General features: G+C 47.7%; 1 protein-coding gene across 1 annotated transcript; it reads right to left on the minus strand.

Moving 5' to 3' along the window:
- Nucleotides 1–62771: 62771 nt before the first annotated feature.
- On the minus strand, nucleotides 62772–121438 carry psmf1 (proteasome inhibitor subunit 1). Its single transcript, XM_086005869.1, has 7 exons — nucleotides 121266–121438; nucleotides 113492–113644; nucleotides 111590–111672; nucleotides 106928–107125; nucleotides 80755–80808; nucleotides 66009–66167; nucleotides 62772–63274 (listed from the first exon to the last, which is right to left on the minus strand). Exons 1-7 carry the CDS (start codon nucleotides 121392–121394, stop codon nucleotides 63223–63225), a joined length of 828 nt encoding a protein of 275 aa, XP_085861995.1. The 5' UTR covers nucleotides 121395–121438; the 3' UTR covers nucleotides 62772–63222.
- Nucleotides 121439–127723: the final 6285 nt, after the last annotated feature.

The following is a 127723-nucleotide window of genomic DNA, read 5'->3' on the forward strand; positions in this document are numbered from 1 at the left end:
ATTGGCAACACCCAGCCCGTGGAGAGTTCTAAAGATGAACCCATGGTCCACCCACTGATGACCACAGACTCCAATGGTTCAAGCGAACATTAAAGAGCCAAGGCGGTTTTTGAAGGTGAGCCGGGAGTTCTTCAGGTGTCCTGGCCAACATTCTTCCCTCACCCACCACCATCAAAACAGACTAGTTGGTCATTCATTTCATTGCTGTTTGTAGGATCTTGCTGTGGGCAAAATGGCTGCCATGTTTCCCGACATAACAACTGTAATGTATATACCTTTAAGGGGGGGAACTACTTTTTACAGCTCATGTATACTGTAGTACCGGCAGTGGCCACACCTGTATATAGTACTGAGTAGTAATCTGTACAGTCAGTTCAACTGTGAGCCACGTTGAGTAAACACCTATTGTACCGTTTCTGCTGCAGTCTGTATCTTATTATACCCAGACACAACAACAACAGTGACCACACTTCAAAAGCAATTGCTTGAATGTGAAGGGCTTTGGGATATTTCTGAGATGTGAAAAAGTGCTACGTAAATGCAAGTTAGCTCTTCTTACCTTCATTCCTGCCATTTACATACTTCAACTCAACAAACAGAAAATGCTTCTTGTCTAAAATCTTTTAAAAAACAGAGAGTGCTCACATCGGAATCTGAGGACTTCAGATCCAGGTGTGTAGCTAACTGGTTCATACATGCAATCACTGGACATGTCAGACCTCCCTTCTCTATTTACAGCATGAAGCTTCCTGTCTCAAGCTGTGTACGTCATATCTGAGGCAAGTATTTCCTTTGATGTGATAATTGAATTCCATGTAGGTAAAGACCATTAAATATTTATTTTGTACAGCACAATGTTCTATTGAACAGCTTTGCATCAAAAGTGTTTGAAACTGATTGCTGCTCTGGGGCTCTGTGGCTATCAGTGGGTGTATCATGGGTTCATCTACAAGATGCATTGCAGCAACTCGCCAAGGCTTCTTTGCCAGCACCTCCCAAACCTGCCATTTCTACCACCGAGAAGAAAAGGGCAGCAGACGCATGGGAACACCACCACCTCCAAATTCCCCTCCAAGTCACACACCATGCTGAGTTGGAAATATATCGCCGATCCTTCATCGTCGCTGGATCAAAATCCTGGTACTCCGTCCCTAACGGCACTGTTGGAGCACTTTCACCACACGGACGGCAGCGGTTCAAGAGAGCGGCTCATCACCACCTTCTCAAGGGCAATTAAGGATGGGCAATAAATGCTGGCAATAAATCCCGTGAATGATCATGGCTGATCTGTATCTTAACTCCATTTACCCGCTTTGGTTCCGTAACCCTTAATACCCTTACCGAAAAAAAATCTATCAATCTCAGTTTTGAAATTTTTTATTGACCCGCAGCCTCAACAGCTTTTCTGGGGAAGAGAGTTCCAGATTTTCACTACCCTTTGTGTGAAGGTTCATTGGGTCTGTCATCCTCGATCATTTTCACATGGCTGGGAGTGGGAAGAACATTGCCATGTGGAGACCTATGAATGGGAGAGGGTAAAATCTCTTAAAAATGGGAAGGGAAGTGAGAAGGCGTGGTCTAGTATTGAGCAGGTGAGTATGAAGAGCAAGTACTGTCTGAGCAGTTTTTAGAGCTTTTCATTTTGTGTATCACTCAACTGATTGAGAGCGTTTACTGAACAAAAGCACACTGGGCCGGAATTTGCGGTGGGTAATAACGGTGAACTAACAGCATTCGCCATTATTACACCTTTGAAACTGACCATAACTTCAGAATGTAGTGCATGCGCATCTAAACGGGGAAATCCTGAAGTTGCGGTCAGTCGTTCACTGCTCTGACACTGGCTGCACTGTGGCCCTTCCACCACCACCCTTCCCCCACATAGCTGGCAATCAGTGTAATTAATGAATTCAGTGAAACTGATGAAAACTTGGGCTTTTCCGTGGTAATAACGCTGTTAAATATCCCATTAAAAGTTAAGCCTTGTTGGATTAGGTGTAACTGGGGTTTTAACAGCGTATTGACTGCTAAACAACCGTTCGGGGCCTGAAAAACTAATTTTAATTTTGTGGAGCGTCACATTTCTCCATGATGATAAAAATTACAATTTTTAAGAAACTTTAAAAAAATATATATTTTAAAAAAGTTTATCCAGGATATTTCAGATTCTACCTTATCCCCATGTGAGAGCCCCAATCTTTTTTTTGCTCTGTAAATTTTTTTTAGAAGTCTGAATAAAAGCAGCTTCTCATTTCCTGGTTCCCTGTCTGTGAGAATTCTGCATTGCGATTGGTTGCTTAGACAGCTTGTTGACATCACAGCAGATCGCGCTAGGGGATTCCCACTACAGAGAGCTGCACTCACTTGAACGTCGAAAACGGCAAACTCCTCGCCATGGAGATGGCGAGATCTGTGTGGGCAGCTTTCTTCGGGGCCAGCGGCCAACGTCTTTACTTTGCCGCTGACCGCAAATTCCGGGTCGCCGATCCCGGTCATTCAGGCACCGCTCGATCAGCTAAACCGAGATCGTGCGACAACTGAACAGCAGCTTGTCTGGAACAACAGTGCAAGCTTAGTTGGTTTATACTTGGCAAGATTTCATCAACCCTCAACTCATTCAAAGTGTGTGTGTGTGTGTGTGTGCATGAGGCAAGAGAGGGAACTTGTAGTGCATAGAAACATAGAAGATAGGAGCAGGAGTAGGCCATTCGGCCCCTCGAGCCTGCTCCGCCATTCAATGAGATCATGGCTGATCATTCAAATTCAGTACCCTGTCCCTGCCTTCTCCCCATATCCCTTGATCCCTTTAGCCTTAAGAAATATATCCAACTCCTTCTTGAATATATTTAATGAATTGGCCTCTACTGCCTTCTTTGGCAGAGAATTCCACAGGTTCACCACTCTCTGGGTGAAGAAATTCCTCCTCATCTCTGTCCTAAATGGCTTACCCCTTATCCTTAGACTGTGACCCCTGGTTCTGGACTCCCCCACCATCAGGAACATCCTTCCTGCATCTAGTCTGTCTAGTCCTGTTAGAATTTTATAAGTTTCAATGAGATCCCCTCTCATTCTTCTAAACTCCAGCGAGTACAAGCCCAATTGACCCAATCTCTCCTCATATGTCATTCCTGCCATCCCAGGTATCAGCCTGGTGAATCTTCGCTGCACTCCTTCCATGGCAAGAACATCCTTCCTCAGAACACATAGTGTAGAACACATGAATGGTCTAAGGAACCTTTTGAGACATCAGTTGCTCCAATTTGCAAAGTGTTGAGGTGCCCAAGAACAGCACCAACTGTGTTTCTGAGATGCCTTTGAAATGCCAGCAAAGCATTTGGAATAAAAACAGAAAATGCTGGAAACACTCAGCAGGCCAGGCAGCATCTGTGGAGAGAGAAACAGAGTTAACGTTTCAGGTCGATGACCCTTCATCAGAAAGCGTTTGAAATGAGATCCTTGTGTTTCTGCTGTGTTCCTGTTCCCTGCTGGAGCTGGCACCAGGAGTAGATGGGGCTCTGGACCGTAAGTTTTGGTCGCCTTACCTGAGGAAGGACGTTCTTGCCATGGAAGGAGTGCAGCGAAGATTCACCAGGCTGATACCTGGGATGGCAGGAATGACGTATGAGGAGAGATTGTGTCGATTGGGCTTATACTCACTGGAGTTTAGAAGATTGAGAGGGGATCTCATCGAAACCTATAAAATTCTAACAGGCCTGGACAGACTAGATGCAGGAAGGATGTTCCCGATGGTGGGGGAGTCCAGAACCAGGGGTCACAGTCTAAGGATAAGGGGTAAGCCATTTAGGACTGAGATGAGGAGGAATTTCTTCACCCAGAGAGTGGTGAACCTGTGAATTCTCTGCCACAGAGGGCGGTAGAGGCCAATTCATTAAATATATTCAAGAAGGAGTTGGATATATTTCTTAAGGCTAAAGGGATCAAGGGATATGGGGAGAATGCAGGGACAGGGTACTGAATTTGGATGATCAGCCATGATCTCATTGAATGGCGGAGCAGGCTCGAGGGGCCGAATGGCCTACTCCTGCTCCTATCTTCTACGGTTGCTTTGAACCCTCTCCATCTCAAAATGTATTTTTCTTCATTATGAGAAAACCAAATCTCACCTCTGGATTCGATATTGTGCTTTACTTTGGAGAGAGAAGGGATTGAGGGATATAGAATCGTAGAATGATACCGCACAGGAGGCCATTCGGCCCATCGTTCCTGTGCCGGCTCTTTGAAAGAGCTCTCCAATTAGTCCCACTCCCCTGCACTTTTTCCCCATAGCCCTGAAAATGTTTTCCCCTTCAAGTATTTATCCAATTCTCTTTTGAAAATTACTATTGAATCTGCTTCCACCGCCCTTTCAGGCAACGCATTCCAGATCACAACTCGCTGTGTCAAAAATATTTGCCTCATCTCTCCCTCTGGTTCTTTTGCCAATGACCTTAAATCTGTGTCCTCTGGTTCCTGACCCTCCTGCCACGGGAAACAGTTATAGATATACGTTATAGTGATCTATGAAAAGGGGGGTGGGCTTGTTGGGCCTAATGGCTTTTCCTGTTCCTAAAATTTCTACTGTTCCTATGTAATAATATCGCATGGGAGGGGCGAATCCCCACATCCTATCCATCACCAAGACTGCTTACTTCCAGCTCCACAACATTGGCTGGAATTTTGCCGACGCTCAGAGCGCGGGTTTGGAGGCGGGTCCGCTGTCAAAATCACAAAGATTGACAGCGGATCAGTATCGCGCTGTAAACCCGCCTCCTTGTCAGTTTCCCAAGTGTCGGTCCTTGGACCCCAGCTATTCACAATATATATTAATGATCTAGAGGAGGGAACTAGATGTAATATCTCCAAATTTGCAGATGACACAAAGCTGGGTGGGCGTGTGTGCTGTGAGGAGGATGCCGAGAAACTACAGGATGATTTGGACAGGTTGGGTGATTGGGCAGAAGCATGGCAGATGCAATATAACGTGGATAAATGTGAGGTTATCCACTTTGGTGTCAAAAACAGGAAGGCAGATTATTATCTGAATGGCAATAGATTGGGAGAAGGGGAAGTGCAACGAGACCTGGGTGTCCTTGTGCACCAGTCGTTGAAGGTAAGCATGCAGGTGCAGCAGGCGGTTAAGAAGGCAAATGGTATGTTGGCCTTCATAGGGAGAGGGTTTGAGTACAGGAACAAGGATGTCTTGCTGCAGTTGTACAGGGCCTTGGTGAGACCACATCTTGAGTATTGTGTGCAGTTTTGGTCGCCTTATCTGAGGAAGGATATTCTTGCCATGGAAGGAGTTCAGCGAAGATTCACCAGACTGATACCTGGGATGGCAGGAATGATGTAGGAGGAGAGATTGGGTCGATTGGGCTTATACTCACTGGAGTTTAGAAGAATGAGAGGGGATCTCATTGAAACTGATAAAATTCTGGCAGGACTGGACAGACTAGATGCAGGAAGGATGTTCCCGATGGCGGGGAGTCCAGAACCAGGGGTCACAGTCTAAGGATAAGGGGTAAGCCATTTAGGACAGAAATGAGGAGTAATTTTTTCACCCAGAGATGGTGAACCTGTGGAATTCTCTACCACAGAAGGCAGTAGAGGCCAATTCATTAAATATATTTAAGAAGGAGTTGGATATATTTCTTAAGGCTAAAGGGATCAAGGGATATGGGGAGAAGGCAGGGACCGGGTACTGAAATTGAATGATCAGCCATGATTGCATTGAATGGTGGAGCAGGCTCGAGGGGCCGAATGGCCTACTCCTGCTCCTATCTTCTATGTTTCTATGTCGGGTCTGTCATCCCTTTAGATAGTTAAAAGCTTGTTAAAAGGTAGTTGAGCACCATTTTCCCATGTACTTAGTGACATGAATCTTGTCATTCATGTGGAAATGACTTATGAAATGATACTGGGCGGCCTGCTGGTGGCGCTGTCCAGGGAGAGTATAAAAACTCGGGCATGGGCCCAGCTTGTTCAGGACATTCTTTAACAGGAACTAGTGAAGGACACAACTAGATCTCCATGTTGAAAAACAGTTGATTAAAGCCTTGTTTAATACTCAGACCAAGTGCCTAGTAGTTTTCTTACATCACTTTCCATTTTACCAGGCTTTTAACGAGGTTCCTGGGGAGCGGCTATCACGTCAGGTAAGTATGTCGTGTTCTCAATGACTCTCCATTGCTGTGAATAGGTGACAGCTGCAAAAGTGGTATAAAAGCTACCATTTCACAGCTGTACATTTCCCAATCTTAGAAGTTGCAGCATTAATGATTTGGAACCCACTTTTGAGCTTTATGCAGTTTGGAAGTGTTTGCAGTAATCTCTCTATCCACTGTCACCTCCTTGGAACAACCTATCTCAACATTGACAGATTACGTCTGTCATCTCAACCTCATCTGCCATCTATTCCATCAGCATCGGTGCCCTTGAAAACAATCTCACCTTGGTCCTCAGAATCCAAACACGATCAGCCCCAACACCAGCATCACCGGGCACACCTCAGCACCAGGCACACCAGCAGCACCAACATCCACACCAACCTTCTCCGCAATCAACTGATGCTGCACTGGACACAGGACCTCGTCACCCGTGTGCATTGCTGCCCGGGACGGCCTCACCATGGCCAGATTTGCTTCACTTGACGCTGCACACCCTGGCTGCCACATGATGCACCAGGTTGGCACCAACCCACATCAACACCATAAAACATCCCTACAATGCCCAAACCATTCCTTTCACACTCATCACCATTGCGGGGGGTACCATTATGTCTCAGCATTCACTGCAATTCACTAACACACTTTCAAAGGTGCACACAAATCTGTCCAAGAACACAAAGTGTTGAAAATAAAGATTTCAATGTTTGGCAACACATCAACTGAAACTTCACATGAACATTGGATAAAACACCCAAGTGCCTACCCTTGTTAGTTGGTATGATTGGACTAGGATGAGGGTGAGTGTGAGGGGTGGCTAGTGAGATGGGGATGTGATGATGTAGATAGAGAGGGATGGGTGGAGGTGCAAGGTAAGTTGGTGTGAGTAAGGATGTGCAGGAGTAGGGTAGGGAAGGCAGAGTGATGGGGATGTGATGAGTGGCACAGCAGGATGAGGTTGAGTGTGGCTTTGCAGTAACATTTTGTGATCTACTGAGATCATTGAAAGGTTTGCGCCACTGCAGCCTGGTCCGCCTGACGACATCCCTGCTTGTGTCCTCCTCTGCAAAGGTTGCGTTGGTGTCCTGGGGAGGTTTCTTCCGCCCATTAGAAGGGAAGAGAACCTCCCTGCGTGCTGTGGCTCCCTCCAAGCATATGGAGGGAGTCATGGGAGAACCTGGGTGCAGCCCTGCACCTCTATGCAGTGCTTGTCAGTGTTTGCGGCATCTCAATGCTGTAGGACACTGACAGCACAACTGTCAAAATCAATGTGGACATGGCCCCTTTAAGGAAACCGGCTGATGACGTGTCATCAAATGACATCATCAGACCCGCTTCCTTTTAATTGGCCGGGAAACTCGCAGAGCAGGATTAACAAGGCCAATCAACGGAAAATTCTCCACAGAGCGGGATGGAGCCGGGAGCGGGGTCGCAACCCGTCACCCACCTCAGCCGCACTGAGCCCACCTCGGTCGGCGAAATCGCGACCATTGACCTCGCAGCTGTAACCCTTGTCCAATCTTTTGTCACATCGACACTCGATTTTCTCCATCCGCTATAAACTATCAACTCGTCCAAAACTCAGCTGCCTCATTTTGTCCTTCACCAAGACCTGTTTGCCCATTGGCTCCCAGTCCCGGAATGCATTAAATACAAACTTCTTGTCCTCAAATTCCTCCCTAACCTCACCCTGCTCTATCTCTGAAACCTCCTGCAGCATTGCTCACCCTCCCATACCCTCCAGCCTCTGGCTCTGGCCTAGTGCCGATCCAGCCCGCCCTTTGTCCCAGCATTGGTAGCAGGGCCTGCAGTTACTCTGCTTTCTGGAACTCCTTCCTTCAACCCGTCTGTCTCTGCCACCTTTAAAGTCCTTCTTTTTTGGGGGAGCCTGTGGTCACCTCTCCTAACTCTCTCACCATAGCTCAGAATTCGTTCCTGTATTCATTTCTTCCCCCACCCCCGAAATTACCGTGGGGCATTTTTTTTTTACCTTTAAAGACGCTATTTCCTTTTCTGATTACACCTCCCGCGAAGTGCCTTGGGACCTTTCTTACGTTAAAGGTGCTACATAAAGGCAAGTTGGTGTTGTATTACATAGAATTACATAGACTGTACAGCACAGAAACAGGCCATTTGGCCCAACTGGTCCATGCCGGTGTTTATGCTCCACACGAGCCTCCTCCCACCCCTCTTCATCTCGCCCCATCAACATATCCTTCTATTCCTTTCTCCCTCATGTGTTTATCTAGTGTCATGAATCTTATCACTCATGAAGAAATGACTCATGAAATAACACTGGGCGACCAGCTGGTGGTGCCGTCCAAGGAGTATAAATACTCGGGCGTGGGCCCAGCTTGCCCAGGACGTTTTTGTAACCAGGAACTAGTGATGTAACTAGAATCTCATGGTTGTGAAACAGTTGATTAAAGCCTTGTTTTATACTCAACCAAGGGCTTAGTGAGTTTTCTTATGTCATCTAGCTTCCCCTTAAATGCCTCTATACTATTCATCTCAATTATGCCTTGTGGTAGCGAGTTCCACATTCTCATCACTCTCTGGGTAAAGAAGTTTCTCCTGAATTCCCTATTGGATTTATTAGTGACTATCTTATATTTATAAACCCTAGTTTTGGACTTCCCCACAAGTGAAAACATCTTCTCTACCCTATCGAACCCTTTCATCATTTTACTGACCACTATCAGGTCACCCCTCAGCCTTCTCTATTCTAGATAAAAAAGGCCCCAGCCTATTCAGTCCTTCCCGATCGTTATAACCTCTGAATTCTGGTATTATCATTTTTTTTGTTTTTTTTTTATTTGTTTTTATGGGATGTGGGCGTCACTGGCAAGGCCAGCATTTATTGCCCATCCCTAGTTGCCCTTGAGAAGGTGGTGGTGAGCCGCCTTCTTGAACCGTTGCAGCCCGTGTGGTGAAGGTGCTCCCACAGTGCTGTTAGGGAGGGAGTTCCAGGATTCTGACCCAGCGATGATGAAGGATCGGCCAATATACTTCTAAGTTAGGATGATGTGTGACTTGGAGGGGAACTTGTAGGTGATGGTGTTCCCATGCGTCTACTGCCCTTGTCCTTCTAAGTGGAAGAGGTCGCAGGTTTGGAAGGTGCTGCCGAAGAAGCCTTGGCGAGTTGCTGCAGTGCATCTTGTAGATGGTCCACACTGCAGCCACGGTACGCCGGTGGTGGAGGGAGTGAATGTTTAAGGTGGTGGATGGGGTGCCAATCAAGCGGGCTGCTTTGTCCTGGATGGTGTCGAGTTTCTTGAGTGTTGGAGCTGCACTCATCCAGGCAAGTGGAGAATATTCCATCACACTCCTTACTTGTGCCTTGTTGCAAATCCTTCTCCAGTGTCTCGATATCCTTAAGAATGCAGTGTTGCTGTGTGCAGTTGAGAAATATTCCCTTACCTCCTAGCAGGCAACACATCAATTAGCAACTAGTTGGAGGAGTCTGCTGCCATCTACACTCTGAACTGGACTGAACATGAAGCTAGCAGAGGCTGAATCGCAGGTCACTGACACATTGGCTTAAACCTTAATAAACTCCTTGCTTCTCATTCGAAATGAAACAAGGTCAGAATACGAGCTTCATTCACCTTCCTCCAGATTGGGAAATAGACTTGTGTGTCACAATATTTACCTAATTACCGAGCAAATGGAACAGCCTCTTACACTTTATATAATGAGACAGCAGGCTGTTGGAGGAAGAGTGATTTATTCCTGGGCTGCTGAGGTAGGACTGTGATAAATCTCTTCAGTTCCTTCTCCCAATCAGATAGGCAGTGCCAAACTGCAGGAAAATCGAATTGTAACTAGGGGAAGCGGTTAGAAATAATTTGACAGCCAAGCTTTGCAGCTTGACAGTCTGTGCTCCCGGTGGAGCAGTGTCATCAGAGCGAAGTCAGGCTGAAGGTAATTAGATGAAGGAGAGGAGCTGGGTAATCACTCACTAATTGTACATGCAGCAGGAGCTACAGGACTCGGAGCCGAGGTACTCCTTGGGGATTATACCATTCACAGCCACTACAGCAGCTTGCTATTTTCAGGAAACAATATTGTTTAGAGAGGAGAAGCACAGATCTTTAAACACACGCACAGTGCAGCTTTATAATTGGTCTGCAACAAGAAAAGAAATGGATGAAAGTATGTAAGAATGAAAGAACTTTGCATTTCTCCAGCGCCTTTCACCACCTCAGGACGTCCCAAAACGCTTTACAGCCAATGAAGTACTTTTGAAGTGTGGTCTCTGTTGTAAATGTAGGATCAACAACTTGTATTTACATAGAAACATAGAAGATAGGAGCAGGAGTAGGCCATTCGGCCCCTCGAGCCTGCTCCGCCATTTAATGAGATCATGGCTGATCATCCAAATTCAGTACCCTGTCCCTGCCTTCTCCCCATATCCCTTGACCCCTTTAGCCTTAAGAAATATATCCAACTCCTTCTTGAATATATTTAATGAATTGGCCTCAACTGCCTTCTGTGGTAGAGAATTCCACAGGTTCACCACTCTCTGGGTGAAGAAATTCCTCCTCATCTCTGTCCTAAATGGCTTACCCCTTATCCTTAGACTGTGACCCCTGGTTCTGGACTCCCCGGCCATCGGGAACATCCTTCCTGCATCTAGTCTGTCTAGCCCTGTTAGAATTTTATAAGTTTCAATGAGATCCCCTCTCATTCTTCTAAACTCCAGCGCGTATAAGCCTAATCGACCCAATCTCTCCTCATACGTCATTCCTGCCATCCCAGGTATCAGTCTGGTGAATCTACAGGCGAATTTACATAGCGCCTTTAATGTGGTCCCAAGGGCAATCAGACAAAAATTGACACGGAACCAGAGGAGATATTGGGTCGGATATTCCGACCCCCATGGGTGGGCATGAGCTGTGTACGTGCCAGTAGGGGCCTCGCAAGTGCCGGTTTCAGGCGTGCGAAGCGTATGCGCTAAAACCCGGCACTTCCGATTTGTCAAGAATTCTCTTGACAGATCCTCCGCCTGCCCTGGAGAAGGGCCTCTGCGGGGGGAGAGTTCCGCTTTCTGCACAACCTCCGCCCGCTGAAAACCCTTAGAAATCTTACACCTGGTAAAATAAGGCCTGCTTTTACCAGAATAAGAGTTTAAAAAAGTAAAAAAATATTTTTTTTCCCACTCATTTATAATTTAAAAATACTTTAAAAAAAAAGTAAGTTTATTTTTAGCCCCGTAATTAAATTTTTGTTTAAAATATTTAATTTAATGTAATTTTAAGTAATTTTAAATACATGATTTAAAAATTTTTTTTTTAATGTTTAACTGTTTTTTAAGTGATCCCCATTCATACTTTAGACAGATCTATGCAGAGAGACCTGTCAAAAGTATGAAGGGGGATTCCCTTCTTTGATTGGTTCCCCATGGCCCACGTGACCTCAGGGTCGCTTGCGAACTGCCTGCGCCCCTGGGATACCGGGGCCTCTGCACTTTTCGTAGGGCAGAGGCCCAGGATCACAAGTCTCGGGACCTATGGAGCCAGCAGGTAAGTGCGTCCATCCGCAGGAAGCCTCCAATCAGAATATTCAGCCCAATAAGAAGAGTGATCAAAAGCTTGGTCAAAGAGGTAGGTTTTAAGGAGCATCTTAAAAGAGGAGAGGAAGGTGGAAAATAACCCAGACTCAGGATAGTACTTCAATCTGTAGCTATAGAGTGATGCGATGCTGGCTAGCATTTATGTTTCACTCCCAGTGCAGTGCTGAGGGAGTGCTGCACTGTCTGAGGTGCCGTCTTTCAGATGAGACATTAAACCGAGGCCCCATCTGCCCTCTTGGGTGGACGTAAAAGATTCCATGGCACTATTTCGAAGAAGAGCAGGGGTGCTGTTATTAGAGAAGTGAAATTTGACTCGTGGCCGGTGATTGTGTGTGTGAACCAGTTACCTACACACCTGGATCTGAAGTCCTCGGCTTCTGGAGTCCAAATCCTGGAGTGGGGTGGGGGGCTTGGTTTAATGTCTCACTCGAAAGACAACACCTCACACAGTGCAGCACTCCCTCAGTACTGTACTGGAGTGAAACATAAATTCTGGCCAGTGTCGCAACACTCTATAGCATGTCACGACAGATTGAAATGCTATCCTGAGCCTGAGATATTTTTCCACCTCCCTTCTCCTTTAAGACGCTGCTTAAAATCTACCTCTTTGACCAACTGCATTTTCTCAATTTTAAAAATTCTCATCCTTGTTTTCGAATCCCTCCATGGCCTCGCCCCTCCCTATCTCTGTAACCTCCTCCAGTCCTACAACCCCCCGAGATCTCTGCGCTCCTCTAATTCTGGCCTCTTGCGCATCCCCAATTTTAATCGCTCCACCATCGGCGGCCGTGCCTTCAGCTGCCTGGGTCCTAAGCTCTGGAATTCCCTCCCTAAACCTCTCCGCCTCTCTCGCCTCCTTTTAAGACATTCCTTAAAACTTACCTCTTTGACCCAGCTTTTGGTCACCTGTCCTAATATCTCATTATGTGACTCGTGTCAAATTTTGTTTGGTAACGCTTCTGTGAAGTGCCTTGGGATGTTTTACTATGTTAAAGGCACTATATAAATGAAAATAGTTGTTGTCGTTGCATTTAGTCAGCCACCTTGACCCCAGCCGCTTTCAGAAGTAAGTGGCTATCTTTACTGAATATGGACACTTTCAATTGCTGCACATTGTTCATGAGGACTTCAAGACCATCATTACTTAATGCTGTTCACTTCCCCACTGTAGACATATTCTAGACAATATCCTACTCAGCCATCTAATGCCCTCCTCAACTCCCCTTTATTAGACGAGCAGCAGCCCTTTAACAGCTGCTAGCCGGTCCAATTTTCTGATTGAAAGGCAACTTGCTTCCGGGCCATTCGAATTAAAGTGAGGGGCCTCAATCGAACGCTTGAGCCAGGCCAGCCCTCCACGTGGCCTGAATGGGGTTACTGGTGCCTCCTTAACACAAGATAGTTACTAATAAATCCAATCATAAGAACATAAGAAATAGGAGCAGGAGTCGCCCACGCGGACCCTCGAGCCTGCTCCGCCATTCAATAAGATCATGGCTGATCTTTGACCTCAACTCCACTTTTCTGCACTATCCCCGTATCCCTTGATTCCCTTAATATTCAAAAATCTATCGATCTCAGCCTGGAATATACTCAACGACTGAGCCTCCACAGCCCTCTGGGGTAGAGAATTCCAAAGATTCACCACCCTCTTCATCTCAGTCCTAAATGGTCGACCCCTTATTCTGAGACTGTGACCCCTGGTTCTAGACACCCCAGCCAGGGAAAACATCCTCGCTGCATCTACCCTGTCAAGCCCTGTAAGAATCGCAAAATAAGGAGGAATTTCTTTACTCAGAGAGTGGTTAGAATGTGGAACTCGCTACCACAGGGAGTGGTTGAGGCAAATAGCTTAGCTGCTTTCAAAAAGGAAACTAGACGAGTACATGAGAGAAAAGGGAATAGAAAGACATGCTGAAAGGTTGAGATGAGGCAGGTGGAATGGGAGGAGACTGGTGTGGCGTTTAAACACCAGCACAGGCTGGTTGGGACAAATGGCCTGCTTGTGTGCTGTACATTCCAAGTGATGCTACGTAATTAAAAATTAAATCAGGCAAACTTCCAAATTCAGGCAGGTAATATTTTCTGAGCTGTGAAAGCCCAGAGTGAATTAGTTAAAGTCCATCTTAACTCCTCATTAGAGTGGCATTTCCAGAATTGAAATGCTTGCATTGATTATCAATCTTACAAATATCTCTTTCCACAGATAGACTTCTAATCAATAAGAGTCTATTTGGTTGAGATGAGTTTTTACTGGCTGTAACACATGAGATTACAACATCATCACATAACGAATGATTAAATCTGATTCACTTGATCTGTCAGATTAACGGCTATTTCTATCCACACCAGTGTGAGCCAGTCCTACTTAGCAAAGTAAAGTAAACACAGCCCCTCGCTGTACCCCCCCACACACACAGCCCCTCGCTGTACCTCCCCACACACACAGCCCCTCACCGTACCCCCCCCACACACAGCCCCTCACCGTACCCCCCCCCCACACACACAGCCCCTCGCTGTACCCCCCCACACACACAGCCCCTCACCGTACCCCCCCCACACACACAGCCCCTCACTGTACCCCCCCACACACACAGCCCCTCACCATACCCCCCCACACACACAGCCCCTCGCTGTACCCCCCCACACACACAGCCCCTCACCGTACCCCCCCCCACACACACAGCCCCTCGCTGTACCCACCCCACACACACAGCCCCTCACCGTACCCCCCCACACACACAGCCCCTCACCGTACCCCCCCCACACACAGCCCCTCGCTGTACCCCCCCACACACACAGCCCCTCACCGTACCTCCCCACACACACAGCCCCTCACCGTACCTCCCCACACACACAGCCCCTCGCTGTACCCACCCCACACACACAGCCCCTCACTGTACCCCCCCCACACACACAGCCCCTCACCGTACCCCCCCCACACACACAGCCCCTCACTGTACCCCCCCCACACACACAGCCCCTCACCGTACCCCCCCACACACACAGCCCCTCACTGTACCCCCCCCACACACACAGCCCCTCACTGTACCCCCCCCACACACACAGCCCCTCACTGTACCCCCCCCACACACACAGCCCCTCACTGTACCCCCCCCACACACACAGCCCCTCACTGTACCCCCCCACACACACAGCCCCTCACTGTACCCCCCCCCCCCACACACACTGGCTTTTCAGAAATGTTCAAAAATGTTTACTACTAAAACACAATTTTAAAGAGCTCCTGATTCTCCACCCAGCTCCCATGCAATGACCTAAACCTTTATTAATATCGTACAGGATACACATTGGAGATCTGCACAACTATAGAAGGATTTAGAATCATAGAATCTTACAGTACAGAAGGAGGCCATTCGGCCCATCGTGCCTGTGCCAGCTCTTTGAAAGAGCTCTCCAATTAGTCCCACTCCTCCTGCTCTTTCCCCAGAGCCCTGCAAATTTTCTCGCTTTCAAGTATTTCTCCAATTCCCTTTTCAAAGCTACTATTCAATCTGGTTCCACTATCATTTCAGGCAGCGCATTCCGGATCACAACAACTCGCTGCGTAAAAAAAATTCTCCTCATCTCACCACTGCCTTTTTTGCCAATTACCTTAAATCTTTGTCTTCTGGTTACCGACCCTCCTGCCACTGGAAACAGTTTCTCCTTAATTACTCTTATCAAAACTCTCCATAATTTTGAACACCTCTATCAAATCTCCCCTTAACCTTCTCTGCTCTAAGAAGAACAACCCCAGCCTCTCCAGATAACTGAAGTCCCTCATCCCTGGAGCCATTCTGGTAAATCTCCTCTGCACCCTCTCCAAGGTCTTCCTAAAGTGCGGTGCCCAGAACTGGACACAGTGGGCCAGAAATTAGGATCGGGGGCTTGCCGCACGTGCAAGCCCCCGATGTGCACTCACCCCTGCGCGCTGACATCTGAAGCCCGGGCCTGCGTGCATTTCCTGTCACAGGCCCGGTTCAGATGTCGGCGCGATGTGCTTACCTGATCCAGCGGCGTAGTTAGTGCGATGTGCCGGCTGGGATCAGGTGAGCACTGTGCAGCCAATCAGGGGAGGGGAAACTCATTCATGAGTTTGATAGTAAAGACTGTCAAACTCATGAAAAGTACGGGCGCCCAAAAGACTAGTTTAACTTTAATTAAAATTTAAAAAAACATCCCAATAATTAAATAAACTATAAATAACTTTAAAAAACTATTTAAAACAATTAATAAAATTTTTGAATTTTTTTTTTTTAATGAATTCAGGTCTAAAAATAAACTTACCTTACTGTAAAGTCCTTAAAAACAATGAAGCTGTGGAAAAAATGTAATAATTTTAAATAATAGACCACTTACCTTGAAGAATCCAGTCCTTTTTTCATTTCCAAAAAGTTCAGGCCCTTGCACACGCGCAAACCTGTCTAAACGAAGGAAGTTCAACGCGTGCGCGCAGAGTGCTGCGCGCACGCGTTGGACCTCTTAACCCCTTAGTTCGATGGAGAGGAAATGCCGGTTTCCCGCGCATGCACTGTGCATGCTGGAATCCGGCACTTCCAACGGGCCCACGCGCGAGTACACCGTCCGAACTCACGCGTTGGGACCGGAATTACTGCACCAATACTCCAGCTGGGGCCTAACCAGTGATTTATAAAGGTTTGACATAAGAATTTGTGACTGACAAGAGTGCAGAGTCAATCAGGACAACTTTCTTCCTGATTGGAATACCCTATACCCTGGTTGTTGTAGCTCTCCAGCGTATATTCCTTTTGTGTGAGGTGAGTGCGAGTTATTCAGTATAACTCTCAGAGCATGACTGACAAATGATCTCATTAGGGCACAATCGTGCTGCTTGAGCCTCTCTGGTAGATTCAGTCGAAGGTCAAGGATGTGACTTTGCCGATCCATACACTTCTGGGCCACAACTGCTTTAAAAAAAAAAGGCAGCATCTCGATTGCGTTATTAAGAGGACAATTTTTTTTAAAATGGGTCCCAACTCCAAAGTGGATGCAGAAGTCTAGAGAAAATAATACAGGTAGTTGTCTGCAGCCATTGTTTTAAGAAGGAAAAGTATGGGAATTGGAGTATGACGCTGAGATTGAATATGGCAATTAGTTCGACTATTGAGCTAGAATATGATAATTAGCTAGAATAGATATTAGCCGTGAGATAAAAAGATAAAAATAGTGACTGGGGGAAGGCAAACAGATATAAAAGGGGAAAAATGTGGTACCTTAGTGCTTCCTGTTAGTGCCATCTGCTGGCACTAATGGGGCGTTAGCGCATTATCACCGGGCCAAGGTGAATCCAACGCAACCGCCAAACCCCGTCTCCACCCCCCCCCCGCAGCGCCACCACTAACAGTTATCGCCAGGAGCCTCAATGCCAGGTGGATCGTGACATTAGTGAGTGTGGAATGCTCATTGGCCACCCGATCTGCAAAATTGATTGTCGCCACCTACCTTAGCGCCTGGAGTAAACAGCGACAGGGAGAGCTGACGTGAAGCAGCAGGAAGCTGGCTCCAGGGATGTTATTTAAAGGGATCATCAGTAATGAGTCGCGGCTGTAGGTTAATGGAGTTTCAGTGGTTTCTTGTCTGTTTCAAGTAGTGCAACAGTCTCATTCCGTGATTTCAAGGTTATTTAGTATCAGGAGTGTTGTGGCAACTAAAAAATAGCTACATTTACTCTTTAAAAAAATCAAACAGCCACACTTGGTTACATTAATGGGGGCTGTACTGGCAGTCGACCTCGCCCTCCAGGAACTATGGCAGAGGGAGCAGAGGCAGCGAGAACGACTGGACCATGTACACAGAGAGAGGAGGAGGGCCATCAGGGCTCTCAACAGGAGGCCTTACCCTCCCAGGGTATTCCGAGAGCACTTCTCCTACCTCCAATTAAGCAAGGAGCAGTGTATTAGAAGGCTCCACTTCACCAAGGAGGTGGTCACCGAACTCTGCCACCTCCTGTAACCAGACCTCGAGCCTCAGATCAGGTCGACCACGGCCCTCTCAGTGGCAGTCAAGGTCACCGTCGTCCTCAATTTCTTCGCCAGTGGATTCTTCCAGTCTGCAACAGGAGACATAGCTAACATCTTGCAGTTCACCTGCATCCGGGAGGTCACAGAGGCTCTCTACAGTAGGAGAAGGGACTACATTTCCTTCCCCATCACCAGAGTGAAGCAGGATGAACGTGCATGTGACTTTGCCAGGATAGCGGGATTCCCCATGGTGCAGGGCGCCATTGACTGCACCCACGTGGCTTTGCAGACACCGTATAACAATCCTGAGATCTTCCGTAACTGCAAAGGCTACCACTCACTTAATGTCCAGTTGGTGTGCGACCACAGATAGCGAATCCTCAATGTCAATGCCCGCTATCCTGGCAGCAGCCTTCATCCTGTGCCAGACCGGTGTGCCAGCACTCGTCAAGCCACCACGTCAAGCTCGCGGTTGGCTGGTCGGAGACAAGGGTTATCCGCTCTCCACCTGGCTCATGACTCCCCTCCACAACCCCAACACTCCTGCCCAGCACTCATATAATGAGAGCCATGCCGCCACCAGGAACAACATCAAGAAGACCATCGAGGTGCTCAAGCAATGGTTCCACTTCCTTGACTGCTCGGGAGGAGCCCTCCAGTACTCGACTGAACGGGTGTTCCATTTCGTGGTGGTCTGCTGCATGCTCCACAACTTGGCCATCATGAGGGCCCAGCCCTTGCCACCAGGGATAGCGGGACCACCCAGGAGGAGGAAGAGGGAGAGGAGGAGGAGGAGGACGATGAGGAGGAACAGGAGCGAGAGAGGAGGCAGCCACTCAATCGACCTTCTGGAAGGGCAGTCCGTGATCGCCTCATCAGACTGTGGTTCGAATGAATTAAACCCCAGATCCCCGTTGCTCACGACATCCCCATCATTCCATCCCTGTCGCAGGCCATATCACAGAGCAAAGCTGAAATGAGACACACACAAAAGAATCCAAACTGAATTAATAAATTTATCAAAAATCAGTGAACACATATTTACACAAAAATACTATTCACCCTTGTGCAATCCCTTAGTGCCCCTCATTACTGTGCCTTTGCCTACTCTAGTGTTCCTACGAAGTGTTGGCCCAGTGGCTGCAGCAGGGCTGGTGGAAGGCTGCTGAGTGTCTGTGCGGGAGACTTCAGATGGCCTTGCAGGACGCCCTTGACCAGCTCTGGGCCTGGAAGGCCCGGCTGTAGACTGCACCACTTTAGCAAGGGCGGCAGCAGTCTGGGCTGGCTGGATGACAGGCAGCGACAAGGGCAATGGCAGAGTGCCAGTGGTGGGAGCAGGAATGCTGTCATCCTGAGAGCGGACAGCAGGTTGCTGCTCCACTGACCCACTGCCACTCCCCTGGGGCAACACCTCAGCATCCCTAGCAATCTGTTGGAGCACAGATTGCTGGCCTGCTGCGACAATGTGAAAGCTCCGGTGGACTGTGGTAGACCCAGCGATGATGGCAGCAGTCAGATCTTGCGTGGCATCAAGCTGAGACTGCATAAGAGCAGTCTGAGACTCGATGGCACCAAGCATAGACTGCATTACAGCGCTAAGACATTGCGTCGCTTCCGCCTGTGCTGCAATGGAAGCTGCCAGATCGCCCATCACACGTGGCATCAGGTCTGGGTCGCCACGGTCTCTCTGGGAGTCTACCATCCTTTGCAGACTGGAAATGATGGGCTCCATGGTGTGCGCAGAGCCTTGTGTAATGTTGGAGACGGACTCCTCTACACTCCTTACCATTGCCAAGAGGCTTTCGGGGATCCTTGCCAGTGCACCTATCATCGCCGTGTGCATGCCCATCACCCGTCTTCTAAATGCTTTCCCATCGAGGTCCTCATCTGAGTCCTGTGTAGCAGAACTCGCGCACGAACTCACTCTCCGGTGAGCTGATGCCCGAGCTACTCTTTCCCCCGGCCTTGCTGCAGCCCGCTCGTCCCCGGTGCGTCATCCTGTGCAGATCCCACTACTATACTAGCCTCTAAAGAACGCGTAGTGCCAGTATCTGAGCTGGTGCCTGCGGGTGAGACATGCAGTGACACAGTGTGTTCTTCCTCCCCCTCTTCTTCCACCTTGCTCTCTACAGTGCCCTCAGGGACAGGCTGTTCAGGTGCTTGCTCATTATCTGAAAGCATAAAGGCACAAGAGTCGGGTTAAGGTGAGGGGAGGGGGACAGGAAGGGAGAAAGGCAGCATACAGCATGATTAGCTGGAAAGTGGGAAAGGCTTGTGGGGTGAGGGGGAAGTAGGATGTGAGAAGAAGGAGTAGGAATGAACATATTGTTTTGTCCCCAAGGGGGTCAACATCGCCTGTGGGCATGGCGCCCACCACCTAGCGCCCAATAATGTGCAGCGCTCGAGTCTCCAGCTCAGACAGTGGTTGGGTGTCAGCTTGTCCCCCGCCTGTGCGCTCCTGCTCCCTCCTGTTGTGAGCCATCTTGGCCTGCAAGAGAAAGGAAAGTGTGTGAGTGAGTGTGGAGCAATACTGGCCTTGCCAGCGATGCCCACATCCCATAAAACGAATAAGATAAAAAATGTGTTTGGGTGGTATGCCTGTCATAGTTGAATAGCTGTCATTGTGTGCAAGGTGTGAGAGGTGGGTGTGAGTGCTGGTAGGTAGAGATTGTTGGTGGGTGAGTGCTGGGTGTGTGGTGCTTTGGGCAGTGTGTGCAGACTGTGGTTCAGATGTTGGTATGTAGCATTTGTTGAAGCATTCACTCACCCTGACCACCCAAGTGAGGTTGTTAAATTTCTTCCTGCACTGTGTGTGGGTCCTGGGGACCACAGTGCTGCCTGAGACGTGCAGCGCTACCTCCCTCCACATGGTGTGGAAGACTTGCGGTGAGGGCATCCTGCCACTTGCCGGGCAGAGCACCGTCCTCCGTCTCTCAACAGTGAACGTCAATACCTCCAATGTTTGATCTCTGAATTAGCAGGCTCTCTCCCTGGGGCATGGATCTGCCATGAGCACCCCTGCTCCCTGCTCCCTGCTCCCTGCTCCCGTTTGCTGAGGCAACTGCACAGCCAGCAATGCTGAGAATGAGGTTCTGCAGCATCAATGAACCTCCCCTTTAAGAACTGGAAAAAGCCTGTGGCAATCATGACTTGTGATTAGACTGCACCTGATATTGGTCCACCCTTTTAGTGGAACGCCAATGAGCTTGGGCTTAAAGACTTGAATTAGCGTTCCAATCATTTCTTTAAGCAGTGAGCATGAATTTTGCATGCAGTCTAAAGCATTAGTGCCTGGCGCTAATTCTCCAACCTTTCTAATTTTACTGCCCATTCCTGGGCTATAATGAATTTCTAGCCGAAAGTGTTTGTAATTTTTGTTTTTAATCAACCTTGTATTTAAGTGTTTGTTTTTGTATTGTATGATAATGTATAATTCTGGGAATCTGAACAATTTTATTAATGTTGTATTAAAGCTGGTTTCAATGTTATTGAATGTGTGCTAAAAAATATTTAAAAGTGGAGATTGCAACTCTCCCGAGTCTCTGGCAATCGAAAGAGTAAAATAAAATCAGCATTTTAAGTATTGGGTGTGGAAGATATAGGAGCAGGAGGAGGCCATTCAGCCCCTCGAGCCTGTTCCACCATTCAATTAGTGTCAGCAGTGGCTCAGTGGGTAGCACTCTCCCCTCTGAGTCAGAAGGCTGTGGGTTCAAATCCCACTCCAGAGACTTGAGCACAAAAATCTAGGCTGACACTCCCAGTGTGGGACTGTCGGAGGTGCCGTCTTTCAGATGAGACGTGAAATCGAGACCCCATCTGCCCTCTTGGGTGGACATAAAAGATCCCATGGCACTATCTCAAAGAAGAGCAAAGGTGTTTTCCCCGGTGTCGTGAGCTTCCCCCCAGACAGACTGAAGGGAAGCGAGATACCTGGCAGACAGTGAAGGGAAGTGAGATACAGTGACACCCCCCTCCCCAGACAGTGACCCCCTCCCCAGACAGTGACCCACTCCCCCAGACAGTGAAGGGAAGCGAGATACAGTGACAACCCCCCCTCCCCAGACAGTGACCCCCTCCCCCAGACAGTGAAGGGAAGCGAGGTACAGTGGCACCCCCCCTCCCCCAGACAGTGAAGGGAAGCGAGATACAGTGACACCCCACCCCTCCCCAGACAGTGACCCCCTCCCCCAGACAGTGAAGGGAAGCGAGATACAGTGACACCCCACCCCTCCCCAGACAGTGACCCCCTCCCCCAGACAGTGAAGGGAAGCGAGATACAGTGACACCCCACCCCTCCCCAGACAGTGACCCCCTCCCCCAGACAGTGACCCCCTCCCCCAGACAGTGAAGGGAAGCGAGATACAGTGACACCCCACCCCTCCCCAGACAGTGACCCCCTCCCCCAGACAGTGAAGGGAAGCGAGATACAGTGACACCCCCCCCTCCCCGGACAGTGACCCCCTCCCCCAGACAGTGAAGGGAAGCGAGATACCTGTCCCCCTGGCAGACAGTGAAGGGAAGCGAGATACCCGCCCCCCCGGCAGACAGTGAAGGGAAGCGAGATACCCGCCCCCCCCTGGCAGACAGTGAAGGGAAGCGAGATACCCGTCCCCTGGCAGACAGTGAAGGGAAGCGAGATACCCGCCCCCCCTGGCAGACAGTGAAGGGAAGTGAGATACCCGCCCCCCCTGGCAGACAGTGAAGGGAAGCGAGATACCCGCCCCCCCTGGCAGACAGTGAAGGGAAGCGAGATACCCACCCCTCCCCCAGACAGTGAAGGGAAGCGAGATACCTGCCCCCCTGGCAGACAGTGAAGGGAAGTGAGATACCCACCCCCTGCCAGACAGTGAAGGGAAGCGAGATACCCACCCCCTGGCAGACAGTGAAGGGAAGCGAGATACCCGCCCCCTGGCAGACAGTGAAGGGAAGTGAGATACCCACCCCCTGCCAGACAGTGAAGGGAAGTGAGATACCTGCCCCCCTGCCAGACAGTGAAGGGGGTCCGAGGACAGTGATCCAGACAAAGTGCCTGCTTGGGTTGTATACTGTGGGGCTAATGGATCTCACCGGCCATTCTGTCCATTAGCTGGTTTCTAGTCTTTAGTTGCAGGGAGTGACAGTGACAGAAGAAGCAGGAATAAGGTTTCTATTGGGCTGTTGGTGTGGGACTGGAGTCACTTATAGGCCAGACTGGGTAAAGACGGCAGGTTTCCTTCCCTAAAGAACCTTATTGAACCAGATGGGTGTTTATGATAATCTGACAGCTTCTTAAGAGAGATTGGGTCGATTGGGCTTATACTCGCTGGAGTTTAGAAGAATGAGAGGGGATCTCATTGAAACTTATAAAATTCTAACAGAACTAGACAGACTAGATGCAGGAAGGATGTTCCCGATGGTCGGGGAGTCCAGAACCAGGGGTCACAGTCTAAGGATAAGGGGTGAGCCATTTAGGACTGAGATGAGGAGGAATTTCTTCACCCAGAGAGTGGTGAACCTGTAGAATTCTCTGCCACAGAAGGCAGTAGAGGCCAATTCATTAAATATATTCAAGAAGGAGTTAGATATATTTCTTAAGGCTAAAGGGATCAAGGGATATGGGGAGAAAGCAGGGACAGGGTACTGAATTTGGATGATCAGCCATGATCTCATTGAATGGCGGAACAGGCTCGAGGGGCCGAATGGCCTACTCCTGCTCCTATCTTCTATGTTTCTATGTTTCATGGTCACTTTTACTGGTACCAGCTGTTTTAAAATTGAATTTAAATTCTTCACCCTGTCAAAATCCTTCATAATTTTGCAAGCTTCTATTAAATGTCCTCTTAGCCTTCTCTGCACTAACTCAAACAGTCTTAGTATCTCAAATCTCTCCTGACCCTTGGTATCATCACACGGGATGCTCCCTATGGCTTCAATGTCCTTTCTATACTGGGTTGGCCAAAACTGCCCACAGTACTCTAACTGTGGCCTAACATTGTCCTGTACAGATTAATCACTACCCCTTTGCTCTAGGCCACTGTTAATAAAACCCAAAATGCTGATGGACTTTTTCTTACAGCTTTACCTACCCGCACCCGCACTTACAGGGAATTTTTAAAATATGTTAGTATGTGTTTAAATGTGTCAGTATGTGTTTAAATGTGTCAGTATGTGTTTAAATGTGTCAGTATGTGTTTAAACGTGTTAATATGTGTTTTAGATGTGTTAGTATATGTTTTAAACCTGTCAGTATGTGTTTAAACATGTCCGTATGTGTTTTAAACGTGTTAGTATGTGTTTTGAATGTGTTAGTATGTTTTAAACATATTAGTATGAGTTTTCATTTGACACATCATCTTAAACACAGAAGTACACAATGTGATTAAGCCAAGTGAGTGTAAATAGTCTATTTAATTATATTTGTGAAATATTATTAGATGACGGGAGAACATCAAGCTATTTGCAATGATGAGGAAGGTCACAGCCCATATTGTCCGTATTTAATGTCTTTTGGAAGCTGGCAATGGAATAAATGTGATGACACGTCCTGTCCTGGAAAAGAGGCAATTTTTAGAAAATGCAAAAACTCATTATCTCTCTCAAGTCAAGGGATTAAATCAATTTATCACCTCTCCTTCGGGGTATTAAGTGATGACACACAGCACAGCCTGCTATTGGACTGTACCCATCAATTTCACACAATCGCTGTCTGTACCTACTGGTGACCTTGACTGTAGAAAACACTCCATTAACAAATCAAATAATGATCCTTTTTTGTTAAAACACCCGCTTTGCTACATGTCTACATGTTGAAGGGGCCTCCAATTCCTTCTGTCATTGCTTTCCTTCACAAGCATTACCGACATGACAACACAATTGATCTTTGATGCCAGCCCCACATCGAGTCTGTGCTTGCATCGCGAGGTAATGGGGTCAAGGCTGCTATTCTGCTGCCTTAGTGACAATAGTGACTCTAATACAAGCAAAAGCAAGTTAACTGCTCGATCATCTCACTGCTGTTTATGGGATGTTGCTGCTGCATAATGGCTGTCGTATCTGCCTTCAAAGGAACAGTCCATTTTTAGGACACTCCCAGATCTCTGTGCTCCTCCAATTCTTGAGCATCCCCGGTTTTGATCGCTCCACCATTGGCGGCTATGCCTTCAGCTGCCTGGGCCCCAAGCTCTGGAATTCCCTCCCTAAACCTCTCCGCCTCTCTTTCCTCCTTTAAGACACTCCTTAAAACCGACCTCTTCGACCAAGCTTTGGGTCACCTGCATAAGAACATAAGAAATAGGAGCAGGAGTCAGCCATACGGCCTCTTGAGCCTGCTCTGCCATTCAATAAGATCATGGCTGATCTTCGACCTCCACAGAAGGCAGTAGAGGCCAATTCATTAAATATATTCAAGAAGGAGTTAGATATATTTCTTAAGGCTAAAGGGATCAAGGGATATGGGGAGAAAGCAGGGACAGGGTACTGAATTTGGATGATCAGCCATGATCGCATTGAATGGCGGAGCAGGCTCGAGGGGCCGAATGGCCTACTCCTGCTCCTATCTTCTATGTTTCTATGTAACTCCACTTTCCCGCCCAATCCCCAGATCCCTTGATTCCCTTGGGCTAGAATTTCCCAGGGCCGTGGAGGCGGGTTTGGAGGCGGGAGTGGGGGTTAAAATCGTGAAATCGGGGGGCACGAACCCTTCCCGCCCCCAACCCGCCTCCATGCCCGTTTCCCAGGAGGCGGGTACCCGACCTGTGCTGGGAGCCGCCTCCCCGAGGCGGGAAGGGGATTAGTGCCAATTAACTGCCTGTTAACAGGTAGTTAACAGGCAGTTTTTAGCCTAATCCCTATTTTTAGCCCTGAAGTGTGGGCTGCCCGACGGCTCCAAACCACGCCAAGTTAGTAAGGCGGACCGTCGGGCTGAAGGACTTGGAGGGTTCGAGATGTGTTCAGGTGAGTGATGGGTGCATGAGTGCAGAGGTAAGTGTGTTTGGTGTGTGTAAAGTGTTTAAATAAGTTTTACTTACCTTTATTTACTAATGCAGGCTTCCTTTCTTCAGGTCTCGGGAGTCCCTCAGCTCACCGGCACAGAAAGCAGAATGGCCGCGAGCTGTCAAAAGCTGCAGCCTCTGCTTTCTGTTCTGAAGAGATCTCTAAATCAGCCTGAGAGGAAGGAATTAACTTAGAGTACAGACTGTCAGTGTTTGACAGTTTCAAAGAGCTGTCAAACGCTGATATTTCATCTGTCAAAAGCTCTTGACAGATGAAATGTCAATCTGTGACGTCACCTGTTGCCGGGTGGCCCTTAATTGGCCTGCTGAGCGGGCTTAACAAGGTCAATCAAGGGAAAATCAAGTGGGTTGGCCGCAACTCGATGGAGGCGGGACTACAACCCCAAAAGTGGGAGTCCCGCCTCCTACTCGCCTCCATTGATAAAATCCAGCCCCTTATGTCCAAAGAATTCTCTTAGTGATCAAAAAAAGCACCTGCCCTAATATGTCCTTATGTGGCTCGGTGTATTACTATGTTAAAGGCGCTATATTCCCACCCCAGCAGACTGGGATAAACAGCAGATCTGCCTTCCTGACAGTGGTCCCATCAGTGCAGGGAAACTGCGATGCTGCTCGCGTATTGCTGCCCAGCGCCTGGGCTTGATCTGGGGCAGGTCAGGTTTGATCCAGTTCTGTATTCAATTGGAATGATCCTAAATTGAATTTGCGGCGGTCCTGTCTTGGGGTGGGAATGTTCAGACTCTGTGCAAGCTTTTTACAAAGTGCATCCAACAAAAACATTGGGTGTGTCCAAGTAAAGATGTGTTTCATTGTGTTTAAATTCTCAAAAGTAACCGAAACAAACTGTTGACTTGTGGAGAAGTCTTCTTGGTGTGAAGATTAGTCATTCTTGCTTTAATCGGCTGGCACATGTACATCGTGCCAACTCCTTGTTTGATCGGTGGGGGGGTGGGTTGCTGGTGAGTGTCAGGATCGCCACTTGTGTAATGGTCAGTACCTTGAAGTAGGTGGAAAGTGCTTTGGAAACTCTATTCAGTACCGATAACCAGCTAATTTTGTCTCTTTTTCTCTAGAATGGGGAAGGTGAGGGGTGACCTTCAAGATTATGAAGGGGTTCGATAGGGTAGACGTAGAGAAGATGTTTCCACTTGTGGGGGAGACCAGAACTAGGGGCCATACATATAAGAGAGTCACTAATAAACCCAATAGGGAATTCAAGAGAAACTTTTTTACCCAGAGAGTGGTTAGAAGGTGGAACTTGCTTAAAAGAAAAAAAAGACTTGCATTTCTATAGCGCCTTTCACGACCTCAGGACGTCCCAAAGCGCCTTACAGCCAATGAAGTACTTTTGAAGTGGAGTCACTGTTGTAATGTAGGAAACACAGCAGCCAATTTACGTACAGCAAGCTCCCACAAACAGCAATGTGATAATGACCAGAGAATCTGTTTTAGTGATGTTGGTTGAGGGATAAATATTGGCCCCAGAACACCGGGGAGAACTCCCCTGCTCTTCTTTGAAATAGTGCCATGGGATCTTTTACATCCACCTGAGAGAGCAGACGGGGCCTCGGTTAAACGTCCCATCCGAAAGACGGCACCTCCGACAGTGCAGCACTCCCTCAGCACTGCACTGGGAGTGTCAGCCTAGATTATGTGCTCAAGTCTCTGGAGTGGGACTTGACCCCACGACCTTCTGACTCAGGCAAGAGTGCTGCCCACTGAGCCACAGCTGACACAGAGAGTGGTTGAGGCGAACAGCATAGATGCATTTAAGGGGAAGCTGGATAAACACATGAGGGAGAAAGGAATAGAGGGATATGTTGATGGGGTGAGATGAAGAGGGGTGGGAGGAGGCTCGTGAGGAGCATAAACACCGGCACGGACCAGTTGGGCCAAATGGCCTGTTTCTGGGCTGTGAATTCAATGCAATCTATATAAATGCAAGGTGTTGTTGCTGTCGAGCCATGTTACAGAGGACACTTTGTCATCTGCAAACATTCCTGAGATATTCCCCTCGGCATTTTATCGCTCCCTCTACTTTGATTGAAAATGATTTGAATTTTTGTCACGTATTCTCAGATAAATCTGCTGAAAGTGTCAATAGCAAATCTCGGAACAAGCCCACGATATGTAGGAAATGTAGAATTAGACAGACAGTTACTGGGTAGAGAAAAGTGAATTCACATTCCAGGCCTACAATCTGTATCAGTTGAGGGATTTAAGGCATTATACCTTTCACCAATATCTATATCAGAAAATTTGATTTATTTCTAGGGTTTCATGTACAGTCCCTAAAGTAGCTCACCAGACCATTCTACATAACCTCGTCTGAAAAATCTTTTATTTTTATTAAGCCAGGTTTTTCAACAGTAGGGAACAGTCAGACTTAACTGTGACTTACCAGAGTTGTAGCAAAGGCTCAGCTGCACACAGAGTCGCATCATGAACACTATTTTGTTTAAGTTTTTAAAAAATGAATTCAGGGGGTGTGGGTGTCGCTGGCAAGGCCGGCATTTATTGCCCATCCCTAATCGCCCTTGAGAAGGTGGTGGTGAGCCACCGCCTTGAACCGCTGCAGTCCGTGTGGTGAAGGTACTCCCACAGCGCTGTTAGAGACAGAGTTCCAGGATTCTGACCCAGCGAGTTTTATATTACAGTTAGTATTACCAGAAGGCTGAGTATCGACTAGTCCGGTAAAAGTAACTGCTACTTAATATAAATCAAGGGCCTGAATCATCAGAAAAGAAAGAACATACATTTATATTGCGTCTTTGATGTCCTTGAGACATTCCAAGCTGCTTCACAGTCAATGAGTTACGTTGGAAGCGCAGTCACTGTTGCTCTCTGAGCCATACCAGCAGCCCGAATACGCTCAGCAAGATCCCACAAACAGCAAATGAGGGGCAAGACCAGTTGGTGTGTTTTTGGTTGTGCTGGTTGAGGGATGAATATTATTGACCAGGACACCGGGGAGAACACCCCTTGCTTTTGTTGCAAGTATCGAAATATCTCATTCCCAATCGGCCAAAAGTTCCCTCTAGGCTTTGATCTTGAGTTCTGCCCATCATCTGATAGGCGAGGCCCGGAGATCATTTCACTGTCATTCTTGAAAAATAAAAGTAATAAGATGTTAACATTGGAATGATTTCCCATTCCCAGACAGTTGGTTGCACACCGTTCGATTAAATATGAACTTATGAGATTTCAAATGAGGGACACACACTCACTCACACACAGACACACACTCACACACAGACACACACACAGACACACACTCACACACACACAGACACACACTCACACACAGACACACACTCACACACAGACACACTCACACACAGACACACACAGACACACACACTCACTCACACACAGACACACAGATACACACACACTCATTCACACACACACACACACACACACACACACACAGATACACACACACTCATTCACACACACACACACACACAGATACACTCACACACACACACAGATACACACACACACTCACTCACACACACACACTCACTCACACACACACACACGCTCACATACAGTAGGTTTCCTTCACTAATGCCCTTCAGGGAAGGAAATCTGCCGTCCTTACCCGGTCTGGCCTATATGTGACTCCAGACCCACAGCAATGTGGTTGACTCTGAAATGGCCGAGCGAGACACTCAGTTGTACCAAACCGCTACCAAAAAGTCAGCACTGTGGGGACTGCACACGGACTGCAGCCATCCAAGAAGGCGGCTCCCCACCACCTTCTCAAGGGCAATTAGGGATGGGCAATAAATGCTGGCCTTGCCAGCGACGCCCACATCCTGCGAACGAATAAAAAAAAAAGGCACACGGCATCCGCGGAGAGGATTGCAGCTGAAGAGGTTTTTATCCGAGCCCCACGGTTGGATTCCTCAATGGCCCCACCAAACACGCTAATCTTGAACTTGTTTGCAAAAGGCGACGAACAGCTTTCAAAAACGAGCTGAGACCACATCAAAACCAAACGCCTCCAAACAGCTGTGAAGATTAGAGAAATGTCCAAAGTTATTGCTGCAATGACTGAAAATCCCATTTTTATCATGTAGGATTCCAGGACTTGTCCCAGTGTTCATAGAATGATACGGCACAGAAGGCGGTCATTCGGCCCATCGTGCCTGTGCCGGCTCTTTGAAAGAGCTCTCCAATTAGTCCCACTCCCCCCTGCTCTTTCCCCGTAGCCCTGTTAGTTTATGCTCCACACGAGCCTCCTGTCACCCTTCTTCATCTAACCCCACTAAGATAACCCTCTATTCCTTTCTCTCTCATGCGTTTGTCTAGCATCCCCTTGAATGCATCTATACTATTCACCTATACACCGCCTTCAGTGTGCCAGTGCAGCCTTCGGTCGCCTGAGGAAGAGAGTGTTTGAAGACCAGGACCTCAAACCCGGCACTAAGCTCATGGTCTACAGAGCAGCAGTGATACCCGCCCTGCTGTATGCCTCAGAGACATGGACCATGTACAGCAGGCACCTCAAAGCACTGGAGAGGTACCACCAACGCTGCCTCCGCAAGATCCTGCAAATCCATTGGCAGGATAGGCGCACCAACGTCAGTGTTCTTGCTCAGGCCAACATCCCCAGCATCGAAGCTTTGACCACGCTCGATCAGCTCCGATGGCCGGGTCACATTGTCCGCATGCCCGATACGAGACTCCCAAAACAAGCGCTCTACTCGGAGCTCCGGCACGGCAAGAGAGCCCCAGGTGGGCAGAGGAAACACTTCAAGGACACCCTCAAAGCCTCCTCGAAAAATTGCAACATCCCCATCGACACCTGGGAATCCCTGGCCCAAGACTGCACAAAGTGGAGGAGAAGCATCCGGGAAGGCGCCGAACACCTCGAGTCTCTTCGCCGGGAGCAAGCGGAAGCCAAGCGCAAACAGCAGAAGGAGCGCACGTCAACCCAAGCACCCCACCCACCCGCCCCTTCAACCACCGTCTGCCCCACCTGTGACAGAGACTGTAGGTCCCGCATTGGACTCATCAGTCACCTGAGAACTCATATTTAATGTGGAAGCAAGTCATCCTTGGCTCCGAGGGACTGCCTAAGAAGAGAGGGAGAAGACTATTCACTTCAACCACTCCCTGTGGTAGCGAGTTCCACATTCTCACCACTCTCTGGGTAAAGAAGTTTCTCCTGAATTTCCTATTGGATTTATTAGTGACTATCTTATATTTATGGCCCTCAGTTCTGGTCTCCCCCACAAATGGAAACATCTTCTCTACCAATTCATAATTTTAAAGACCTCTATCAGGTCACCCCTCAGTCTTCTCTTTTTCTTGAGAAAAGCGCCCCGGCCTGTTCAATCTGTTCTGATAGGTATAACCTCCCAGTTCTGGTATCAGTCCAGTAAATCTTTTTTGCAAATAAGTTACTGATGTATTTCTGTAGCCAGTCCTCTCATTTGCCGCATTTTGGGGCTGAACAGTGCTACCCATATTTGGCTGGAAGACAAAAAGCTTTGAGCTTCTACACAAGGCACAAGGTCAAAAGCCTTGCCAAAAAAAAAAAATCAATGAAAGGAGTGTAAGTGGGTTTCCCATGGGCATTACATCAGAAATCTCAAATAAAACCACCTGCCCAACTCATTCCCCGTGAGCTTGGCTCCTTTCCTGAATGCTACGTGGGACGCTACTAAGCTAGGACCCACCTCTGGTGACTGGAGACCACAAGTGTAGTCGGGAATACCAAGGGTACAGGTGTGCCTTAAACAGATTCTCGTTCTCCAGCTTAGGAAGTGGCAGCTCAAAGACCATTGCTGTTCTTGCGCAGAGCAGGGATGGCTGATTAATAATTAATCTGTTCTGACTCAGTCTCAATTGTTATTGAGCCTGAGGCATATTTCTGTCCATGAAGATCTCATTTTTTTTTGTGTAGTGTGACCACAGCTTGGGTTCAGCAAATACCTGTAAGGGGGACTTGTCACCAAACCTGATTTTGAATTTGAACTTGGAATTGTTTGTAAAACAGAAGGTAGTTTGTTCTGTATTTAGTGAATATTGGGGCAACAACTGAATGGGGATTGGGCATCTCCTTGAAGGAACTCATCGCAAAGTTTCTGTCACTGCGTTTAGAAGCTGGAAACATTAGGATATATTTTTACTATTTACAGCCTGGATGCTAGATAATGTCAACCATGACGAGCTATTTCACCTTGTCCAGAACAGTGGACCCAGAGGGCACAGCCTGCGCTCGAAGCGGGGTAAATTCAGAACTAATCTGTGGAAACAGTATTTCAGTGAGCGAGTGGTTAATCTATGGAACAGGCTCCCCCGGGAGATGGTGGAAGCAGTTAGTATTGATTCATTCAAATGCAAATTAGAGAGATTTCTTTCAAAAAATAACATCCAGTCTATGAGTAATTTGAGACGTGACGTGTGGGGAGTGTAGTGAGCTCGGGAGGAACAGGTGACTGTGGACCTCTGGTTCCCAAAGCTCTCCACCACTGGGGGTTTTCCTCGCCTCGTGTCTGGGTCTGTTGTAGACGCATTGATCGAGATTGATACATAGATACATAGAAGATAGGAGCAGGAGTAGGCCATTCGGCCCTTCGAGCCTGCTCCGCCATTCAATGAGATCATGGCTGATCATCCAAATTCAGTACCCGGTCCCTGCCTTCTCCCCATATCCCTTGATCCCTTTAGCCTTAAGAAATATATCCAACTCTTTCTTGAATATACTTAATGAACTGGCCTCCACCGCCCTCTGTGGCAGAGAATTCCACAGGTTCACCACTCTCTGGGTGAAGAAATTCCTCCTCATTTCAGTCCTAAATGGCTTACCCCTTATCCTTAGACTATGACCCCTGGTTCTGGACTCCCCGGCCATCAGAAACATCCTTCCTGCATCTGGTCTGTCCAGGCCTGACAGAATTTTATAGGTTTCGATGAGATCCCCTCTCAATCTTCTAAACTCCAGTGAGTATAAGCCCAATCGACACAATCTCTCCTCATACGTCATTCCTGCCATCCCAGGTATCAGCCTGGTGAATCTTCGCTGCACTCCTTCCATGGCAAGATCGTCCTTCCTCAGGTAAGGCGACCAAAACTGCACACAATACTCAAGGTGTGGTCTCACCAAGGCCCTGTACAACTGCAACAAGACATCCTTGTTCTTGTACTCGAACCCTCTTGCTACGAAGGCCAACATACCATTTGCCTTCTTAACCGCCTGCTGCACCTGCATGCTTACCTTCAGCGACTGGTGTACAAGAACACCCAGGTCTCTTTGCACTTCCCCTTCTTCCAATCTATTACCATTCAAATAATAATCTGCCTTCCTATTTTTGCCACCAAAGTGGATAACCTCACATTTATCCACATTATAGTGCATTTGCCATGTTTCTGCCCAATCACCCAACCTGTCCAAATCGTGCTGGAGTTTCACGACATCCTCCTCACAGCATACCCTCCCCCTCTCGCTGTGATTAGTCAACAATCCCATTATTGCTGGATTGTGCGACTCCCAGGATGATAGAAGATGAACTAGATGGACCTGGGTCTTTTATCATCCAGCGATTCCTACGCTCCGATGTTCCGAAGCCTGTCAGTTGTATGTTGATCGATGAGCGTATAGCCGGTTGACATGGGGTTACTTACTGGCTGTGAACATGGGCCTCTGCGGGAGACATGTGATCACGTGGCTGCAGAAGTTGTTTCTGATGTTGCCTCAGAGGAGGGGCCCAGCAGTGCGAGAGCTTTAAACGCCGCACTGATTCCACTTAGCATGAAATGTTAATGAGCAGTATGATTGAACCATTTACATTATATACCAGGCAGCTTTTATAAAGCTACCACGGGAGTCGGAGCTGCCTGACATTGGGTTGAATCAGCAAGACAAGGCATATTGACCAACCTTCTGATGTACTTAGTTCTTGTGACAGGACATGCTGAAATGACCAGCTCCTACTCCGTGAAAGGAGCGAGCCCTAGGTTCAGGATTAGCTTTCCCGTCTGAGTCAGAAGGTGAAGGGATCAAGCCACGTTCCAGACTGTCCCAGCGAGTGAAGACCAGAGTCTGGTCTCTAAATTGGGAGAAGGGGAAGTGCAACGAGACCTGGGTGTCCTTGTGCACCAGTCTCTGAAGGTAAGCATGCAGGTGCAGCAGGCAGTTAAGAAGGCAAATGGTATGTTGGCCTTCGTAGCGAGAGGGTTCGAGTACAGGAGCAAGGATGTCTTGCTGCAGTTGTACAGGGCCTTGGTGAGGCCACACCTTGAGTATTGTGTGCAGTTTTGGTCGCCTTATCTGAGGAAGGATGTTCTTGCCATGGAGGGAGTGCAGCGAAGATTCACCAGACTGATACCTGGGATGGCAGGAATGACGTATGAAGAGAGATTGGGTCAATTGGGCTTATACTCGCTGGAGTTTAGAAGAAAGAGAGGGGATCTCATTGAAACTTATAAAATTCTAACAGGACTAGACAGACTAGATGCAGGAAGGATGTTCCCGATGGCCGGGGAGTCCAGAACCAGGGGTCACAGGCTAAGGATAAGGGGTAAGCCATTTAGGACAGTGATGAGGAGGAATTTCTTCACCCAGAGAGTGGTGAACCTGTGGAATTCTCTACCACAGAAGGCAGTGGAGGCCAATTTATTAAATATATTCAAGAAGGAGTTAGATATATTTCTTAAGGCTAAAGGGATCAAAGGATCTGGGGAGAAAGCAGGGACAGGGTACTGAATTTGGATGATCAGCCATGATCTCATTGAATGGCGGAGCAGGCTCGAGGGGCTGAATGGCCTACTCCTGCTCCTATCTTCCATGTTTCTATGTAAATACTGGGCTGACATTTAGCGGGGGACTCGCTGCTCAGACAGTGACCACTGACTCAGGGGTAGTGTTCCCATCTCTGGGTCAGAAGGGTTGTGTTTGGGCCCCACTCCACACGGCCCCAGGTGAGCGGAGACCAGAGGATCAGCTCTGAATACTGGATTGATGTCCAGCGGGGGGGCCTGGTGACCGATGGGGTGGGGTGGGTCTCTTCAGCCTTGGTTACAGCCCATCTAGGAGAAGGTACACTGAAGATGAAAACCGTGAAAGCACCTCCGTTACTCTTCGCTAGTAAGTGGCTCAAGAATCTCATGTGTGAGTCTTGAACATAGGGCCAGGAGGAGGCCATTCAGCCCCTCGAGCCTGTTCCACCATTCAATTAGATCACGGCTGATCTGTATCTTAACTCCATCCACCCGCCTTGATTCCGTATCTCTTAATACCCTTACCCAACAAAAATCTATCAACCTTGATGGGCCTTCAATAACCAGAAAACTAGAAGTTATAGACTTAAACAAGTTGGCTTTTAATCACTAAGATCAGAGCTAACATCTCAACACGCCGACTGGTTCACAGGAATGAGTCATACAGATCCTGGGATCTTTACATAAGAGAAGTCAGGGGCGGAGCCAAGAGCCAAGACCTGGAACCGCCCAGGTTAGTCGGGAAAGAGGAAGTGAAACTATACACAGTGGGGGAGGGTAATATACATGAGTGCAAAACGAATACAGGATCAAGACAAACAGATTTCATTACATTCACCCCTTCTATAGATTTAGTCCATCGGTGTGATGTTTCTTAAAAGTTGGTATAAGTGAGTCTGTCAGGAGGTTTTGCAGCTCTCAGTGATCGGCGCAAAGCCGGTTGGGGTGCCTCTAGGGGAGTGGATTCTGGTTCCTCTGCTGTCCGGGCCTCCGCAGTGTCTTCCAGGTTATCTGCAGTGTCCTCCAGGTTAAAGTTGGGTATTGATACCTCTGGGCGTCCTGTCTCTTTGTAGTGTAGGTCTTCATCGGGTAGTCTCCCATCGTTCTCTCCGCTCCCCGAGGGTGCGAGGTCTTTTATGGAAACAGTGTCCTCTCACCCGTCAGAGTATTCGATATAGGCGTACTGAGGGTTTGCATGGAGGAGCTGTACCTTTTCCACAAGGGGGTCCGTTTTATGGCCTCTCACGTGCTTCCGCAATAGTACTGTCCCCGGAGACGTCAGCCACGCGGGTAGAGATATGCCCGAGGTGGATTTCCGGGGGAAAACGAACATCTTTTCGTGAGGGGTAGCGTTAGTGGCTGTACATAACAGAGACCTTATGGAGTGGAGCACGTCTGGGAGGACTTCCTGCCAGCGGGAGGTCGGAAGGCCTTTTGACTTTAAGGCTAACGTGACAGCCTTCCAAACAGTAGCATTCTCCCTTTCCACTTGCCCATTACCCCGGGGTTTGTAGCTAGTGGTTCTGCTAGTGGCTATCCCCTTCGAGAGCAAGAACTGGCGCAGCTCGTCACTCATGAATGACGTCCCCCTATCACTGTGTATGTAGTTCGGCATGCCAAACATGCAGAATAGATTACAGAGACACTTGATGACCGTGGCACTGGTCATGTCTGGGCAGGGAATGGCGAAGGGGAAGTGGGAATATTCATCAATGATATTGAGGAAGTATACGTTACGGTCGGCAGAGGGGAGGGGTCCCTTGAAGTCCAGACTTAGGCGCTCGAATGGCCGTGTGGCTTTGATAAGGTGTGCACGGTCAGGCCTGTAGAAACGAGGCTTGCATTCCGCAAAGATGCGGCAGGCTCTGGTCATTGCCCTGGCCTCCTCGATGGAGTGGGGCAGATTGCGGGACTTTATAAAATGATATAGTCGGGTGACCCCTGGGTGACAAAGGTCGTTGTGGAGACCCTGTAATTTGTCTGTATGAATGCTGGCACACATTCCCCGCGATAGGGCGTCTGGGGGTTCATTAAGGGCTCCCGGCCTGTACATGATATCATAGTCGAACGTGGATAGTTCGATCCTCCACCTGAGTATTTTGTCATTCTTGATTTTCCCCCTTTGTTTGTTATTAAACATGAAAGCCACCGACCGCTGGTCGGTGAGCAGGGTGAAACGTTTGCCGGCTAGGTAGTGTCTCCAGTGCCGCACTGCCTCCACTATAGCCTGTGCCTCCTTCTCAACAGAAGAGTGCCTGATTTCAGGTCCCTGAAGGGTTCGGGAGAAGAAGGCCACAGGTCTCCCAGCCTGATTGAGGGTCGCAGCTAAGGCAAAGTCTGACGCATCGCTTTCGACTTGAAAGGGAATGCATTCGTCCACTGCACACACTGCAGCCCTTTCAATGTCCTGTTTAATACTGGTGAAAGCCTCCCGAGCTTCAGCTGATAGTGGGAAGGACGTCGATTTAATGAGGGGTCGGGCCTTATCAGAGTAATTGGGCACCCATTGGGCATAATACGAAAAAAATCCCAGGCACCTTTTTAAAGCTTTGGGATTGTGTTCCTTTAGGGGGCATAATCGGTCAGGGTCCGGTCCAATTACCCCATCTTCCACCACACAGCCGAGGATACAGAGACGGGTTGTGTTGAAGACACATTTGTCTTCGTTGTAGGTTAGATTCAGCTTTAGGGCAGTTTTTAAAAATCTCGCAAGATTTAGATCGTGGTCTTGCTGGTTGTGCCCGCAGATAGTGACATTGTCCAGATAGGGGTAGGTAGCTTGTAGTTTATTCTCGTCAACCATGCGGTCCATCTCACTTTGGAAGACCGAGACCCCATTTGTTACCCCGAAGGGCACTCTGAGAAAATGGTAGAGGCGCCCGTTCGCCTCGAAGACGGTGTATGGGCGGTCCTCCGTTCTAATGGGGAGCTGGTGATACGCGGATTTGAGGTCGATAGTCGAGAAGACTCGGTATTGCGCAATCTGGTTGACCATTTCTGATATGCGGGGTAAAGGGTAGGCGTCCAGCTGGGTATAAATATTAACAGTCTGGCTGTAGTCAATTACCATCCGTTTCGTTTCGCTATTTTTAACTATGACTACTTGGGCACGCCACGGGCTGGTACTGCATTCAATAATGCCTTCCCGCAGGAGTCTGTCCACTTCCGCCTTGATAAAGTGTCTGTCTTCCAGACTGTACCGTCTACTTTTGGTCGCTATGGGCCTACAGTTCGGAGTGAGATTAGCGAATAAAGAGGGTGGGCTGATTTTTAAGGTTGATAGGCCACAGACTGTGAGTGGCGGCTGGGACCCGCCATATGCTAGCGTGACACTTTCGTGGTGGCACTGGAAGGCCAGGCCCAAGATTACATTAACACAGAGTTCTGGCATCACGAGGAGTTTAAAATCCTTGTAGTCCGTGCCTTTTACAGTCAGTGTCACCACACAGTAGCCCAAAATGTCCGAAGTGTGGGGCTTAGCAGCCATAGCAATTTTGCTCCGTGTAGGGGTTACCGTTAATGAGTGCCGCCGTACCAGGCTAGGGTGGATAAAACTCTCGGTACTCCCACAGTCAATTAAACATTTCGTTAAATTCCCGTTTACCTGTATGTCCATCATGGATTTTGTCAACGGGTGTGGCCTGGATTGATCCACCGTGATCGAAGCCACTGTTGGGCCCTGGGCGGCCGTTGAGTCGGGAAAAGATGGCAGATCCCAAGATGGCGGCCCGCACGACACGCACGAGGCGGTGACGGAGTTGGAAATCGGATTCCCCCTGCAGACTTTGCTAAAATGCTTTTTCTTACATTTGAAGCATGTAGCATCCTTCGCTGGGCATCGTTGTCTGGGGTGCTTGGCCTGGCCGCAGAAGTAGCATTTCGGGCCTCGAGACATTGCCGCTGTAGTAGGACTCCTGGGTGAACTTCTGTGTGGGGACTCTGGCGGCGTAGAGCTGGTCTGAGACCTGGATGGGGAAGATGGCTGATTCCAAGATGGCGGCCCCCTCGGCGCGCACGAGGCGGTGAGGGCCGCATGGCCGGAAGAATTAAGAGTCAGAGTTTTTCTGGGCCACATCCAGCAATCGCGCAGTGGCCACTGCCTTTTTTAAGTCCAGGACCTCCTTCTCCAGCAGTCTCTGCCGGATATAATTCGATTTGAGGCCTGTGATGAAGGAATCGCAGACCAATTCGTCAGAGTACGCGTTGGCCGTCATGGCCTTGCAGTTACAGTCCTGGACCAGGTCCTTTAGGCCCTGTAAGAAATCGTCCATTGATTCCTCTGGTCGCTGCCTGCGTGTAGCCAGCAGATGTCTGGCGTACACTTCGTTTACCGGCCTCTGGTATTGGGCCTTCAGGATAGTGATGGCCTCCGTATAAGAGGTGGCGTCCCGGATGAACGAATAAATCCGATGACTTACGCGAGTAGTCAGTAGACTCAGTTTATCTACCTCGCTAGCGGATGAGGCCCCCGCGAAGAGTTCGAAGCATTTGAGCCAGTGTCCAAATTGATTTGATGCTTCAGCAGAATGTGGATCCAAGACCAGACGCTCTGGTTTTAGGAGTCGATCCATCCTAGTATTCTTTAGTGATTAAAATTGATGGGCCTTCAATAGCCACAAAACTAGAAGTTATAGACTTAAACAAGTTGGCTTTTAATCACTAAGATCAGAGCTAACATCTCAACACGCCGACTGGTTCACAGGAATGAGTCATACAGATCCTGGGATCTTTATGTAAGAGAAGTCAGGGGCAGAGCCAAGACCTGGAACCTCCCAGGTTAGTCGGGAAAGAGGAAGTGAAACTATACACAGTGGGGGAGGGTAATATACATGAGTGCAAAATGAATACAGGATCAAGACAAACAGATTTCATTACAAACCTCAGTTCTGAAATTTCCAATTGGCTCCCAGCCTCAACAGCTTTTTGGGGGAGGGAGTTGCAGATTTCCGCTACCCTTTGAGTTAGGGCCTGCCCTGGGGAATGAGCACAACAAGTGGAGTCCATGAAAGTTCAGCACCTGACTCACATTTATAAAGGGATCAGTGGCAGGGGTTGGACTCGGTGCAAAAAAACAAACTATTGGGATGAAATTTGCAGCCAAACTAAAGTTAATATAAGGCCATAATCATAGAAAATAGGAGCAGGAGTAGGCCATTCGAGCCTGCTCCGCCATTCAATGAGATCATGGCTGATCATCCAAACTCAGTACCCTGTCCCGGCCTTCTCCCCTTATCCCTTTAGCCTTAAGAAATATATCTAACTTCTTTTTGAATGGCCCAGAAATTCGGCTCTCCCCAGGTGAGTACGCACGGGGTACTCACCCGTAAGCCAAATGGAATTGCCGGTTTCCTGCATGCACTGCGCATGCGCAGGAAACCGGCACTTCCGATCCTCTGAACGAAGAGGTTCAGAGGTCGAACGCGCGCGCAGGGGAGGCTGCACGTGTGCTTTGAAATTAGGTTTTTTTTTAAATACAGGTTTTCACGTGAGGTTAAGCCTGCAGGATTTACACATTTAAAAAGCAGGCGTAAGGCCTGCTTTTTGCAAGGTAAGTGGTCAATTAATTAAAATTAAAACATTTTTGCCACAGGTTTATTATTTTTAAATACTTTAAAGCAAGGTAAGTTTATTTTTAGCCCCGTTATAATATAAAATTATTTTTTTCAAAAATTTAAATTATTGTTTAAAATAGTTATTTAATGTAATTTATAGTTTATTTAAAAAGTGTGATTTAAAAAAAAATTATTTGAAGGTTTACTGCTATTTTGGGCCCATAGTATTTATAAGTTTTGACAGGTCTTCCTGTCAATCTTATGAATGGGCTTTTCCCTCCTCCGATTGGCTGTCCATGGCTCACGTGATCCCAGGGGACGCATCGCACTAACTACGCCCCTGGGACACACAAGCACAGCATGCCGGCAGCTGGGCCAGGCCCCGGAGCGGAATTCCACGGGGCCCTACAGCTCAACTGCCGGCGTGCAAGGTAAGTGCAGGTCGGGGGCTTGCACCCGCGGGAAGTCCCCGACCCGAATTTCTGGGCCATTAATATATTTAATGAATTGGCCTCAACTGCCTTCTGTGGTAGCGAATTCCACAGGTTCACCACTCTCTGGGTGAAGAAATTCATCCTCATCTCTGTCCTAAATGGCTTACCCCTTATCCTTAGACTGTGACCCCTGGTTCTGGACTCCCCCACCATCGGGAACATCCTTCCTGCATCAGCTGGCAAGAGCCCTGAATCGCTAAATTAAATGTGTCTCAACTAGTTTTACACACAAGCCATTTGCAAGAGCAATCGGGAAAAAGGCCATCAATTGTTTTGTCTGCCCCAGATTAATGAATTCCCGCTACAGCCCCACGCATCTTCAACACTCGTGTCAGTTCTGCATAAGGGCAAATAGACTCGTACATATAGATCCTCTCAGGCTACGAGTTCATAAAATTCAATCATCGATAATGCCGTGAAATAACGTGTCACCATTTTAATTGAGCATTCCATTAACTTTTACTCTGAGAATCCCACTGATTTGGAAGCAAGATCTTTCCCTCCCTTCCTCTGTACAATATAATCAGGCTGAGGCACCTTTCATTGTCTTCCACTGCACTCTAGGGTCAAGTCAGACACATCACGGGTCCACTTTCTCTCGCTGAGATCACAGCCCTCCTCCAAATTCTGGCCTCTTGCACATCGCTGATTTCCTTCTTTCCACCATTGGCGGTTGTGCCTTCGGCTGCCTGGGCCCGAAGCTCTGGAATTCCCTCCCTAAACCTCTACGACTCTCTACCTCTCTCAAGACGCTCCTTAAAACCTACCTCAATAGATTGGGAGAAGGGGAAGTGCAACGAGACCTGGGTGCCCTTGTGCACCAGTCGCTGAAGGTAAGCATGCAGGTGCAGCAGGCGGTTAAGAAGGCAAATGGTATGTTGGCCTTCGTAGCGAGGGTTTGAGTACAGGAACAAGGATGTCTTGCTGCAGTTGTACAGGGCCTTGGTGAGACCACATCTTGAGTATTGTGTGCAGTTTTGGTCACCTTATCTGAGGAAGGATGTTCTTGCCATGGAAGGAGTTCAGCAAAGATTCACCAGGTTGATACCTGGGATGGCAGGAATGACGTACGAGGAGAGATTGGATCGATTGGGCTTGTACTTGCTGGAGTTTAGAAGAATGAGAGGGGATCTCATCGAAACTTATAACATTCTGACAGGACTAGACAGATTAGATGCTGGAAGGATGTTCCCGATGGTTGGGGAGTCTAGAACCAGGGGTCACAGTCCAAGGATAAGGGGTAGGCCATCTAGGACAGAAATGAGGAGACATTTCTTCACCCAGAGAGTGGTGAACCTGTGGAATTCTCTACCACAGAAGGCAGTAGAGGCCAATTCATTTAATATATTCAAGAAGGAGTTGGATATATTTCTCAAGGCTAAAGGGATCAAGGGGTATGGGGAGAAGGCAGGGACAGGGTACTGAATTTGGATGATCAGCCATGATCGCATTGAATGGCGGAGCAGGCTTGAGGGGCCGAATGGCCTACTCCTGCTCCTATCTTCTATGTTTTTATGTTACCTCATTGACTAATTTTTTGGTCACCTCTCTCAATATCTTTTGTGGCTTGTGTCAGATTTTGTTTGATAACGTTCCTGTGAAACACCTTAAGAACATAAAAATTAGCAGGAGTTGGCCATTCGGCCCCTCGAGACTGTTCCGCCATTCAATTAGATCGCGGGTGATCTGCACCTCAGCTCCATTCACCCGTCTTTGCTCCGTATCCCTCGATACCGTTACTCTACAGAAATCTATCGATCTCAGTCTTGAAAGCTCCAATTGACCCTCAGCACCCACAGCCTTTTCGGGGGAGAGAATTCCAGATTACACTACGCTTTGTGTTAAAAAAAAAAATGCTTCCCAATTTCACTCCTAAATGGCCTGGCTCTAATTTTAAGCTCGAGTCCCCTTGGTCTTGATTCGCCCACCAGAGGGAAGAGTTTCTCCGTATCGGCCCTATTGAAGCCTTTTAACATTTTAAACAGCTGGATCACCGGATCACCCCACAATCTTCTGTGCTCCAAGGGAATACAAGCCAAGTTTATGCAACCTGTCCTCGTAATTTAACCCTTTAAGCCCCGGGATCACTGCCGCACAAGGGTACTTAAGTCAAGTCCTGACCAGCCGATCTCAACTCGCTCAACAGAGGATGTGGAGCTGCCCTGTTGCGTGTGGTGCAGTAAGGTACTCAGTAGCTAAGTTACTAAGAGATCCACGAGGGAACCCGCAAGGGGAACATTCAACGTAATGTATGTCAACATGAAGCTTTCTCAGTGCCTGTACTTAATGCTCTGTAGTGCAAAATGAACACCGTATAGAATTATAGAATGTTACAGCACTGAAGGAGGCCATTTGGCCCATCAAACCTGCACCGGCTCTTTGAAAGAGCTCTCCAATTAGTCCCACTCCCCCGCTCTTTCCCCAGAGCCCTGCAAATGTTTCCCCTTTCAAGTATTTATCCAATTCCCTTTTGAAAGTTACTATTGAAACTGCTTCCACCGCCCTTTCAGGCAGCGCATTACAGATCACAACAACTCGCTGCGTAAAAATAATTCTCCTCATCTCCCCTCTGGTTCTTTTGCCAATTACCTTAAATCTGTGTCCTCGGGTTACCGACCCTCCTGCCACTGGAAAGTTTCTCCTTATTTACCCTATCAAAGCCCCTCAGAATTTTGAACACCTCTATTAAATCACCCCTTAACCTTCTCTGCTCTAAGGGGGGGGGGAAAAGAAATCCAAATTCCTTTCATGTTAACAGGATAGAACTTCCATTTATCACAACTCTCGGCATGTCTCAAAACACTTCACAGCGAATTATTTTGTAGCGTAGTCAAGGATTGTGTAGACGAATGCAGGAGCCATATTGCATACAGCAAACACTGCCGCCCGTATCGCAACTCGCACCCATCACCCATGTGCTCGCTGACCTACATTGGCTGTCGGGGGAATATTTTAATGCCTTCAGTCCAAAATACATCGTCCAAAAGACAGCACCCCAAGATGGCGCAGCTGTCCCTCGGCAGTGCATTGATGCATCGGTTAGCCTAGATTATTTGCTCAAGTCCTTTAGTAGGACTTGAACCCACAACCTTTGTGACTAAGAGGCCAGATTGCGAGCAACTGAGCCATTCTGCCCAAGTAAGCAACTTACATTCCAAGTGCACTCGTCAGATAGCGAGAAGTGTCAGAGAGCTTCACAAGCTGGAAGAAAGAGGTGGATGACATCCAGGAGGCGATGGGAAACAGAGATTAGGATGGGGAACAACAGCATTGGGTAGGGTAGTGGTTACGTTACTGGACTAACACTGCAGCAAACATAAGTTCAAATCCCAGCAGTTTGAAAATTAGAATTCAGTTAAAAAAAAACAATTGAAATAAAAAGCTGGTATCAGTAAAAGTGACCATGGTGGCCATTAAAACCCAACGGGTTCGCTAATGCCCTTTAGGGAAGGAAACCTGCCATCCTCACTCGGTCTGGGCCTATAGGTGACTCCAGTCCTGCACCAATGTGGTTGACCCTCGACTGCCCTCTGATGTGGCCGAGCAAACTACTCGGTTTTATCAAACCTGGGCAACGAGGGATGGGCAATAAATGCCCGCCTTGCCTATGAACAAAAAGAGAATGGTTTCGAAGAGGCCGTTGAAGGCAGCAGGATTTAAGGAGGGAAGGGCAGCGCAGTTTCACCAGAATGATACCAGGGCTAAAAGGGTTAAATTACGAGGACAGGTTGCACAGACTGGGCTTGTATTCCCTCAGATACAGAAGATTAATGGGTGATCTGATCGAGGTGTTTAAGATGATAAAAGGATTTGATAGGGTAGAGAGAAACTATTTCCTCTGGTGGGGGGGAGTCCAGAACAAGAGGGCGTAACCTTAAAATTAGAGCCAGGCCGTTCAGGGGTGATGTCAGGAAGCACTTCTTCACACAAAGGATGGTGGAAATCTGGAACTCACTCCCCCAAAAAGCGGTTGAGGCTGGGGGGGGCAATTGAAAATTTCAAAACTGAGATTGATAGATTTTTGTTGGGCAAGGGTATTAAGGGTTACAGAACCAAGGCAGGTAGATGGAGTTAAGATACAGATCAGCAATGATCTAATTGAATGGTGGAACAGGCCTGAATGGGCTCCTCCTGTTCCTATATGAGTTCCAGAGAGCGAGAATCAGTGCTGTCAGGCCTGGATCTAGGTTACAGAAGTGAAAACTGTGGTGTATGTAACCTGTTCCACCTTAAGAGAACTACCTTAAGAGATGCACTACTTTCTCTTGGCTGCTGTATACTGTAATACCGGTGGTGACCACACCGGTATATAAGTGTTGTGTAAGGATTTGCTGGGCAGTTCAGCCCTGACCTCCGAATAGTAAAGACCTGTTAAAAGTTATTCTTGTTGTCTGTGTCCAGTGATTGATCCTAACATTAACTGGGACATACAGACTCAACAGTGGCGACGAGTCCGATCTTACCCTGCGGCAATTTTACATCCAAGGCAGCTTCGTCCTCAAAACGGGCGTCGAGAAGAGGCATCCGCCCTCATCATCCTGCTGAGCACCATCGCACGGGAGGCATCGAGAACCCGGGTTAAAAAGAAAAAGAATCCTGACCACGAAGCCCTCCATCAGCGACAGGCAGTGATCATCCCTTCTACCACGGTGGTGGGTAAGCCGATCAGCGACACGAGCAGAAAGTCAGCCGCGTTGACTGTGGAGTAGGGGAGGGAAAACGGAGGAATAAGGGCGGAGAGCTCGACCACGGCCGGTAGAAAGGGCCGGGCTGCAATCGAGGCCGAGAGGCGCAGCGACTGGGGCAGCTTAAGGCTCGAGAGCCGCGGAGAACTCAAACGCAGCCGGTATACAGGATCGGGCTGCAAGCGGGGCTGTGAGGCAAAGCAGCGTCGGGGAGTTGAGAAGCTTAAGGCACGAGAGCCGCGGAGAATTCAAATGCAGCCGGTGTAAAGGACCGGCCTGCAAGCGGGGCTGCGAGGCAAAGCAGCGTCGGGGAGTGAGAACCGCTGGGGAGGCGAGAACGGCAGCAGCAAGGCAATCGCCATTGCAGCCAGTGGGGGAAGAAGGCAAACGCGGGAATCCGCCATTGTAGTCGGCGGGGGAAGAAGACGAGCGCGGGAAAGACCGCCAAGCGCGGGAAGCCGCCATTTTAGTAGGCGGGGGAAGAAGACAAGTGCGGGAAGCCGCCATTTTGAGAAAAAGAAATTTTTTTAAAAAAATTGCAAGGATGCCTAAACATGGGAGCATTAATACCTTTGATAGCGATATCGAAGATTGGACCACGTATGTAGAACGCATGGAAGTGTATTGTAAAGCAAATAAGGTACCAAATGATGAGAAAGCACTAACCTTATTAAGCTCAATGGGTGCGAAAACATACGGGCTATTGAAGCACCTTTTATCACCAAATAAACCGGCGGATCAGACTTTCACGAATATTGTTACTGTCCTGAAAGATCATTTAAACCCCACGCCGCTGATGATAGCGGAACGATTTAAATTTTACAGAAGAACGCAGTTGAAAGACGAAAGCAACGCTGAATTTTTAATTGAACTGCGTAAGCTAGCAAAGTACTGTCAGTTTGGAACAGGACTAGCAGATGCGCTGAGAGATAAATTTGTGTGTGGATTGTTAAAAGAAGGAACACAAAAGCGTCTGCTTGAGGAGAATGAGCTTACGCTTGATAAAGCTGTCACTATTGCAGCATCGCAAGAAGCCGCAGCGAGAGGCACTGCGGATATGCAGCTACGGTCACCGGAACTCTGCACCAATCAAATGGTCTCGAGTACAATAAAATGTTATCGTTGTGGAAAGACAACGCACGATCAGAACCAGTGCTGGTTCAAAAATCAGGAATGCAGAAAATATGGCAGGCTTGGTCACATAGCTAAAGTATGCCGGTCAGGAAAGAAGACCAGCAACAAAAAGTCACCGCAGGAAAAGTACAGAAAGGTACACAAGGTGACAGAGAGCAGTTCGAACGAACAGAAGTCAGATTCAGACTCCAGCAGTAATGAACTGGGTAGTCTAAGAGTACACAATGTTGGTAAGGAAGCAGACCTCCAAACAATTTGGGTCACACTTCAGATAGCAGGAGTCCAAGTGAAGATGGAATTGGAGACTGGGTCGGCATTGACGGTCATGAATAAGAAAGATTACAAAAGGTTATTCCCACATATTCCCCTACGGGATACGGAGATTGTATTGAAAACATACACGGGGCAAAGAGTATACCCCATCGGGAAGATAGAGGTAAAGGTGGTCCACAAGGGCAAAGAAAGCCGAGGAATGGACTTATATGTGCTACCTGAGGGAGGTCCACCACTACTGGGACGGGAGTGGATTAGGAAAATAAATATGGACTGGCATTCCTTAAAAGCACTAACGGTAGATTCCGGTACAAAAGATGTCAAACCTAAACGATTGTCCAGAATATTGGACGATGCTAAAGAGGTGTTCCAACAGGGACTGGGAACACAGAGGAATTACGGCAAACATCAAGGTTGAAGAACATGCAAACCCGAAATTTTTCAAAGCCAGACCGGTACCTTATGCAATACGACCTGCTGTGGAAGCTGAGCTGGAAGGGCTAGAGCGTTCAGGAGTACTGTCCAAGGTAGACTGGAGTGAGTGGGCCACACCCATTGTCCCCGTCATGAAGCGTTCATCGAGCAACAAGCCGGGGGAACCGGGGAAGGTTCGCATCTGTGGAGATTTCAAGATCACTGTTAATCCGGTGCTTCACACGGTGCAGTATCCGCTTCCGCGGATTGAGGATATCTTCGCTTCGTTGTCTGGCGGGAAACACTTCAAGATAGACCTGGCGCAGGCGTACTTACAGATGGAAGTTGAGGAAGAGTCACGCCAGTATCTCACGATCAACACGCATAGAGGCTTGTACCGGTATAATAGACTGGTTTTTGGAGTGGCATCGGCTCCAGCAATTTGGCAGGTATTACAGGGAATTCCAGGTACACAATGTTACCTGGACGATATTCTGATTACAGGAGATGATGACGAGGAACACCTTGCAAACTTGGAACTGGTGCTCACCAGATTGAAAGAATATGGTCTTCGAGTTAATCGCCAGAAATGTGAATTCTTTCAGAAGCGGATCTCGTACTGTGGTCATGTCATTGACCAGGAGGGGCTTCATAAGTCTCCTGACAAGATTGAAGCTGTTGTGAAGGCTCCCGCTCCGGATAATGTATCCCAATTGAGGTCGTTTCTAGGGTTGATTAACTATTACCATAAGTTTCTGCCAAATTTATCCACGGTGCTGCACCCGCTGAACGCTCTTTTGCAGAAGGGAGTACCATGGAAGTGGAGCGAGGACTGTAAGAGGGCCTTTCGCAAAAGCAAGGCATTGATCACCTCAGAGGAAGTGTTGGCTCACTTCAACCCAATGCTGCCTATTCGTTTGGCTTGTGATGCTTCTCCATATGGTATTGGGGCAGTACTCTCACACAAGTTGCCAAATGGCCTGGAGAGGCCAGTTGCGTTCGCATCCAGATCATTGACCTCCGCTGAGCGCAACTATGCTCAGATAGATAGGGAGGCTCTCAGCCTTGTGTGGGGAGTGAAGAAGTTTAATCATTACCTGCAGGGCCAAAAGTTTACGCTTCTGACAGACCGCCAGCCGTTGGTATCCATTTTTAACCCTAAGAAGGATGTTTCGGTGATGACAGCACAGAGACTCCAGAGATGGTCCCTTTTCCTAGGGGCACATCAATATCAGATAGAATTCAAAGGTACAAAGCAGCATGGTAATGCTGATGGGCTGTCGCGCCTGCCACTACCTACAGAGGAGGAGGCACCGACGGTTGACCCGGTTGAGTTATTTCACTCGACCATCATCGAATGTTTACCAGTCACCAATGCAAGTATTGAAAGAGAAACCAGGAACGACCCGACACTGTCCAGGGTCTACGAAGTGACAGTGAAGGGATGGCCAGCACATGGTGATCCACTGTTACCGGCATTCTCAGCAAGACGAGAACAGCTGTCCGTCTGTCAAGGAACATTGATGTATGGAACAAGGGTGATTATTTCGCCTAACTTAAGAGAGAGAGTTCTAAAGGAACTGCATGAAGGTCATCTGGGGGGAGTCAAGATGAAAAGCCTTGCTAGGGCTTATGTGTGGTGGCCGGGTATCGACCAACAGATAGAGGAGCTGACGAAAAGCTGCTCAGGGTGCCAAAAAGTGCAAAATGCACCTCCGATTGCACCGCTGCATCCATGGGAATGGCCTTCAACCCCATGGCAACGTGTACATATTGACTTTGCTGGTCCTTCATGGACTCCATGTTTTTAATTGCGGTGGACGCACATTCTAAATGGCCAGAAGTGATTATGACTACCACTACCTCGGAAAAGACGATCGCGGTGTTAAGAACGATATTTGCGAGAAATGGATTGCCAGAACAAATATGTTCTGACACGAACTGCGGCCCGTTGTCTGAAGAATTCCAGAGATTCATGAAGAAGAATGGGGTGAAACATTATACCTCTGCCCCATATCATCCGGCTACAAACGGGTTGGCCGAGAGATTTGTACAAACGTTTAAAAAAGCAATAAAGGCTATGAGCGAAGATCAGATTCCACTACAACACAAGGTGGACAAATTCCTACTGGCATATCGAAACACCACTCATGCAGTGACAAACCAAAGTCCTGCCATGATGTTCTATAACAGGAGGTTGCGGTCCAGGTTGGACTTGTTAAAACCAAATGTGCGGAGGGAAGTTGAAAACAAACAGTTCCAGCATATAAATAACAAGACCACTCGGAGTTTCGAAATAGGACAACCAGTGTTAGCCCGGGACTATAAAAACGAGAAATGGCAATCTGGAACAATTCGGGCCAGACAAGGACCCCTGATGTACATGGTAGATATTGGTGAAAATGTAATACGGCGTCATGCTGACCAACTGGTAGAATCGAGAACAAGGGTCGAACCTATGGTTACGGCAGAGATAACCGTGGAAGAAGTTAGTGAACCTGAAGCATCTACCTCAGAAGTGAATGTACCTGATGATGTCCAATCCATAAGAGACCAACTAGATGAGTCACCCCAACGACGAGAATCAGAGACCCCTGAAAGGCGTTATCCAACTCGAATCAGGAGGCCTCCTCGGAGACTGAATCTTTGAACTGTTTTGCATGAAGTTGTATATATATGTTATGTTAAATGGGGATATAACTGTTAAGCTAAAAAGGGAGGATTGTGGTGTATGTAACCTGTTCCACCTTAAGAGAACTACTTTAAGAGATGCACTACTTTCTCTTGGCTGCTGTATACTGTAATACCGGTGGTGACCACACCGGTATATAAGTGTTGTGTAAGGATTTGCTGGGCAGTTCAGCCCTGACCTCCGAATAGTAAAGACCTGTTAAAAGTTATTCTTGTTGTCTGTGTCCAGTGATTGATCCTAACATTAACTGGGACATACAGACTCAACAAAAACAGAATCTTAAACCTTCAACTCATCATAAACACATCAAGTGGCTGGGAGACTGAGGCACTCACTTTTAGCCCGTGTAGCATGTTTGACCCTGCCAATGCGTGACTGATCTAATGGCACGCTGCGATTTATATTAATATGAATAGTGCACAAATAAAGCATCACTTGTAAAAGGTCTCAGACATTCTGCCAGTTCTGATTGACCTGTAATTGCAACTGGATAGGATCGAGCCAATTCTTAGGCTGGTCTGAATCCTAATTAAACAGCCACTATCGCAATCTTCGCTCAATTGTGTAGCCCTTTTAAAAAATATATATATTTTCACAATAATACAGCCCAGATGCCAAGGATTAAAATATGTAATGCAGTTTCTCACCTCTTCGGAGCCCGGTGATACTCAGCTCGTTGAGTCAGTCTGGTTCAGCTCTGTCACCTCATAAATTACTAACAAGAATGTCATGCAATAAAACAGACAGACAGTCAGAGCAGCAGTAAATCCGGAAGGACTGCGCTGCAGGCTCCTTCACATAATGAAATGTCAGGCAATGCTCCAAACCCTCATTAAAATTATGAATATCTGAGAAGGTTGAAGCAGTAAATTTGAACTTAATAGTTGCAATAACAACCTCCAACCCGCTCCCCCCCCCCCCAACCTCTGCCTTAAAACCCAGACAACAGGCCCTTGCATCAGTAAACAGGGAGAGAGAGAGAGAGACTACTTCCTGTGGTTAGGGAGCTGCCGTTGAGCTTGCCTTCACTTAAAATGGTCACTAACGGAGCAAAGAGCGAGGGGAAGATGTTGCACTCGGAGGTGCTGCTGCTGGACCATGGAATGCTTCCCCACGGGGAGTGGTCGAGACGGAGCGTGTTGCCCCTCTTAAGGGGACGTTGTAATAAATACCTGAAGCAGGGGCTGTGGGGAGGGGGAGAGAGAGAGAGAGGGAGGGAGGGGCTAGTTTTGGATTGCTCCAGCAAAGGGCCTGGCACAGATAGAATGGGGGCGAATGGCCGCCTCCTTCTGTGCTGTAAACTTCGGTTCACTCTCGTACCGAGAGCAGAGGTTTTTGTGGCAGTTCATGATCATTTGCCTAAAAAAAAATGACGTTCTTCAATGTACAACCACTATAACTCAGTTTGGATTTAAGAACATAAGAAATAGGAGCTGGAGTAGGTCACTTGGCCCCTCGAGCCTGCTCCACCATTCAATATGATCGTGGCTGATCTTCTACCTCAACTCCACTTTCCTGCACTATCCCCATATCCCTTGATTCCCTTAATATCAAAAAATCTATCGATCTCTGTCTTGAATATACTCAATGACTGAGCCTCCACAGCCCTCTGGGGTAGAGAATTCCAAAGATTCACCACCTTCTGAGTGAAGGAATTTCTCCTCATCTCAGTCCTAAATGGCCGACCCCTTATTCTGAGACTGTGACCCCTGGTTCTAGACTCCCCAGCCAAGGGGAAACATCCTCCCTGCATCTACCCTGTCAAGCCCTGTAAGAATTCTGTATGTTTCAATGAGAACACCTCTCATTCTTCTAAACTCTAGAGAATATAGGCCTAGTCTACTCAATCTCTCCTCATAGGACAATCCCCCCATCCCAGGAATCAGTCTGGCAAACCTTGGTTGCAAAGTGGATAACTTCACATTTCTCCACAATATATTCCATTTGTCATGTTCTTGCCCACTCACTTAGCCTGTCTATATCCCCGAGGCCTCCTTGCATCCTCCTCACAACTTACATTCCCACCTAACTTTGTATCATCAGCAAACTTGGATATATTACATTTGGTCCCCTCATCCAAATCATTGATATAGATTGTGAATAGCTGAGGCCCAAGCCCTGATCCTTGCGGTTCCCCACTAGTTACAGCCTGCCAACCCGAAAATGACCCATTTATTCCTACTCTCTGTTTTCTGTCCACTAACCAATCCTCAATCCATGCTAGTATATTACCCCCAATCCCATGAGCCCTAATTTTGTTTAATAACCTTTTGTGTGGCACCTTATCGAATGCCTTCTGAAAATCCAAATACAACACATCCCCCTTATCTATTCTGCTAGTTACAACCTTAAAAAACTCTTAACAGATTCGTCAAATACGATTTCCCTTTCATAAATCCGTGTTGACTCTGCCCAATCCTATTATTATTTTCTAAGTGCCCTGTTCCCACGTCTTTAATAATAGATTCTAGCATTTTCCCTACTACTGATGTCAGGCTAACTGGTCTGTAGTTCGTTTTCTCTCTCCCTCCTTTCTTAAAGCGTGGGGTTACATTTGCTATTTTCTAATCCACAGGAACCGTTCTAGAATCTGCGGAATTTTGGAAAATGACAACCAATGCATCTACTCTCTCTATAGCCACCTCTTTCAAAACCCTAGGATATAGGCCAGCAGGTCCAGGGGATTTATTGGCTTTCAGGTCCATTAATTTATCCAGTATTTTTTTTTAACCTAATACTAATTTCTTTCCAAATCAAAATCAAATCAACTTTTATTGTCATTGTTAGTGCATATGTGCAGTACAACGAAATGTAGGCTTGCGGCAACCGAGAGTGTACATTTAGATTAAGACATTTAAACATTCAACATTCATTTGGCTTGTAGTATATTAACATAAACATAACCATAATAAAGTGCATTGGCAGATGTGCAGGCTTTAGAGTTTATTTGTGGAGTTCAGTAGGATGACAGCCCTTGGGAAGCTGTTCCTAAATCTGGTCGTATGGGTGCGAATGCATCTGTAGCATCTCCCAGATGGCAGGAGGGCGAACAGACTGTGGCTGGGGTGGGTAGGGTCTTTGATGATGGACCGCGACATCCGTAGACAGCTTTTCTGGTATATGTGCTCTATGGTCGGTAGCCGGGTGCCGGTAATGCGTTGGGCAGTTTTGACTACCTGCTGCAGGGCTTTCCGGTCATAGTAGCTACAGCTGCCATACCATACTGTGATACAGTTTGTCAGGATGCTCTCTATTGTGCAGCGGTAAAAGTTAGAGTGGATCAGGGGTGACAGGTTACATCCCTTCAGCCTCCTTAGGAAATATAGGCGCTGCTGGGCCTTCTTCACCAGAGAGGAGGTATTGAGTGACCAGGAGAGGTCTTCCGTGATGTGAACTCCGAGGAACTTAAAGCTGTCCACCCTTTCAGTTCCTCATTCTCGCTAGACCGTTGGTTCTTCACTATTTCTGGGAAGCTTTTTGTGTCTTCTTCCGTGAAGACAGACACAAGGGGCAGGATTTTCATTGGGCCGTGGAGGCGGGATTGGAGGCGTGTGGGGGGTTAAAATCCTGAAATCGGGGGGCACGAACCCATCCCGCCTCCATGCCAGTTTCAAAGGAGGCGGGTACCCACCCCGCACTGGGACCCGCCTCCCCGAGGCAGGAAGGGGATTAGTGCCAATTAATTGCCTGTTAACAGGTAGTTTTTAGTCTAATCCCTATTTTCATTGATGAAATGTGGGATTGCCGACAGCTCCAAACCATGCCAAGTTAGCGAGGCGGGCCGTCAGGCTGAAGGGGTCGAGATGTCCGTTGTTCAGGTGAGTGATGGGTGCATGAGTGCAAAGGTAAGTGTGTTTGGTGTGTATAAAGTGTTTAAAGAAGTTTTACTTACATGTACTTACCTTTACAGCCTTCCTTCCTTCAGGTCTCGGGAGTCCCTCATCTCACCGGCACAGAAGGCAGAATGGCCTCGAGCTGTCAAAAGTTCCAGTATTCAGCTTTCTGTTCCGGGGAGATCTCTAAATCAGCCTGAGAGGAAGGAATTAACCTGGAGTACAGATTGTCAGTGTTTGACAGCTTCAAACAGCTGTGAAACACTGATATTTAATTTGTCAAAAGGTTTAACAGATGAAATATCAATCTGTGACGTCACCTGTTGCCGGGTGGCCCTTAATTGGCCTGCTGAGCCCGCTGGGCGGGCTCAACAAGGTCAATCAAGTCAAAATCGCATGGGTTGGCTAGAACTCGATGGAGGCAGGACTACAACCCCGAAAGTTGTAGTCCCGCCTCCTACCCGCCTCAATGAAAATCCAGCCCAAAATATTTGTTTAATTTCTCTATTTCCTTATTCCCCATTATAATTTCTCCTGTCTCAGCCTATAAGGGACCCACATATACTTTTGCTAATCTTTTCCTTTTTACATGCCTATAGAAGCTTTTACAGTCTGTTTTTATGTCTCTTGCTAGTTTACTCTCATATTCTATTTTCCCTCTCTATCAATTTCTTGGTTCTCCTTTGCTGAATTCTAAAATCCTCAGGCTTACTACTCTTTTTGGCAACATTATAAGCCTCTTCCTTTGATCTAATACTATCTTTAACTTCACTTGTTAGCCACGGTTGGACCACTTTTCCTGTGGGGTTTTTGTGTCTTAAAGGAATGTATATTTGTTGTAAATTGTAGATTAATTCTTTAAATGCCAGCCATTGCTTTGCTACCATCATACCTTTAATGTAGTTTCCCAATCTACCTTAGCCAACTCGCCCCTCATACCTACATAGTTTGCTTTGTTTAGATTTAAGACCCTAGTTTCGGATTTAACTAAATCACTTTCAAACAGAATATAAAATTCTATCATATTATGGTCACTCTTCCCTAAAGGCCCCTTTACTACAAGGTTATTCATTAACCCTTTCTCAATGCACAATACTAGATCTAAAATAGCCTGTTCCCTAGTTGATTCAACATATTGATCTAGAAAACTATCTTGCATACATTCCATGAATTCGTCCTCCACACTATTACTGCAAATACAATCAGTACAAAGATTAAACTAGTCTAGAATTAATCATTTCACAATACATTTTATATGATTAAAAAAAAAATTGAGTCACTAAGATAAAGGGCTATGATGCAGGGCACTGGCAAGTTGAAAAAGAATGAGAGAGAAGACAAGGGTAATTAGGAAGCCCTGATTAGGTGACGTCAAACTGTGGGTTTCAAAAGCTCGAAGATTGTAGCAGTGAAGAAAGACTGAGGGAGGTAAGGAGTTTCACAGTATTGAAGTCTTTGAGCGAGTTAGAGCAGGAGATTGTGCAATGAGTCATCAGAACAGTGAAGGTTTAAGAATGAGGAATGTCAAGTAAGACAATGCATCTGATGAACAAGAAGGGAAATAATGTCTGTATGATCATAGAGAAAAATTGAAGAGTGAGTGAGGTTGGAGCCTGGAGGTGAAAAAGGTTTTGCTTATCAGACAACTGTCTTCTATCCAGGAGTGTGTGAAAGGGTTACAAGAACAGCCTTTGCAGACATGGCAGCAGCAATTTCGTCTTGGGCTATATATTTATCCCTCAACCAACATCACTTAGATTATCTCATTGCTGTTTGTGGGATCTTGTTGTGCACAAATTGGCTGCCGCGTTTCCTACATTACAACAGTGACTACACTTCAAAAGTACTTCATTGGCACTTTGGGACGTCCGGAGGTGGTGAAAGGCGTTGTATAAATTCAAATTTATTCCTCCTGCTCTGCAGAGAGCTTGGAGGAAAGGAAGTGCTGGTTACAAGAGGCAACTTAGCTTTCGGCAATGATTTTAACGATAAAGCTCCATTGACCTTTGAGATCGAGTTCTCCTGATATTTCTGGATGAATTCTCAGTAACACAATGAGCTTCAACCCTTGTACGTGAAGACAATCACAATCATTGTGAACACAAAGCTCACGGATAGATAATGCCAGCACAGAAGTTGACAGAAACTAAATAAACTTCCACTCAATATAGACAGATTTCAAGAACGTGATCAAATCACAGGTCCAGATTATTATAAACTGCCTTCATTGTTGAGAGGCAGCGTCTGATGAGCTCAATTAGATTAGAGACTGTAATCACTTCCTGATGCTCATTATTCTATTCAAAGATAGGTGGCAGCGACTGTAATGGAGATAGCAATTACTACACTGAATAGATTTTTTTTTTTACCTGCATGATATTGTTTCCTTCATGTCCTCAGGACGATCCAAAGCACTTCACAGCCAATGGGTTACTTTTTGTAGTAATTGTCGTTCTGTCGGCGCACAGCAAGGCGCCACAAACAGCAATGGGATAAATAACCAGTTAATGTGCCGGATTTTGCGACCCCCACCTGTGTGCACGAGCCGTGTACGCGCCCGGAGGGGCCTTGCAAGTGCTGGGTTTCAGATATGCGCTAAAACCCGGCACTGCCGATCTGTCAAGAATCCTCTCGACAGATCCTCCGCCTGGCAGAACCTCCGCCCGCTGAAAACCTTTAAAAATCTTACGCCTGGTAAAAGCGCAAGGCCTGCTTTTACCAGCAAAAGAGTTAAAAAAAAAAATTTAATATTTTTTTCCCCCCACTCATTTATAATTTAAAAACTTTAAAAGGTTATGTTCAGCCCCGTAAAAAAACTTTATTTTTTTCAAAAAATTAAATTTTTGTTTAAAGTATTTATTTTAATGCAATTTTAACTCATTTTAAATACATGATCTTAAAAAAATGAATTTAATGTTTAACTTTTTTAAGTGATCCCCATTCATACTTTAGACAGATCCGTGCAGAGAGACCTGTCAAAAGTGTGCAGGGGGATTCCCTTCTTTGATGTGCGCCATGGGGCACGTACCGCCTGCGCCCCTGGGATACCTGGGTCTCTGCGCATTTTGTAGAGCAGAGGCCCAGGATCGGAAGTCTCGGGACCTACGGAGCCAGCAGGTAAGTGCATAGATTTTTCCAATCGGAGGCCTCTGCCCGTAGGAAGTCTCCGATCGGAAAATCCGGCCCAAAGTGTTTTGGTGATGTTGGCTGAAGGATAAATGCTGGCCAGAGCAGGAGGACTCCCCTGCTCCTCACTTAGTGTCACAGGAACTTTCACATCCGCCTGAACAGACAGACGAGGGCAAAAGCAAAATACTGCAGATGCTGGAAATCTGAAATAAAAACAGAAAATGCTGGAAACACTCAGCTGGTCAGGCAGCATCTGTGGAGAGAGAAACAGAGTCAATGTTTCAGGTTGATGACCCTTCATTCTGTCGAAGGGTCAGCGACCTGAAACGTTAACTCTGTTTCTCTCTCCACAGGTGCTGCCCGACCTGCTGAGTGTTTCCAGCATTTTCTGTTTTTATTTCAGACAGGCGAGGGACTCGGTTTAAATGCCTCTTACTGAAAGACGGCACCTCCAACAGTTATCCAACAATTATTTTTAATACCATTGATATTACAGAAAGATGTTACTGGCGAGGTTTAACTCAATAAAAAAATCTGCACTGTCTAAATGGCAATGTTAAATATATTTAAATGAGCAGCGGATGGCTCATATATTACCAAAACCAGCTAAGGGTCATTACTCGGATGCCTAAATGTGCATGGAATTCATAAACATAAAAACTTTAATGACAGTTATGCTCGTTATCCATTTAGTTGAACTGAGAGTGAATGAAGAAATACTGACTTTAAAAACACTGCATTAACGAAAGAATACTGAAGTCTTTACATCAATGCAAAGAGGGAATCGCAGATGGGGCCAAAGGAAATGCTCTTAAATTGTACTTGGAATTAAAATGCATGTCGTTGAAGAATTACAAGTGCAGCAGGCACCTCCCCAGTAATAAGTCAACTCTGAAATTCTAATTACAGAGTCATCGATCGTGATGCAGCAATTCACAACATTTAAAGTCTCCCATTCTCAGTCAGATTGGTTAATGGCTGCTGGTTAAGTCAGCGAGCTAGCGAATCAAACATCCGTGGAAGAGCCACCAAGTTACAGTCACCATGGAGATACAATCCCAAGAGAACTATATTCAAATTTTAGTAACTGTGATAACCCTAAGATAGCACTTGTGTAAGCTCTCTCAAAAGGCACACTGACCTCTTTTTTGCTTTAGTCAGAGCTTTTTTTTTTAACCTCGAGATTGAAATTTATCAATAAGAGGCAGTGATACGCAGTAACAGCAGGTTACTGTTAAAATAGAAAATTACAGTGCGAGCTGTGTCTTGGTGGCAGTACTCTGACCTCTGAGCTATAAGGTTGTAGGTTCAAGACCCAGCCCAGGGACTTGAGCCCATAATGCAGGCTGACATTCCACTCCAGTGCAGTGCTGAGGGAGCGCGCTGCACTGTCGGAGGTGCCGTCTTTCAAATGATAGGTTAAACCCGAGGACCCGTCTGCCCTCTCAGGTGGACGTAAAAGATCCCATGGCACTATTTTGAATATAGCGCCTTTCACAACCTCAGGACGTCCCAAAGCGCTTTACAGCCAATGAATTAGCTTTTGAAGCATAGTCACTCTTGTAATGTGGGAAACGTGGCAATTACTGCACAGCAAGGCAAACAGCAACGCGATAAATGACCAGATCATCTGTTTTAGTGATCTTGGTTGAGGGATAAATATTGGCCAGGACACCACGGAGAATTTCCCTGCTCTTCTTTGAAATACCTGTAGTCTTACACAGTATTTACAGCACAGAAACAGGCCATTCGGCCCAACAGGTCCGTGCCAGTGTTTATGCTGCACACCAGCCTCCTCCCACCCTCTTCATCTCCTGCTATTCCTTTCTCCCTCATGTGTTTATCTAGATTCCCCTTAAATGCATCTATGCTATTCATCTCAACTACTCCTTGTGTTAGCAAGTTCCATATTCTAACCACTCTCTGGGTAAAGAAGTTTCTCCTGAGTTCCCGACTGTATTTATTAGTGACGATCATATTTATGGCCCCTAGTTCTGGTCTACCGTGCAATAGTGCCAGGAGATCGTTTACGTTCACCTGAGAGCAGACGAGTCCTCGGTTTAACCCATCATCTGAAAGTTGGCACCTCCGACACTGCAGCACTCCCTCAGTACTGCGCAGGGAGTGTCAACCTGGAATTTGTGCTCAAGTGAGTGAGTATTTGAGTGTGGGGGAATCTCCCAGTGTTCTCACCCGAGGTCCATACGGCTGGACTCTCCAGCGGGATCACTGCACAGGTCCAGCCGTGGCCACATGGTGTTCCCCCCCCAGCTGAGATCCTACCCGCTGCGGGTTCGAGAGGAGCACAGTCACTTGGAGAACGGAGGAAGAATCGGCCGGGGGGGTGAAGTGAGATAAACGGAGGTGTGGAGCGTCTCCAGAGGGAAGGAAGCCACAGCTGTTCTGGGAGCGTCGGGGGGGGGGGGGGGGGGGAGAATGAACTAACCGATGGGGATTTAGAGTCAGGAGAAGGGAAAGAGATCGGAGAGGAGAGAGACTGAACACTCAAAACAATAACTGGATAAACTCATCAAAGAATATTATTAATTAATATCATAAGTCAACACTTCATCGATTTGGACCGCTTGTTCAAGAAGCAGTCAATTATTGACTAAATACCTGCTACTGCCCAAAACACGGCACGTTTAACTTGCTGTGAGGAACAACTTTGCATCGACTATAATGGAAAATGATGAGTGCTTTTTGGCCAATTTAAATGCGGGAGTCTCAAGTACTGTACGGACACTGGGTGCCTGCAAAGAGCTTCGTTCTCCAGCACTAAACGTTGCCTTACCAGTGTCAACAACACCTGGAGAACAAATGTAAAAAATAAACACCTTATTTGCAGTTGAAATACCGTATACATATGGCATCACACAGCACAGGAGGCGGCCATTCGGCCCTGTGCTGGTGCTGGCTCTTTGAAAGAGCTACCCACACCCCTGCACATTTTCCCTTTTTATGTATATATCCAGTTCCTTTTTGAAAATTACTGTTGAATCTGTTTCCATCTCCCTTTGTTGCGTTTTTTAAAAAATTCTGAGGAGCCTTTCTCTGAAACACAAACAAATATTCCAGAAACAGGACGAGGCTTTTGAAAAACATTTCATTCGTAACCAAGCATTTTACAAGAGCAATTTCCCGCTGTGCTTTCATTCAGCTAAGTTTTTGCAAAGTTGGGGAAGAAGGGTTATCGTGAAATGGCTGTTAGTGGGCACTGAAAGTATCCAGGATTTAACATCTGCCGATTAAGATCCGAGTCCCAAAGCAATCCCAGGACATTGTGTGGCATCAATGTGCTCTCACTCGATGCCTTAAGGTGCCATTTACTAAAAGTATCACAGGCAATAAATTGGTACCAAAATGCGTTGATGGGAAAAATTAAATAAAAAAGCAGAACAATCACATCCCTGAGCAGCAGGTCAAAAATCTCACATGGAATCACACAACACAGGAGGCGGCCATTCGGCCCATCGTGCCTATGCCGGCTCTTTGAAAGAGCGATCCAATTTGTCTCACTCTTCCCCGCTCTTTCCCCATAGCCCTGCAATTCTTTCCCCTTCAAGTATTTATCCAATTCCCTTTTAAATCTTATTAAATCGCCTCTGTCTTCTCCATGCATGAAGGAGAACAATCCCAGCTTTCTAGTCTCTCCACTGTAAGGTACGAACCGATGTTTGGACCAATTCTTTGGTTTGTTAAATACAGAATACACGAAGGGCAAAGGCTAGGGACGGCACCGAAGGTAAGCGGGGCAGGGCAGGCCTTACTTACAAGACTGATGAAGGGTCCCAGACCGGAAACGTTAACTCTGTTTCTCTCTCCACGGATGCTGCCTGGCCTGCTGAGTATTTCCAGCATTTTCTGTTGTTATTTCAGATTTCCAGCATCCGCAGTATTTTGCTATTGTCTTACTTACAAGACACTCTGAGCCACTTTTGACGTCAATTATTTTATTCCTTGTTCCCAAGATGTGTTTCTCCCTTAACGAAAACAAAGTTTGGAGGCATTGTAAATCAAGTCACACACACACACACAGACGCTGCTGCTAAATATTTTATCTAAGCTTGAAGTGAAAATGAAGATAACCGTTGGGAGTTGTACGTGAGATCGAGAGATCAGGCGTTGTGTCCCTGAAGCCGGGTTGGTGGGGGTGGGGGAGGGAGGGGTGAAGGGTTCTGAACACAGCCAAAGAGCCATAGAAACATAGAAGGTAGGAGCAGGAGTAGACCATTCGGCCCTTCGAGCCTGCTCCGCCATTCAATGAGATCATGGCTGATCACCCAAATTCAGTACCCTGTCCCAAGAAATATATCCAACTCTTTTTTGAATATGTTTAATGAACTGGCCTCCACCGCCCCCTGTGGCAGAGAATTCCACAGGTTCACCACTCTCTGGGTGAAGAAATTCCTCCTCATTTCAGTCCTAAATGGCTTACCCCTTATCCTTAGACTATGACCCCTGGTTCTGGACTCCCCGGCCATCATAAACATCCTTCCTGCATCTAGTCTGTCCAGGCCTGACAGAATTTTATAGGTTTCGATGAGATCCCCTCTCAATCTTCTGAACTCCAGTGAATATAAGCCCAATCGACACAATCTCTCCTCATACGTCATTCCTGCCATCCCAGGTATCAGCCTGGTGAATCTTCGCTGCACTCCTTCCATGGCAAGAACGTCCTTCCTCAGGTAAGGCGACCAAAACTGCACACAATACTCAAGGTGTGGTTTCACCAAGGCCCTGTACAACTGCAGCAAGACATCCTTGTTCCTGTACTCGAACCCTCTCGCTACGAAGGCCAACATACCATTTGCCTTCTTAACCGCCTGCTGCACCTGCATGCTTACCTTCAGCGACTGGTGCACAAGAACACCCAGGTCTCTTTGCACTTCCCCTTCTCCCAATCTATTGCCATTCAAATAATAATCTGCCTTCCTGTTTTTGCCACCAAAGTGGATAACCTCACATTTATCCACATTATAGTGCATTTGCCATGTTTCTGCCCAATCACCCAACCTGTCCAAATCGTACTGGAGTTTCACGACATCCTCCTCACAGCATACCCTCCCACCCAGCTTTGTGTTGTCTGCAACACAGGACAACTGAGAAAAGAAAATAGGAAATAACAACAGAAAATGCTGGAAAAACTCAGCAGGCCAGGCAACATCTGTGGAGAGAGAAATAGAGTTAACGTTTCAGGTCGAAACCCTTCGTCAGGACTGAAAAAGCACAGGAAATGAAACAGATTAAAAGGCCAGTTTGGGGGCTGGGAAATGGGGATGAAAGAACAAAAGAGAAGTGAAGGGACATTAAGAGGTATTCAAAACCAGACGAGATGGTGAGAGGACTAATTCTTCTTATCGTGTCCACGGATAGTCTATACATAGCCCAGCCAGAACTGGACACATTTTTGCGCCTTGTTGTTGAATTCAGCAAGATCTGCAACAGTGCAGGGTTCCTCTAACGATGGGCATTGCAGGAGATGTTGCATAGTCTGTGCCTCAGTTCCACATTCACAAGTTGTCGGGCTGGTTGAATATCCCCATTTGCTTAGTGACACCTTTGAGCAACCTACATCGGTCCTAAGTCTGTTAAGGCACTTCCAGGTTGCCCAGTTGCAATTAGCTCCTGGGGGAAGGCTTTCATCAAGTAAAATTTCCATCGCTGGGGGTTGTTCAAGACTGGTGAGCCGGTCTTTCCACAAGGCGATGCGGGCTTCAGATGAGGTTGATTGTAATGGAACAATAAAGAGACAAAAGACGGCTCTAAAAGAAAATAGGAATTGGGCCCAACGCGCTGACATTTGCTGAAAACATTGCATCGACAAAAAAAATGACAGCCTACTTTAACCGAGAGAGAGAGTCTGGCTCAATAACTTGAGGTGTACATACACCATTTTTAAGGAAATACATTTTCTTCCCAGGGCAATATGTGAAGGGGAAGAATTTGCAGGGCTTTGGGGAAAGAGCAGGCGGAGTGGGATTAATTGGATAGAGCTGGTACAGGCACGATGAGCCGAATGGCGCCCTTCTGTGCTGTATCATTCTATGAATTCATGAACAATTCTCCACAAAACCCCTCAACAGAATAAGGAAGCAAGTGCATCGACTCGACAAACTGGAATCAAACTACTTTTTAATGTTCTCGTCAGTTTATTAACAGGATCACTTAACCCCAAACGCTCTTATGCATTTAACGGCACCCGCCTACCTAAAATAAATCGCACAGTGACAACTCCGTGTGACAACGTGCAGGAGGAAGGTCCCAAGTCAGCACTTGACGCACGTGCCGGCTACGTGACAATAAAGCACTTGGCTGCTCTTAAAGAGTTTCACTTGTTCAGTTCATCAACTACGCCCCGCTGCTAAAGGCAGGCCGGTTCAGCTGAAGCTGCTGATCTTCAGATAGGAATGCAGCAGAGCAAGCAGCTAAGTTACACAGTTCGTAAAATATTCATTTAACCAAAGGAAGCAAAGGCCACAGGATTCCACAAGTTGTGATCTATGCTCGAGGTTTCTTACAACCAAACTTGTTTTAAGGGAGGAGGGAGGGGCGGGGAAGGCGGAAAATCACATGAACAAGTCATCGTATCCTGGAGGAGGAAGATGATCTGGATCGGGGCTGAAAAAGAGAGAAACATTTTGTAACCATTCAGAAATCCAAACGTTAAGGCACAAACACCTGCCCCCACCACCATTCTGCACAAGTACGGTATAGGTTGCCAACCCGCCAGGAATTAAAGATTAATCTCCCGGACACTGCTGTGAGCAATGCCCGGGAGAAAAATCATAGGGAGGCACTTAGAAAAAGTGTGTTTTTTTCATTTGCTTTGAACATTTTATTAGTTATAAATATATTGGAGATGGGGGAGGGGGAAAGCTATTTGACCAGGCGGGCCGGTTGGACATGTGATGAAACCGCCAGGAAAACGGCCAATCTGAGTTGGCAACCCTAGTTGTGCAGCTCAACTGGAAAACGAATCCACCCGAAGCCGGACAGTCACCAACAGGTCGCACCGAGACCAACACCAAGAGCAGCTGAAGGGGCAAAGCTTTCGGTTTCACCGCAGTGACTGACACCAGCGCTGGAGCAGGCGGCACAGGGTGAACCGCAGCCCGGGCCCGGGGCAAAAGGAGCTACACCGGCGCGTCCTGCTTCTGCCAACACACGTTGACTGACCCCCGGGAATTCACTGGGCTCTGGGAAAGGAGCGAGACCTGCGCAAACCCTATAAAAATTTCCACTGGGATTGCCGCAGGGTGTGCACAGTTCGAGCAGCCAGATTGGGGGGACACAACTGGTTTTGAAGCTACACTGCGTGAGCATTAGCACCTGAATGCTTAAAGGGATCACGCGCAACTCGTTTCTCTGCTCATTTAAGCAGCTTTAGCCCATTTAAAATGAATGGCTTCCGTTAATAAAGAAACGAATGCATGAAGCCTTCACCCCACGAATGTTCAGCGTAATTTTAAGGCCTACACCAGAAACTTGTGGCAAGTGAGTCTCAAATAAAAAACCCTCAGCGCATCCTCCGGATGCTTTATACACAGACACTGAAAATGCACTGGGACTGTCCGAATGAACAGACTTCTGATTGGGACGTTACTCGATTCTACCAGGTGAGTAACATCAGGTAACCAAGATGGCAGATACGCCTGTAGAACCTGTTTGATGTCGGAGTGTGCAGTCTTCGGGAGCAGTGGGGTGGAACTTTGTGACACAACTAATGAGGACACCGTGTCTGACTTCATCATAATTAAAACGCTATGTCCAAATTGGAATCTATTTTGCATTTCTTACAACCCTTGGACCACACACATTTAAACCTCCTTCACTTCTGTCTCCCCCTCTCTCTCCTCCTTCCTCTATTAAACTACTATCGCTCTTTACTCAGTTTCTTCACGTCAGTCTGTGACTCTCTCCCTTTACTTTAGTCCACCTGTACTCATATTATGCCCTTCGCTTCATCTTCTCTCTCTCTCTCTCCTTCACTTCATCTTCTCTCTCTCTCCTTCACTTCATCTTCTCTCTCTCCTTCACTTCATCTTCTCTCTCTCCTTCACTTCATCTTCTCTCTCTCTCTCCTTCACTTCATCTTCTCTCTCTCTCTCCTTCGCTTCATCTTCTCTCTCTCCTTCGCTTCATCTTCTCTCTCTCCTTCGCTTCATCTTCTCTCTCTCCTTCACTTCATCTTCTCTCTCTCTCTCCTTCGCTTCATCTTCTCTCTCTCTCCTTCACTTCATCTTCTCTCTCTCTCCTTCACTTCATCTTCTCTCTCTCTCCTTCACTTCATCTTCTCTCTCTCTCCTTCACTTCATCTCCTCTCTCTCTCCTTCACTTCATCTTCTCTCTCTCTCTCCTTCGCTTCATCTTCTCTCTCTCCTTCGCTTCATCTTCTCTCTCTCTCTCCTTCACTTCATCTTCTCTCTCTCTCTCTCCTTCACTTCATCTTCTCTCTCTATCCCTCCTTCACTTCTTCATTTCTCTCTCTATCCCTCCTTCACTTCTTCATTTCTCTCTATCTCTCCTTCATAGAATGGTTACCACACGGAAGGTGGTCATTCGGCCAGTCGAGCCCGTGCCGGCTCTCTACAAGAGCACTTCAGCCAGTCCCACTCCCCCGCCCTTTCCCCGTAGTCCTGCAAATTTCTTTCCTTCAGGTACTTATCCAATTCCCTTTTGAAAGCCGTGATTGAGTCTGCCTCCACCACCCTTTCAGGCCGTGCATTCCAGATCCTAACCACTCGCTGAGTAAAAAAGTTTTTCCTCATGTCGCCTTTGGTTCTTCTGCCAATCACCTTAAATCTGTGTCCTCTGGTTCTCGACCCTTCCGCCAATGGGAACAGTTTCTCTCTATCTACTCTGTCCAGACCCCTCATGATTTTGAACACCTCTATTAAATCTCCTCTCAATCTTCTCTGCTCCAAGGAGAACAAGCCCAGCTTCTCCAGTCTATCCACGTAACTGAAGTCCCTCATCCCTGGAAACATTCTCGTAAATCTTTTCTGCACCTTCTCTAAGGCCTTCACATCTTTCCTAAAGTGCGGTGTCCAGAATTGGACATAATCATCTCCTCTCTCCATCTCTCTTCCACTCGACAGTACAGTTATAGATTATATTCTACCAAAGTCGGGTTGTGTCTGGAAAGAACATTTTGAGGTGCACATGGTAATAGCGGTGGGAGCAATTTGGGGTCATGAATCAAGAAGTATATTGCACCATAGTGAAGCATGTTGATTTCAAAGTGATTGTTCCTACAGTGTATGGGCACAAGTACAGTCAATCAACCACGTGGCAACATTGCATTTGTAAAGCTTCCTGTGAATTTCTATCAATAAAAAGAATTCACACATACCCAGAACGACCGGGTCCAATGGGTCCAAAGGGGTCAAACCTGGCTCCGGGCGGGACTGACCCGGGAGGAAGCTGTCCTGGTATCCCTGCCGATGGGTCAAAGCCAGATTTCGGTAATCCTGACCGTAAAGGATCTACGATCATTCCACCTCTTCGATCACTGGGAAACAAAACAACACATTGAGCCCACTGCAGGAAAACTGAGGAATAATCTTCAACTTCACCAGGGACTCAACGCAACTGGGATTGGGATTAAGCCTGATCAAGGCCAAGGGTCTTTAGTCCGGGACTGGAGGCTGATCCAGTCAGTCATTCAGGGCTAGATTTCAACACTAATCTCAGAGGTGAAACTAGCAGTTTTTCAGTCCAGTCCCCTCACTTGTACCTCTCAGAATGAACATGAACACACAACAAATGCAATGACGCTCCCAGTGCAGTACTGACAAGAGTGCTGCACTGTCGGAGGTACTGTCTCTCCGACGAGACGTTAATCTGAGGCCCCGTCTGCTCTCTCACATGGACGTTAAAGATCCCATGGCACTATTTTGTAGAACACTGGAGTTCAATATTTATTCCTCAACCAACATCACTTAAAAACAAATGATCTGGTCATTATCTCATTGCTGTTTGTGGGAGCTTGCTGTGAGCGAATTGGCTGCTGCGTGTTCTACATTACAACAGTGACTACACTTCAAGAAAAGAACTTAATTGGCTGTGAAACGCTTTGGGATGTCCTGAGGTTGTGAAAGGCGCTATAGAAATGCAAATCTTCTCCTTTGACGTGGGCCATCACGGTTGGGGTGCGCTCGCTCCAGGAACTAACAGTGCAGGCCGAGACCCGGTGTATCCAGGTCCGGGACGATTTCTGGGCTCTCTGCCACAATCTCCATGGGATTACAGCGGGAATGCGCGACCAAAAAACACATGGATTTCCGGGGTTTGTCGGAGTACCAGTCTGGGGCAGGGACTCGGAGAAACGAGTGATTATCACTGAATCGAAGACGGCAAAATCTACTGAATGTTACCAGCATCTTCACAGGGTTAAAGAAGCCAAATGTTCGACTCAACATTACACAGATGTGCTGGCACGATTTTATATTATATTTTAAAGTAAGTGCAACTTGGATGCAACTTAATAGAGCAGCGCAGAGAACTGCTCCACGTAAATGCCTGCACAGGGGAGCCGGAGGGGGGCTTATAATTAGGAATTTTAGCAACACAGACAGACTCAATCACACTGCTTTAATTAGAAAGCAGATTAAAGCTTCCTAAGGCATTTATTAATTTATCTGTTAATTAACCAATCAATTGGTGTTATAACTGGAAAAGTGAGGATAACTTTATAACAAGTTTTGTTCAGAAACCCAGGCAAAAAAAAAATTCTCTACACTAGAGGGCTGTGGATGTTCAATTTTTGAGAATATTTAAGACTGAGATCGATAGATTTTTGGACACTGAGGGATTGAGCTGGAAAGTGCAGATGAGGTAGAAGTTTAGCCATGATCTTATTGAATGGCGGAGCAGGCTCGAGGGGCCGAATGGCCGACTCCTGCTCCTATTTCCTACATTCTTAGAACAATGTTTAAGAAGAGCACTGTGCAGACTTCTCTGTGAAAGGCTGCTCACACAGTGGGAGGAACACAATACAGGAGCTGGTTACCAACGCCCACTGCTTTACTTAACTCAAAACTGTTTCCCTGTCTCGTTTTTCTGCCATTTCCCTCAATCCATTTTAGTTCCCACTTTCAATGATCTCACCCAGCTGTCTTTTTGCCAGCACACAGCGTGATGCGGCCTGGGGCGGCGATCTCGAACCCCGGCTGATACAACCCACTAGCACGACACCAATACAACCACCGGCTGTGCCAGCTTGTGGCCTAGTCTCCATTCCGTGGAGCTTCCCAGCGGAGAGTGAAGCTCAAAAGTCAGTCAATGCTGGGATTTGTAACCACATCGACAAAGGTAAGTCAGAGAAAAATACTCACCAATTACACGGTTGTGTCAGCCGTAGCTCAGTGGGTAGCACATTCGTCGCTGGATTGAGCACATAATCTAGGCTGACCCTTCAGTGCAGTACGGAGAGGGTGCTGCACCGTCAGAGGTGCGCACAGCAAGGTCCCACGAGCAGCAATGAGATAATCACCTGATAATCTGTTTTAGTGGTGTTGGTTGAGGGATAAGTATTGGCCAGGACACCGGGAGAACTCCCCTGCTCTTCTTCAAATAGTGCCACGGGATCCTTTACATCCACCTGAGCGCGCAAACGGGGCCTCAGTTTAACATCTCATCCTAAAGACTGCCCCTTCGACAGTGCACCGCTGCCTCAGTACTGCCCCTGCCCCCCCCACCCCCTCGATAGTGCAGCACTCCCTCAGTACTGCCCCTCCGACAGTGCGGCACTCCCTCAGTACTGCCCCTCCGACAGTGCGGCGCTCCCTCAGTACTGCCCCTCCGACAGTGCGGCGCTCCCTCAGTACTGCCCCTCCGACAGTGCAGTGCTCCCTCGGTACTGGTACAGGGAGTGGAGTTAAGGTGGCAAGTCCCAGGGAGGACAGAGTCACATTTTCAGAAAGAATGGAGGTGTTCAGTAAAGCAGTGATCTAATCTGTGTTTGGTCTGCACCATAAGCAGCGAGCACTAGACTGGAAGAAGCACGTATGAAAATCTGTTTCACACTAAATATCAGGGCATTTAACAATGATGGGAGGGGAGGTGAATGCACAGGCACTGCACTCATTGCAGTTCAACGGGAAGGTGACAGCAGAAGGGCAGCTGGAAGTTAGCATGATGGCAGACGAAACAAGAGTATCCCGGAGAGAACGGCCCCCTCCAGAAAGCAGGGTGGGGGCAGCGTCGGCAGGAGATGTCCTCGTGGTGGGTCATGTTGCAGAAAGGCTGGGAGACGATGTGGCAAGTGCAGGGGCTGGGCTGGAAGGTGCCACGGGTGCGAGGCCGGCGGCGGGAGGAATGGTAGGGAGGGAGCGAGAGCAGGGGCACAGGTCATGGTCAATGGGGAACAGTGCCGCCTTGGTAACAATTGCCACAAAGGTAACTGCATGGCTGTGGCACTTTGTGGCTTCGCAATGACGACTGAATGTAGCGCTAATATAATCCACTGCTCAACGTGAATATTTGGATCAAATAACCAAAAGGCAATACAATTGGTGGCCAGGAATCCTCTCACATTGAAGAACTCCTCACCCCCACACAGCACATCAAACATGGGCTTGGTTATTTCAGTACTGTGGTAAGCCACTTTTATCGTTCACTATCGTTACACTATGGTTATCACTGTTTATATCGTTACACTATGGTTATCACTGTTTACACTGTTGTATCACTACACAAGGTCACCTCTTGTCACGCTGTTATACCTGGGCTGACCACAGCTGACTCCGCCCATGGCTCCGTCTGCTTGCCCAGGTATAAAGGTGGTCGACTGGCTGGTATTCCTCCTTGTTGGACCCGATCACCCACGAGGGTGGGCTCTGTTATTTAGCCAATAAAAACCTATAGTTACTTTCTTAACTCGTCGCTTTTCATTGAATGAATTGATAGGTATATCAATTTTATTGGCTAAATTTTGAAATGAGTGGATTGGAGCAGCCAAACGACCAGCTACAACAGCCACAGCAGCCGGCCTGGCTGCGAGCCCTCCGACCGCCGTACCTGGATCTAAACCCACAGGCAGCGAACTCAGCCCTCGACTTCGAACACTGGCTGAGCTGTTTCGAATCCTACCTGGGAGAATCCGGCGTGCCTCCGGGATCCAAACTAAGAGTTCTGACCGCCCAGGTGAGCCCTAAAGTATTTGCATTCATCCGGGACCTTGCTACATACGAGGACGCCCTCAACCTGCTGAAAGAGCAGTACCGGAGCCCGGTAAATTCTATGTATGCCAGACATCTCCTAAGATCCCGCTCGCAACAGCCAGGAGAGTCTGTAGATGAATTTTTACGGGCGCTACAAACACTCGGCAGGGACTGTGACTTTAAAGCTGTAACGGCTGCAGAAAATACTGAAGGGAATATCCGCGATGCCTTCGTGAAAGGCCTTCGGTCCGACTACTCACGGCAAAGACTGCTCGAATCAAAGGACCTCGACCTGAATACAACTGCAGCCCTCGCTCGCTCTCTAGAAGTGGCCCATCGGGACCTCGAGGCGTACTCCAGGTACTGTGCTGCGCGACCCTGGGACTCGGGCCCGACCCCGGCCGCAATACCCCTCGCACCGCCGCCTCTGGGACCTACCTCAGCGTCGGCGTCCCAGAACCGATCGGGACCGCCACCCCCGGTACCGGCTGCAACATCGGAGCCCCGCGATCGGGCCGCCGGCTGCTTCTTCTGTGGCCAGGCGAAACACCCGAGGACGCGCTGCCCTGCAAGAAACGCGACTTGCTCCGACTGCCACAAGAAAGGCCACTTCGCGAAGGCCTGCAGGGGGAGAGCCACAGACGCCAGCAGTGCCTCATGCAAGTTGTGGGGGCGGCCATCTTTCATCAAGGCCACCGACACCAGCAGTGCCTCATGTGAGTTGTGGGGGCGGCCATCTTCTCCGCCATTTTATTCAACGTCGTGGGCGCTGCCATTTTGTCCACCACACTCGACCGCCACCTTGTCTCCAGACCCGACCACCGCCTCACCCGCAGACTACAGCAGCTCGCTCAGCCATACACTAGCCTCCGTCACACTGGACCAAGCTCGCCCGCATCACCTGTCCAAGTCCATGATGGACATCAAAGTAAACGGCCACGCCACGACCTGCCTGTTCGACAGCGGAAGCACGGAGAGTTTCATCCATCCAGACACGGTGAGCCACTACTCCCTCACTGTCCGGCCAACGCGCAACCGGATCTCGATGGCGTTGAGGTCCCATTCTACAGACATCAGCGGCTACTGTGTTGTGACCCTGTCGGTTAGGGGCACGGAGTATAAAAATTTTAAACTCCTCGTCCTGCCCCAGCGCTGCGCTGCCGTCCTACTAGGGCTGGACTTCCAATCCCACCTTCAAAGTGTCACTTTGGCATACGGTGGACCCCTCCCCCCACTCACAGTCGACAACCAGCAGCCTTTAAACCGCCCACCGCGTACCACCTGCGGCCTAGCCACCCTCAAGGTCCCACCCCCCTCCCTGTTCGCTAACCTCACCCGCGACTGTAAACCCGTCGCCACCAAGAGCAGGCGGTACAGCGCCGGGGACAGAGCTTTTATTAGCTCTGAGGTGCAGCGTCTCCTGAAGGAGAGCATCATCGAGAGGAGCAACAGCCCCTGGCGTGCCCAGGTCGTAGTCGTTAAGACCGGCAATAAAAACCGCCTGGTCATCGACTACAGCCAAACCATAAACCGGTACACCCAGCTGGACGCATACCCCCTTCCCCGCATATCTGATATGGTCAATCAGATTGCACAGTACTGGGTATTCTCTACCATCGACCTTAAGTCGGCCTATCACCAACTCCCTATCCGCCCTGAGGACCGCCAGTATACCGCCTTCGAGGCGAATGGCCGCCTCTACCACTTCCTTAGGGTTCCCTTCGGCGTCACCAACGGGGTTTCGGTCTTCCAAAGGGAGATGGACCGGATGGTTGACCAGAACAGGCTGCAGGCCACGTTCCCTTATCTAGATAACGTCACCATCTGCGGCCGCGACCAGCAGGACCACGATGTTAATCTGGAGAAATTCCTCCGTACGGCCCAACGGCTGAACCTCACTTACAATAAGGAGAAATGTGTGTTTAACACCCCGCGTCTTGCCATCCTCGGCTGCGTAGTAGAGAACGGAGTCATCGGCCCCGACCCCGAAAGAATGCGCCCCCTCATGGAGCTTCCCCTCCCCCACTGTCCAAAGGCGCTGAAGAGAACCCTGGGGCTCTTCGCCTACTATGCCCAATGGGTGCCGAATTATGCGGACAAAGCCAGACCCCTCATGAAGTCCACCTCCTTCCCCCTGACGGCAGAAGCGTGCGCAGCCTTCTCCCTCATAAAGGGAGACATTGCTAAGGCCACAATGCACGCGGTGGATGAGTCTATCCCTTTCCAAGTGGAGAGCGATGCATCCGACTTCGCCCTAGCTGCAACCCTTAACCAGGCGGGGAGACCTGTGGCCTTCTTCTCAAGGACCCTCCAGGGCCCTGAGATTCGACACTCTTCAGTCGAGAAGGAGGCCCAGGCGATCGTGGAGGCAGTACGACGCTGGAGGCATTACCTGGCAGGCAAACGATTTACCCTCCTCACCGACCAGCGTTCGGTCGCTTTTATGTTTAATAACAAGCTGAGGGGCAAAATCAAGAACGACAAGATCTTGAGGTGGAGAATCGAGCTCTCCACCTATGATTGTGATATCTTGTACCGGCCTGGTAAACTGAACGAACCCCCAGATGCTCTATCACGAAGTACATGCGCCAACACGCAAATTGATAGACTGCAGACCCTCCACAACGACCTCTGCCACCCCGGGGTCACCAGACTTTACCACTTCATTAAGGCCCGCAACCTGCCCTACTCCATCGACGAGGTCAGGACCATGACCAGGAACTGCCAAACCTGTGCCGAATGCAAACCGCATTTCTTTAGGCCTGACAGAGCAAGCCTGATCAAGGCCACCCGCCCCTTCGAGCGCTTGAGCATCGATTTTAAGGGGCCCCTCCCATCCTCTGACCGTAATGTGTACTTCCTCAACATCATTGATGAGTACTCCAGTTTCCCCTTTGCCTTCCCCTGCCCAGACATGACCAGTACCACGGTCATCAAATGCCTGAACGACCTCTTCGCTTTGTTCGGGTTCCCGAACTATATACATAGCGACCGGGGCTCATTCTTCATGAGCGAGGAACTTCGCCAGTTCCTACTAGCGAGAGGTATTGCTGCAAGCAGGACCACCAGCTACAACCCCCGAGGGAACGGCCAGGTGGAAAGAGAGAACGCGACTGTCTGGAAGGCCGTTCTCTTAGCCTTAAAGTCTAAGGGCCTCCCAACCTCACGCTGGCAGGAAGTCCTCCCGGCAGCGCTGCATTCCATCCGGTCACTGCTGTGCACAGCCATTAACGCCACCCCCCATGAACGAATGTTTGTTTTCCCCAGGAAGTCGACTACGGGAACCTTGCTACCAACATGGCTGACTTCTCCGGGGCCAGTCTTGCTGCGAAAGCACGCGAGGGCCCATAAAACGGACCCCCTGGTCGAGAGGGTGGACCTCCTGCACGCCAACCCCCAGTACGCCTATGTGGCATACCCAGATGGGCAGGAGGACACAGTCTCCTTACGAGACCTTGCACCCTCGGGCACCCCTGAGACACCACCGTTACCCCCCACCACCCCCCCCAAATCCAGCCCAGGTAGACGGCATGCCGGAACCCCACGAGCCTTCGCCGACCACGCAGACACCAGCATTAACATCGGATACTGCACCACCGCCGCCGCGCCGATCAGAAAGACTTACGAGGCCTCCGGACAGACTGACATACCCGAACTGGTAGTACACTTCACCCCGCCGGACTCAAATTTAAACAAGGGGTGAATGTGGTAAACCACTTTTATCGTTCACTATCGTTACACTATGGTTATCACTGTTTATATCGTTACACTATGGTTATCACTGTTTACACTGTTGTATCACTACACAAGGTCACCTCTTGTCACGCTGTTATACCTGGGCTGACCACAGCTGACTCCGCCCATGGCTCCGCCTGCTTGCCCAGGTATAAAGGTGGTCGACTGGCTGGTATTCCTCCTTGTTGGACCCGATCACCCACGAGGGTGGGCTCTGTTATTTAGCCAATAAAAACCTATAGTTACTTTCTTAACTCGTCGCTTTTCATTGAATGAATTGATAGGTATATCAAGTACTGGGACAAAACATCACTTCCACCAGTTGGGCAGATACTTCTCTCCCCTCCATCCCCACTCTCACCAGTTGGGCAGACTCCTCTACCCCGCCCCACCCCTCTCCCGCCATCCACCTTATGTTGAGTCAGCAGCATCTCCTCCTGCAGTCATGTCCTCCTTAACTGAACAAAATTTTTAAAAAAAAGGAAGCACCAAATTAAATGTCGTCGCAGGAAGACAACACCGGATTGGGATGGAGCCATTCCGACCCAGTTCCTGTGACTAGTGTGCAACTACATAGCTTCACTGTACTTCAGATCAGTAATCCATGCGTGTAAAGTGCTTTGAGACGACGACTGGGTGTGAAAGGCACTATATAAATGCAAGTATTACTAATACAAGCAAATGTTTCACATGGTATAACCTTGAGAAACAGAAAGAATCGGAGACTTCAGGAAGCTGAAAGAAATGACTGCTTTAGAATGCAGTAAAATTCATGGATTGAGATTCAAACAGCGAGCACAGGTCAAGCTGTAATATACTTGTACAAAAAATTGCATACAGTTAATACAGGACTACAAACACATTACCACATCTGCTAAAGCATAATCACCTACTTAACTGAAATGGAAAAAATGCTCTGCAGATCACACTTGGCGAATTCAGTCGCTGTTGGCTTGATTAAAAAGGGAGGTGATTTATTGCCCTTGACCTTCATAAATTACGGAATAATAATGGAGACTTGGGAGCATGCTAGGGCGTACTGTAATATATCGCAGATTGACTGATAGAGCGGAGTCAGATCGAGATCTTCCATCATGCAGCATGTCCTCAATTAAAAGCCACTGTTGAACCGCAAGCCAGCCACTGATATTTAATTGCAGTTTAATCAGGGAACATTTGCATCCAGAAATGAACATTGTAAAACACGGGAAGAACACGTTTAAAATTTGACACGAGATGGAGAAATGTCAAGGGTGGAGGAAAAGGGCTGGGCACAGCGATTTTAAATTCTGTTAATACTGTCGGCAGGGAAGGCTCTGGGAAGAGCCTGCGTCGTGTTTTCATCAAAACGGATAACACTGCACTGATCATTTCATATTTAAAAGCAGTTGCTTCGTGACCTGTACTGCTTAATTGAACAAGGCCGTGAACCAAGTGACACGTGCAAATCCCCTACCTGCTCAGTCACAAGCACAGTTACAGGTTTTACAAGCTGGAGTTTGTAAAGAAGAAGAAAAATGTCCAGCAATTGTCTCTTTAAAAAATAGATTCATCTTAATTTAAATAAAAGATGAGGCAGTTGAGAAAAATTAATATAGGAAGCAATTAAAACAGAAAGGAAGAGGAAAGAAAATAGGTTGGGGGAAACGCTGCTTCATTGGAAAAGTTTTTTTTAAATGCACAGGAGGAAGAAAAATAATTCTCTACAATACTGTTCGGTCGGACGGGAATCACAGCACGAATTGATCCCAGCAGTGAATGGTATGCGGAGTTAATTATTGCCCTCGTCTTTGCTCTTTCAGTTCCAAATACAATGGGGGAGGGCGGGGAGTGCGAGTGCTCCAGAGTCGGATCTCCATGAAACCCTGAATATATTTAAACTAACTGGGACATTAAAGCATTGTAAAGATCAAAACAAGACCTTACCGACCCAAACCCCTGCAAAGGTAATAGCACAGCTTTTATCAGGCATTGCAGGTTCGGATTCAGGTACACAAGCTCTCAAATATTTTACTGCAGGAGTACGTCAGGCACTGATTGTTGTTGTGGCGAGTGTGAGATAATCGATACGAGAGGATGCAGAGGAACAGACGTCAGGCCGGAGGTGTGCACGTCAGGGCGGGGGGGTCCTCGTGAGGCTTGGGGGGGGGGGTGCACGTGAGGCCGGGGGGGGGGGGGGGGGGGGGGAAAGAGTGCGCACGTGAGGATGGGAGTGGCAAATAAGATTGACGAGTTGAATTGCCGTATCGCCTCACAGCGGGACATTAAGGAGTGCTGTGCCATGTTCCTAACAGAGTCGTGGCTAACCTCCATGATACTTCATGAGACGGTGCAGCCCCAGGGATTCCTTCTGTTTCGGGCCGACAGAACAGCTGATTCAACGGGGAAGAACAGAGGTGGGGGTGTCTGCTGCCTGATCAACAACAACTGGTGTACAGATGTCCAGGTACTTTCACAACACCGTTCACCTAATTTAGAACTACTAACAATTAAGTGTCGCCCTTTTTATTTACCGAGGGAAATCTCTGCTATTCTCATAGCAGGAGTCTACATTCAGCCACGAGCTGATGCAAACGCTGCACTGAGTGAACTTTACAGTGAGGTCAGTAAACTTCAGAACCGGTATCCCGAGGCAGTTCCTATCATTGCGGGAGACTTCAACCATTGTAGTTTAAAGAAAGTATTGCCAAAATACTTTCAACACATCTCCTGTCCGACAAGAAATGGAAAAACTCTAGATCACTGCTATACAACAATAAAGCACGCCTACCGTGCCATTGCTCGGCCGGGCTTCGGCAAATCAGACCACATTTCCGTACTCCTACTTCCTGTTTATAAACAGAAGTTAAAGGGCACACCCACAACAGTAAAAACAGTGCGAAGCTGGACAGCGGACACAGAACTGCAACTGCAGGGCGGGTTGGAAATAACGGACTGGAGTGTTTTCAAGAACCCAGACCTGGATGTGTACGCAGGCCACGTTACTGGATACATTAACAGACTGGTGGATGAATGCATTCCTACCAAGACTGTCCGTTTATTTCTTAACTGCAAACCATGGATGAACTCAGACATCCGCAACAAACTAAGAGAACGGCGTACCGCTTTCAAATCAGGGGACACCGAACTCTACAAGAAGGCCAAGTATGACCTCAGAAAGGCTATCAAAGCAGCAAAAAGAGACCATAAGAACAAACTAGAGTCTCAGTACGGCAGGGACTAAGGGCCATCACCAACTACAAAGGGAGCTCAGCGGGAGTCACCAACACCGATCCCTCCCTACCAGATGAACTGAATACTTTTTATGCTCACTTTGAGAGGGAGAACACTGAGCCGGCCATCAAAACCCCCAGCCACCCAGAGGATTACACATTACAGCTGACTGAATCCGAGGTCCGAAGAACCTTCAGGAGGGTGAAAGCACGGAAGGCAGCCGGCCCAGACAGGGTTTCACCCAGTGTCTTCAAGACCTGCGCAGACCAGCTGGCTCCTGTGTTCACGGACATTTTTAACATCTCATTGCAGCAGTCTGTTGTACCAGTGTGCTTCAAGGAGACAACCATTGTGCCGTTACCTAAGAAGACCAAGGTAACAGGCCTCAATGACTATCGTCCCGTGGCTCTAACATCCATAGCCATGAAGTGCCTGGAAAAGCTGGTCATGACGCACATAAGCAGCATCATATCCGATTCCTTGGACCCGTTCCAGTTCGCATATAGGGCGAACAGGTCTGTAGACGATGCCATCTCCCTAACCCTACACACTGCCGTGGAACACCTAGACAGGAGGGACACTTACGTCAGACTGTTGTTCATTGACTACAGTTCTGCATTTAATACTATTATTCCCTCCAAGCTGGTCCTGAAACTGAGGGACCTAGGCCTGGGCACCCCCATCTGCAATTGGATTCTGGATTTCCTGACTGGTAGGCCTCAAGTGGTGAAAATAGGGAACAACACCTCATCCACTCTGGTCCTCAACACCGGAGCGCCACAAGGCTGCTGCCTCAGTCCTTGGCTGTACTCTCTGTTTACACATGACTGTACAGCCATACACAGCAACAACCGGATTATCAAGTTTGCTGACGACACCACAGTAATTGGCCTGATAAGCAACGATGACGAGACGGAGTACAGAGATGAGATAGTCCAGCTGATGAGATGGTGCAATGACAACAACCTTGCCCTGAACGTTGGCAAAACTAAGGAGCTCATCGTGGACTTCAGAAGCCACCGAGAGAACCATCGCCCCATCAGCATAGACGGGACACCAGTGGAAGTCGTCAGTTGCTTCCGATTCCTGGGACTGCAGATCTCTGATGACCTGGCCTGGAACCATAATACTGAGGCTATGCTGAAGAAGGCACACCAGCGCCTTTACCCTCTACGGTGCCTGAGGAAATGCGGCATAAGAACACAGTGGCTTGTGAACTTTTACCGCGGCACCATAGAGAGTGTCCTGACGAGTGGTGTCAATGTGTGGTATGGTAACACCACTGCACAGAACAAGAAAGCCATCCAGAGAGTTGTGAATACGGCAGAAAAGATCATCGGGTGTGCACTTCCGTCCATCGAGGAGATCTTCCAGACCAGGTGCCGGAACAAGGCCCGCTCCATCATCCAGGACCCCAATCACCCTGGGCACAAACTGTTCTCCCTCCTGCGGTCCGGACGTCGGTACCGCAGCATCCGAACCAGGACAAGCAGGTTTAAGAACAGTTTCTATCCACAGGCAGTGCGCCTACTGAACTGCTAACCGCACTGCCCCACATATTATAGTTATATGTTTATGTAAATATATATATTATACTTATATTACCATATATTTATCATATTACGTTACTATTATTTCCAGTGGTAATTGAGGCTTTTTTGCACTATTCATCATATCCTGCAACTTGGACTGTTATTGCTATACTTTCTGCTTATTTGCTTATTGTTTTTATTTATACTTGTTTTTATTTTTTGCTTTTATATTATATGCTTGTATTGTGGGAGTGGGGAGTAAGCATTCCATTGTACTAGTTACATATGGCAATAAAATGATCTTGAATCTTGAATGTGCACGTGAGGGCGGGCGCGTGCACGTGAGGGCGGGTGCGTGCACGTGAGGAGTTGTACAAGCCCAACTATCTCGTATAAAGAGGCAGCGGAACAAATAACAGGTGTGAGATTAAAGGGATGTTGTTCCTGTAGGTACTGTGGAGGCCTCTGTATAATCCTCAGTGTTACAGTCAGCCCCTACAACAACAACTTGTATTTATATAGCGCCTTTAACGTAGTAAAACATCCCAAAGCGCTTCACAGGAGCGATTATCAGACAACATTTGACACCGAGCCACAGGAGGATAAATTAGGACAGGTGGCCAAAAGCTTGGTCAAAGAGGTAGGTTTTAAGGAGCGTCTTAAGGGAAGAGAGAGAGGTAGCGAGGCGGAGAGGTTTAGGGAGGGAATTCCGGAGCTTAGGGCCCAAGCAACAGAGGTACGGCCTCCAATGGTGGTGCGATTAAAATCGGGAATGTGCAAGAGGCCAGAATTGGAGGAGCGCAGAGATCTGTGAGGTTTGTAGGGATAGAGGAGATTAGAGAGATAGGGAGGGGTGAGGCTATGGAGGGATTTGAAAATAAGGATGAGAATTTAAAGATCTCAGTGTTACAGTGAGCACCCTACAGATCGCCGTATAACAGTGTTACAGATTGATCAAACTGTAATGGATGCAACCACAAGTGCAAACAAAGTATTTTTGATTCAAAGATCCACCTATGTTTTGATCTTGTGTTTGTATCCAGTGCCCCTGGCGTGGACAATGTGCGTGCACTCTTCACCACTCAACAAGTCCTCCAAAGGTCCTGGAAATTGGCATCATTGGGCCAACATTTGCGATCGGAGCCTCCCACCTGCAAAATGTCTACAAATTTACCTGGTGGCCTGGGAAGAATGGCGGCTTGCGCTCTTGGGCTTCTCCGGGTCCGCGCAGGCAGAGCCCCCACGTATCCCAGGGGCGCAAGCGGTTCGTAGGCGCTCCTGGGATCATGTGGGTCGGCCCAACCAATGGTCCTTGTGCACCAGTCGCTGAAGGTAAGCATGCAGGTGCAGCAGGCGGTTAAGAAGGCAAATGGTATGTTGGCCTTCGTAGCGAGAGGGTTCGAGTACAGGAACAAGGATGTCTTGCTGCAATTGTACAGGGCCTTGGTGAGACCACACCTTGAGTATTGTGTGCAGTTTTGGTCGCCTTATCTGAGGAAGGATGTTCTTGCCATTGAAGGAGTTCAGGGAAGATTCACCAGGCTGATACCTGGGATGGCAGGAATGACGTATGAGGAGAGATTGGGTCGATTGGGCTTAGAAGAATGAGAGGGGATCTCACTGAAACTTATAAAATTCTAACAGGACTAGACAGACTAGATGCAGGAAGGATGTTCCCGATGGTCGGGGAGTCCAGAACCAGGGGTCACCGTCTAAGGATAAGGGATAAGCCATTTAGGACAGAGGTGAGGAGGAATTTCTTCACCCAGAGAGTGGTGAACCTGTGGAATTCTCTACCACAGAAGGCAGTAGAAGCCAATTCATTAAATATATTCAAGAAGGAGTTGGATATATTTCTTAAGGCTAAAGGGATCAAGGGATATGGAGAGAAGGCAGGGACAGGGTACTGAGTTTGGATGATCAGCCATGATCTCATTGAATGGCGGAGCAGGCTCGAGGGGCCGAATGGCCTACTCCTGCTCCTATCTTCTATGTTTCTATGGAAGAAGGGAATCCCCATTCAACCTTTTGCGAGTTCTGTAGGTACGGAACTGTCAAAAGTATGAATGGGGAACACCTAAAAAAATACACCAACACATTAAATAATTTTTTTTTTAAATGACATATTTAAAATGCCATTTAATTAAATAATTTAAACAAAAATTCGATTTTTGAAAAAAAAATTAAATGATTTTACGGGGCTAAAAATAAACTTGATAGTCATTCAGCAGGCGGAAGTTGTGCAAAAAACGCAACTCTCCACCCGCAGAGGCCCTTCTCCCGGGCATGCGGCTGGTCCATCAAGAGGATTCTTGACAGATTGCAAGTGCCGGTTTTCAGTGCATGCACCTCGTACGCCCCCGTAGGGGTCGCAAAATCCGGCCCATTGTGTTTTAAAAAGTTCAAGACAGAGCAATGGGTCATAAATGTATTCATTAAGTAAACGCTGTCATACCTAAACGGGTCGAGATCATCTCCTCCTGATGCAAACGGTGCCATAGGGTCAGACCTGGAGTGGGGGAAGAAAAGTGTGTTTGTTAGCTGTGCGGAACCCAAACGAGCAATACAATAGAAGACTTCAAATGTCCCAAGCAGTGTCGTGTCAGCAGTGGTGGATTTCTTGAAATAATTGAGCTGCCAAAATAACACGTACTGGCTTCCTGCAGCATCCTTAAAAATGCACCAACGGTTTACAGGCAATCTCTCAGACAGTCCTGCTCGCCACACAGTGCGCGGAGTCAATAATCCAGCAGCAGGAGCAATTACTGGAAGCTTGCACTCTGTTCAAACTCTGCCAAGCTGCAGGTTTAGTACCTTAATGATGCAGAGACTGACTGTGCCACGTAACCTGCCAGGCCCCACACTCTGGTGTCCTGCCAGCTCTGAACAGAAGCCCTAAAGTGGAGACAAGGATTCACATTAGGAACATAGGAACACAGGAACAGGAGGAGGCCATTCAGCCCCTCGAGCCTGCTCCGCCATTCAATCAGATCATGGCTGATCTGCGATCTAACTCCATAGAGTTTGGCCCATACCCCTTAATACCTTTTGGTTAACAAAAAGCTATCAATCTCAGATTTAAAATTAACAATTGATCTAGCATCAATTGCCGTTTGCAGAAGAGAATTCCAAACTTCTAGAACATAAGAACGTAAGAAGCAGGAGTCGGCCAATCGGCCCCTCGAGCCTGCTCCATTCAATCAGATCATGGCTGATCCAATCTTGTCCTCAACACCACTTTCCCGCTCTCTCCCCATACCCCTTGTAGTTCAAATGTCTGTCAATCTCCGCCTTGAATATATTCAACGACTCCACCTCCACGGCTCTCTGGGGTAGAGAATTATAAAGATTCACAACCCTCAGAGAAATTCCTCCTCATCTCCGTCCTAAATGGGCGACCCCTTACTCTGAAACTATGCCCCACGAGGGGAAACATCCTCTCAGCATCCACCCTCTCAATCCCCCTCAGAATCTTATACCTTTGTGTGTAGAAGTGTTTCCTAAATTCACTCCTGAAAGGTCTGGCTCTAATTTTTAGACTATGCCCCCTAGTCCTAGAATCCTCAACCAGCGGAAATAGTTTCTCTCTCTCTACCCTATCTGTTCCCCTTGATATCCTGAAAACCTTCGATCAGATCACCCCTTAACCTTCTAAATTCTAGGGAATACAATCCTAATTTGTGTAATCTCTCCTCGTAACATAACCCTTGAAGTCCGGGTATCATTCTGGTAAACCTACACTGCACTCCCTCCAAGGCCAATACATCCTTCCTAAGGTGTGGTGCCCAGAACTGCTCACAGTGCTCCAGGTGTGGTCTAACCAGGGTTTTGTACAGCTGCAGCATAATAATAATAATTCAACTTTATTGTCATTGTACAATGCACAAGTACATGAACAATGAAATGTGATCTTGCAAGCTCCCATGAGTCCAGTACAAATAACATTAAACGTAAATAGCACCGTCCTGGGAGAAGCAAAGCCGCTGCGTCTGTGCGCGCCCCCATTCCATTTCCACCATTCCTCCTGTCCAACAATCTTCAGCCCAACGCCCGGGCCTGCTCACCAGCCGCCCCTCCTCGGGGCTCCTTCTGTGACCTTCTGCACCTGGTCTTCCCTGATGGTCACCCCTCCAGGTACTAACTAGGCCTGGCTCTGCTTAGCTTCCAAGCCTTGCCAGTGACCCTGTCCCTAGTCCCAGGAACAGGGCCCCCTTGTATTCTAGTCCTCTAGATATAAAGACCAGCATCCCATTAGCCTTTTTGATTACTTTCTGTACCGGTTAATTTTAATGATCTATGTACCTGAACTCCAAGTCTCTTTGGTCCTCCACTGTTCTTAGCTTTTTACCATTTAGAAAGTACCCTGTACTATCCTTTTTAAGTCCAAAGTGGATGACCTCACATTTGCTTACATTGAAATCCATTTCCAACAGTTTTGCCCATTCACTTAATCGATCAATATCCCTTTGTGACTTTATGCTTTCATCTACACAGCCTGCAATTCCACCTATCTTTGTGTTATCTGTAAATTTGGATATGTGGCTTTCTACGCCATCATCTAAGTCATTAATAAATATTGAGAATAGTTGAGGTCCCAACACAGATCCCTGCGGGACACCACTAGTCACCTCCGGCCAATCTGAGTACCGGCCCATTATCCCCACTCTCTGTCTCCTGCCGCTCAGCCAATTTCCAAACCAGGTCAACAATTTGCCCTCAACACCGTGGGCTTCTACCTTAAATAACAGTCTCTTATGCGGGAATTTATCAAATGCCTTCTGGAAGTCCATATAAATAACAGCCATAGACAATCCCCTGTCCACTACTTTAGTCACCTCTTCAAAAAATTCAATCATGTTTGTCAGGCATGACCTACCTTTCACAAACCCATGCTGGCTCTCTCTGGTCAGCTGAAAATGTTCTCGGTGTTCAGTCCCCTTATCCTTAATTATAGACTCTAGCAATATCCCCACAACAGATGTTAGGCTAACTGGTCTATAATTCCCTGGTTTCCCTCTCTCGCCATTCTTAAAAAGCGGAGTGACATGCGCAATTTTCCAATCTAAAGGGACGGATTCTGAATCTAGAGAACTTTGGAAGACTATAGTTCGGGAATCTGCAGCGTGCTCACCGACTTCCTTTAAAACCCTGGGATGGAAACCATCTGGTCCTGGGGATTTGTCACTCTTTAGTGCCATTATTTTTTTTATTACTTTTATTTTACCTCCGTTAATTTTATTGAGTCCCTGTCCCCGATTCAAAATTAGTTTCTTTGGGATTTCCATCATACCTAGCACAAAGAAAGATGGTTGTGGTGGTTGAAGGTCAATTATCACAGCCCCAGGACATCGCTGCAGGAGTTCCTCAGGGCAGTGTCCTAGGCCCAACCATCTTCAGCTGCTTCATCAATGACCTTCCCTCCAACATAAGGTCAGAAATGGGGATGTTTGCTGATGACTGCACAGTGTTCAGCGCCATTCACAACTCCTCAGATAATGAAGCAGTCCATGCCCGCATGCAACAAGACCTGGATAATGTTCAGGCTTGGGCTGATAAGTGGCAGGTAATAGTCACGCCACAGAAGTGCCAGGCAATGACTATCTCCAACAAGCGAGAGTCTAACCACCTCCCCTTGACATTCAACGGCATTACCATCGTCGAATCCCCCACCATCAACATCCTGAGGGTCACCATTGACCAGAAACTTAACTGGACCAGCCACATAAATACTGTGGCTACAAGAGCAGGTCAGAGGCTGGGTATTCTGCGGCGAGTTTCTCACCTCCTGATTACCCAAAGCCTTTCCACCATCTACAAGGCACAAGTAAGGAGTGTGATGGAATACTCTCCACTTGCCTGGATGAGTGCAACTCCAACACAGAAGCTCGACACCATCCAGGACAAAGCAGCCCACTTGATTGGCACCCCATCCACCACTTTAAACATTCACTCCCTCCACCACCGGCGCACTGTGGCTGCAGTGTGTACCATCTACAAGATGCACTGCAGCAACTTGCCAAGGCTTCTTCGGCAGCACCTCCCAAACCCGCGACCTCTTCCACCTAGAAGGACAAGGGCAGCAGGCGCCTGGGAACACCACCACCTCCAAGTTCCCCTCCAAGTCACATCATCCTGGCTTAGAAGTATATCGGCCGATCCTTCATTGTCGCTGGGTCAAAATCCTGGAACTCCCTCCCTAACAGCACCGTGGGAGCACCTTCACCACATGGACTGCAGCGGTTCAAGAAGGCAGCTCACCACCACCACCTTCTCAAGGGCAACTAGGAACAGGCAATAAATGCTGGCCTTGCCAGCGATGCCCAGATCCCATAAGCGAATAAAAAGAAATGCTATCCTCTTCTACTGTAATTGTTGATGCAAAGTAATTATTCAACGTGTCGGCCATTTCCCCATTGTCATTGACAATATCACCACTTTCAGTTTTTAAGGAGCCAACATTGCTCCTGACCACCCTCTTTTTCCTAATGTAACTATAAAAATTCTTCGTATTGATAAAACCCACAGAATTCACACCACAGGTTAACAGTCGCTAGGTTTTCACTTGCAGTTGCTCTTACTTTGTACACTTTCCTAGCTGGCCTCCCATTTTCCACCCATCATAATCTTGAGCTCATCCAAAACTCTGCTGCCCGTACCCCAAGTCTCGTTCACCCATCGCCCCTGTGCTCGCTGACCTACATTGGCTCCTGGTTCAGCAACGCCTCGATTTGAAAATTCTCATCCTTGTGTTCAAATTCCTCCATGGCCTCGCCCCTCCCTATCTCTGTAACCTCCTCCAGCCCTACAACCCTCCGAGAACTCTGCGCTCCTCCAATTCTGGCCTCTTGCCCATCCCCGATTTCCTTCGCTCTACCATTGGTGGCCGCGCCTTCAGCTGCCTAGGCCCGAAGCTCTGGAATTCCCTCCATAAACCGCTCCACCTCTCTCTCCTTCTTTAAGACGCTCCCTAAAACCTACAACTTTGACCAAGCTTCTGGTCTCCTGTCCTTTTATATCTCATGTGTGTCAAATTTTGTCTGATTATTATTTCATGAGCATTCGTGTAGGGAATGACCGCTAACATCCGTAACACTTGAACCTGAGGAGATCAGTGCTGCCCATCTCAAACATGTCTCAAACCGACAACAGGATTAGTGGGTCCCCCCCACACTCAAATATTACAACCACCTCTCTGCAGGCTGCTGCTCAGTGAGGGGAACTAACAGCTACAAGGAGATTGGATAGCAGTCTAGACACTAGAGAGAGGGATGAGGGAGTAAAAATACTGCTTGACTCGAGAAGCTGGAATTGTTCTCCTTAAAGATGCTTAAGGGGAGATTTAGTAGAGGTGTTCAAAATTATGAAGGGTTTTGATAGAGTAAATAAGGAGAAACTATTTCCAGCGGTAGGAGGCCCGCAAACCAGAAGGCACGGATTTAAGATAATTGCCTGAAAGGGCGGTGGAAGCAGATTCAATAGTAACTTTGAAAAAGGGAATTGGATAAATACTTGAAGGGGAAAAATTTGTAGGGCTGTGGGGAAAGAATAGGGGAGTGGGACTAATTGGAGAGCTCTTTGAAAGAGCTGGCACATGGCTTCCTTCTGTGCTGCATCATTCGATGATTACAACCACACAAGATTATTCATTGGCGCAGGTGGTGTAAAGCCACAAAGAAACACTTCCGACAACAGATTTTTTTGGAGAAACTCAGATGCACAGATGCCAATGGTATTCCCCTGGGATGAACTCAACATGAAGAGAGTTGAATAGAATGAAACAGGCACACAATGCAGGTTTCCAGGCTATCCTCTGCTGTACTCAACCACAGCCCCGGTAAATGCAGGGGCCGTGACTGCAGCACGATTGGAATCTACAAAGAGATGCTTTTCACCAGAAACACATCTTTTCTGCAGTCTCAAAGGCAAATAATATCTTTAAAGCTTCAAAGCAAAGCGATTTGAAAAAGCTAATTAAAACAGCAAATCAGAAGCTCCAAATGATGAGAACAGACGATATTGTGCATTTAAGCCATGACTTACAATCTGTAAAACTGGCAATTTCAACACATGCCATCTCTCCGAAACCTCTAATTATCATATCAAGATTATAAAGAAAACTTCAGTAAAAAGAGTAGTTCTATAAATCTGAAATATTATGAGGGGTTTTGATAGAGTAAATAAGGAGAAACTGTTTCCACTGGCAGGAGGGGCAAAGGTAAACTGGAGGTGTACAAATTTAAGGTAATTGGCAAAAGGACTAGAGGGGAGATGAGGAGACAGTTTTTATGCAAGTCGTTATGATCTGGAACGCCCTGCCTGAAAGGGCGGTGGAAGCAGATTCAATAGTAATTTTCAAAAGGGAATTAGATAAATACTTGAAGGGGAGAAATTTACAGCAATGGGGAAAGAGCAGGGGAGTGGGGCGAATCGGATAGCTCTTTCAAAGAACTGGCACAGGCTGAATGGCCGCCTTCTGTGATGCATGATTGTATGATTAAAATTTTTAAAATAATTTCAGATCACCTATGTATACAAGTTGTTGGATTTCATTAAACGCATTCACTAAAATAAATCATTCCAACTAAAATTCCTCCCGCAAATGATCTCCACACAATTTCAAAAATGTTAATAGCTGGATAGATGCGACTGGTCACCGACACCATCAACTTCAAGTCCCGCAATCTTGGCAAGGGCAAACCAGAGAAGAAGCAGCTGGTGTCCTGGGCTGAGGGACTGCCGTCTGCATGTAAGCTAGGCTGACACTCCCAGTGCAGTGCTGAGGGAGCGCTGCACTATCAGAGGGACAGTACTGAGGGAGCACTGCACCGTCGGAGGGGCAGTACTGAGGGAGTGCTGCACTGTCGGAGGGGCAGTACTGAGGGAGTGCTGCACTGTCGGAGGGGCAGTACTGAGGGAGCGCTGCACTGTCGGAGGGGCAGTACTGGGGGAGCGCTGCACTGTCGGAGGTGCCGTCTTTCGGATGAGACGTTAAACCGAGGCCCCGTCTGCTCTCTCAGGTGGATGTAAAAGATCCCATGGCGCTATTTCGAAGAGCAGGGGAGTTATCCTGGGAAATATTTATCCCCAACCAACATCAGATCTAATGGCCATTACCTCATTGCAGTTTGTGGGACCTTGCTGTGCACAAATTGATTGCTGCGTTTCCTACATTACAACAGTGAACACTTCAAAAGTACTTAATTGGCTTTGAAGCACTTTGGGATGTCCTGAGGTCGTGAAAGGAGCTATCTAAATACAAGTTTGTTTCCATGATTTTTTTTCCGTTCTTTAACAACCCATAATACTCCTAAGCGCCTTGGGACATTTTACTACGTTAAAGGTGCTATATAAATGCAAGTTGTTGTTGTTATGTTTACAATTCTGAAAATTACAAACCATGATTATTGTAACAGAAGGTGGCCACAGAAGACTGCCGTTTCACCTTCATACCAAAATCAGAAACAGATCACAATTCCAAGTTTCACTCTGTGTGTTAATTTTACATTAGAACATTCACCTTTATGGACTTGGAGAGATTCATTTTGAATGATGCAACAAAGAAAAAGAGACAGGCAAAATGAACATAGACAAAGTACTTTGGTGCTAATGTTCGAATATTGACAGTACTGATTGTTCGTACCTGTCAAATTTCACACTTTTTTGACCAATTTTCCAACAGTACGAATTTGAAAATTTATTTTTTAAATGCAAAGTGTATTCCCAAAGTTTAAAAAAGATGCAACTAGATGAAAGGTGGTTAATATGCTAAACAGAAGATTCCCCCCCCCCCCCGAGACTGTTTTTAAAGCGTGTCTAGGGAATCGGAGGACACCTCACACCTATTGTCTAGAAAGCCCTTTGACTCCAGTCTGTCTGTGAAGAGATAGGGAGAGAGAAACAAAGAGGCTTTTTGAACCAAAAAGGCTGCTAGAGCAGTCAGGATTTGTTAAATGGAAAGCTGTGAAAGCATATTTATTAAGCAGAGGTTAGAAACGGTGAATATTAAGTTAGAAAATATCGGGGGTAAAATTCAATAATGGCGGGGATGCAAAACAGGCAGTCGCGGATCGGCCGCCCGTTATACATCCCACTCCATTTTCCTTTACACTGACTTCAATGGAAAGGGAAATCGGGCGGCATGTGTAACGGGCTACCACCTGTGTTCTGCTGCTGTCAGAGTTTAATTTAACCCCACCATGTTTAAACCAAGTAAAATAATGCGCTAATATAGGGAAGCGTGGCGTGTTCTTTATTATGGATCATTACACAGACAGAAATTGTACTAAATGAATCTGAACATAACCGTTGTCCTGTATGTTCACTCACTGTGGCAACAAAGCAGGTTAACAAACCGTATCAAGCCTCACCTTATCGAGTATTTTCTCAGACTGCCTTCGGAGAGATTGGGAAGTACATATTCGAAAGACACGAATATCCAGTTCAGGTCACAGGGGGCATTATTGTTACATCCCAGGGTTACGCTATTATATAAATCAAATATTGGGCTGTGTAAGGTACCCGCTATAAAAAGTATGATGCTTGGAGCTCAAATGGGAGCAACTGACACCCAAGAAATCAAGAATGTATCTATGGTCGAACTGAATTTGTAACAGTTTTGAAGAGCCTGCAACCTTATAAAATATTACAGGACTATATAGAGACATCTGCGTGTGAGAAACACCAACAATTTTAGAACCCGCAAGATGCTTTTTTGGGGCAACACTAATGAACTACTTAACAGCTGTTATTGTAGGGTAAAGGCATGACAAAGTTACAATAAATTCTCGATAGAATGTAATTTCCAATGGGACCACACTCAAAATGATGAATGGATATAAACTAAACATAGTACTGTAGTAATACTATCGAGGCAGCAGAAAACTCATACTGATACTGGTAGATCACAGAAACCCCACAGTGCAGATAGAGGCCATTTCGGCCCATCGAGCCTGCACCGACACATATCCCATCCGATCCCCGTAACCCCTACACCAACACATATCCCACCCTATCCCCGTGACCTAAATGAACAAACTTATAGCATGTCCGGTCATACTTTGTTTGTGTACTCAGATGGTTTGGGGTGGCGGGGTTAGGGGTAATTGGGCGTATAGAGCTAAAAGTTTACAGCTAACGCACGTCTGACTCCTCCTCCACTCTCCCCAAGCTAGTACACGTGCAGCAGTAACTGGATTTTAGCGTGACTGGGCAGGTACAGTGGGCCGTACACACTTCAGTTCCCCCCCGAAACATGCACCACTCTCTGCCTGCACCCAGATGCGGAGCCATGTGTGACATGAATCAACTGAGCGGCCTGCGGGTGGCGCTGTCCAGGGAGAGTATAAATACTCGGGCATGGGCCCAGCTTGCGCAGGACATTCTTAACAGGAACTAGTGAAGGACACAACTAGACCTCCATGTTGTAAAACAGTTGATTGAAGCTTTGATTAACGCTTAGACCAAGTGGCTAGTAGTTTTCTTACGTCAATGGGCATGTACGCAGCCTATGCACGATGTGTGTGTGCAGCAACTCTGTAGACACGGGCACATGGTCCAGGCCCAGACATTGCACGTACACAATGATGATTAAGGCAGGAGTGTCACTGACTACAGACAGGTGCAGCTCTGTGGGACAAGCAAGGAAGCATGGCTTAATTGCTGCTACAACAGCCAAGTTAAAGTATGGGGTTTCGCCAATGCTTGTGGATGGTCGCCTTGGTCACTGTGGGGAAATTGCAGTGACTATTGGGATAATGGAGGGTCATAGAATGATCCAGCATACAGGAGGCCATTCGGCCCATCGTGCCTGTGCCGGCTCTTTGAAAGAGCTGTCCAATTAGTCCCACTCCCCTGCTCTTTCCCCGTAGCCCTGCAAATGTTTCTCCAGAGCATCATTCTAGAATGCGGCAGGAAACGCAGGCTGCAATAAATTCAGATGCCTTACCACTCACCCACCATTGCCTCTCTTTAGCAAACTCCTTACAGCTGCCCAGAGCCGGTGCAAATCCCCACTTTAACCGAGCAAGAAGAAAACAACAACAACTTATATTTATATAGCGCCTTTAACGTAGTACGTCCCAAGGCGCTTCACAGGAGTATTATAAGACAAAGAAAAATGACAACGAGCCACATAAGGAGAAATTAGGGCAGGTGACCAAAAGCTTGGTCAAAGAGGGAGGTTTTAAGGAGCGTCTTAAAGGAGGAAAGAGAGGTAGCGAGGCGGAGAGGTTTAGGCAGGGAATTCCAGAGCTTAGGGCCCAGGCAACAGAAGGCACGGCCCCCAAAGGTTGAGCGATTATAATCGGGGATGCTCAAGAGGGCAGAATTAGAGGAGCGCAGATATCTCAGGGGGTTTGTGGGACTAGAGGTTACAGAGATAGGGAGGGGCGAGGCCATGGAGGGATTTGAAAACAAGGATGAGGATTTTGAAATCGAGGCGCTGCTTAACCGGGAGCCAATGTAGGTTAGCGAGCACAGGGGTGATGGGTGAACGGGACTTGGTGCGAGTTAGGACACGGGCAGCCGAGTTTTGGATGACCTCAAGTTTACGTGTGTGCAGGGGTGCGTGTATGTGTGCAGGTGAAGGTATGTGTGTGCGTGTGTAAGTGAAGGTATGTGTGTGCACGTTTCTGTGTGTATTCACATGAGCATGCAGATATACAATTATATACAGGACTAAACTAACACCAAGTAGCCAATAAATATAACGGCTGCAACCTCCAGAACACAAACTATTAAAATGATAAACAGTCCAACTGTTAGTGGTGACACCGCAAACCAATTATACGAGTTACTGAATCCAGCTTCCACACACTATGAATCTGCCCGAGGTAATAAGTGCCTCTCGGCAAAACAAACCCTCAGAGACACACTGCTGGGGGGCGGGAACACAGGAAAGCAGCAATCCTACAACAGAAATAATACAACGCACACAAGTTCTGCCTCCGTATTTACTGATGAGCAAGCACTGAGAGCTTGTTAGGGAGAGCATGGAGTCAGAATGTGGTGGGATTGAGCCCACTCCAGCTTTGAGCGAGTGCTGCACTGTCAGAATTGCCATCTTTCAGATAAGTCATTAAATTACTGCTCAGGTGGATATAAAAGATCTCATGGCACTATTCAAACAGCTGGTCATCGTAACGCCCCCCCCACGAGTCTCCTGACTCATCCCTTAAACCAAAACACATTGTCTGGTTATTTATCTCATCAGTTGTTTGTGGGATCTTGCTGTGTGCAAAATGGCTGCTATGTTTATCTACCCAACTGCACTAAGCACTCTTCAAAAGTACTTCATTGGCAGTGAATAGCAGCGATAGGAGCAGTTTAACCTGTCTGTTTCCTGGTGGAAAAACACAGCTCCAGAGGCCAGTAATTGGAGTGCCCGTAACTACAAGCAAACAGAGCGGTTTAGTTCACAGGCTCGAAGACCTGTTTCATCTAGGATATCAGACAAGCAACAGTGTCCTTTCATGGGTCACAGTCAGAAAGAAAGAAACTTGCACAAAAGTGCTTTACAACAACTTGTATTTATGTAGCGCCTTTAACGTAGTAAAACGTCCCAAGGCGCTGCACAGGAGTGTAATCAGACAAGAACATTCGACCCCGAGCCACATACGGAGAAATTAGGGCAGGTGACCAAAAGCTTGATCGAAGAGGTAGGTTTTAAGGAGCGTCTTAAAGGAGGAAAGAGAGGTAGCGAGGCGGAGAGGTTTAGGCAGGGAATTCCAGAGCTTAGGACTGAGGCAACAGAAGGCACGGCCACCAAAGGTGGAGCGATTATAATCAGGGATCCTCAAGAGGGCAGAATTTGAGGAATGCAGATATCTCAGGGGCAGGGGGGGGGGGGGGGGGGGGTGAGGTTGTGGGGCTGAGGAGATTAGAGAGATAAGGAGGGGTGAAGCCATGGAGGGATTTGAAAACAAGGATGAGAATTTTGAAATCGAGGTGCTGCTTAACCGGGAGCCAATGTAGGTCAGCGAGCACAGGGGTGATGGACGAACGGGACTTGGTGCGAGTTAGGACACGGGCAGCCAAGTTTTGGATGACCTCAAGTTTACGTAGGTTGGAATGTGGGAGGCCAGCCAGGAGTGCGTTGTAATAGTCAAGTCTAGAGGTAACAAAGGCATGGATGAGGGTTTCAGCAGCTGATGAGCTGAGGCAAGGGCGGAGACGGGCGATGTTACGGAGGTGGAAATAGGCGGTCTTTGTTATGCTGCGGATATGTGGTTGGGAGCTATTTTCAGGATCAAATATGACACCAAGGTTGCGAACAGTGTGGTTCAGCCTCAGACAGATGTTAGGGAGAGGGATGGAGTCAGTGGCTCGGGAACGGAGTTTGTGGCGGGGACTGAAGACAATGGCTTCGGTCTTCCCAATATTTAATAGGAAATATTTCTGCTCATCCAGAACTGGATGTCGGACAAGCAGTCTGACAATTTAGAGACCGTGGCGGGGTCGAGAGAAGAGGTAGTGAGGTAGAGCTGGGTGTCGTCAGCGTACATGTGGAAACTGACGCTGTGTTTTCGGATGATGTCACCAAGGGGCAACATGTAGATGAGAAATAGGAGGGGGCCGTGGATAGATCCTTGGGGGACACCACAGGTAACGATGTGGGAGCGGGAAGAGTAGCCGCTGCAGGTGATTCTCTGGCTACGATTAGATAGATAAGAATGGAACCAGGCGAGTGCAGTCTCACCCAGCTGGACGACGGTGGAGAGGCATTGGAGAAGGATAGAGTGGTCAACCATGTCAAAGGCTGCAGACAGGTCAAGAAAGACGAGGAGGGATAGTTTACCTTTGTCACAGTCACAAAGGATGTCATTTGTGACTTTGATGAGAGCCGTTTCGGTACTGTGGCAGGGGCGGAAACCTGATTGGAGGGATTCAAACAGAGTTGTGGGCATGGATTTGGGGGGCGACAACACGTTCAAGGACTATGGAGAGGAAAGGGAGGTTGGAAATGGGGTGGTAGTTTGCAAGGACGGAGGGGGTCAAGGGTTGTTTTTTTGAGGAGAGGGGTGATGATGACAGATTTGAGGGAGAGGGAGACAGTACCTGAGGAAAGAGAACCGTTAACAATGGCCCTGAAATTAGGATCGGGTGCTTGCCGCGTGTGCAAGCCCCCGATCTGCACTCACCCGGCGCGCTGACATCTGAAGCCCGGGCCTGCTTGCATTTCCTGTCCCTGGCCCGGTTCAGATGTCAGCGCGCAGTGCTTACCTGATCCAGCGGCGTAGTTGGTGCGATGTGCCGGCTGGGATCAGGTGAGCACTGTACAACCAATCAGGGGAGGGGAAGGTTCATTCATGAGTTTGAGAGTAATAGCTGTCAAGCTCATGAAAACTACGGGGGCCCAAAAACACTATTTAAACTTTAAATAAAAATTTAAAAAACATCCCAATCATTGTATTAAGTATAAATAATTAAAAAAAAAAAATTTAAACAATCATTTTTTTTTGTTGAAAAAAATAATTTTTTAATAAAAAGGGTCTAAAACTAAACTTACCTTATTGTAGATTCTTTAAAATAATAAACCTGTGGAAATTTTTTTTCTAAATTGCACTAAAACACCACTTACCTGTAAAAATAAATACTTACGTGTGCTTTTTACAAGCGCAAAGACCGGAGGCCTTTACACATGCGCAAATCCCCCAAAACAGAGGAAATCCAAGACGCACGCGCTGCCCCCTACAGCGCACGTGCTAGCCTCTTCACCTCTTGGGTTAGAGGAGAGGAAATGCCGGTTTTCAGCGCATGCTGAAAACCGGCATTTCCTCCGGCCAGACGCGTGAGTACCCCTTCTGTACTCACGCGTTTGGGGAGGAATTACTGCCCCAATGTCAGCTAACATGGGAGCCAGAAAAGGAAGTTGGGTGGTCAGCAGTTTGGTGGGAAGATGATCGAGGGAGCAGGAAGTGGGTCTCATGGACAAGATGAGTGGGGAGAGGTCATGAGGGGAGATCGGAGAGAAACTAGAGAAAGATGTGAGTTCAGGGCTAGGGCAGGGGGAACCTTAGAGAAAGTTTGGCCCGGTGGGCTAGGGGAAGGAAGGGAAATGGCAGAGGAAGCTGAATGGATGGTCTCAATCTTAGAGACAAAGAAGTCCATGAACTCCTCACACTTGTTGTCAGAGGTGAGCGTGGAAGAGACAGGGGAGAGGGGTTTAAGAAGACGGTTAGCTGTGGAGAATAGAAGCCGGGGTTTATCTTTACATTCCAGAATGATTCTGGAATAGTGAGCAATTTTGGCAGACGAGAGCAGGACCAGATAGTGCTTTCTGTGGTCCAGCCAGATCTGGCGGTGAATGGCTAAACCAGTTGTTTGCCATATCCGTACATGTCTGCATCCCTTGGACTTAAGGGAGCGAAGATGAGGGCCGTACCGGGGGAACGGCCACAGTGAGAGAGAGTAATTGTTTTAATAGGGACTAGGCCATCAAAGGTGGTGGTGAGGGTGTGGTTGAGCAGATCAGTAGCTGCAGAAATGTCATGGTGAATGGAGGGCCAAAGGCTGGGCAGTTGGGATTTCATAAGTGCAATTGTGAGAGAGTTGGGAGAGAGTTTTTTCCAGGGGCGGACACAGAAGGAAGTAAGGTTGGGGGAGGGAAAGGGGGATGTGGGTGGAGAGCGATAGGAGGAAGTGGTCAGAGAGGGCCTTATCTGCGATTGACACGATGGGAGTAGGGGCCACAAGAAATGTCAAGGTCGAGGGGGTGGCCGTGAATATGGGTTGGGGAGTTTACATGGAGGGAGAGATTAAGGGAGGGTAGGAGGCTAGTGAACTCAGAGGAGAGAGAGCATGATGGATTGAGATGGAGGTTGAAATCACTGAGCATGAGAAGTCGCTCGGTGCAGAGGTGGGAAAGCAGTGTATCTCGGTAATAAAAATATTATGGTACTTGGGTGGGCGGTAGAGAACGAGAATTTTAAATGAGAGGCGAGATGCTTAAAGGAGGAGAAAGTGATGGAGGAGTACAGGGACAGACCAAGGTGTGACTTGGTGATGAGAGCCACACCGCCACCACGGCGGTCCGAGCGGGGCAAGTGGTGGAAGGTATAGCCGGGCGGGGGAGGCTTCATTTAAGGGTAAGGTGTCGTCACCCCTCAGCCAAGTTTCCGTCAGGGCCATGATGTTGATTTAATCATCCACGATAAGCTCATGGATGGCAAGGGCCTTGTTCGCAAGTGAACGGACATTCTGGAGGGAGATGCGGAGAGGGTTGGTGATGGCTGACCCACTGCCAGCGTCCACAGGGTCAGCGTTGGGAGGGGTGAGTTGGACGGGGAGGAGATTGGAGAGATTAGCCCCCAGTGGGCACGCTGAGTGGGAAGGTTGGCGAGAGAGTAGGATGGGAATGGGATAAAAGTTGATAAACCGGAGGTACTAGAAAGGCTGGCTGTACTTAAAGTTGATAAGTCACCAGGACCGGATGGGATGCATTCTAGGTTGCTGAGGGAAGTTAAGGAGGAAATCGCAGTGAGACTGGCCATAATCTTCCAATTCTCCTTAGATGCGGGGGTGGTGCCAGAGGACTGGAGAATTGCAAATGTTACACCCTTGTTCAAAACAGGGTGTAAGGATAAACCCAGCAACTACAGGCCAGTCAGTTTAACCTCAGTAGTGGGGAAACTTTTAGAAACGATATTCAGGGACAAAGTTAACAGTCACTTGGACAAGTGTGGATTAATTAAGGAAAGCCAGCACGGATTTGTTAAAGGCAAATCGTGTTTAACTAACTTGATCGAGTTTTTTGATGAGGTAACAGAGAGAGTTGATGAGGGCAATGCGGTTGACGTGGTGTACATGGATTTCCAAAAGGCGTTTGATTAAAGTGTCACATAATAGGCTTGCCAGCAAAGTTGAAGCCCATGGAATAAAAGGGATAGTGGCAGCATGGATACAAAATTGGCTAAGTGACAGGAAAGAGAGAGCGGTGGTGAACGGTTGTTTATCGGACTGTAGGAAGGTATACAGTGGGGTTCCCCAGGGGTCGGTACTGGGGCCACTGCTTTTCTTGATATATATTAATGACTTGGATTTGGGTGTACAGGGCACAATTTCAAAATTTGCAGATGACACAAAACTTGGAAGTATAGTGAACAGTGAGGAGGAGAGTGATAGACTTCAAGAGGACATAGACAGGCTGGTGGAATGGGCGGACACGTGGCAGATGAAATTTAATGCAGAAAAGTGCGAAGTGATACATTTTGGTTGGAAGAACCAGGAGAAGCAACATAAACTGAAGGGTACAATCCTAAAGGGGGTGCATGAACGGAGATACCTGGGGGTAGTGGAAGTGGTATCAAGTCACTTAGAAAATCATAACATGATTGGGCAGAGTCAACATGGTTTTATGAAAGGGAAATCGTGTTTGACAAATTTATTAGAGTTTTTTGAGGATGTAACTAGCAGGGTAGATAAAGGGGAACCAGTGGATGTAGTGTATTTGGATTTCCAAAAGACATTCAATAAGGTGCCACATAAAAGGTTATTACACAAGATTAGGGCTCATGGGGTTGGGGGTAATATAGTAGCATGGATAGAGGATTGGTTAACGGACAGAAAACAGAGAGTAGGGATAAACGGGTCTTTTTCAGGTTGGCAGGCTGTAACTAGTGGGGTGCCGCAAGGATCAGTGTTGGGGCCTCAGTTATTTACAATCTATATTAATGACCTAGATGAAGGGACCGAGTGTAATGTATCCAAGTTTGCTGATGATACAAAGCTAGGTGGGACAGTAAGCTGTGAGGAGAACACAGAGTCTGCAAAGGGATACAGATAGACTGAGTGAGTGGGCAGTAAGGTGGCAGATGGAGTATAATGTAGGGAAATGTGAGGTTATTCACTTTGGTAGGAAGAATAGAAAAAACAGAATATTTTTTAAATGGTGAGAAATTTTCAAATGTTGGTGTTCAGAGAGATTTGGGTGTCCTCGTGCAAGAAACACAGAATGTTGGCATGCAGGTACAGCAAGCAATAAGGAAGGCAAAGGGCCTGTTGGCCTTTATTGCAAGGGGGTTGGAGTATAAGAGTAAGGAAGTCTTGCTCCAATTGTACAGGGCCTTGGTGAGACCACACCTGGAGTACTGGGCACAGTTCTGGTCTCCTTATCTAACGAAGGATATAGTTGCCTTGGAGGCGGTGCAACGAAGGTCCACTAGATTGATTCCTGGGATGAGAGGGCTGTCCTATGAGGAGAGATTGTGTAGAATGGGCCGATACTCTCTGGAGTTTAGAAGAATGAGAGGTGATCTCATTGAAACATACAAGATTCTGAGGGGGATTGACAGGGTAGATGCGGAGAGGTTGTTTCCCCTGACTGGAGTGTCTAGAACTAGGGGTCACAGTCTCAGGATAAGGGGTCGGCCATTTAAGACTGAGATGAGGAGGAATTTCTTCACTCAGAGGGTTGTGAATCTTTGGAATTCTCTGCCCCAGAGGGCTGTGAATGCTCAGTCATTGAGTATATTCAAGGCTGAGATCGATAGATTTTTGGACTCTAGGGGAATCGAGGGATATGGGGATCGGGTGGGAAAGTGGAGTTGAGGTCGAAGATCAGCCATGATCTTATTGAATGGCGGAGCAGGCTTGAGGGGCCGTGTGGCCTACTCCTGCTCTTGTTTCTTTTTATGTATATGTGCACAAATCGTTGAAGGTGGCAGGGCAGGTTGAGAAAGCGATTAAAAAAACATACGGGATCCTGGGCTTCATAAATAGAGGAATAGAGTACAAAAGCAAGGAAGTTATGATGAACCTTTATAAAACCCTGGTTCGGCCTCAACTGGAGTATTGTGTCCAATTCTGGGCACCGCACTTTAGGAAGGATGTGAAGGCCTTAGAGAGGGTGCAGAAAAGATTTACGAGAATGATTCCAGGGATGAGGGACTTCAGTTACGTGGATAGACTGGAGAAGTTGGGGTTGTTCTCCTTCGAGCAGAGAAGATTTGATAGAGGTGTTCAAAATCATGAGGGGTCTGGACAGAGTAGATAGAGAGAAACTGTTCGCATTGGCGGAAGGGTCGAGAACCAGAGGACACCGATTTAAGGTGATTGGCAAAAGAACCAAAGGCGACATGAGGAAAAACTTTTTTACGCAGCGAGTGGTTAGGATCTGGAATGCACTGCCTGAAAGGGTGGTGGAGGCAGATTCAATCACGGCTTTCAAAAGGGAGTTGGATAAGTATCTGAAGGAAAGAAATTTGCAGGGCTACGGGGAAAGGGCGGGGGAGTGGGACTAGCTGAAGTGCTCTTGCAGAGAGCCGGCAAGGGCTCAACCAGCCGAATGGCCTCCTTCCGCGCTGTAAGCATTCTACCTTTGAAGGGTAGTCACTCTTGTAATGTAGGAAACGCGGCAGCCAATTTACACACAGCAAGCTCCCAACAACAGCAATGTGATAATGACCAGATAATCAGTTTACTGATGTTGGTTGAGGGATAAACATTAGCTAGGATACCGGGGAGAACCCCTCCGACAGTGCAGCACTCCCTCAGTACTGCCCCTCCGACAGTGCGGCGCTCCCTCAGTACTGCCCCTCCGACAGTGCGGCGCTCCCTCAGTACTGCCCCTCCGACAGTGCGGCGCTCCCTCAGTACTGCCCCTCCGACAGTGCGGTGCTCCCTCAGTACTGCCCCTCCGACAGTGCGGCGCTCCCTCAGTACTGCCCCTCCGACAGTGCTGCATTCCCTCAGTACTGCCCCTCCGACAGTGCAGCACTCCTTCAGTACTGCCTCTCCGACAGTGCGGTGCTCCCTCAGTACTGCCCCTCCGACAGTGCGGCGCTCCCTCAGTACTGCCCCTCCGACAGTGCGGCGCTCCCTCAGTACTGCCCCTCCGACACTACCTCAGTACTGCCCCTCCGACAGTGCGGCACTCCCTCAGTACTGTCCCTCCGACAGTGCAGCTCTCCCTCAGTACTGCCCCTCCGACAGTGCGGCGCTCCCTCAGTACTGCCCCTCCGACAGTGCGGCGCTCCCTCAGTACTGCCCCTCCGACAGTGCGGCACTCCCTCAGTACTGCCCCTCCGACAGTGCGGCACTCCCTCAGTACTGACCCTCTGACAGTGCAGCGCTCCCTCAGTACTGCACTGGGAGTGCCAGCCTGGATTATGGGCTCGGGTCTCTGGAGTGGGACTCGAACCCACGACCTCCTGACTGAAGATGCGAAAGCGAGACCCACTGAGCCATGGCCGACACCTCATCAGTCATCTGCCTTTCAGTTCCTGCAGCTTTGCATTTACTGAGGGCTTTTTGGAGCTTACACAGAAGGGACCTTTGGAAATAGCTTCGGGTATAAATTGCAACATTGAACTGAAAATGAGGCACCGGAGCAGCTCAAGAATGCGCTTCTTAAACCCCGGACAGAAAAATAAATTTAACCAAGGGCATGTGTGTGTACAATCTATCACCGCAAAGGCGATGCACTAAACACATCTGAGCTTACTCAATGAATCTAATTAATTAGAGCTGTACATAAACCTACCTTTATTAAACAGCAGAGGCTGCATTGCCATGGAAATGTTATAGAAGCCCATTAAAAACAAATCAATTCAGAGAAGCACTGTCTGCAAAATTTAAATCACATCAATCCCCATAAAACTGAAAACTGGTTTATTTAATCTCCGTAGATCTGATTTAAACACTGAGCAAAATGCAATACAATACTTTCCATACCACAAGAGTTATACACTGCCGCTAAACTACCAGCAGCAGGTTAACTCAACCCTCAACCCCGAAACAGGCTGCTGCTAAACAGCTTGGAGATTGAGCTACGGCAGATGTTGGGGGCTGGGGGGGGGAGGGGGGCGGCACACAGTTAGAAAGTTTAAGCACCTTTTTCCTCACAAAGTTGTTGACTTTTACTGGGTATAGTTTGAGGAGCAGCTCTCTGGTACGTCAGCCAAGTGCCGGTTGTACTCTAGTACCAGCCTTGGCTCTGTGGGTAGCACCTCTCGCCTCGGAGTTACAAGGTTAGTGGCTTCAAGCCTCACCGCAGGATTTGAGCACATACGTGCCGTACTGAGGAAGAATATAAGAATTAGGAGCAGGAGTCGGCCATACGGCCCCTCGAGCCTGCTCCGCCATTTAATGAGATCACGGCTGATCATCGACCTCAACTCCACTTTCCCGCCCAATCTCCATATTCCTTGATTCCCCTAGAGTCCAAAAATCGATCGATCTCAGCCTTGAATATACGCAAAGACTCAGCATTCACAGCCCTCTGGGGTAGAGAATTCCAAAGATTCACAACCCTCTGAGTGAAGAAATTCCTCCTCATCTCAGTCTAAATGGCCGACCCCTTATCCTGAGACTATGCCCCCCTAGTTCTAGACTCTCCAGCCAGGGGGAAACAACTTCTCAGCATCTCATATGTTTCAATCAGATCACCTCTCGTTCTTCTAAACTCGAGAGTATCGGCCCATTCTACACAATCTCTCCTCATAGGACACCCTCTCATCCCAGGGATCAATCTAGTGAACCTTCGTTGCACCGCCTCCAAGAGGTGCTGCACTGTTGGAGGTGCCGTCTTTTGGGATGAGACATTAAACCGAGGCCCATAGGTGGACGCAATACAGCCCATGACACTATTCAAAGAAGAGCAAGAGGAGTTCTCCCGGTGTCCTGGACCCTGAGCCCAATACCACCAAAAACAGGTCAACTGGTCATTTATCTTGTTGCTGTTTTGTGGGACCTTGCTGCGTACATAACAACAGTGACTACGTAGTACCAGTTTCGGGCAGAAGACGACCGCCAGTCCATCTAGCCCACCTATCCAGTGTTCCCTTGGTGCATTTCTAATAACCCTGAATCCCATTTGTGGACTGGAACCGGTCTAGTTCATTCATGAAACTCATTAAGGTTTCTTGTTCCACCGTCCCTGCCGGTAAATCTGTTCCACACACTTACCGCCCTTGTAATTAAAAAAGTTCCTTCAGCATTTCCTATTTTCTTTTGCTGTCCTTAATTTGTAAATATTACCCCTTGTGCTCCGATCCTGTACACAGCACAAAAGCTTACTTGGATCAATTTGTCATCATTTTAATGACTTCTATCAAATTCCCTCTCAGGCAGTCAATCTTTTCTCATACGTCATTCCATTACGTTCTAGGATCAGCTATGTAACCCCTCAAATAACCGAGTATCCTTTTTGAAATAACTTGTATTTATACAGCGCCTGTAACGTAGTAAAACGTCCCACGGTGCTTCACAGGAGCGATTATCAAACAACATTTGACACCGAGCCACATAAGGAGATATTAGGGCAGGTGACCACAAGCTTGGTCAAAGAGGCAGGTTTTAAGGAGCGTCTTAAAGGAGGAATGAGAGGTGGAGAGGCGGAGAGATTTAAGCAGATAATTCCAGAGCTTAGGGCCCAGGCAATGGCCACCAATGGTTGAGCGATAAAAATCAGGGATGCTCAAGAGGCCAGAATTAGAGGAGCGCAGATATCTCGGGGTGCGGAAATAGGGAGACCAAAATTGAACGCAGTACTGCAGATGTGGTGTAACCAGGGCCAAATATAGTTTTGAAATGACCCCTCCGTATTGATGTTATTCCCCTTGCGACGCACGTCTACATTTCTTTTAATAAACAGTCTGGGAACATTGTCCTGATGGTTTTAGTGACAACCCAAGATCTGACTCCTGCTCCAATACCTCAACTATGTTCCCATTTAGCACATAATCAACATCAACCTTCAAATCTCATGACCATACATTTCCCTGTATTAAACTGCATCTGCCATTTCTCCGCCCACTGATTGAATTTTATCAAGACCCTTTAGAATTTGTGCCTATTGATATTCATCACTTGCCACGACATAGCATCATACAGCACAGGAGGAGGCCATTCAGCCCATCGTGCCTGTGATGGCTCTTTGAAAGAGCGATCCAATTAGCCCCACTCCCCCTGCATTTTTTCAAAATGTATGTCCGATTCCATTTTAAAAGTTACTATTGAATCTGCTTATACCATCCTTTCCGGTGGTGCATTCTAGATCATAACAACTCACTACGTAAAAATAATCCTCCTCAGCTCCTCTCTGCTTCAGTTATTTGAACAGATTCCAAAAATGCCTGACGTTTGGAGGGAGCAACATATGGGAACCTTTAAATAAAGTGCTTGTTCTCAAAAACTGTGCATACAGTAGTGAATCTCGCACTTTAGTGCTGCCTATTAAAGACACTTCCAATCACATCTGGTATTCTGTAATGTTCCTCAACCTGGATTGCCTAGGTGAAGGAAACACATACGTGGGGGACAGAAGTAATGCAGCGTTCAAACATTCACACTTACCCACAGTTTGCAAAAACTGCCAGTTAATTTTAAGATAACATGCAGCAAGGGGCTCTCTTGTATTTAAGGGGTGAGCCCTGGCTCAGGGAGTAGCGCTCTGGCCTCTAGGTCAGAAGGTTGCACGTTTAAAGTCCCACTCCAGGGACTTGAGCACAAAATCCAGGCCGACACTCCAGTGCAGTGCTGAGGGAGCGCCGCACTGTCTGAGGGGTCGTCTTTTTGACGAGACGTTAAGCAGAGGGCCCCATCTGTCCTTTCAGGTGGACATAAAAGATCCCATTGCACTATTTCAACCAACTTCACAAACAGATGATCTGGTCATTTGTTTCATTGCTGTTTGTGGGAGCTTGCTGTGCACAAACTGGCTGCCGGGTTTCCTACATGACAATATATAAATGTAAGTCTTTCTTTCTCCTGCAATCTACAAGCAGGGAATCGATTTAGTTTCTGCCTGTACTTTTTGCTAGAAATTCTTAACCAGTCTCTTTACAAAAGGTGTAAATGAAAATAGTCGCGATTGCCGGTCAATAGAACCACCGGGAGCAGCTCCACCTTGTGGCAGCTGCTGGACATTACACCACTGAGGCAGGCTGCAATGAGTGGACCAGAACAAATTGCACTTGTCAGGAGGTGACATTGGGTCTGCCTCCAGGGATGTGGGTGGGAAGCAGAAAGAGATGGACAAATGAATTATTAACTACCGCAGAAGTTAACAGCCTCAAAAAACACTGGAAGTGCAGCTGGCATGGGATTTAGAGAACTGGAGAAAAGCCTGCGATTTATTGCACATGTAACTCTCACCTGGGCCGGGAAGTTTAAAAGTTAATTCTATTCAGGGTGTCTCCCACCAGCTAATCCTTTTAAAAAAGGTACAAAAAAAAATATTAACAATAGAAATTTTGGGCACAAGCAGGTCTTTCTTGCCTGCGCTGAATTAAGGCCCATCTCGGGGGGCTGATTTTATACCATCACAACATTTTCTGCTTTCTTCCCATACAACAACACAATGTGCATTTATATAGCGCCTTTAACGTAGCAAAATGTCCCAAGCAATGTTCCCTTTAAGCTGCGCCGCAGCACAGCGCTCTGCAGCGACTGCGCAGTCGGCTTTTAAATAGGAAAAAACACACATGCGTGGTATTTGAATGAGTCACGCAGCCCCTTAAAGGGGCCGCGCACATTAAAAAAAAAATTAAAAGGGAATATTCGTCCCAAAGTGCTTCACAGGAGTGTAACGGCAAAAATTTGATATTGAGCCAAATTAGGACATGTGGTCAAAGAGGGAGGTTTTAAGGAGCGTCTTAAGGGAAGAGAGCGAGGCGGAGAGGTTTAGTGAGGGAAATTCCAGAGCTTAGGGCCCAGGCAGCTGAAGGCACGGCGCTCAATGGTGGAGCAAAGGAAATCAGGGCTGCAGAAGAGGCCAGAATTGGAGGAGCGCAGAGATCTCGGAGGGTTGTGCGGCTGGAGGAGGTTTAAAGAGATAGGGAGGGACGAGGCCATGTAGGGATTTGAACACAAGGATGAGAATTGTGAAGTCGAGTCACTGGCGGACTGGGAGCCAATGTAGGTCAGTAATCACTGGGGTGCTCTTTTACATTCTTCTATAAAAATACCCTTTTCAATTCTTCTTTAAAAATAATTATTCAGTACCTTTTTTTGAATACTGTAATTGATTGATCAGATTACAAATTGTGGCAGAACAGTCCACATTCTTACCACTGCATGAAAAGGTTTCTTCCATTCACCTAGTTGCTTCTCTTGAGATTCTAGCCTTTTGCCTTCCAGTTGCCTATCGGTGGAGGTATTCTCTTGTTTGCCTGCAGCTCTCCTCCCAAAATGTTCGCAGTTCGAGCGATTACAGCCCTAGCTGCTGCAGTCTTTCCTTGTAGTTCAAGAGGCCATATCTTGGCAAATCTGCATTGCCCTATTTCCCCACGGCTACTATATCCCTCCTATAGCAAGGAGCCTGAAACTACCCTGTTCCAGCAGTCGCCTAACCATTGTTTTGTACAGAATCATCAAGGCTTTTATATCTGTCCACCTACTTTTATAGATATATGCATCTGCACACCTACATCTCTCTGCACTTCCATGTACTGAGAAATTTACCATTTAAGATCATTTTCAAATATTTTTGTTCTCGTTTCCAAAATGCATCATCTTCTGTATTAAAAAAGACTTGCATTTATATAGCGCCGTTCACGACCTCAGGCCGCCCCAAAGCGCTTTACAGCCAATTTTGAAGTGTGCTCACTGTCATGAATCTGATCATGACTCATGAAGTAACACTGGGCGGCCAGCTGGTGGCGCCGTCCAAGGAGTATAAATACTCGGGCGTGGGCCCAGCTTGCTCAGGATGTTTCTGTAACCAGGAACTAGTGATGTAACTAGAATCTCATGGTTGTGAAACAGTTGATTAAAGCCTTGTTTTATACTCAAACCAAGCACTTAGTAGTCTTTTTACATCACTCACTGTTGTAATGTGGGAAATGCAGCAGCCAATTTGCGCACAGCAAGCCCCCACAAACAGCAATGTGATAATGACCAGATAATCTGTTTTAGTGATGTTGGTTGAGGGATAAATATTGGCCCCAGGACACCGGTGAACTAATAAGAACATAAGAAATAGAAGCAGGAATAGGCCATTCGGCCCCTCGAGCCTGCTCCGCCTTTCAATAAGATCATGGCCTATCTTCGACCTCAAGTCTTTCTTTCTACAACAGTAATTTTTTTTAAATCATCAAACCTGTAGTACAATATTCAGGAACTGTGCCAAGGAAGGCTCCCCATGCTTACTGTACCCTAGTCAACATTCTAGTATGTACGATACCAGAAAAGGTCATTTGCTCATCAAATCACTCCGTCCACAGTGTATCCATGACGATGTCAATCACAGACTCCCCGCACACTCTTTTCCTTAACTCCCGTGTGAATCAAACAGAGCTGTTAACATCTCTACAAGCTGCAACCCACTTCCTCAACGGCTATTGATCCAGTACCTTTCTAAAGGCATCAACTCGGCCAGAATTGGCGTGTTCCGGCACTCTGCCTGCTACATCCTCTTATCTGGTCAATTCTCATTTCGAGTTGTGCGCGAGGCTTTGCCAGATTTGTCATTTATGTCCTTGTGTTTTAGGCTAAAATAACCTGCTTACCCCCAGCTTTATCTTCACTGCTCATTGTTCGGAGAAACAGTATCACACACCTCCCGCCAGTCTTTCCTTTTTGCTGCAGTTAACGTGCTCGACGCCATCGAGTCCCCGCTGTCACAATTCTGTCTCATTAGTGTCACTACACACAAAATGTTGACCAGAATTGCCACTTCTGTTGACTGGTGATGAACTCAACAAGATGTAATGAAACTCTTGCTGGCAGGAGTGTACGTCTGCGGCATGGGAATAAACACCATGCCCCATGGAGTTCAAATGAAGAGCACATTCTGTCCTCACGTCAAAAACAAGAACGATTTAGCTCTTTCAAAAGAGCCAGCACAGGCATGATGGGCCAAATGGCCTCCTTCTGTGCGGTAAGAGTCTATGATTTAAATTGTGATTGTTATTTTCTGTCTGTTGAGATATTGCCACAGCAAGTGCCACAGATTTGGAGAAACAAACTTACGGGCCGACACACACTGCTCGCACCCGTGTCTTATTTTCATTACCGAGGGAACGGCACCTCCTTCATGAAAGTTTAAACGGACTTCCCGAGGACGATGGAAGGCGCGCGCTCTTTCATTATCTGACGGTGTTTGCCGTGCTGGAACTCTTGCCTCAGTCGGAAGGTCTGACTGGAGCACAAAAAAAAGAAATCTAGGCTGGCACTCGAGGGAGTGCTGCGCTGTCGGAGGTGCGGTCTTTCGGGTGAGGCGTGAAGCCGAGGTCCAATCTGCAATGTTCCCCCCCCGTAATTTCTTTTGGCCCCGCGTGGTTTTTTGCATCGAAAAGCCGGCTGCACGGGATCCCTGGAGCGCTGCGCAGCCTGAAGGGAACATTGCCGGTCAGCCCTCTCAGCTGAACGTGAAAGATCCCATGGCACTATTCGAAGAAGAGCAGAGGAGTTCTCCCGTTGTGGGAGCTTGCTGCGCGCAAATTGGCCACTGCGTTTTCCTACATTACACTGACCACACTTCAAAAGGTACTTCATCGGCTGCAGGGCGCTTTAGGACGTCCCGAGGTCGTGACCGGCGCTATATAAATATCTTTCTTTTTTTTTTTTTTAAGCACTCACTGCAATTTACGGAAGCCACTTTGCTTTGTGCTCGAAGGTTAAATCAAAGACTGCCCCAGCGCACCCACTGAGCTACCTTTTTAAAAGGAGTAATGAGCTGCCTGACTCACCAGGGGGCCTGCCTCTGGGGCGCACTGGGTGGAATGAAGAGCGGGTTGGTGTCCGTGTGCGGCTGGGCACCTGGAGCAGACCGAAGTGGCTTCTTTCCTTTCTGTGTCCCTCCTCCGGCTCTCTGCTTCGAGCCAACTAAAGGAGAAATTATCCCCGATTCAATACAACGCCGCAACTCCTCTTCCTTCTTGAAGACTCTGTGGGAGGAAGGGGCAGGAAAATATATATGCGTTAGAGCGACAAAAAGAATGGTTCTGGATAAACGATGATAATGACAATTGCAGAGGGTTAATTGTAATCCTCCTGAGGAGAGTGACTTGAATATTCTCATAGAATGATACAGCACAGAAAGAGACCATTCGGCCCATCGTGCCTGTGCCGGCTCTTTGAAAGAGCTATCCGATTAGTCCTGCTCCCCTTGCTCTTTCCCCAGAGCCCTGCAAATTTATCCCTGTCAAGTATTTATCCAATTCCTTTTTGAAAGTTACTATTGAATCTGCTTTCACCGCCCCTCCAGGCAACGCATTCCAGATCACAACTCGCTGTGTGAAGAAACTTTCCCCTTATCTCCCTCTGGTTCTTTTGCCAATGATCTTAAGTGTGTGAGCAGGGGAGTGGGACTAATTGGATCGCTCTTTCAGAAAGCTGGCATTGGCAGGATGGGCCGAATGGCCTCCTTCTGTGCTGTAAGATTCTATGAAACTGCTGTTACTAAAAAAAAAACACACGCACACAAAGCGATTCCTCTGACTGCACGCTGACCGTAGGTCGAAACGACTCTGTCAGTTCACGTTTCAGGGCGCGCAGGGGCTCCCGAGCTCGCCTACAGGTTAGATTAAGTCCCAATTCTTCACAGCCACGGGGCCATTACTCTGGAAGATGAAATGCGAGTTCTCCGAAAGTGCCAGGGAAACACTAAAAGGTGCAAAATTATCTACAGAGCTTACGGTCGCTGATACATTGGAGGGGCTCTGGGGAATAGTCAAGTTGCTTGTTCCCTCAGATTGGAGAATTCTTTCCGAGTTTCTGGAGACAGGGTCGATTTCTTGTCTGTGTTTAAAAAAATGAGAAGCTCCTTTCTTTTAAATTGTGTGTTGCCCTTTCCCCCCCCCCCCTCATCGGCTATTCCACGGGTCATTTATTGAGTTTCTTTGACCAGTGGAACCATTTTCTGCTAGGGCAGGCAACCAAAAGCTTTTTTAAATTCGCTTATGGGATGTGGGCGTTGCTGGCAAGGCCGGCATTTATTACCCATCCCTAATTGCCCTTGAACAGGTGGTGGTGAGCTGCCTTCTTGAACCGCTGCAGTCCGTGTGGTGAAGGTACTCCCACAGTGCTGTTAGGGAGGGAGTTCCAGGATTTTGACCCAGCGACAATGAAGAATCGGTGATATATTTCCAAGTCAGGATGGTGTGTGACTTGGAGGGGAACTTGGAGGTGGTGATGTTCCCATGCACCTGCTGCCCTTGTCCTTCTAGGTGGTAGCGGTCGCGGATTTGGGAGGTGCTGCCGAAGAAGCCTTGTTGAGTTGCTGCAGTGCATCTTGTAGATGGTACACACTGCAGCCACGGTACGTCGGTGGTGGAGGGAGTGAATGTTTAAGGTGGTGGATGGGGTGCCAATCAAGCGGGCTGCTTTGTCCTGGATGGTGTCGAGCTCCTTGAGTGTTGTTGGAGCTGCACTCATCCAGGCAAGTGCAGGTGAGCGCAACACCAAGCGAGGACAGGATCGAGGTTCAATGTGATGCCTTCAGAGGTTGAAAAGCAGCCGACGCCCACAATCTGGGTTTGCAGCTCGAGAGCGGCTACTTGGACTCGGTACCGGGGGATGTGTGGGGCTCACGGAACCGCCCCTCAGTGAGACTATGTGCTTTTGAGGACTCGGTGCTTAGCATCCTTTTAAAGAAGAAGTTTGATAACGATGCCAGAAAGGTGTCAGCCGTGGCTCCGTGGGCAGCACGTTGGCCTCTGGGTCAGAAGGTTGTGGGGTCAAGTCCCACTCCAGAGACTTGAGCACATAATCCAGGCTGACACTCCCAGTGCAGTGCTGAGGGAGCGCTGCACTGTCGGAGGTGCCGTCTTTCAGATGAGACGCTAAACCGAGGCCCCGTCTGCTCTCTCAGGTGGACATAAAAGATCCCATGGCATTATTTGAAGCAGGGGGAGTTTTCACCAGTGTCCTGGCCAATATTTATCCCTCAACCAACATCACTAAAGCAGACGATCTGGCCATTAATCTCGCTGCTGTTTGTGGGACCTTGCTGTGCCCAGATTGGCTGCCACGTTTCCCTACATTACAACAGCGACGACACTTCAAAAGTACTTCATTGGCTAGGAAGCGATTCGGGACGTCCTGGGGTCGTGAGCTGCGCTGTATAAATTGCAAATCCTTTCTTTTAGGTTTTTACAATTGTTCTGTTGCCCACTTTCTCAGGTCCTGATCAGTGAAAGTCAAACCGTGCTGGCGGATTGCTGGACTGCTGCCAGAGTCAGCGTTATATCGATCCCCTTCTGCAGAATGCAGCATTCTGGGCTCGCTGAGTAACCCGAGCTGCTAAAGTAAGAACTGGAGCAGGGAACTCGGCTGGGAGTGGAATTAATTGGACATGCAGCAGTACCATTCGCTGACGAACACAGCAAATCATGGTCACAGACATTAGGTGTGCAGTGTTGCTGTGGGCACTGCTTTGGCTTCCAATCTGTCTTCCTCACAAGCGATGGGATCCTTTCAGTCCCAGCTCGCCAGCTCAGGCTATCATACGCTTCCTTCCTCCCGGGTTTTAGTTACTCCCCGTGACCCAGAGGGAATAAGCAAGACGTTAAAAGGCTTATTTCCTTTGGACGTCAGTTAAAGTGCACTGAAGGTCAAAAAAAACACTGCTGCTGAATCCAGGCAGCCTCAGAGAACACAATAAAACTCTTGAAAAATGGGGGCTGGGCTCGCGGAGGGGGGCCTGGGAACTGGTTTACAGCCATTTCCTGCGTACAGTGTGAAAGGAGCATAATCTTAAAATTGGAGCCAGGCCATTCGGGAGTGAAATCAGGAAGCACTTTTTCCACACAAGGGTAGTGGAAATCTGGCACTCTCTTCCCCCAAAAGGCTGTGGATGCTGGGAGACAACTGAAATCTTCATGACTTGAAATCGATAAGAGTTTTACATAGAGTTTTACAGCACAGAAACAGGCCATTCGGCCCAACTGGTCCGTGCCGGTGTTTATGCTCCACACCAGCCTCCTCCCACCCCTCTTCACCTCACCCTGTCAGTATAACCTTCTATTCCTTTCTCCCTCATGTCTTTATCCAGCTTCCCCTTAAATCCATCTATATTTGCCTCAACCACTCCCTGTGGTAGCGAGTTCCACATTCTCACCTCTCTGGGTGAAGAAGTTTCTCCTGTTGGATTTATTAGTGACTATCGTATATTTATAAATATCTTATATTTATGGCCTCTAGTTTTGGAATCGCCCACAAGTGGAAACATCTTCTCTAAGTCTACCCTATGGAACCCCGTCATAATATTTAAAGACCTCTATCTGGACACCCCTCAGTCTTCTCTTTTTGTTAGGTACGGGTATCAAGGGATATCGAGCAAATGGAGTCGAGGTACAGATTAGCCGTGATCTAACAGACTATCGGCTGAACGGCCTACTCCTGTTCCTCTGTACCCTTACCAGCAAGGCCAGTTTGTCGGAGACATTTCCCAATTTATTCCTATCCTTTCTCAGCGGTGTTGAGTGCTTGCTGGGGTGCGTTTCCAGTACCTCGTGTGTAAACAGAGGCTATGTCCGCAGGCTATTCAACTGTGAAGAGGGGACATCACAGCTTAGCCTAATCCTGATTTCACCCAACATCCAAACATGACCAGCTTCTCAGGGAACGGGAACTGTGGCGGAGCTCAGACTCCCGTCTAGTCCACCACCCGAACGGCGATCAGCTAACTCCGCACCGAGTGGGAATCGAACCCGGGTCCTACCAGCTCTGCAGGGATCAGTACCACACCAGCTAGGCTTGTGGAGTGTAATTAGTCTGTAGATGTTTTTAGATCCAGGCTTGAGCTTTTTTTTTTTAAATAAATTAAAAAGGTTTCCCCTCAGGGGATGATAGCAGTAGGAATAGCATGGTCTGCAATCACTGGGGGATCCTAAAGAGATCGCCTGACTATGGGCGGGGAGGGGGTGGAATATTAGATGGTGCACTCGTGCTATACCATGTCTGGATGGGACAGGCCTGATGGACCAGCTAGTTTGGATTTTAAAAGCCTATAGACTGGAGGAGATGGAGAACACTGAGGGAGTTCTGCCATTTGAGGTCCTAGGAAAGAATGAATTAAAACGGAGCAATGAGTCTTGATTTCAATACGGTAAAGACGCAGGAAGCAGGAGAAGCATACAGGACATCTTGGATTAGGTGTTCCCATCGTAGCACCCATGGGAACAAATTTTAAATGAATGGGTCCCCCTCAGTGCTTTGGCCCGAAAGTCTAGACCTGTATTTGCCGTCTTGGAGAGCGAAGAGTGGAAAGGCAAGAGGAACGCTGACAACAGCAGTGTAGATAAAGACCCCAATACTCGATGCTATTACAACCCGTCATTGTTCTAATTGTCAAACTTGACGTACTGTGCAGCATTAACATCAGAAGCAAGCTCGTCTTGTATATTTACCTGTCATATTGGTGCAGGTGCTCGGAGCTGATATAGTCATCTAAATGAACTGTCAAATCGACAACCTGTTCAGACTGGCAATTCTGAAGAGAGAGAAAAACGAATGCAACAGAATGAATAGATCACAAGATGGATAGATATGGATGAGAAAGGCCAATCGGTCCATCACAATTCAGCCAGCCTCCCAACACATCGAATTGCCTTTGTCACCCTACCTGAGCTCCGGGTCAAGGGTTCATCACTGTGCGTGTGAAGAGCAACTTCCCGACACCAGCCCGAAATTTTCCTTTTGTGTTTTGAACCTGGGCTCTCTCGTGCAATTGTCCCAATTCAATGGTGTTTGGGTTTACCTCTGCCGTACCCGTACAATTTAAAATACCTTTATTAGGTCCCACCTCGTCCCCTCCTTTCAAGGATGAAAAACTCAAGTCTCTCTAGTCTTTCCTCATAACTCAGTCCTTTGACACAACAACAACATCTTGCATTTATACAGCGCCTTTAATATAGTAAAACATCCCAAGGTGCTTCACGGGAATGTTATCAAACAAATTTTGACACTGAGCCACATAAGGAAATATTAGGACGGGTAGGTTTTAAGGAGCATCTTAAAGGTAGAGGGGTTTAGGGAGGGAATTCCAGAGCTTAGGAACAAGGCAGCTGAAGGCACGGCCACCAAAGGTGCAGTGATTAAAATCGGGGATGCGCAAGAGACCAGAATTGGAAGAGCGCAGAGATCTCGGAGGGTTGTGGGACTGGAGGAGGTTACAGAGATAGGGAGGGGCGAGGTCATGGAGGGATTTGAAAACAAGGATGAGAATTTTAAAATTGAGGGTTCAGCCTCATGCTCGTCTCTGCATGATCTATGGGACTTGAATGCCTCCAAGACCAGAACTGCACTCAGTACTCGAGGTGTGGTCCGACTATACTGTTCTGGCATGACCTCCTCCAACTGTACTCTACTGCTTTGGCTATATATTTCAAAATCCTGTTTGCTTTGTTGATTGCCACTCTGGAGCGACTGGACCTATCACACAACGAGTCACGGATGTATTTCCTACAATACAACAGTGACTACCGTTCAAAAGTACTTTACTGGCTGTAAAGCGCGTTGGGACGTCCTGACGGAACATAAATGCAAGTTCTTTCTTTCTTTACTAATAGCCCTGGATTGCTTTCAACTTCATCGTTAGCTATTTCAACTTCACTTGTAGACTATGTACATCTGACATTTTTTTTGTCCCATATCTATATTGAATTCCCCCGGCCACTGGTTAGCCCACCTGCTTTCTAGGGCTTTGCTTTCAGACACAATTGCTCCTCACCCCCGCTGCTAATTTGGTATCATCTATGAATCTGAGTAGTTTGCAGAGTGCCTCTCAACACAAGTTGTTAATGTATATTAGAAATATTAGAGGCCCCAGCACCAACAACTTGCATTTATATAGCGCTTTAATGTAGAAAAACGTCACCTTCCAAATCAGTGTCCATCTTGCCCACAACTCTATATTTGAATCTCTCCAATCAGGTTTGTAATCCTGCCGCAGCACTCAAACCGCCCTAATCAAATTCACAATTGACATCCTCCCCTGACTGTGGTGCACTATCCCTCCTTGTCCGTCTCGATCTCTCTGCAGCCTTAGACATAGTCGACCACATCATCCTCCTCCAAAGGTTCAGCTCAGTAGGACTGCACTCGCTTGGTTCCACAAGTCATGCTAGGGAATCTCTTGCAATGGCTTCTCTTCTCACCCCCCCGCCCGCACCATTACCGATGGAGTTCCCATGTGCCATCGCATAGGCCTCCCAGTAGACTGCAGGCCAGTGATGAGGTTTCTAATCGACCCTACATGTCGTGGAATACAAAAAGGTTCCACTCAAATACTGGATTAATTATACATTTACCATAACATTAATGATCAGACTGCTGTCCACGGTGATTGCCTTTAACAGAAGTTCTTTCTGATTGTTGTCCGAGCGATAGCGCAATGTGTACAGCTCCTGATTGACATTCCAGCCCATGGGCAACAACTCCTTCGTCTTCTCATCAGTCGAGGCCTGCAGAGGGGTGGCACACACACACACGTATCTGTTAAACTGACTACAGGAAACTCTTTTTTATCCGGCACCGACGGGACCGGCGTGGTGCCAGTTTATCAAAAAGTCCGGATTACAGAGCGATATAGTTAAAAGGTACGAGAGCTCCGTACACAGCAACAAATCCAGGCTTCCCTGTTGCTTAGCAACAGGTGCAAGAAGCCCGGCCACAGACCAAGCGTCCCTGTTGCTTAGCAACAAGTGCAGGAACCCCAGTTACACAGCCACAGATCCAGGAACGGCCACTAATATGAAGTAAAACTTACCTGAACCTACTCCTGAATTTTGCCGGTTAACAGAGATTTCCGGTTATTTAGGTGCCGGTAAATCGAGAGTTTCCTGTACATCTCCAATCAAAATATGCCCCTGTGAAGGGTGAAAGTTTAACTTCTGTCCCCAATTATTTTAAATTTACACTGATGCATTTAAAAGGGAAGCTATACACAAGAAACTCTCATTTAAACGGAACCTAAATATCCGGAATTCTCTATTAACCAGCAAAATTCATACTCCAAAAACAACACCTCAATAACCGGAAATGTTGCCGAGTCCGAGTTCCCTGCGGTGGCCGAATTAGTCAGTGGGGGTAGTTATGGATTACCCTCAACTGGCAGTACTGTACTTAATCAAGCATCTTCCACCATCCATTTAACACAACATTCTGTAGGTGAGTACCCAATTACTATATACTGCACATTTCTTGATTTTTTTATTTTTTTGTTTGTTAAAAATAGCCTCAGTAGATAACCCTCTCCGTCATCCGGAATTTTTAATCAACCGGCACCATCCCGGTCCCGTCGGTGCCGGATACCAAAGAGTTTCCTGTAAGTAGATGAGGGAGAAAGGAATAGAAGGTTATGTTGATAGGGTGAGATGTAGCAGGGTGGGAGGAATCATAGCAAGTGACAGCACAGAAGGAGGCCATTTCGGCCCATCGTGTCCGCGCCAGCCAACAAAGAGCTCTCCAGCCTAATCCCACTTCCCAGCTCTTGGTCCGTAGCCCTGCAGGTTACAGCATCCCAAGTGTGCATCCAAGTACTTTTTAAATGTGGTTAGGGTTCCTGCCTCTACCACCCTTTCAGGCAGTGAGTTCCAGACCCCCACAACCCTCTGGGTGAAGACATTTCCCCTCAAATCCCCTCTAAACCTCCCCCAATTACTTTAAATCTGTGCCCCCTGGTTTGTGACCCCTCTGCTAAGGGAAATAGGTCCTTTCTATCCACTTTATCTAGGCTTCTCATAATTTTATACACCTCAATAAGGTCTCCCCTCAGCCTCCTCTGTTCCAAGGAAAACAGACCCAGCCTATCCAGTCTTTCCTCATAGCTAAGATTCTCTACTCCCAGCAACATCCTTGTAAATCTCCTCTGTACCCTCTCTAGTGCAATCACATCTTTCCTGTAATGTGGTGACCAGACTGCACGCAGTACTCTAGCTGAGGCTTAACTCGTGTTTTATACAGTTGAAGCATAACTCCCCTGCTCTTGTATTCTGTGTCACGGCTAATAAAGGCAAGCATTCTGTATGCCTTCTTAACCACCTTATCTACTTGGCCTGCTGTCTTCAGGGATCTGTGGACATACACTCCAAGGTCCCTTTCTTCCTTTACACTACTCAGTGTCCTACCATTTAATGTGTATTCCCTTTCCTTGTTAGCCCTCCCCAAATGCATTACCTCACACTTCTCCAGATTGAATTCCATTTGCCACTGTTCTGCCCACCTGACCAATTTATTGATATCTTCCTGCAGTCTACAGCTTCTTTCTTCAGTGTCAACCACACAGTCGATTTTAGTATCATCTGCAAACTTCTTAATCATACCCCCTATATTCAAGTCTAGATCATTGATATATACCACAAAAAGCAAGGGACCCAGTACTGAGCCCTGCGGAACCCCACTGGAAACAGCCTTCCAGTCACAAAAACACACATCAACCATTACCCTCTGCTTCCTGTCTCCGAGCCAGTTTTGAATCCAACTTGACACTTTGCCCTGGATCTAGGGTTGCGAAGGGGTGGAAAGTTTCCGGTAAATTTCCGGAAAATTTCCACAGGAAGTTTAGCTTGGGAATTTTGCCCAAAAAAGCATATGCTAGCATAATATTGTTTTTTTTTGTATTTCTTTCATTTTTTTCCCCCCACAGGTCCTCTCTTAAAATTACTAACAGAGATGGAATCTTAATTATTAAGGAATTTCTTAATCAATATATGTTAATCATCTTACTTGGCTTGTTTTAATAATTACAAGTTTTGTGTGTGACTGATTGGTTGGATGAGCGATTAGCTCCCTCTATTGGTGATGTAGCGTTGTGCGTGCACAGGTCATGCTTCCATCACATGGAGCATCAGGAAAAATTTACTCACCCTGTTGCAATCGTGCTGATCGGCCGCAGTTCGACACAGACGAATGCCCTTTATTTCTCTGCATAGAACAATGCCAGGTTTACCGTCGGATGCGTGGAAGCATTTTACCCCAGGCATTAAAGATGGAAAGACTGTGTACATATGCAAACACTGTACAAAGCCATATGTAAAGAATGCCACAAAGCTGCAGTAGCATTTATCCAAATGCAACAACTTCACTCAAAGCTCACAGCAGTCAGCCCAGAGTTCCTCTGCTTCCATTCAAGAAGATGATGGTTCACATTCAGCATCAGGCTCCTTATCATCAGCAACTCCTGGCCCACTTGGAAGGTTCTTTGATACAATGGATAACCATAGCCAGAAGAATGCAGATGAGTGCCTTGCTCGAGCTGTATATGCGACAGGCTCACCCCTCATGCTCACAGCCAATGTGTACTGGAAGAGATTTTTCAATGTTATTCGCCCTGCATACTGTCCTCCCATCAGACATGCTTTGTCTACTTATTTGCTGGAGGCTGAGTATAACAGAGTCCAAGGAAAGCTCAAAGAAACGATAGATGGCAGACTGTGTTGCAGTTATCTCAGATGGGTGGTCAAATGTACGAGGGGAGGGCATCATAAACTACATCGTCTCCACTCCTCTCCCAGTGTTCTTCAAGAGCACAGACACGAAGGACAACAGACACACACATTGCTGACAAGCTGAAAGCGGTCATCAACGATCTTGGATCACAAAAGGTCTTTGCAGTAGTTACTGACAATGCTGCAAATATGAAGGCTGCTTGGGCTCAAGTGGAGGAGGCCTACCCTCATATTACATTTATTGGGTGCGCAGCTCATGGGCATCATGGGTTTGAGAACCATGGAAACACTGTACGAGAGCCAAGCAAGTTGTTAAATATGTCAGGGGAAAACAGGTAGTTGCAGCAACCTACAACTCCAAGCAAACGACAAAGAACAAGACCACACTGAAGCTGCCCAGCAACAGTAGATGGGGTGGCGTTGTCATAATGTACAACAGCCTTCCGGAGGGTAAGGAGTCGCTGCAAGAAATGGCAATATCCCAGTCTGGGGATATGGAAACCACCATCAAGAAAATACTGCTGGATGATGTGTTTTGGGAGAGAGTGGTTAGCAGCCTTAAACTACTCTCAGCAGTAGCATCTGCAATTGCTCAGATTGAAGGAGATGACGCTGTCTTGTCAGATGTTCTCAGGCTTTTTGCTGATTTAAAAGAACAAATCAGCATTGCCCTCCCCACATCCCTGCTGCTCAAAGCAGAGGAGAAGGCAATTGTTCAATTCACACAGACGCGTCAGAAATTTTGTGTCAAGTCGATTCATGCTGCAGCATACATGCTGGACCCAAAGCATGTTGGGAGACCAATACTTTCTGGAGAACAGATCAACAGCGCTTACAGTGTGATTTCTACCCTCTCACGCCACCTCAATCTGGACGTGGGCAAAGTTCTGGGAGGTCTGGCAAAGTTCTCTACCAAGCAAGGTCTTTGGAATGGGGACGGGATATGGGAATCATGCAAGCATATCAGTGCACATACCTGGTGGAAGGGACTTTGTGCATCTGAGGCCCTGTCACCCATTGCATCGGTGATACTCCAAATCCCACCTTCATCAGCGGCCTCTGAACGAAACTGGTCACTTTTTGGGAATACGCATACAAAGGTGTGCAACAGGCTGACTAACAAGAGAGTGGAGAAACTGGTGGCTATCCGGGCGAACCTACAACTTATTGAGCCAGATACAGAAGTGTCCACCACACAGCTAGACAGTGACAGAGGAGGAAATGGACACGTCAGAGCCAGAGTCAGAGAATCAGGAGGAGCAATGATGAGTAGAAGACTCAGAAGACTCCTGAGTAGAAGACTCAAAGGGACAAAATAAGGACAAATTACAGGCTAAATAAGCTGACGTTCTTTTTATTTTATTTTAGATGGGTCTTTTTTGTGGGGGTTCAATAAAGTTCAAAATTATGACCTAAATAAAGTTTTGAAAGCCTGTTTTTATTTGTATGGAACAGTATGTCTATTTTGATGACAAAGATAATACAGTATAAGGGTCAGAGACAAAAACCATCAGTGTGCAAAAAAACTCAAAATTCCCCAAATTCCCATGGAAAGTTTCCTCTTAAAAATTCCCGGAATTTTGCAACCCTACCTGGATCCCATGGGCTTTTAACTTGGTGACCAGTCTGCCATGTGGAGCCTTATCAAGCGCCTTGCTAACGTCCATATACACTACATCAAACGCACTACCCTCATCTACCCTCGTTACCTCCTCAAAAAGGCTCGTGTAGAACATAAACATAGATCTGTTGGGCCTGTTTCTGTGCTGTAACATTCTACGTAAAGTTTGGTGTTGGTGTGAAGAAGTTTCATAGAAACATAGAAGATAGGAGCAGGAGTAGGCCATTCGGCCCCTCGAGCCTGTTCTGCCATTTAATGTGATCATGGCTGATCATCCAAATTCAGTACCCTGTCCCTGCTTTCTCCCCATATCCTTTGACCCCTTTAGCCTTAAGAAATATATCTAACTCCTTCTTGAATATATTTAATGAATTGGCCTCAACTGCCTTCTGTGGTAGAAAATTCCACAGGTTCACCACTCTCTGGGTGAAGAAATTCCTCATCTCAGTCCTAAATGGCTTACCCCTTATCCTTAGACTGCGACCCCTGGTTCTGGACTCCCCGACCATCAGGAACATCCTTCCTGCATCTAGCCCTGTTAGAATTTTATAAGTTTCAATGAGATCCCCTCTCATTCTTCTAAATTCTAGCAAAAATAAGCCTAATCGACCCAATCTCTCCTCATACGTCATTCCTGCCATCCCAGGTATCAGTCTGGTGAATCTTCGCTGCACTCCCTCCATGGCAAGAACATCCTTCCTCAGCTAAGGCGACCAAAACTGCACACAATACTCAAGGTATAAACCCATATAAACGGCTAAACCCACAGAATTACATAGACTCTATACAGCACAGAAACAGATCTATTCCAGTGTTTATACTCCACATGAGCCTCCTCCCATTCTAATCAGCTCTTCCTACCCAGCTCTCCCTCTATTCCCTTCTCCCTCATGGATGCATCAAGCCTCCCCTGAATTGTATCAGTGCTATCGACTCCAACCACTCCACGTGGCAGTGAGTTCCAAATTCTCACCACTGTCTGTAAAGAAATTCCTCCTAAATTCTTTACTTGATCGGTTAGTGACTATCTTATATTTATGCCCTTTTGTTCTGGACTCACCCATGAGTGGAAACACTTTCTTCACATCCACCCTATCAATCCCCTTCATAATTTTAAAGACCTCGATCATGTCTCCTCATCTCTTTCCCAGCGAGAAGAGCCCCAGCCTGCTCATTTTTTCTTTAATAGTTGCCTTAGCATCTAATTTACACTGCTCGTGAATCAAGTGCGAAGGAACAAACGGACTCCGGATGAAAGCAACCTCTGTGGTAGTCCAAGGGTGTTACTGCCAACCTGTCTCATTATTGGGGCCTATCGCTGGGAAATGGAATTCTTCCCACTTAGCTCCCGGGAACCCCGTTACCTAATGGGAAGCAGGGTGGTCCTCCCTGGACAAGCAGCAGAAAGATTACCAGTGCTGTGTGCCGCTAGGCTGCGTGTCCGTAGCTGATTAAGTTCCAGGAGTAGCTCTGCGCACACTTCAGTGTCCCGTAGCCTTGGCTGTGGCTTAGCTTTCTGGACTTAGGCAAGTGGGGTGTACCCACGTGTCAGCCCTGGCTCAGTGTAGCTCTCTCATCTCAGTCAGAAGGTCGTGGGTTCAAGCCCTACTCCAGAGAATTGAGCCCATAATCTAGGCTGACACTCCCAGTGTCAGTACTGAGGGAGCGCCGCACTGTCGGAGGGTCAGTACTGAGGGAGCGCCGCACTGTCGGAGGGTCAGTACTGAGGGAGCGCCGCACTGTCGGAGGGTCAGTACTGAGGGAGCGCCGCACTGTCGGAGGGTCAGTACTGAGGGAGCGCCGCACTGTCGGAGGGTCAGTACTGAGGGAGCGCCGCACTGTCGGAGGGTCAGTACTGAGGGAGCGCCGCACTGTCGGAGGGTCAGTACTGAGGGAGCGCCGCACTGTCGGAGGGTCAGTACTGAGGGAGCGCCGCACTGTCGGAGGGTCAGTACTGAGGGAGCGCCGCACTGTCGGAGGGTCAGTACTGAGGGAGCGCCGCACTGTCGGAGGGTCAGTACTGAGGGAGCGCCGCACTGTCGGAGGGTCAGTACTGAGGGAGCGCCGCACTGTCGGAGGGTCAGTACTGAGGGAGCGCTGCACTGTCGGAGGTGCCGTCCTTCGGGTGAGACGTTGAACCGAGGCCCCTGTCTGCCCTCTCGGGTGGACATAAAAGATCCCATGGCCACTATTTGAAAGAAGAGCAGGGCCGTTCTCCCCGGTGTCCTGACCAATATTTATCACTCACTCAATCAACATCACTAAAACAGATTTTCTGCACATTTATCTCATTGCTGTTTGTGGGATTGTGCACAAATTGGCTGCCGCGTTCCCTACATTACAACAGCGACCACACTTCAGAAGTGCTTCATTGGCTGTAAATTACAATATTTTGATACCTAATAACTGAAAGTGTTCAAGTGCTCCCTGTGATTTTGGTCCCAGGTCTTGCTCGCAGCAGTGCCCAGGAGATTCATCTTTAACTCCTGGAGACTCCAGGGCAATCTGGAGGTTTTACAAGAAAGACTTGCATTTATATAGCGCCATTTACACCCTCAAGACATCCCAAGAGCCGGGGGGTGGTGATTGAGGAGTCAACCAGGTGCGGTGCTGTTCCTCGAGCTTACGTTGAATTTTAATTTAATTTCTGAAGTTTCCTTTTAATTTTTTTTGTTTAAATTACTGTTTTTAATTGGAATGCTTAACTTCCAGTAGGCAACTGCCTGATACCAGGGGTGGATTCAGGCCCCTGCCTGGAGCCACACACACTTGCTGAGAGGGTCAAAGGTCGCGGGCGCAGGGCCCAAAGCCCACCGCGACAGGGGCGAGCCAGCCGACGAGGCGGAGGGACGCGAGCCCGAGGCTCGAGGCCTCCACCACCATCACCCTCTGCCGCACTTTCAGTTTCCATTTCCCTCCTTTCCTTTTACCATCTCCCCGGGAAACACACCGGCGGCCTCGGGGCCCGAGTTTCGCCCCCGCGGGGGCCTGGGGCCGCCTCTCCCCCCGCCTCACCTGGTCCCCGGTCCCCAGGCACTTGAAGCCGGCCCTGACGAGCTCCCAGTGGATGAAGCAAATCAAGGCGTCCTGGGGAGAGGCCACCTCTCGGCCCACCGAGTGGTAGAGCAGCTCCAAGCCCGCCATCCTGCGGGAGCGTGCGTGTCCGGGGGGTGCGCGCGGGGTAGAGAGAGAGGGAGGCGCGTGTCCGAGGGCGGGGGCGCGCGGCCCAGATCACCACAGCAACCAATGGGCCCAAAGCTTGGTGCACACCCACACAAATCAGTACAATAACAGAAAACGCTGCAAAAACTCGGCAAGCCAGGCAACATCCGTGGAGAGAAAATAGAGTCAACGTTTCAGGTGAAAACCCCTTTGTCAAGACTAAAGATGCAAAGGAAATGAAATAGATTGAGAGGCAGATAGCAAAATACTGCAGATGTTGGAAATCCGAAATAACAACAGAAAATGCTTGAAAAACTCAGCAGGTCAGGCAACATCCGTGGAGAGAAATTTGAGTTGACGTTTCGGGTCGAAACCCTTCTTCAAAACTGGAAAGAAAAGAAAATAGATCGAAGGCAGGGCTGCGATCGGACAAAAGAAGTGAAAGAAACAAAAGCCGTAAAAGAGACAATAAAAGGTATTCGAAGCTAGACGAGATGGTAATAGGCTGAGATTAGGTGTAAAGTGTACTGGCAGGGCAAGGGATAGCTGCCAGGTGTGAGAGAGAAACAAAAGGAAAGGGGGGGGGGGGAAAGGAGTGGAAAAATTACAAGAAAAAATGTAATAGGGGCCGAGGTTATGATCTGAAATTGTTAAACTCGATATTGAGTCCGGAAGGCTGCAGAGTGCCTAATCGGAAGATGAGGTGCTGTTCCTCGAGTTTACGTTGAGCATCCGTGGAACAATACAAGAGGCCAAGGACGGTGAGGTCCAAGTGGGAATGGAGCGGTGAATTAAAATGACAGGCGACCGGAAGCTCGGGGTCACCCTTACGGACTAAACGGAGGTGTTCCGCAAAGCGGTCACCCAATCTGCGTTTGGTCTCCCCAATGTAGAGGAGACCGCATTGTGAGCAGCGAATACAGTATACATAGATACATAGAAGATAGGAGCAGGAGTAGGCCATTCAGCCCTTCGAGCCCTTCGAGCCTGCTCCGCCATTCAATGAGATCATGGCTGATCATCCAAATTCAGTACCCTTCTCCCCATATCCCTTGATCCCTTTAGCCTTAAGAAATATATCCAACTCTTTCTTGAATATACTTAATGAACTGGCCTCCACCGCCCTCTGTGGCAGAGAATTCCACAGGTTCACCACTCTCTGGGTGAAGAAATTCCTCCTCATTTCAGTCCTAAATGGCTTACCCCTTATCCTTAGACTATGACCCCTGGTTCTGGACTCCCCGGCCATCAGAAACATCCTTCCTGCATCTAGTCTGTCCAGGCCTGACAGAATTTTATAGGTTTCGATGAGATCCCCTCTCAATCTTCTAAACTCCAGTGAGTATAAGCCCAATCGACCCAATCTCTCCTCATACGTCATTCCTGCCATCCCAGGTTTGAGCCTGGTTAATCTTCGCTGCACTCCTTCCATGGCAAGAACGTCCTTCCTCAGGTAAGGCGACCAAAACTGCACACAATACTCAAGGTGTAGTCTCACCAAGGCCCTGTACAACTGTAGCAAGACATCCTTGTCCTTGTACTCGAACCCTCTTGCTACTAGATTGCGAGAATTACAAGTAAATCGCTGTTTCACCTGGAAGGGGTGTTTGGTGCCCTGGACAGTGGGAAGGGGGGAGGTATAGGGGCAGGTGTTACAACTCCTCCGCTTGCCAGGCTGGGAGAGAACAAAAGAGAAGAGACATTAAGAGATATTCAAAACGAGACGAGACGGTGAGAGGACTAGTGGAGACAAAAGACGGCTCTAGATTAGGTGTGAAATGCGCTGGCAGAGTGCGAGACAGCTGCCATGTGGGAGAGAAAAAAAGGGGGGGGGGCGGGGAAAGGGCCAAAACAAAGGGGTGGAAAAAAATATAAGTAAAAATGTAATAGGGGCCGAGGTTATGATCTGAAATTGTTGAACTCGATATTGAGTCCGGAAAGCTGCAAAGTGCCTAATCGGAAGATGAGGTGCTGTTCCTCGAGTTTACGTTGCGCTTCCGTGGAACAATGCAAGAGGCCAAGGACGGTGAGGTCCGAGTGGGAATGGGGCGGTGAATTAAAGTGACAGGCGACCGGAAGCTCGGGGTCACCCTTACGGACTGAACGGAGGTGTTCCGCAAAGCGGTCACCCAATCTGCATTTGGTCTCCCCAACAGTAAAATAACCCTGTTTATTGAAAAAAGATTACCCACATAGGACCTTGGTCAGAGAAAGAAACATAGAAACATAGAAGATAGGAGCAGGAGTAGGCCATTCGGCCCCTCGAGCCTGCTCCGCCATTCAATGAGATCATGGCTGATCATCCAAACTCAGTACCCTGTCCCTGCCTTCTCTCCATATCCCTTGATCCCTTTAGCCTTAAGAAATATATCCAACTCCTTCTTGAATATATTTAATGAATTGGCCTCCACTGCCTTCTGTGGTAGAGAATTCCACAGGTTCACCACTCTCTGGGTGAAGAAATTCCTCCTCATCTCAGTCCTAAATGGCTTACCCCTTATCCTTAGACTGTGACCCCTGGTTCTGGACTCCCTGACCATCGGGAACAACCTTCCTGCATCTAGTCTGTCTAGTCCTGTTAGAATTTTATAAGGAAGAAGAGACTTGCATTTCTACAGCACCTTTCACGACCACCGGACGTCCCAAAGTGCTTATACACCCAATGAGGTACTTTGTTGAAGTGTGGTCACTGTTGTAATGTGGGAAACGCGGCTGCCAATTTGCGCACAGCAAGCTGGCACAAACAGCAGTGTGATAATGACCGGATAATCTTTTTAGTGATGTTGATTGAGGGATAAATACTGGCCGCAGGACACCGGGGAGAACTCACCCCTGCTCTTCTTCGAAATAGACCCATGGGATCTTTTACGTCCACCTGAGAGAGCAGACGGGACCTCGGTTTAACGTCTCATCCGAAAGACGGCACCTCCGACACTGCAGCGCTCCCTCAGTGCTGCACTGGAGTGTTGGTCTGGATTTTTGTGCTCAAGTCTCTGGAGTGGGACTTGAACCCACAACCTTCTGACTTAGAGGCGAGAGCGCTGCCCACTGAGCCACGGCTGACACTCAAATGTTAAATTTAATATTGGGCCAGAAATTCCAGAACGGGGCTTGCAGCGCGTGCAAGCCCCGTATTTGCACTTACCCCGCGCTCCTGCCGATCAGCTCCAGGGACGCCTGCACTTCCAGAAACTGAAGCAAGAATCCCGGGCAGCGTATGACGTCACGCCGCCCAGGAGCGCAGCCAGCGCGGACCCAGGAGCGTGCAGTGTAAGTGAGACACGCCCCTTGAGGTCTCAGTTTCACTGGACACGCCCCCAATGTTTCTGTCAAGCTGCTTTGCTTTTTTACATGCAAAGCAGCAGTTTAAATAGGTTTTTGGAAGTTTTTTGAAGATTTTGGTAACTTTTATAAACTTTTTAAAATGTTTACATTATTTTGAGTAATCTGAAGTAGTTTTAAAGAGAATTAAAGCAATTTAAAGACTTTTAAAAGCCCTAAAAGAATTTTTTAAATTCCATTTATTTATTTAGCAATGTCGTCGTCATACGTGTCTTCACACTGTTCCCTTTCGGGAACTGTATGAAGTGGTGGAAGGATTTATGGCCGTGATTAACGCTCATTCCGTGACCGTAACCATCTTTGAACCAGCCATTAGGGCGGTTAGTCCTATGGCGGGAGGGTTTTACGGGCTCCCACAAGCTATACAAGGAGGGGGGGCCACCCACACCCACGGACGCAAATATCCCACTGGATGTCAACCCAGAATTTACAGCCGGAGCTCCGACTCCACTTGCCGGGACTGTCTGGAGCGGGGTTCGAAACCCTACCCTGATCTGGCCCAGCGGCAGGGATCCTACCGCTATGACAAAGGCCCAATCCGATTAGCAACGTGAAATGGCAGCATAGGGCTCCAGTCACGGGGAGGGAAAAGGCGCAGGAAACGTATGGGTGTCACCTTTTGTGCGGAGTGGGCCTTTTGCGTAGCAGTAAGCATCCCCGCTGCTGGGCCAGAAGGAGTAGGGTTTTGAACCCCACTCCAGACAGTCCCGGCAAGTGGAGTCGGAGCTCCAACTTTAAATTCTGGGTGGACATCCAGCGGGATACTTGCGTCCGTGGGTGTTGGTGGCCGCCCCCCCCCCCCCTCAGATGGGTTGTGGGAGCCCGTAAAACCCTCCCGCCATAGGACTAACCACCCTAATGGCTGGTTCAAAGATGGTTACGGTCACGGAATGAGCGTTAATCACGGCCATAAATCCTTCCACCACTTCCTACAGTTCCCCAAAGGGAACAGTGTGAGGATACGTACGATGATGACCTCTTGCGCAATGCACCTCCTTGGACCCTCAGTCGCAGGTGCGAGGGGGCAAGTGGTGCAAGTGTTAAATTTTTTATTTTATTGACATGTAAAATGTTGGCCCAATAATTCCCTTCCAAATGCGCTAGTACGGTCGGGGTACTTACGCATCTGGCCGGATGAAATGCCGGTTTTCAGCATGCACAGTGCATGTGGGGAAAACCGGCATTTCCTGTCCTCTGAACGAAGGGGTTCAGAGGCAGAACGCGTGCGACTGCACATGCAGCGCGTGCGCAGTATAATTCGCCGCTTTCATTAATGCTTTCAGTGAGGTCCAGTCATTACAACTTACACATGAAAAAAGCATGGGTACAGTTGCTACAGAGGCTGCGGAGGAAGATATTTCTTATCGTGGAGCTTCTGAAAGTATGTATGTCTGTATATATTCCTTTGCGTGTTATGTATATATTCCTTTACTTATGTGTATGAATGTATTATTTAATTATGACTTTCAGAGAAAGTAACTTATTGGAAAATCATAATTAAAAACATACATTCATAGTAAAGGAATATAAAACATACATACATATACGTAAAGGAATATATGTGGACATACATACATAACTCATTCTCACATTCCATTCACACAGCCACAATTGCTCCTTCTACCTACCGTTCTGAAAACCCTTTAAAAAAAAAAAAATTTTTAACTTTAAAACTTACTTAAAATTTCTTAAAATAACTTCCCTCCCTTTCCCAAACAAAAATATTGCATTTCAAAAGCTCCACGATAAAATATATCTTCCTCCGCAGCCAATGAACCACTTTACACTTGCTTTTTTTCAGTGTAAGTTCTGAGGACTTACCCTCACGGATTTCATGAATGAAATCCACGAAGTTCACTGCGCAAGCGCTGCCTGTGCAGTCGCACGCGCTTGAGGTCTGGAAATGCCGGTGTTCCCCGCATGTGCTGTTCCTGCTGAACGCCGGCATTTCCAACGGCCAGAAGCGTGAGTACCCCGAGCGCACTCACGCTTCTGGCCTGGAATTTCTGGCCCAATAGTTTTATTATAATCTGGAACTTAGTGTATGTGGCCCTTGGAAAAAGGGAGCACTTATGGTTTAAGTGATTCCGATTGACGATTAAACATCCTAATTGATAGCCAAAAAGAGTAGAAGCCCTGGAGAAAGTGAAAAAAAGATTTACAAGGATAGTACCAGAACTGAGAGATTACAGCTATCGGGAAAAGGTTGGGGCTCTTTTCTTTAGAAAAAAGAAGACTCAGAGGTGACCTGAGAGGTGGTCTTAAAAATTATGAATGGGTGTGGAGTTTCTGGTGAGGATTGGCTTTGCCCTTGCTGATGCTTAGTTGAAGGAAGTTGTGGCTCATCCATGACTTGATGTCAGACAAGCTGTCCGAGAGCAATTGAAGATGGTGGCAGAGAGATAAAAAGCTGGGTGTCATCGGCATAAGTATTCAAGCTGATCCCATGCTAATGCCACCGAGGACCAGCAAGTCGCGGAGAATTTGGGAGAGGGGGGAAATCGAAGATGGCACTTCTGAAGTAACTGGATGAGGAGAAATCATGGCAAGAGTTGTGCTGGGATCAAAATAGGAATGGAAACGTGAATGGGTCACATGCAGTGGTAAACCAGAAATGGTGGAGAATGGAGTGATCGACCATATTGAAGATAGCGGAGAGGTTAAGGAGGAAGAATAAGGAGAATAAGCTACGGTTACAATCACCCATCACCCTTGTACTCGCTGACCTACATTGGCTCCCAGTCTGGCAACGTCTCAATTTTAAAATTCTCATCCTTGTTTTCAAATCCCTCCATGGCCTCGCCCCTCTCCCTATCTCTGTACCCTCCTCCAGCTCTATAACCCCCCCGAGATCTCTGCGCTCCTCCAATTCTGGCCTCTTGCGCATCCCCAGACTTTCGTCGCTCCACCATTGGCGGCCGTGCCTTCAGTTGGCTAACCATGTGATTGGCTTCTGGTAATCATGTGAC

The sequence above is a fragment of the Somniosus microcephalus genome, chromosome 13, assembly GCF_052327205.1.
Source record: "Somniosus microcephalus isolate GS21.2 chromosome 13, FLI_Smic_1.0, whole genome shotgun sequence".
NCBI classification, from domain to species: Eukaryota; Metazoa; Chordata; class Chondrichthyes; order Squaliformes; family Somniosidae; genus Somniosus; species Somniosus microcephalus.

What these genes read in the sequence shown, in the direction of transcription:
- psmf1 (XM_086005869.1), bottom strand. Translation starts at nt 121,394, where the DNA reads ATGGCGGGCTTGGAGCTGCTCTACCACTCGGTGGGCCGAGAGGTGGCC. An exon ending in GTCTGATCATTAATGTTATG is followed by an intron (nt 111,673 to 113,491) that starts GTAAATGTATAA and finishes CTCTCTCTTCAG; the next exon opens with AATTGCCAGTCTGAACAGGT. An exon ending in GATGATCTCGACCCGTTTAG is followed by an intron (nt 66,168 to 80,754) that starts GTATGACAGCGT and finishes TTTGTTTCCCAG; the next exon opens with TGATCGAAGAGGTGGAATGA.